We start from the raw sequence: 132387 nt of genomic DNA, 5'->3' as shown, positions 1-132387 counted from the left end.
GACGATCGCCGACGTTGATCTGGTGCGGAGTTTTGCATACCTTCGTACCTACCACAGCTAAGGCGCGGACGGTTCTCCGTGGACGCTTCCGTACCGGCAGGAAAATCCAATTCGAATGGTGGAAATCGATTGAATGGGTATCGTTTGACATTGATTAGGATTTGGACGGTTGATTTGCTGGACAGGGTGGCATTGGAGCCATTGGAAGAAGGATCAATTATATTCTTGTTATATTCCAATAAAGAAAAGTCAGGAATAAAAGGAATAATTCTCTTCGTAAAATTTGCACAGAAACATTTATAACAATGTACCGTTTAATGCACAATGAAATGAAAACAACGGAAAGATCCAACATTACAAAAGAAAAGCAACACAATGCTGAGCATTTTTATAGACATCCTGTTTCACATCACAAGTTTCGAACCAATACTCAACTTCATGTTGGGGTATGCAGCTTCAGTGAAGGACAGGCAGTCAGCCTGCCTGCCGTGGACTATATTCATGATATTCGAGCAAAATCTCTTGATAAGCATGCGTCATTTGCATAATTTGATGGTTTTTTGTGTTATACACTCGCCCAATTCCTTACCCAATCGTGTCATTCAGGCTATCAATATCGCTGAGTGAAATGAAGTGATATTATAAACTAGCATTAGACAAGCCTTTTGACACGTTTCCCTCACAAAGGTGGTCGTCCGCTGAGCGATCTATTTTATCCAACACAACACAGACATCAGTTCCTTGCCAACTTGCGTCAGAAATTGTATGTAGAAGATCAAGCCTTGTTACCATGATATGAAAAACTTTGGTTTGCCAGCTCTGTTTCCCATCATTCTATGCGCTCTTTATATGTCTCCCATAAACCGGGTGACATTTGAACTTTTGCTGCTGGATGACCATGCACCTTACCAGGAAGTATGGCTAGTTTCGATGTTAACGGTAAGGTTTCCTGTTTTATCATGTGTGTGTGTATGTTTAGCGAGGTGTTGAAAGATGGACAAACTCATAAAAGGCTAGGTACGTTGATGCTCATACATGGGTGCTCACTCGCTTCTAGATTCAACGATAAACTGGATCTTCTCATTCGCCTGACCACCGAGCAGCAGCCAAAAGCAGAAGCAGAAGTAATTAATTGCCATCCTTCGTTCACCCTTGTCCGAGCAAACCAAACCTTTGAACGGAATCTCCTTGTGGTGAACGAAAAAAACCCACAAACTAAAGGCGTACAATCTTAAAGCAATCGTTTTGCTACTCCGTCTCTTTAAAACTAGCAAGATGCACCTGTACGCTATGATGCCGAAATGGAACTCTACCCGGGTTTGACCACACCGAGAGACGATGTTTATCTCGCATCACCTAACCCTGGCGTACCGAGAATTTTTAACCTGTTTCAAAATTAGATCTAATTGCTACAAGATGTATCCCATGGACTAATTGAAACATGAGACCTATCTATCTTCACCACGCTCAGTAGTTCCGCACATGGTGCTTAGAATCCGTGGGATTATACGGCAATGCCTGGACTGGTAGATCCCGGAATGAACAGATGACAATCTTTGCGTCTTTTACATCACTTTTACTGTTCGCGGGATGTTGTTGATGTTAGTCGAATAATTAGGTCTACTTTAGAAATGAGCTTCGAATGTACCAATTCTGTAGGACACTTGTGATGATCTTGATAACAGTGCATTTATGATCATCTGTATAATGCACCACCTGTTAAGGGTATAATTATTTTCCCAAACGTTCTTTGCTTTTTCTCGTTAATCCCACGATAAAATTCAGGAAGTCAATAAAAAGAAAGGTGAAACTTTATGTGTCGTTAAAGATCATCGTACGATTATAAAGTGCACTTCTTGTGGATGGTGATAATTTGTTTTGTGTATCTTTAATAGGTTGACATAAAACAATATTTTTCTCTGGTACCAACAACCTCGAGTATTCTTGGTCTGTTACTTTTACTTAATCTATTTTTTTCATGTTTAGATAGATACTCTAGTTCTACCAAGTTGGGGCAGCCCGGTGGTATTCAAACAGGTAGGCGACAGCGGCGACGGTCTTCAAACGGCAGGACCGGAGTTCAAATCCCATCCGGACCGTCCCCCACGTAGTCAGGACTGACTAACCAACTACGTGGTATCGGCAGTCTAGAAATCCATTTTCGATGGCCGGCGTGACCTTTAAGGTCGTTAAGCCAAGAAGAAGAAGTTCTACCAAGTGTCTCAAACGTACGGAACGAAGGTTCCGATGGGATTCGATATCCCCGTGTTTGCGTTGTGTGAATATCTGGTCCCTAGCTAACTATGCAACCAAATAACCTGGATAAATAAATCTCAATTCAGCTGCGACTCCTTTTTTTCTTAGATCATGCCGGCTATATAACGACTTACGAGTCTTTTTGATACCATGTAATTGTATAGTAAGTCCTCACTACTCTCTCCTCTGCGAAAGCGGCCTCCTTCCTATGCAACACATCGTCACCAACCAACTAGTCGCAGTCCTTTCACGAATCCTTGAGAAAGGACTCGACGCAACTGCAATCATCACCAGAGAAAACACAGAACTACAGACACTCACCAACCAGCAGTTACCACCGATCATCCAATCCACCCGCCGGGGAATTCGTCCCTGATACCACCGTACACCTGCCATAGACTGGGAACTCAAACGCTCTCTCCAGTGAACCGGAAAAAGCAGTCACATCACCTAAATACAAACTTTTTCATCACCTCTTTACAGACGACTCCGTTCATCTGGACTCCGGCTGTGCGATTCACTCCGCCAATGATAGCTGCGCCATAAAACTTCCTTATCACACCTCCATCTTTTCCACCGAAGCAATAGCAATTCAACTAGCCGCCGACGAAGGAGTACAGATTGACCGACCGAACGTCATCTTCACCGACAGTGCCAGTGTTCTGGCTGCCTTGGAACACGGCACAATAATAATCCCGATCGACTCCGCCCTGATGAACCACACAACACCTTTTCACGCCGAGATCCCATCCGCACAACCAACACCCTTACCTCCCAACATCTGGAATTCCACATGACACAACCTAGACCTAAGCAACAAACACCGTCCCATCAAGCATGGAACAACACCGCTTCATGGAAGATACCGAATCCAGCCACATCCAACGAGACCTTTGCCGTCTTCGTATAGGTCGTACCCGCCTTACACACTCTTACCTCCTAGAAAACTCTAGTCTTCCACTCTGCAGCTTCTGTGGTGTTGATAATTGCAATAGCGTTCCATAATATTTAAGTCACACCTGCAATAGTTTTGTATTTGATTATACCACTTATTTATACAGTAGAGAGGCGATAGTAGTGTCTAAGACTCAAAGCCTCTATAAATAAAGGAAAAAAAAGTCCTCACTACAGCTACGAAGGTACTTCATGAATCTCTTCTTTTTGACATCAGGATCTTCTAAATCAGTCCTTGCTACGCAAAAAACATGCTAGATGAAATTCGATCAATCCTGCAGAGTCAAAGGAGGAGCGTCCTTCTTGGGTATTCCTATCTAAGTTGTTGGATTTTTGCTAGCTTGAAAATTTAGTTTGTCTATATTCTAATGAGCAACAGGATTCTCATAAATCACACCTCATCCAGGAATATCAAGAGATTCCAGCCAATGGAAACTTCAAACGGTATTTGATCATGAGTTTCTAGTAAGTTGAAGAAGAAAACTACATGCGGAAAGGATAGCAGAAAGTGATCGTGCACACGGAGCATGACCTTGGCGAAATTTCGGAAAAATATATCAAAGATTTTTAGGCATTGATTGAAAAATAGGCATGTCTTACTAGTTTTGGCACCTCTGATCCGTCTATTGTAAAGCTCCGTGAGATTAATGCAGTCTGAATTATGAATTGTTTTGAATCATCACAGACCGAGCATGCATCACGGGTAAGTTAAAAAACAAGGAGGAAATGTCTTGAGATATTTGTCCAAAATCACCTCAAAAAGAGCTGAGAATACGACACCGAGCCATAATACTCAAACTAAAATGACAAAATATTGCAGACCGCCTTTCATAATTGCATACGTCCTTATTTATATATTTTTATCTACGACGGCACGTCTATTGCATACGTTCTATTATACGTTATTTTACAAACTAATGTACACTTAAATGATTGTGTCGTGGATAAGAAGAATTTCGTTCTACGGACAGTGGAGAAGAAGAAAATCGGACTTAGAATCGCGACGAGAACGGAACAACGTGATTGCTAGCTGTGCGGACCAATATATTTCCTTTCGCTGATTGTCCAGGCAGTCTGAAGATTCTAGATGAGAATCTTCCTTACTGGAACGTTGGAGACATCGAGGCCTTACCTTTGGTAGGGGGACTTTCGATGCTCATCGGCGGAGCAAGTCGGCCAGACGACTCTGGATGTTCAGAAGGGATATCCCTTACAGGCATGTTGGCGGTTTGAGGCCCTAACTTGGGTAGGGGGGCACTCAAACCTCTAGAAATAATTGAACGCATTCTCCGAGTGCTGTTGTTACTGCTGCCCCGTGTCGTGCTATAGCCTTACAGGCAATATTGGACCGATATCCGAATGTTTACGATGCGTCAATTGGTCGGATTTCTAATGTACATGCCAACCTGCGGCTGAAGGAAAAGGCAAGGCCTGTGGTCATCAAAGCACGGAAGAAACCCTTCAAAATGACAAAAATCGTCGAGAATGGGTTGGAGAAGCTTGTTGCAGAAGGTGTGCTCACGAAGGTGGATTCTAGTAATTGGGCAACACCCATAGTTCCTGTCAAGAAATCGCAGAAACGTGTAAGGATTTGCGGTGACTACAGCGGTGGACGAGCATCCCTTACCTACGGTGGACGAGATGTTTGCTTCACTTGCTGGAGGACAGAAATTCAGTCCAGGCATATCCACAACTAGAAGTAATGGAACGCAAGGTTTGTTGCAACTTCTCTCTAGACTGCTCTCTCTGGAAGGGTTCCTAGACCGCTTTATTTATACCCAATTCTTGCAATAGTTTTTGCTCGTTTTGTGTAACCAAAAATTGTTCCTTATTGGTTTTTATTTTTGTTATTACATTTTGTACAAAAATGTTTACGTACGCACAAAATGTGTCGCGGTGCGATCGATTGCTGCACTTGGAAGAAATGTGTCGCTTTTATTGTACTGATCGATCGCCGTGCGATCGATTGCTGAGTCTGCCTAAAATGTGCAGGGTATCATGAAGTTACTTGTTTTGTGTTTTATTGTTTTGTGTTGCTGATCACTGTCTGGACTCGATGGTTGTTTTGAACTGATATCATATTGCATTGCGTCACTCGCTAGCCGGGTGCGCTGGTAAGTGTTGGAATGTTCATGTTAAGGCGTGCGCTTGGTCAAAATAGCTGAATGTACATTTCTTGCGTTCTTGGTTAATGCATGTTATCTGTTGAATTGGTGGATTTACACTCACATAACACTTGTTGTATGCGAGATACTGTATACTATAGTGAGATGTTTAGCAGAAATGCTACAATTGCTTGAAGGGGTCCAATCACTTCCCTTTGTAATTCAAACAAATTATATAGTTATTCAGTTATTATCATCCTTTTTCAGTCATTCCAATAGCGTTCCCTTGAAGAAGGTATAAAATAGGGATTCAATTTAAGGTTTTAATCTTTTGGCTACTTGTCATTCTAATAGGTTAGACATGGTTTATATCTAAGGCCTGTATGTTGGACTTTTTGTAAAAAAAAAAGCTGTAAATAATCTAAATAAGACCTCCTTTCTGGCTACATCTGTACATAATATTATGGGAATATAGCAATTTTATGTCATTCCTATTAACATATAGAATAATGACACAAAGAGTAAACATGTCAATCCCTTGGCGCAATAAACCTCTCCCAGCTCAACTGATAATTGCTACTTGTGGCTGTTCTGTTTCATGTATTGACTTTCCTAAAGATTCTATATGCGTTCAATCAACCGTATCACTTCGATAACCCTCCCCATTGCTGGCACCAGTTTGCCACACCGTTATACTAAATTATAACCTTTTCTGCACTGCACTGCAATGAGAGAAAAGCCACATTTCCCAGAGTGAACTACATGCAATTCCGCCAATACAATTCACTTCCTTCTGCAGACCGACCACACCGAAGAAACGCTTGCAATTTGCAACTTGTGCAGCACGCGCAAAACGAAACCCCCTCAGCCTGCAGATTGTGACAGTGGACTTTTTTTTTGCATTTGTGTGCATTTTCATTAACGATTTCCCGTCAACGGAGGAACGATTAAGCCATTCGGCGTGTGCGTGTACTACTCGAAGCGAGGGTCGCCTTTCGACGCACAATACGCCCTAGGGCCAATGTTACGCGTAAGGACAAAATCGCAGGTCTAGCAACGGCAACTCACCACGTACCACAATCAGTGCGGCAACGATCTGCGTGTGGCGAAGAAATCGAACCTATCGATTAAAGAAAACCCTGTGCCGCAGTCGACATCTTGGCGACGAACACTCATTTTTTATCGTCTCCTTCTCGATACTCGAAGTCGATAAATGTTTACGTCCTCGCGCAACACCCTCTTTGCTGCTAAATAAAGACCCCAAACCTATGCACACACTCACTCACACATGCACACCCGGCTGCGTACCAGAAGACACCCCCCAAAGCACACCGATAGACTTGTACTTCCAATTCTCATTTGCCGTGTGGCGTTAATGGCAAGTGATGATATAAATTATTGTAATTGATCCCGAAAGCAATTACCGATCGCTCGTAATTATCGTTTCATTCACAGGTTCCCTTTTTCTTTGCGCGACGGCCTGTGCCATCCTTCGCGGACTTTCCTTTACGGGGGACTCGTCCAACTATACCCGCCGTCCTCCATTCGATCGCTCACTCAAACTAGTTTCTTTCTCCCCTAGAACAAGTTACCTTTTCGCTTCCCATTTGAATATGATCAAGAGTAGGGGGAACAGAGGGAGCGTTGGGTTCTTGTTGTTGGTTGCTAATGATCATGATACAGCGTCAACACCGGACAACCGGACGCATGTGGTGCGATCGATACATGCCTCCGCCATGCTCTGCGATCGCTTCTTCTGCAGATCGTTGCCTCAAACCATGCCACCGCAGCATGACGATTGCCGTTCATCATTGTTGCACCTCATGTCAGCCCGTGGGGCGCTACGATGTACTTCATTAGCCGCCGCTGGATTCGCGAAGAGTCAAGCAGACGAAGGAAAGGGTGGAATCGTTCCTCTTCCAGACATCATAATCCGGGGCGGAGATTCGCCAATTGATACGGCTCGTACCTCCACTGTCGCAGCTCTCGGCAGGCTTCGGGTGCTGATTTATGGAACGATCGGTAATCAATCATTGGCTACCGCGAGCTGGTCCAGCCACCGCCACGGTGATGATTTGTGTGTCACCATGCTGTGGAGCTGCTGAGGCTGCTGCTGTAGTTGCAACGCACCACGATCGCCCCACACACCTTTGCTGTTGCGCGTATGTGTATGTTTGTGAGTAAACAAATAATTTAACCTACAACCGTATTAATAGTGTGCCCAGGTGAGCTCATTAACATTTCTGTCGTTAATTTAATTACACCCTAATGGTGGTATCCTGTACCGAGGTTGCTTTTTGTCTTCCTCGTCGTCCACTGGCTTCTGATATGATTTCGCACCCCACAAACCACCCCGAGGTCCTTGTCATCCGAGGCCGCCTCTTCGCGAGGTGCTGCAAAGACAAAGTTTCTCGCATCGCAACTGCGCGGTCTGCTCTGTCAGCTCACCCGGTGTTCCGTTGGCTTGATTGACAAAGTACAGTTGCGCGTCTGCGTAGACGTAGCAATTTGCATAGATTCTGCTGCGACAAATGTGCGGTTGCTTGTTTCTGTTTGCAGGCGAACGACATCGTTTCTGTGCGCATTGCGTCGTCACAGATCGGCACCAACGGTGAGAAGATCGAGGCCGATGGAATATGACAAATGTGCTTGCATTTACATGCACCTCATTGGGGTGATGCTTACCGTCCCCACTCCCCATTCCCAAGGATGCAACATAGTACACGGCCACGACGTGTGGAGCAACTGTCACCAGCTCACGAAAGAGAAAAGACGAGCGATGAGCAATAAAAACAACACATAAGTACGTTGTTTTGCTTTTGCTGCTATTTGGGTTTTGTTTTCATGCTTTTTTTTTGTAAAATTCGTGTGTCGTGTCACGAGTGAAATCGGCGATGAAAACATTTTGTCTCATAATTAAGTGCATGATGCATGAGTCTGCTGACAAATTGTGGCGCCTGGTCAAATCTGTAATGTGATATTTTGTAGGCTGTTGGGCAACATGAAAAGAAAACATACACCAAATAGCGGATGGGTGGCTCTTTCTGGAATGCAGGAATTTATCTTTACGTTAAGGAAACTGTTTAGGACGTTTGATTTTAATTTGTTTGATTAATCATTTTATTTATTATTAAGTATGACGGCACGTCGCCGTACTGTCAATCATTAAATAATAAAAATAATTTAATAAACTCTGTTTCTTCATACAAGAATAAAAATAATATATAAATAAATAAAGTATTATTCTTGCCAGGTGGCAAAAGCTTTGAAATTTGTTGTATAAAAGTGCACTGATATATGAAGTTTTCTTATTAGATAATATTAGATGATGACGATCAGACGATGAGGATGATAGAATTAATTAATGGGTCAATAAAAACATAAATAGGTACGAGTGTGCTTTTTCCAAACATTAGATGCGTCTTCAAATGGCAGGACCGGGACTAAAATCCCACACGGGGGCCGTTCCCCCGAAGTGAGGACTGACTATCCAACTACGTGGTATCAGCAGTCTAGCAAGCCATTAGATGGCCGGCGTGACCTTAGAAAGTCGTTAAGCCAAGAAGAAGATGAAAATGATGATTGATCTTAAAAATCATTGTACCAAATATCTTATTGACAAACTGAGAATTAAAATACCAGTAGCAGCGCCGATCCTAAAGCGGCAGAACCGAGTTTCGAATCCCATTCGGAACATTGTCGCGAAGAGACTTGTTAATCAACTCCATGGTATCAATTAGTGTAGAAAGCCATTATATGTCCGGCATGGCCCTAGCAGGTTCGTTGCGCCATCGGAAAGAAGTAGTCTACTCTAGAGCGGCCCGGTGGTGTAGGCGACAACGGCGCCGGTCTTCAAACGGCAGGACTGGAGTTGAAATCCTATCCGGACCGTCATCCCGTAGTGAGGTCTGACTAACCAACTACGTGGTATCGGCAGTCTAGAAAGCCATTTCCATGGCCGGCATGACCTTAGAGGTCGTTACGCCAAGAAGAAGAAGTCTACTCTTAGGTTGTCGTGTTCCAACTGACTCTCCCAGGGCCGACGCATCGTGCCCTTTTTTGTTGGATAAGGTTTCCAAACTTTTTCCTTAATCTCCAGACTGTGACTACTAGCTAGCAGTGCTTTGAGAGCCCTTCAAAAGTTCTTAACAATTAATTCGGCGAATCAATGTTACATTTAAATTGTTAAGAAATGAAAATTGTTACTGTCGAGGCATTCAAGAGCTCTGATTACTTTGTACCAAAAAATACTGAATATTCTAAGCTCTTTATTCAATAAAGCATCCCGAATATCACTTATGTGGCTGCCTGCTCATTGCGGGATCCCCGGCAATGAAAAAGCAGATTCCTTGGCCAAACGAGGTGCTTCCGATGGCAGTGTTTTTGGGTATCACGAGTTATTTCGCACCCCACAACTGCTGTGCATAGCCTACTGACAGAGCATGTGGGATGAGGACTAACTCAGAAGGTTCCTGCACTCCATCTTACCACTGGTTTCCCTGCGTCCCTGGTTTCACGGGCTCTCGGTAGATCGTGCATTTATTCGCATGATGTCGAGACTTATGTCGAAACATTATGCGATGAAAGCACATCTTCAACGTACAGGTAGCGCCGACTCCAAGGTTTGTAGCTGTAGCAACGGATACCACGACATTGACCACATCCTCTGGTCCATGTGTGGAGTTCGATGCGGCTAGACCCGGACACTTAGCAGCCGTTCGGGCATCAGGAAGATCCCCGGCGGTGCCGATACGCGATATCCTGGGACAGAAGGACTACGAATAGGCGCGGATTCTGTTTGACTTCGTCAAAGAGATGGGAATCGTCCTTTGATTCCTTCTCCTCTCCGTTCCCGTAGATTGTATGCACTATCGTCCTATTAGCGGAATGTAGTTTGTTATGCTTTTTTTTGTTCTTTGTTTGTTACACGTTCGCAACGGTGGCGTCGATATGCGCCAGTCGCTATTTCGGCCCCAGAATCGATAAAAGTTGGTTTAGGAGATCTAAGGTCGTAACTGGCGATCTTGTCGTTGGCGGAATGTCTGGGTTCGATTCTGCAGTAGCCTTACAAGGTTATTGTGGCTGTCGGTTCCATGCGTTTTGCTGGCGTCAGGGTCGCCAGCGACAACATTAGATCATTGAATCGATTGAATTAGATTTGGACGACATGTAGTTGTGACTGGCGGCTTTACTGTTGGTGGAATGCGTGAGTTGAATGCTACTGTAGCTTCACAAAGTTGGAGTGGCTTTCGGTCTCGTGCGTTCTGCCGATAGTGGGGCCGTTGCCAGCATTTGGATGTTATGGCTGGATGGGGGTTTTCTTGAGAGCCAGTTGTTAGTCTCCACAGCACGATACTCCAAAGAGGCGCCAACCATTTAGCGGACATAGAGAAGACAACATTAGAACCATACCTGGCAGCAACAACATCCACAACTAAGCTCGCCCCGGATAAGGTGCACTTGAATTGAGAGGAGATGGAAATGTCTACCCTCAAAATAGGATATAAGTATAATGAATTGTAAGATTAGATAAGGTAAGATTAGATTTTAATGAATCCGGTCTAACCGTCATCACGAAATTTAAAAAATTATTACTGTCAGCGTTCGTTTTTTGAACGACTATGGACTGATTGAGGTAACGAAGGGCTGACATTAGCAGACATTTGATGTACTACATGTACATGGACGATACCGAAGATGGTAGATATTTGTTGGGTATTCTAGGTGCCTGGATACTCAAGTAACATCTTTCAAGGTTGGGTCTCTCGCCACGAGCAGGGAGCTCTCTAACCAATATTCGGGACACAATTAGATCCGTCAGTATTTACAACACACAATTTGCTTCAACTTGGAACCCTTTTCGAGTCGGGGGCCCCACGCGATCGCCTAGTCCGCTTATAAGAAGATCCGTTTCTGATCGCTACGTAAGCATTTCGGCTCTCATGCGGGCCGTTCTTTATGAATAAAAATACAATACAGCTCGACAGAAACGATTATGAACATTTTGAAGTAATTTTTTGTGAAATATGAAATTGAAACTCAAAAATATAAAATAAATTGCATCATTTCTTTCTCCAAATAACCTGAACATGAGCTGAATAATTAATCCTGAGAAAGTCTGGAAAAGAATTTGATATCGATCTCTTCGTATGAGCAACATGTGGCACAACAAATTTGCCATCGCCACGCCGATTGATGATTTTTTTTTTGCTGGAACCAGTAATTGTATACCTGGGTATTAAGTTTAAGGCCCAAAAGACAAGAAAACCATCCTTGAATTGATTAATTTTTCATGAATGTACGGGCGTTCGAGATAATTTTGACAGTTACATTTTTCTTTATAACTCGTGATGGAGTTGGCTTAGGAAAACAAGCAATACGTCATTCGACAGCTAAAAGTGTACGGAACAAGCAGCAAAAACATCCCGTGATAAAAAAAATGCCAAAAAAGAGTACATTGTGGAAGCGGATCACATGCATCATGATGATCCGCGCCGGACTCGACAACCGCCGACACGGTTAACACCCAGAACAACCGGTGGCTGGCTTACTGCCCGGCGGACGTGCCACGGGTGCCGCAAACCAGGTTCCCCCAGACGGTTATGGTGTTTTCCTGTGTGTCATCGGAAGGGGACGTGATGCCGCCCCACTTTTTCGAGCAGGGGCTGAGGCTGAACGCGGGCGGGTACATTTCCATGCTGGACACCGTCGTAAAACCTTGGATCACGAGAGTGCCCAACAGCAGATCGTACGTGTTCCAGCAGGATTACGCTCCGTGCCATACAGTCTCCAAAACGATAAAGTGGTTGGCGGCCAATTTCAATGACTTCACCGCGCCGAATGTGTGGCCTCCCAGCTCCCCGGATCTTAATCCAATGGATTATTTCGTGTGGGGCGCGGTGGAACGGGACACCAACAGAACCTCCAGCAACACCAAGGCGGAGCTCAGGTTCGTTTTCGCGGCCCTACCACGCGAAACTATCGCCAGGGCTTGTTCCCGGTTCCGGAGACGGGTGGAGGCCGTAATAGAAGCCGAGGGCGGATATTTTGAATAAAATGAATAAAATAAATGGTAAGCTACTATTTCTAAAACAAAACAAATTTCCCCGATGATTAATTTTGCCATAAATTTTTTTTTCTCCGTGGGTGACTGTCAAAATTATCCCGAACGCCCTGTACAACATAATGTGTGTTAGGACGAATTGGCCATGTTTAGACCTGAAAAGTTTTGTGCAAGTCGCAAGATAGCCGTAGCCTAAATTTTTACCTAATTTTTCGACATTTTAATGGCAGAAATACAAATTTAAGGAATGAATACAGAGAAAGCCAAAAGTGCCAAATAAGTAAGTCTTATTTTTTTACTATTACGAAATATTATGGCGTTAAGATTTTCACAAATCGGTCTTAATTCGGTTATACAAATGATTAAGAAAATTTGTCTCATTATACGTACGGCAATAGATTGAGTCAATTATTAATCTCCAAAACCTAGCTTGATTAGAGTCGATTTACGAGGCATTCAAAAGCAATGTTTGTTTTTCTTAGCAAACAGACAGAAAAATATACAAATTTATATATCATTCCCTGCACCCCTCAACGAACTGCGGTTCGATGCAAATAGAGTTCATAAATTTGCTGCTAAGCACCGTACTGCTCATTCCCAGATAAACCCTGACGCGCACTAACTGACGCTAACGGCAGGAACCCCGTCGGGTTGAAATTAAATGTTTTATCGAACCGCCAGCACTTCAAAATCTTATTCTTTCCACAAACACACACACACATGCATCTTAACGTGGGTCTTAACACCCGGCAGCCTTAGCAGCGATTGGTTGGCCACCGGCTAGAAACTCTTATCCGAGCAGGCTGACGGAAAAGGTGACAACAATCGACTTGGATGACAGCAGATTTTGATATCCGATACCACCAACCACGATTTTCCTGAATGACTCGAGTAAAGCTAGCGCACACGTGCTAATCGTATCGTTGCCTTCCTGTCATAATCATAACGCTCCTAAAGATGCCCAAAATAAAATGCGGGCCTGAGCAACGGTGCACTGGAGGAAGCGCACACCGGTATCATCCCGAAGAATTCAATAAAATAAACATATCTACAATTTTCAACGAAAGGTTTTGCCCCGGACCCGACACCCTTAACAGATGGAACCCGCTGTGCTTACGGTAGTATCATATTCATAATTTAATGTGTTTGATCGTTACCGGCGATGTTCCGATGCATGTCAAACGCGCTGTCGCGCACCCGCCGGCAGCCCACCTAGTCGGGCAAGATGATCCGCTCCAATACAGCACGACAGCAATCGCCGACAGACTGATGCTTCTCGAGAAGTTTTGCCGCGAATCGTCAATGCACAGCATACGAAGCATGAAACGTCGTGCAATCATATCTCCAATCACACACCCAAAATGTCCGATTCAGAGGGAAGGTAGCAGCTCGCTAATTGATTGAAACGGTGTTCTAGGGAGGCGGCGATCTCATGCTGTTCCCATAAAATACGCATGATTATCGAGTGACTTCTCCTGCACATCCTTATCCAGGTGCTTAACCGGGTTGTATGGGCGTAGAATGAATTGAAAGAGAGCAAAGAAAGAAAATTGAAGCAAAAACCACAGCCTTTGGGGCAAGATCTTCGACACGAAATTATTGATTCGTGCAGAACCAATCGCCAATGAGTCGATCACACTGCGCGGATACCGTATGACAGTTGAGATCGCACATTTAAGCAGCCGTTTGACACCAACGCAGGTGGTACCGTGTATGGAAGATGTTTCTTCTACTGATCTACATTTGCATAATCCGACCGATGGCCAAAGCCCACCCTTTTCGGTGCTGGCTGAAAGCAAAACGGTGTTACTTAAGCTAAGACCGAATGAGACATCCTATTGACGTCGTCTTGTATCGCACAAGCATCGCACGTGTGCCTATTTGTACTTATGGTGAAAATTTCTAATATTTCACACAACTTACGAAACATTTTACTTGCTCGCATCGATCGACAAGCAGAAACAATGATCCTGTCGGATGAGGCTTTGCCGTTTGCGTCCTACTAAAAAAAACTATTCTACAGCCAAAGTTTTGGCACCCATTTCGCACTCGGATGACCATGGATTGTGGCTATTTCTGGTAGTGTTTAGCATGCGAACAAAACAATCAGATCAATTGTTGCGATCCACATAACCGAAACGACTGTCATTTGGGCGTAAAACTGGACGCCAACGTGCATAGATCAGGCGAGGCCACAAATCAGTGCCATCTTTTCTACCGTTTCTAATTTAGTCGTCATTTTGACAACAGTTTTAGTCGCGTTGCCGGAAAGTGAAAGCCATCACGAGCGAAAAGACCCAAACAGGCCTACCGATTGTTTACCACCCCTCCAGATAGATCGTTGTCACACTGAGCTACGTTGTGGAATTCCGTATGGATGAATAGGTCATGGCAATGGTCGGAAGAAAGGTGACAAAAATTATTTCATTAACATCGCGTCTCATACTCGACCCCGCCAAACAGTCTTTGCTACACACTTTTCTACGCTACCGCATCCCAACTGGTAAAAACTGGTCAGTTTTGAGCTCTTACCACAATGAGTTTATTTTTATATTGTTGATACCGGCAATGTGGGTTTCGTTTTCGCGCTCAATCGGCTGTGAAATACGATCGGCTCGCATTCTCCACAATCGATATGCCACCAATGTATCGATCACATTTTCTTCCGCAACATTCCAGACAAGAAAAACCGATCCTTGCCCAGTAGAAGCTATCCAGCAACGGTTGTGGCTCGATCCGGCCGGTACTTTGGCGTTCGAAATCAACTCCAGTAGGTAAAGTTGTGGATCGTAATTTTCATAACAAATCGAAAGAAAATTGATCCCTCCCAATTCCTTCCCTGGTCAGCGGTGTCAGAGGCGTCGTGTCGCGGAACTTGGTGGTTCGTTGCGTTGCCGCTAGATACGTTGATTAGAAATTCCAACCATTTTGACATTCGATAACATGACAGGAACGCATTGACGGCGTATCGTTTCAGACGCGCGAAAAAAGCTACCTTACGAAGTCAATAAATTGTGTTTAGCTACTAGATATACAAATTAGCTTTTTCACCCCTACGCTGCTACATGAATACGGTTCCCATTAAACAAGAGGTCCCGGGGTTTAGCACCGTATGGCGTATCGGATGACCGCATTTCCTCTCTTTCCAGGATGGGTTGACGTTGTTGAATTGATCGCGTCAAAGCATCGCGGTTCACTGAACAGGGTTTACCGATAGCAGCCATGTTTGTGATTTTCAGTAGGCAAATACTAATATTACTTCTAGCTGACCAACAGCATCAGGAGCAAACTTTGTAGTACAATTCGTTGGTGTTTACTTTTTGAGGCAAAAATGCGGCAAAAGCCGCACAATTTCCAGCACAGTGGCGATTCTTGGCTCTGGTATGCGGCGGCTTATCACTTATTTATGAAGATCGTTACATTTTATTTCCGTAAGCTCTTCCCATAAGCTATCGTATAACCAGTTGCACAGTTATCATTTCATTAAGCGAGCGAGGCGTCCCTGTGGTGATGAAAATGAGCGCAAAACGATTCACTCAAATGGATTTTTAAATAGGAATTTAATATGATCATAATTTAAATGTCACCTTTGTTAATTCCTCTGTCAATAGGAATCTCGGTGGAGACTTCAAATGTTTGAAGTTCTATAAGACCTAACGCTGTTCTATTCGTTTCCCCGCGATCGTTTTATACCCCATGGTCTCGCTCTCTGTTGATGAACTTTCACACTTTCGGCTCAGTTCCATCGTATTCCACAAATTAAAAGTAATCCGTTATCAAAACGAGTGACATTAATTTTTACGATGGCACTGGGATTGTGTGGCTGTGTGGTCGCATAAGATTTCTAAGCGTAAAATAAGAAGAGGGAAAGACTCACTCCCCAATTTCAAATGCCATCCGAAGAAAGCAACGAACCCGAATATTCACACATCCACCAATTCTACTTTAGCGATAAAGAAAAAATAGTTTTAACTTTGCACACGAAAAGATTGCCCACTTTTTTATGTTTGTTTGGCTTTTTTTCTGTTTTGGCTCGAAATTATAACGTCAAAATGAGATCATAGATCAATGGAAATATGCAAAGCGCGCGCGAGACGACACCGAAAGCACATGCCAGTTTGCTATATACGCTGGCAACAGTGCCATAAAGCCCACACAGTACGACACACAGCCAGTCAGGCCCCGATGGATAACGCTTCAATGTAAGGCACTAAAAATCTTCGATGAGTTTTACAAGAAGACGAAAAAAAAAACAACAATCCAACCGATCACCGACCACGGATCAAACAGACGAGGTGCTGCGATCGTCATACCGCCGAACTCGCGATATCGTGCTCGCGAATGGGACAGGCACACGCACCGACCAAAAACAAGCGTCCGATCAGGCCCGGTAAAGATCGCCCGTCATTATCATCATCGTCACACCGGTGGTGCCGATCATCCAATCATGTTTTGACGATTTCGAGTGTCGTGCTTTCCGTTCGAATAAATTCATATCGATACGACTCTTTCCATCCCGTCCGTGTCCAACTTGCTTGTCACCTTGCCTAACCATTCCAACCGATCGACGGATCGAACGAACGGGAGAAAAGCCATCATCATCGCCCAAGAATGTCATCGATTTCTTGGCAATGCGCACCAATGACTTACCGAATGGTCGGTTCCATCCTACGCAAACCTTGTTCGTGCGCGTCAAGGTAAAGAACGCATCCCCAGGGTTTGCTCTCACCTGTGCCTGTGGTCTTTCGCGGCGATCACAGCTCACTATCAGCTGCAGGCGATACAAACGCGATCACACACAAAACAAAATACACGTCGTAACACTGGACTGAATCGAGCGCTAACAGTGCCGGCGGAACCGACACGAATCACCGCACCGGTGTCCAATCGTCAGGGATCGGACCTCACCGTGGAGGTCCTCTCTGTCGGGTCCATTATTATTTTCATTCAACTTACACACTCGTGCTCTCTTTCTGCGGCACTATGGTACGGGAATACTAGCGTCAAGGTGGAAGGTGAGAAAATGACAAACGAAAGGCACCCATCGTACTCGTGCAGAACGAGTCAATAGAAGAGTCCTAGTACAATCCTCCTAAAGCACAGCAATCAAGAGTAGAATAAGCATTTAAGATTGTATATGATAACAAATATAGCTTTGTAGTTTTGTTTTTTAAATTCACATACGAATCAAGAAAGTATACCAATGGCGGTTTTAATTCTTGGCGGAGTGAGCAGGCTCCAAGAGCATGTAATTTCATGTACAGATGGCTTATCTACCAAAGGATCCAAGGGATCCAATTGTCCAACAGAATTTGTCTACCGTGAGAACTCGTAATTAAAAATAACTTTTCAGTCGTCCTTCATCTACCATGAAATCTAAAAGCGAATAGGTCTCCAAGTTGAAGATCGTCTGGCAGACGAAAGATCGCAAGGTCGAACCGTCCGCATCTGACAAGAGTCCTCCCAGTCGAAGATGTCGTCCAAGTCCGAGGTCATCTTTTCCGAAGATCCAAGTCCTTGACGAAAACTATTTCCTGAGTTCTTACTTACACTACGTGGTCGTTTACTTACAACCGCTTCGCAGTCTTGGCCTGCTGCAGAAACCCTCTAAACCGCTCGCGGTCCAGCGCAGTCGTCAGCCAGTTCATTATCCCGGCCTTTCTGGCCGAGACATTGTGGAGGAAACCCCTGTGGACGACCTAAAAAGACTTTACGGGCTCGGTCGTCCGGCGGCATTCTAATGACATGACCCCAACCCACCGGAGCCTGGCGAGTCTAATGCGCTGTACGATAGTGAGTTCACCGTACAGCTCGTAGAGCTCGTCATTCTAGCAGCTCATTCCACACATACGGGACTCAAAAATCATTCTGAGCATCTTCCTCTCGAACGCGGTTTAGAGTAAAGGGATTATTAAATTTAAATATAGTCTCAGCTCCCGGGAATCGTGTGCACGGTACAAAAAAGCTACAAAAATTATGAAGAAATCATTGCAGAATTCCTGAGTGAAGACTTTTCCAGAGTGTCTGGTCGTATTGACAATAAAAATAATCTCCTTTTTTTCATATCATCACGATGTAAATGTTCAATTACAAATATTTATTACACATACAGACAAATACAATCATACATCTCATATAAAGAAAAGGACCCGTACACATGTCCTAAACTCTGATGATCGATTACGATACTTTTCCCTCACACGCGCAACACACAAGGTGTGGGATACCGAGTTTCATTCATTGCGTTAGCGCCGATCTTCTCGCCCGTAGCCGTATCTTCTTCACTCGTGACACTTTTCCCCGTCCACTATCAGGCGCGGCGACATCGGGTACGCTGCCCGTCCCGACAGAAGCAGAACCACGGTGTCCACGATGGAAACAGAGACAGCGATGAATGGGAGAGCAAAACCGATGTCCGATAATGCCGAAAGATGCAGACTCCGACCAGAAGCACGTACGACAGACAGAGCACACAGTATCGCACTGTCCGTGGGGAAACGCACCGTCGTGGGGATTGTGAAGAAAAACCCACCGCAGCCTAACAGATGATTCGGATGGGCTTAATCAAACAGTTTATCTAGGTAAACTGACGTTAATGGTCGGACACGCGCGTATCGCTCCGTGCTTGTAACCGGTGCTTTCGGTTCGCTACCGGGATTGCGCCTAAAACTGTTGTGCCTTCGACAAAGTGTCAAGCAGGATGCTTAACTGGTAGCATCGGTTTAATCGGACTTCCAACATCGGGTTCGTCGCTTGCTGCATACGCTCGCTGTGTCTTTTGTTTTATGGTGCGTTCTGTTTGTGAATAACACATTTCTCACGTGTTAGTGTCTGAGGTCTGCGTGGACGTCCGTATGCGTCCGTATGGCCTGATAAATGATAACAGTTAAATTGCGAGTGTTTTAGAGATTACACAGTGTTTTTCGTACCCTTCCACCAGCCCAGTATGGGATTTAGTGACAATTGTAGCAAAATGAGTGATCTGAATCTACTGCCCAAGAAACACACCAATTTCAGCATTGAGCGTATCCTGCTCAAACAAACTGCCAGCTCCTCTGCCGACGGTGGTGGCTCATCCACAACAGCCTTGTCCCATTCGCCCCGACCCCATCTCGATCTGATCGAGCAGAAAGTGGACCTGACAGTTAAGACGTGTCTTAAAATTGTTCAATCGGCCACCGACCGAACGACCGCAGGCTCAACTTCCGCCTGTACGGTGACCTCGAAGAATGTTGCTGTCCCGCTGGACCCTTCCGGCACCGGAACTCGGCTGATGTCCCCAGCATCTCAGGCACTGCTACTTGCCGGACCCCATCGACCACTGAACCGCGTTCTGGACAACCCGTGGTGCTCTCGGGGACCGCTCATGTTTGACCCGAAACTCATCAGTACTGGGCCCACAGCTAGCTTTGGTGCGACCAGTATCAAGCCGGCGTCATCCCTCGCTGCCGTCGGCGATCCCGGTAGTCCCGCTGGATTGCTCTCCACCACACCACCGTCCCCCGCCTCCTCCTCATCACCGTCGTCACTCATCAAAGCGGAAGTCGAGAGAAAAGTGGTGCTAAGCGCGTATGCTAATAATAGTGTAATTGAACGAAACAGATTATCTATCAATTATCCTTATCCGGTCGGACTGTTCAATGCGTACGCGTCGGCAGCGGCTGTTGCAGCTGCAGCCGCCACCGTATCATCGGTTCACCACTACCAGCATCATAATCAACAGCGAGTGACCCCGTCAACACCGATCGGTACCCCAACCGATGCCCTCCTTACTGCAAGTGCCGCAACGACATCGATCGTCTCGATGCAGCAACAACACCAGCAGCATAATCAACATCATCCCCGTTCTGCAGGTTTGTCCGCTGCTGCCCTATTGGCCGGTACAGGTACAACTCCACTCGCCGCTAGTGCCGCACTATTTAGCAGCTTCTATCAGCTGCAGAAAAGCGATGAAAACCAGAACAGCATCTACGATCAGGCTAGTGCGGAGGATGACGGTGCGTCGGACGGTGGCACGACGGTTACCTCCGGGGACGGGGGTAAGGACTCGAAAACGGATTTGCTCCACGCGCACCATCTGCATCATCATCATCATCACCTTCACCATCATCATCATGAGCCGGGTACCGCCGGAACTGCTGGTGGTGGTACACTTTGTTCGCTCATGTTTCCCGAATGCTCATATCAGTGTGCGATTTGTGACAAAATTTTCGGCAACCAGGATACGCTGATGGTAAGTGCTGATCTTTACGTTGGTTGTGTATTTGTGCCAATTTTGTTTTATTTGTATTTTATTGTGGTGACATCAATGAGGTGATCCTCATTTTTATTAAGAAGGATAAAATTTTTTAATTTTTACTGACTTATTTTCAACTTGATTTTGTTACATTTCCAAATGCCAATAAAAAGATTTGCATTATTTGACCAAACATTTTATTGCAAAACAATCAAAAATATGTACAAAAGCATAAAAAGTCTCATTATCTTAATGGTCCAATAAGAATGTATCGGTACGATTTTTCTGTAAAATCGATAATTCATGTAACAGTGCACCGCAGTATAAATCCCAACAAATGTCACAAATGATAATAAAGAATTGGTAATTTTATACAATTTTACCTGAATCCACACCGCACCAAATTGCATCAATATAAAAAAATAAGCACTTACAAAACTGATGAACAAAGTTATGAAAAACTGAACTGAAAATACTAAGTTTTTTTTTTTTGTTACTTAAGTGTTGTAATCCTACGGCTATTCGTGAGATGTCTGCGAACAAAACAGAAACAGTTGCTCATGCTTTCAAACTATCCAGAATGTGGTAAAATTACCAATTTTTCGATTTCGATTTCTATATTTTGTTATGCATTTATAATCTAAATTTTCAACCTTCACGATTAATTCAATCCAAAGTGCAACGTGAAAAATAGACTTATAACAAACAGACGGCGATGAAACTGACAGCAACAACAGACAACTCAATGGATTATATTTTGGCCAATATCGTACCTTTTAGAACTTACTTACTTATCAGACGCTACAACCGCTTTGCGGTCTTGGCCTGCCACAGCAGAATCCGGAACCGCTCACTGTTCCGCGCCGTCGTCCGCAAATCCGTTATCCCGGCCTTGATGGCGGATGATTTTCACCTACGGCCTTAAAGGACTTTTTGAGCTGGGTCGTCCGGTGCAATGCGTATAACCTGGCCAGCCCATCGGAGCCTGGCGTGCCTAATTCGCTGCACGACGGTGAGGTCGTCATACAGTTCGTACTGCCCGTCGCTGTAGCGGCTCCTCGATTGTCCTTCCACACATACGGGGCCAACGATCCTTCTGAGCATCTTCCTCTCGAACGTGGCTAAGAAGGCTTCGTCTGTTTTGGGCAGGGTCCATGTCTCAGAGGCGTATGTGAGTACTGGGACTATAAAGGCACGATACAGCCTGTTTCCTCAGGCTGTAGAATGCATCCTAGCGCGCAACTCCGTCTCAATGCTGTTTTCAGTGCTGACTTTTGACCCGAGATCGGTAAAGTTTTTGACGACTTCAAATTTGCGATCACCTAACATTACATCACCCCCACATAGTTCCGGATTTCTTGATAGGGCCGCTAATGGTGCCACTTACAATTTGGTCTTTGTCTCGTTAATCTGCAACCCGAGGTTTTCTGCCGCCTGCTCGATCTTTTGACAGGCCTCTGCTACCTGAGAGAGCCACAGACCAATGATGTCTATATCATCGGCATATTACAGGATCTAGGTTGACTTATAGAAGATGATCAAAACAAGAATTTTTAGTTGCTACAGAGGTCGGTTGGGAATCCTTCGATCAACGACATTTTACCCGTCAAAAAAGTTATTTTTGTCCAAAACATGGACTGCGAGTATTTTTGTTGCTGACGGGAACCAAACCGGATGTGAAGCATCCGCTGTTGAGTGGACCGATCACGCGAAAGACTGACCGAATCCGTATCTCTCGCGCAGTTTCTTGGCGTTACCAGGTTTACTTGGACCAGACGGATAGGCTTATTCCTGGGTCGACCAGGCCATTTCCTACCACTGGATCTGCGTATCTGCTGATAACGCATTGGGGACGAGAGTCACCAACTTTCCTGAGGCGAAGCGGGTTAACCTTTTTTCCTGGACTTGCCAGGAGAAGTATTTAACCGTGTCACCAAAGTTCGGCTAGCGACGATTTCGCGGATCTCAGGCCGTTTGGGCGACACCAGCTGTGCCAAGTCAGGTGAGTTAATCTTTTTTCCTGGAACTTCCAGGAGAAGTTTTTAACTGCGGATGAAAGCACAGCCGATGATACCTTCTCCTAATTCTCCCGAAGGAGTGGGAGGTGACACTGCCGGAGTGCGGGACCAACACCCGGAGGGAAGGCAAAGGGGAAACTGTCCCGAATCTGAATGCAACTCCCAAAGACCTACAAGTTCTGCGGATTGAGTTTTCAGAAAGAAGTCTCGTTTATTCAAACAGTTTCGTTCTTATATAATAAATTCAATCCTTTTATCGATGTTACCAAAGTGAGAAGACAACATGTAATTCCACAGCGCTTAAGTATCGCGTATCGCTTTCTTTCGATTACATAAGCGATCGCATATCGCTTTACTAAAGATTACATTGTTTCTTTTCGCCAATATTGATGCGTACGCGCTTCGCCTTACGCTGCGTTGACGTTAATGCTATAATGTAAACATTAGCCGCTGGAGTGATCGAGTATCGCTTATGCTGGACCGTAGGTTCTTCTGATCGTTCCTGTTCTTTGTTTATGTTCGCCCTAGATTTTTTGTATGCCTATACTAAACGGCGATTCAAGCACGGGAAAGTTTACAATATTTTTATGTCGTCAGATTCATCCGAAAGCCGCTTTTAATCGACAAGGCGTTGTGACGATGAATTCAAAAATTTGGAAATGCGTACCTTACTCTGGCACACGTTTTTTTTTCTTTAAGTCTTTTATTTTCTTATCCTTCCATATGACTTATGTAATAACTATGATAAATATCAACATGGGGCAACAAAATTATAATCTGATTCAAAGGACATTAGATACATTAGATCAATACAACAAAAATATGTAAATAAAATCTTTATTGTTTGGCTATTATTAGGTCTCAAAATTAAATGAGTAATTATTAATGAATGATTAAAGCTTACTAATTAATGAACTTTTGAACAATTATTATAAATAGTGCATATGCTGATCAACAATCCACCAATATGTTAGTAAATTTAAATCTAATCGAAAGCATGCAGTTTGATTGCTTCTAAAATTATTATCTTCCAAATCGGATATGAAAGCGATCTGATTTATTGCCCATTGCTATAGAATCAGTATGATTTAAATTTGCCTACAGTGGAAGCTACCGACTGTTTAGTTGAACAACAGAAGTCTCATTCAAATAAAATATCACCCTTAAAGCTTCATGAAGCAAGTAAAGGAAGAATGATCGTTACAACGAACGAAACAAAAAGGAATCCAGAAAGGATAACGTAAAGGACTGATTTAATGTTTAATATAATAAAAATAATAACTCACTCACTTAATAAAACATTTAAAGATAATATAAAGTATCAAATGAATTTTAAAAAAAATTAAATTCGAACAACCAATAGTTTTTGCATAAAGCTGCGACCAATTGTTGCTGAAGTTTTTATACCTTAATGTCAAAGCTTCAGAAACAAGATGTGGCGATATATAATTAATAATGTAATTGTTTTTAATAATTGTTTTCTCTCTCTATCTCTCCCTCTCTCTCTCTTTCGTTATCTCTCTTTCATTCTCTTTTTCTTTCTCTCGTTCGTCTCAGACACACGAAAAGAGTCACAAAACACCCCGCTTTGAATGTGAAGAGTGTGGCAAAGGATTCTCTCAGCTTCGCAACTACAAATATCATGTGTCGGTGCACCGCGGGACGAAGGAATTTGCCGCCAAATGCCCGGAGTGTGGAAAAATGTTCAACGATAAGGGTTACCTAAGCAGCCATCTAAAGATCCATCGGAACAAAAAGGAATACTCATGCCCGCACTGTCCAAAATCGTTCAATCAGCGGGTGGCATTTAATATGCACGTTCGCATACACACAGGTAAGTCGTTAATTAATTGGAATGTTTAGCTTTTGCACTAAAAAAAATGTGTTTTCTTCATCTTTGTTTATGCCGGCTAGGTGTTAAACCACACAAGTGCAATGAATGTGGGAAACGTTTTTCACGAAAAATGCTTCTCAAACAACATCTGCGCACCCACTCAGGAGAGAAACCTTATCAGGTACTTGTTACTATTTACTGATAAATTGTTTGGAATATCCTATCGCTTACATTTTCTGCTTTTCCCCTCATATTACCAGTGTTCCGTTTGTGGGAAAAGCTTTGCCGATAGAAGCAATATGACGCTGCATCATCGGTTGCACTCCGGCATCAAACCGTTTGCGTGTCCTATCTGCCCAAAGGCGTTCACCAAAAAGCATCATCTCAAGACGCATCTCAACTATCACACAGGCTACAAACCGTACAAGTGTCCCCATCCAAACTGTGGACAAAGTTTCACTCAATCAAGCAACATGCGGACACACGCCAAGAAGTGTCAGTTTAAGCCACCGGATTCCGAATTTGTGTAAGATGTCGAAAGTATGTTGTGCTGTTCCTTGCTGGTTGGTGGCAAATCAGAGGTGATATATTACTTTAGTACATGCAATGTGTAGCAAATGATACATTATTTATTTAAACGTCGTAATAAATATTATACTGTTGATCCATAGTTTGTACAACCGATCCCAATTTTCGTAAACGCTTGAGGTACATCATATAGATAACAGTTCGAAACGAAACATTTGTAGTTTCATCATTCAATGTATTTATTTCGTTTGTATTCATGGTTAAAGACGAGGAAAACAATCTTTTTTTTTTTTTGAAGTTTCACTTCGTTTTCAATTGTTGGGACATACATGAACCAGGAAATAAAATCCCTCCGACGAAGAATCATTCGCAACATTTACCAGCGTCGAATCTGTCCACATAAATCAATTGAACCTGTTTCAAATTGTATACAGCATGAATCCAATGCAAATCAAAACCGAGAACGATTATTTTGAAGCATAATAATTAGAAAATTCTTTGGACATTTGACAAAAAAAAGCTGACGACCTGTTGCCTTCTGAACATAAATTCCAATTCCTACGTTAGATCCCAGAGCGAAAGCAATTTTAAGCAACAGCAACAACTTCCTCTTTCGCCACTACTTCCTCGTCCGAAGAACATACACCAGCGTTCAGTTTGCTTGATCTGGCTTTGTTCGATTTGTTGCTATCTGCTAAGGACCAGGCAAACTCGAACGGGTATCGCATCGGTTTATACTTTTCCGGCGTATCGTCATCAATCGCAGATGCAATGTGTGCCGGTTCTCCCTTCATGTGTATACGCTCCAAAATGGCAGCATTGTGCGATAGCGGATCCAACCCAGTTATCTCGAAGAAAAGATCTTCCTTGCTTTTCACATCTGCAACACCACGCTTCGTGAAGAACTAAAAAGAAATCACGAACAAAAATTATTGCAAACTGATCGACCAGGGGCATCGCTAGGGTAGGGCTACAACTTACGGTGCTAATGTTATTGCAATCCCTCATTAGAAATTCCAATGCACCAGGGTGACCTGGCTCGACGGATTGTGCAACATCGATAATCCAACAGTGGTTGCCATGCATCAGGATATTATACTCGGACAGATCCGCATGCACTAGGTGAGCCTCCTTGTACAGTTTGTGCATTATCTCTACCACCTCCAGGTAGGCCTCGTTCAGCTGTACATCGGTAAGAATGGCCTCCTTTAGCTTCGGTGCCGGTATCATATTTTCCCCGATAAACTCCATCACCAGAACATTCTTCTTCAGTGCCACAATCTTCGGACAGAGGATCCCGACGCGTTGCATCCGGCACAAGTTGCGCAATTCCTTCTCGGCCCACATGTTAATGACGTTTCGTGCGTTTTGCTTCGAAAACCGACCCGCAAACCGGTAATCGTCCTTGATGTATCGATCACGCTGCTTAAATTCGTTCAGCGTCGTACTAAACACCTTGATGGCGACCTCCTTCGGTGGGCTCGGTGCATCTTCCGCAAGGTTCGGATTGTACGGATCGGTCTCGGCGTGCAATATGACGGCCTCCTTACCGGTCGATATTACACCATCGATCGATTCGAGCAACTGATTGTTGATCCACTTGTACAGAATCAAGCGTGTCGGTTCGTCCAAACCCATCTCGGCGGTGGCAATGTTTTCTTTTCTGTCCTGTGCCTTGTGCTTCATCTTTGTCGCCTTCTTCGAGTGGGACTTAAGCTGGTTAAACACCTTGTTCGATAGTTTCATATCGAACCCGGCTGCATCGCCGGTGGAGAATTCTGGCGGAAAGGACATTACTTTGCACGCGTTACTACGACCACTAATGTCCAGATTATGCTTCGTCAGCATTTCACCCTGTTCGTTTAATCGAAAGCCGACACGTGGCAGCAACTTTTGCTCCTTCTCGTTCGTTTCAAACCGATCCCAATCCGCCTTTTGGTCCACTGCAATCTCTACCGGTTCCTCATACAACAACTCCTCCGGAATCACTCGATAGTTTTTGTAGGACACCTTCACCTTCGAGTCCTTGTTACGGTGGTTTTCCTCGCGTTTAATTTGCGCATCGTACTCAGCATCAAACTGTGCCTGCAACATTTGTGCGATGACGGCATCGGAATCAATTTCCTTCTGATCCGCTTGTTCGATCGCTCGCAACACATCTTCGGGAATATCTTCCAAGTGTTTCCCAGGATCAAGCGGACGGGAACATCCGGCAACTGGTTCTTCGAACCTGTCCACTACCGGCACACTCTTCGATGATGATGGTTCTGGTTCCGGTTGCTTGGATAAGGCTGAAGTTCCTGCTTGCTGCGGTTCCGATACAGTAGGTGGCGATGGAACTTCCTTCGATTGCAGGTCCCGTGCAAACTCTTCTGACATGATCTCCTGCAGATCCACTGCCGCGACGGGTTGAATTTTTGCCCACGGGGAAGACATTTTGAGTTGCTTCAACTAATGCACAATACTTAAAGCGAATGAAGTATACGAAAAGTAGTATGAATCAAGCTAGACCTCTCCTGCCGAATGTGTAAAAATATGACGAAATAGCAAGACTTTTCGCAATGTGGTGGTAGGCTGACGAAAAGTGAAACACATTTGACAATATAAACAAAGCCCTCATTATGACAGGTCTGGCAACACTGTTTTTCTAGAGCGCCGTATACACGTTGTACATTATACATTGCTAATTTGAAATATGCGTTTCAAACAACTTAATCTTCAATTCTTTCAATAAAACTTCAGATAAAAAAAACTCGAGAAGAAATACCCCCCTCAACCCCCCGTATCCGTTCAGGTTTTGAGTAAAAGACTCAAGAAGCTCCCCGGTGAAATTTGTTCGTCACTATTCGAAAAACGCCTAAATGTATGCAAAACGCAACACATGCCGCCAAGGATTTATAGTGTGATATTGGTGTGGTCAAAAATGGCTGGATCAATTAGAGGAAAAATAGCTAAAACTAGAATTTTGATTCCTTTTCTTTCCATCATAAGCTTTGGTTTTAATCTCAGAATGCTTCTAGGCATCCACGGTCGGCCGAAGGAGGATTATCACGGCCCTTAGCTTTTGTAATATGTTTATTAGGAAACTTGATTCATGGCTTATTTAATCGGTACCCTTAATTATACAAGCATTTCCGGTCTAGGACCTTTTTAAAATGCATGTTTGCACGCATATTCATATGCAAAAAGTATTTAACGAACGAGTTTTGGCCACACCAAAAATAAACAGTCCAATAAAATTTACACCGGGGTGTCCCGGTGGTGTAGGCGACAGCGGCCCGGTCTTTACAGGACAGGACCGGGGTCCAAATCCCATCCAGGCCCTCCCCCCGTAGTGAGGACTGACTATCCAACAACGTGGTATTAGTAAGTCTACTAGTAGTTCGATGGCCGATGGAGGATTTTTCTTCGTTGTTGAAGGAAGCCGTCAAGCCCTCCCCAGGAACCACGATCGAACGCTATTTTGCTCCACTTATGGATGAAACCAATTTCCAACACACTTGCCTTCTTTATGGTGCCAACATGTAGACTTGCAGAGCGCTGCAAGTGTTCAATGGGATGTCCTTTTGCCAAGGGTGTTGACTCATTGTGCTCTTGATCGCCAAGTACCGAAAGGTAAAGTAAATCACATTCACAGAAATCTTATATTCCTTATCGTTGTGTATAAGCTACTATCTACTTTCTCTCATATACATTAGAAACTCCCTTTCACGTAGCTCTTGGTATGTAAGGACATTTATTGTTATATATATGTTTCTTTTTTATATAAAAATCTCCACACTTTCAGCATCTTTTGTCTCAACAATTTCGTTCGTGTAAAACATGTATGCTCATAATACCTGCACACTAAACCTAGAGACAAATTTTTCTTTAAGTTAATGTTGTATGTACATTTGTAAGTAAAAGCTGGTTCTAAGAAGTGGTAAACAAAAAGGGATGTCAATAGAAAATAGCGAACCGGGCATCTTCGTCCGCGTACTTGCATGGTGGTGGTTTATTTCTTTTTCCTGTCCTGTGAGCATTTCGGGCAGAACCACTTGCCTTTCGGTTTGGTCGTCAATCCGACGCACGCAAAATGGAACCATTCGATAGGACACTGCAAGAGAGCATTGGTTCGGTTGGTTTTTAAAATATCGAAACGAAAACGTTCCAACCGAGTAGAATTGGCGGCATATACTTACATCTGGGTTATCGCAACCGATCATTTCACCGTATGATACCTGGTGGCACAGACAGTAGGTGGGTTCATTCGGATCGACGGGCATGTCGAGTACGTCGCTCGGATGTGGATTTGCATGCCCGCCATCCTGTGTTGTATCATCATTTTCGGCTCCTTTCTGTAAAGAAAAGTGGCGGAATAGGATTAACGCTTTCGTCTGTTAACACCGTACATAAAAGGAAATAAAGAAATCTATTTATCGAACCACGAGCATGCGAAGGTGGGGATGAATTTAGTCCAACACGATAGTGTGACCGGGTGGATTCGGGGATCCGAATTTCGACTTTTATTTTGCCGGAAAGCGAAATAAAAGTAACGCGTAATTTATGGCTTAGGTTTGCACAAAATACTACACCAGCAATGCTACTAAATAAAGAACACTAAGTCTAAGCTAGTGAGATTAAAACACCGATAAAATAAAGAGCAATAAACAATCAACAAACGAACCATTGCCTTAAAGCTTATACTGTACGAAGTGTAAGTTTAATTAACTAAAAAGAAAAAAAGAAACTAACCATAAAACCAGCAAAGCAGTAAAAATAAAAAAAAAGAAACGCTCACACACAACGCAGTAAAGAGGTGTGTAAGAGAGAGATGCTTTGCATGAAATTGCGGGATGAAAGAATGCTTTTACCTTATTTTGCCCTTTGCGACCTTCTTTTTCTTGATTTACCTTCTGCTTCTTCGTGTTTTTGCCCTTTCCGTTCGAGTTGGCGGCACCGCTGGTTGCTCCACTGTTGGCCACACCACCATTGCCCGTTGGCTTTGCTTCATCTTCCGAGGAATGTATACGCTTCTTTTTCACCGTGCTCTTGCTATCCTTTACCTTTTTACGGCCCTCTGTAATAAATGGAAGAAAAAAACGAAGCTCGATAGTTTCCTACACACCACCAATCCCGGCCGCTACTTACTCTTGGTTATATTCTCCTCCGACTTTTCACGCGCATTCACTGTTTTGTCCTGAATTTCACCCTCAAACCTGGCCAGATCCGAATCCAAACGGCGTATGTGTTTGTCCACCAGCTCGTACGTTTGGATCGCCAGCTGCACTTTATCGTCGCCGTACTCCTTCGCCTTGTTGAACAGTTCCTGAATCGCTTGTAGCTTTTCCTTTTTCATATCGTCGGAAAGGTTTTCCTTCGAGTTGACCAACGATTTCAAGTACTCGTCCGCCTTTTCGTCGATCGATTTCATCAGCATTTGGGCCCGCGAGTCGAGATCGCGCATCAGCGTAAAATTTCGTTTCAACTCGTTGGGTAGATTTTCTAACCCTGTAATAAAAGCAAAGCGTAAACGTAGTTACCATCGCTGGTAAGTTTCGCCCAGCAACCAGCAACGCCAACCAATTTACCGTCGAGATAATGCTCCAAATACAGTGCCGACGTCATGGCTTTCAGGCTTCACTCGATCGCACACGCAATAATATATTGTTAAACTGTTGTAACACGATCAAAATAAGATTAAAAAATACAATACAAATTTACTGCAGCGCACAAATGTGTATGTTTTTTCCCAAGCGCCGAAAGGTGTTATTTTTTTCTTTTCTTTTGTCTACCTCCATTCCCAAGTAGCATTCTGCATTGACAGACACGGACGTTTCTTTCGAGCAGATGGTGTACTGCTTTCGAGCAGCTGGATTTATACGTACTTTCGAGCAGCTTAAATTGTGTGCTATCTAATTTAAATCGCATTTCGCATTAATTTTTTTTCAATTGCATCGAAATATAATATCAGTTGAATCAGTTTATTCGATGAGAGGTAAGAGGACATTTTTCTCAATTTCATTCTTTCCCCTTGAAAGCTAAAACTAGAACTAGGTAGCTCAAACCAGTCGCCATCATAACTACTTATGTAAATTATATTTATTTTATATAAAGAAACACCTTTTTAATCATTTTTAGTAAGCTCAGCATTGCGCAATGCTTCACGACTCGTATAACCGTCTAATTTACGAATGATGTATTGAAAGAACGCCAAAATGGAGAAAGACATCCCGAGCGGAAGATACGCAGCTTTGATCCAGGCCCACAAGCTGTTGTAGAAAATTCGAACGACAAAAATAAAACATGAAAAGATGTGAAAACTGTTCTGCTCACTCTGCTACTGCACCAACTCACTCGTAAGGATCGTCCGAAACGGTAAACGGTCCCAGGATTGGCAGATCACCACAATCGTCAATGATGACCGGTTTCACTGGATAGTCATCCGTGTCCGTTCGCACCTGCTCCACCTTATGCACCACACCCTGCCCATCGAGAACCTTACCGAAGATGGTATGCTTCCCGTCCAGCCAAGGCGCCGGCATGGTGGTAATGTAGAACTGGCAACCATTCGTGTTCGGTCCTCGGTTTGCCATCGCAATGAAACCCGAGCAGGTGTGGTTGATTTTCAGATTTTCATCGTCGAAATATTTCCCGTACATGCTGATCGCTCCATGACCATCGCCCGATACAACATCACCACCTGAGATAGAAAGCATGTAACGGTTTGATGGTTCATCCTTTCGGAACACCGTGTGTACTTTACACGCACCTTGTATCATAAACTTTTTAATGACCCGATGGAACCGGCTCCCTTTGTAGCTAAACCCGTCCACATCCTTCGTACAGAGCTGGCGGAAGTTGGCCACCGTTTTAGGGGCTTCCTCACCAAACATGCCAATCGTTATGCGTCCCATTTTTTCTCCATCGATCGATACGTCCAGGTAAACTTGTGATGTTACCGTAAATGTAGCTGCTTCAATCTATGCAGGAAAGGAAACACGAAATTTAAATTATTTTTAGAAATTATTTACCGTGTTTCATTGGCATGCTTACTTTTTCCGGTAAATAAGCAAAAGCTCCTATCACTATTAATCCAACCCAACACCGCATGTTGAAGGCGTCCTTTCTCTATAACGCAGTATCACACGTCGTATCACACAAACGTCTGCCGCATAAATAGTGTCGTGAAAACAACACGATCGTATCCGCCTGTCTTGCATATAGTAACCGACCAACGACGGATACCTTACAAGTTTCCCGTAAGGTATTGATTTTATTTCGGGTCTATTGTGGACAAAACTGGCCCCCTCCTCCAGTAGACCAAGTGAACAAAACGCAAAACAGACTCAAAATTACATCAGAATTGCGTGTTGCTATCATCACTGGACGAAGAAGTTACATATCAACACACAGCACGTGGCCGCCTTTTGCGCTGCTTTGATATAAAATAGATTGGGGGACCATTTAAAGCTCCCTTTTTGCTGGATTATTTCACTTGTTCTCCCTTTAGTATGTCCTTCTAATAGGGTTTGACGAGCTTCATCTAATAGCTCTATCTAATCGATTGGGGAGTTCCGAGTCCCGAGTTCCCAATGTCCAATATCGTCATTAGGAAGGAAGATGTCAGTTTTATGGATTATTTTTATTACTCTGAATTTTGCTGTAATTTTGCTGTATATAATTTATTCGATGAGCTGAGCTTCCCTTCCTCTTGCAACAAAAACTTGTTGTCTTAACACAAGATTTCTATGTACAATTTACAAAATTCGTTACTCATTAAGTAATAATAACTAGTTACCGTATTCCCTCCGCTCCTGTTTCTTTTTCTTTTACTTTGATTTGCTGTTGAGCTGTTTTTTTGTAAATTAGTTTTTTTCTCTATTTTGCTGTTTGCATTTGCTGAACATTATTGTTTGCTTTGGCTAGCTTTATAAGAATTTACATATTTTCATAATTCATTTACTCTTTTTTTGTTTAGCCATTTTGGTGATTTTATTTAATTTTCTTATATTTTTTCACATCTTTATTCTTTATTTTTGAGTACTTCTTTTAACTGTCTTTGTTTATGTGTTTTTTCCCCTCTTGCTCTCTTGTCTTGTTTGTCTTTCTAGTTTTTACAACATTGTTCTATTATTATTATTATTGCTTAAGTTAATATTACCACCATGTACACAAAATTGGCCACTTGCCAGTTATCATTTGTAAAAGAGAGTGTCTATCTACAATGCTTTCTCTGGTGGATAAAGTTTAAATTCCACACTAAAACACCTACTTTCCCTTACTAAAACACCTACTTTGATGTATTAATTTCACTACCTATTCACCCACCAAAGATGGGGAGGTGGGCCAAAATCAAACAGGTTTCGCACATTTAGAAAAGAAATAATGCAAACCAAGCAAGCTTGAATCAATTTGTGTCCAGCACTGTTCATTTTTTAGTTAAAAGAGAGGTTAAAAATTTCACTTACAAGTTAATCAAACATCTTGATCTTGTATTGTATGATAATTATTATTTACTCGGCGGATAATCATACGTTATTATTCTACGTGTTTGTGTGTGAATGTTTAGTCCGTTTAATGGTTTAATTTTTTTTTACAAACTTCAGTTAAATATTTTCTTTATTTAATCTTATTGTTCACTTGTTACTGCGCTTCGATGCTAAATTGTAAATGCTCAAAACAGTGAGCAGAAGAAGAGATCGATGTGATGCTACTGCTCTGCTGATAGTAAAACATTTTTTTAGCAAACTTTTTTTCCACAACTCATAATAGAATCATAAAATGATTGCCAAAACCGAATGTCAGTCACCGACAATCCAATCACACAAATATGTGATCATTGCTTTCTTTCAATCGTTTCCTGTGACACACAGTACGCTGCCATCTTCTTTCCACCATTATCACAAAATGTACAATTGAATCAGCTCATTTAATTTAAATTTTATTTTTGTGGGTTCGGATTTTATTTATCTCATTCGTTCGTTTAAAGTTTATATGTACAGAGCGAGTTTGTTTTTATCATACGAAAGAGAGTACCTTACACGTAGTATCGCAAAACAAACAAACAAACAAAAAAGTAGGGAAAAATAATTATAACGAGAGTAAAAAAAAATAGAGTTTACGGGAAGGGAGAGAGGGAGTTTTGGAGGGAGGAAAGGGATTTTGTGTGAAAGAATAAAACAATCAACACAACACACAGCACAGCGAGAAACGTGTTATGTGGTGGTGGTGGTGTAGTTATTAGTTAGTTGGTTGTTGGGGTGTTGTATCGTCGTTTCGCACATCGAACGGCTTTAACTTTCCTCTGTAATCCCTCCTTTCTTATATGCTTAAATCTGTCTAAATATTACATAGTGTGTCTGAATATTTACGCTACGATCTTACATCCGGGGTACGCCTCCTGCGTGGGTCCGGGTCCGGTGCGTAACCCGTTGCGTGCATATGTGTGTGCTCTGTGTTTGCTTGTTTGTGTTGTTTTTTTTACATTACTTTTTCATGCACAAACACACACAAGATACATATTTCGAGTGCAGCTGTTGCAACGGGACCGGGACCGTAATCCAAAGTGTTTGCTTGTAGTAATGGCTGCCCCGTTTGCCTCTATGCCATATTACCGTTTTGCAATTACGCTTCTGTTGTGTGTGTGTATTGTGTAAGCTTGTGTGGTGTTAATTGCATCTTGATCGTAATATGCGATAATAACATTACTAATGTATTTGTGTGTGTATGTATGTGTGTTCAATTTATACATCTCTTTTAGCTCCCCAGTACCACACAAAACACGTAGGAGAAACACGATCGTATGAAAGATGCAGAAAGAAGAAGCGAAAATTTTAACTTGCTCTCGCTCTCTCTCTTTATGCTTCAAAATTCGGCCCGCGCCTTAATACAACCCCATTTTACAACATACATTTTCCTTCCTATCTGCATCTTTCTGACAATATCTCTCTTAAACGATACACAACATTTTTTATATCCGTACCTTAGACACTAGATATTACCAATGCGGATTTTGTTTTTATGCTTGACCTTTGCCCTACTACTTTATATATATATATATATACATTGCGATTTAAAGTTTATTTGTTGCTTCCTTAAATACTACTTTGCTTATATTTTCCGTCCAACGTCATTTCATCTATCCTCTCACAAACGTGTATTTGTGGTATGTTGTTGTGTGTATGAGCGTAATTTTAAAAAAACTTATTTCATGCTCCCTTTCATCATCATCATCATCATCATCATAATCATCATCATCATTATCATTGTCGTCATCAACGTTCTTCGAATGCTTCGTTTACACATATCGAAGATCGGAATTTTGTCCTCTTCTGTATTCGTCGTCGTCATCGTAATCCTGCCTCTTCTACTTTACAATATCGTCACAAAATGGGGTGCACTTTTGCCATCTTTTACAAGGAAAAACTTGTGAGTGTGTGGTTTAAATTATTTGCAATTTTAAGCGAATGCGCCCCCAATCAATGAAGGATTGGTTTTTTTATGGTGGGATTCATCATCATCATCATCATCATTGTTATGATAGACCAGTGCATGATCTTTGCTTTGCCAGCAGCTAGACAAACTAATGCTTTTCTGTCGTTCAATTTTCATTGGTAGCACACAGCTCAACAACAACGCTAGTCATATACTTTAAAACCACAATTTACATAAAACAGCCAATAAATCTTCATGCACAGCACACATCGCATATGGGAGCGTCTGTTTGAATCCCAACACAAAAATGGTTTCTACTCGTTGGATTTTAGAGTTTTCGGTAGACACACAAATCCTTGTTTGAGGCCATGGTGGGAGTTGTAGGATAGCAAGTGATGCTAATACTCAAAGAGATATTAAGGATAAATCACAACATTTCGCGCAAAAAAGAATGAATTCTACTTTGGAGTGGCATTTTTTAACTTTGCTTTTTTTAACTTGCTCTGCTAGTTTTAATCTACAACGTTTTCTTCCTTTGAACACACACAGCTTACAGCTCGGTAGAAATGCTCCTTAAAACCAGTTTAAATCCTCTCTTTTGTAACCGGGGTGCGGCACGTGATGTTTTTTTTTTTTTTTTTGTAAATATTGAATTTCATTTACACAATTCTCACAAACCGGTGTGTTATTGTGTTAGACTTTTTTTTCGTTTTTGTTTGCTTTGTTTTGGGGCATATGCTCTTTGCGCCACAGTAGAAAAATATACTAATGGAATTATTTTGTTTGTTCTCTATGTTGGTTGTGATTAGACGACGATTAGGCGGTTCTCGGTTCTTACACCGTTGCAATCACGATTAGCAGGTACTGTATGTTTGCTACCCGGTGCATCAGGTCCGGCGCAATACGGGCCAGATTTTCGTTGGCAAACTCACACGACGGGAATATATGTACAACGTACGCCGCCTGTGCACTGCCCGGGGCCGCTATGTTTACGATTCCGGCTGCCTGTTTCTGCTGCAGGTAGGTGATGAATCCGGTCTGAAGATTGTTCTGCTGTTGCAACACATCCATACGATCGCGACCACACGGCAACGCCAACAGCATACAGTGTTCGTTAACCATCTGAAAACGAAAAATAAAGGATTACAAAAGTTGTCCACTTTAGCAAAGGGAGAGAGAGAGAGAAAGAGGGAGAGAGAGAGAGAAAGAGGGAGAGAGAGAGAGAAAGAGAGAGCGAGAGTTTTGCATACATACCTGCATCTTTCTAGCGACTCCATCGATCTGCGCCGGTTCCAGACGCATCCGCTGAGCAATGCGCAACGGGGGCGTTGATCCATCGCTATTGCTTGGCAAGGAACTGCCTGCCACGTTTGGATTGCCATACACGAAATGCATCTGTACTGCGGCGTGATCGTTTTTCAGTGCAAGCAATCCCTGCCACATCACGGGGTACCGCTGCAATAGCGCGTCGAGCGAATCTTTCTGCACAGGTGGCGGTGTCGGAACGACCGAAACCATTGATGGTGCATTGCCACTTGCACCACCACCACCACTACTACTACCGCCGATGATTGGTGGAGTTGCCACCTGTATGCTACGTCCACCGATAGCAACGGTCTGTGGTGTCGCCATAGCCGATAGTATGCCTCCAGTATGAGCTGGTAAAGGCGCGGACGGCCCAGACGAACCATGACCAAGCGTTACGGGATGCAACTGTTCGGGTATCTCGTGTTCAACCTCGTTGCGATAGTAATATCCTGCGCTACCGCTTCCCGGCTGCATCTGAGCCGTTCCACGCTCTCCAACCAAACGCTGACCACCACCACTGGCTGTCTGCACAAGAGCGGCAGCCACCTGTTGCTGTTGCTGTTGATCCCGCTCCCTTTGCATGTGCAGCATTGTTGCCGGAGAAGCCGATGGCGGTGGCGTTGGGCTTGGTGTGACCGAGTATGCCGCTCCAGCATAGACAGCAGTAGTGGACAGGTTGTGGGGACGGTGTGCAGGCGGTGGTTCGGTGCTCATAGCTCTCGGTCCTCCGCTACCACCGTTCGGGCCACCAATGGTTGGTTCGTAGTAGCGTGCGTTCAACGTATCCGGATAAGGATGCGGTATGCGCGCGCTTCCCATGTACACCTGGGCTCCTTGTGGCGAATCTTGAGGTAAGGAAACAAACGGAGAGCAAACAAACACACAGGTTAAAGATTCCTGATTTCTGAGCATCTTTCTTTTTAAGCTAGTGTTCACTTACCGGTTACACGATCACCAGGGCTTTGTAGACTTAGCGGAACGGCAGTTGTACGCGGTCCGCTGGATGGGCGACGTAATTCCAGTGGTGGACTGGCAGCAACCGTTTCATCCACTTCCATTTCTCTCATGGGAGACCTACTGCATAGCGTTGCAAAAGAAAAAGAAGGAAAAAAAAAGAAATTAACGTCGTTGTTGTCACACACCGTCTATTGCATCCGGTATTGCCAAATCCGCATCGATGAAGTGTAAAAATGCGCGAAATCCACGCGAGCTGTAACAGCCCTGCATCTATTTATTCGATTTTGGTTGCTTACCTTGGTATAGAGATACTGCTGCGGTACATGTACTTTACATAGTCCCTCGGCATACCGCCACGGAATCCACCATCGGGGCCCTATTGATTAAAATTTAATAAAAAAAATGTAAGAAACATGCTCCCATTCCAAAGAATATATAAATTTAAACTACAAGAAAACAGAATACTCAATCAACCTAAAGTATGAAAATACGATACAGAGTTTCGATCCATGTAACCGAATTGTACAATCACTTGAGGGATTATTTCAAATGAATATTTGAATACGAAAAGCCCATTGTTGAACTTTGCAATCATATAATGGAATTATGCATTCACTGAGGAGAAATCCAAATAAAAGAGTGCAATTTTTCTCAAACTTGATGTAAGATTCCACTGTATGATTGCAAGGTTGCCCAAGAAGCTTGTAAGCTACTATCCATTTGAAAAAAAAATCCACTGAGTGATTACAAAATAGCATTGGATATGGATCGAAAACCCTGTCATATCAAAATAATGCCATCGTACATGAACCGGTGTTATAGGAGATGTTTGCTGATGTGCCGGCGGAGGACTTTGCCCCCGATTGATGAACCCAGCCATATCACCACGCTGTATAACAAACATGGTTGATACGAACACGAACGGCATATTGTAGCAGCGTCCATAAGTGCAGAAGATAGAATATTTATTATCGATCGAATCGATCAATCCGCAAATGCGGCGAGTATGTAACTTCGCTTTGAATTAATGGGATCCCCACAGCTAATTTTGCTTGACAAAACTTACCAAATTAGCAGCTTCGTATATCGTTCCTTGCGGTGCGAGAATATGCCGCTGAATGGTTCCTTGAGGTATCTGCGGATGTCCAGACTGGCCCTGTGGACTTATCGTAGGCAAAGCAACACGTGTACTGCTTGCACCTGCGGGAAAAAGAGAACATGCATGAGAAAGTGTGTCACGATGGTGGTATATTTGAAGAACCATTCTAAACTGGACTGAAAAATACATACCCGCAACAATTGGCTGCTGACCTTGAAGATGAGATTGCTTCAATGGGGGACTTGCAACGGCACCGGTCAGTATCTGTGGTGTCTGATGAAGCAGGGGAGATATGCCTTTCGTAGATGGTGGCTGTTGCGATTGTTGATGCTGCTGCTGCTGCTGCTGCTGCTGCGGCGCTGGTGGTGACGGTGTCGATAAATGATGGTTCGCTAGCTTCGATAGCCCAACGGGTTGTAGTGTACCAGTTAGCTGTGGATGCTGCTGATGACCAAGTCCTTGTGCTGTTATTACCGGACCCGATGCATTAACCGTTTGCTGCTGTTGCTGCTGTGCTGCCACACCGCTCTGTGCAGATTGAATTTGCACAATCTTTCCGCCCGCCGTTGGTACCTGATGGAGGATCGAAGATTTTCCTGCTATCGCATGCAAACCGATTGGTGTTCCATCGATTGGCTTGTGCTGCAACTGCGTTTGTTGCGCAGACGTTTGTTGCACAAGCTTATGCTGCACGGTGGTAATTGCGCCTTTGTGTACGATCGTCGGTTGGCCGGATTGCTGTATCGTTTGATAATGTACAGGAAGTCCCGGAGGTCCGCCCGAAGTAGCAATCTGTATCGTTTGACCTGTGGTCGGATGCTTGCTAAGTATGTGCTGCTGGACTTGCGTTACAATAGGACCAGCACCTCCTCCTGCGGTCGATCCCTGCTGACCAGGGATGGCCGAAGTAGCCTGTTGGATTATCTTGCTGCCGCTTTGTAGGACGGTTGTGTAGCCTACAGGTATTTGCTGCTGATGTACAGTTCCGGCTGTTTCCGTACCAGGCTTTCCACGATGAATTATTATTTGCTGCGGTGCAGTTCCAGGAGCGCCAGCCGCTTGAACTACATGAAGCTTGTGTTGTTGTTGTTGATGTTGTGATGGTTGACCTTGTAGTTGCTTTGCGTTGGCGATCACCATTTGTTGCTGTTGTTGCTGCTGTTGCTGCAAGCGTGGAGACATTTGCACGGCAGTTGCCGAATGCATGTTCGATGGTATATTGATCAGCAGATTGCCAGTTCCTGTGTGTTGGTGCAGTTGTATGTTATTAACAGCTCCACCAGGACCTCCTTGCGGCTGCTGCAGCAGAGTTGTGGCTGATTTTCCGCCAATGCCACTAGCTTGCTTGGCCATCGCATGCGACTGTGGTTGACCTGCGACAGCGTTGTGTATTATAATTTGCTGTGATTGTCCAAGCGCCGTAGTAGTTATGGGTTGTGTTGTCAGTTTCAACGGAGCCGAAGGCGTCGTCGTGGGATGAATCGTCTTCCCGCCAACCATTTGACCGGACTGCACAAACGGTGTGCTCTGTTGCTGTTGGCTTAGTAACACACCCGATTGCGGCGGTTGTTGTCCTGGTTTGATCACAACTTGTTGCTGATGTTGCTGCTGCTGTTGTTGCAGGGCTTGTTGAGAATTTAGCACATGTGACTTCAAGGTATGCGGTTTGGTAACGACAATCGGTTGCTGCTGCTGATGTGATGACACAACCGTAGTCGTCTTGTTCGTGGTTAACATCATACCCGCGGAAGATGTGGGCGATGCAACTGAACAAGGGGTCGAAGCAATACGATTCGACGCGGTTGGTGATCCAGCAGCACTATTGCTTATCGAAACCGGTGACGAAGGCGAACCAACCGATTTGAGTTGTTCTGCTGCTGCGGCCGCCGCTATCACTTTCTTCAAGGGTTGTGGAGCATTGGGCATCGGTACGTACTGGCCTTCTTTGCTATGGCGCACAACTGCCATTTCTCCCGTTACCGGATCGATCAGAGTGAGTGAATTAGGTTGCGAAACGTTTCCAATTTCGGTAGGTGCTTTCGCTTCGTCAGTAGACTTCAACTTTTCTGACTTTGATTTATCCGCCACCGATGCTGTCTCGTTAGGACGCGATGCCTGCATACTGGGAGTTACGGGCGTTGTAGCGGACAGTATACCAGCGCCTTGCTTATCGTCCAATGGCTTTGTATCTGCCTGTTGTGGTTTCATGCCACTCGTATTTCCAGCCATTGCTGACGACGATGATACCGCTTGTTGGGGCTTTTCGTCACTGCTATCGGTAGATGTTTCGGAAATTTTACGGTCTTTGCCTTTGCGAGTGCTGCGCGGTGATTTACGCATATCGGCTGACCCAGCAGTTGCTGCAAATGAAAATAGAAAATACATTAAAAATATATACAATTCAAACACACACATCAATATAAACTTACGAGTCAAAGTTGTTGCATTCTGTCGAGTGGTGCGACGCGTCGTATGGACACCTGGCTGTTGCTGATCTCCAATAGCACTTGCAGTACCAACAATGTGCTGCTGCTGAAGAACCACCTGAGGTTGCTGCTGCTGTTGCACCAACCCTACCGCCGCTTGGTTGACGGTTACAATATTTGATGGTTGCTGGCCAAGTGCCGGAGCAATGCTTTGTGGTTGCGGTGTATTCGGTGCCAAAACAACGCCGGGCTGGTGTGGTGGTGGTAATTGTTGTTGTTGCAACCCAGTTCCTGCACCAGCCACTTTCGGCGAAGGTCCGTTACGTATCACATCTTCGATAATGTCGTCGATAGTGCTGCGTCCATCCTTCTCTTGAAGTCGGCGGGATTTTCTTGTGTTGGCTGCTGCCGCAACTGCTGCTGCCGATAGAATACCGACCGCATTCACTGCCATCGCCTGCTGTTCGTCCTTAATAGCGTTCTCCATGTTCGACAAGCCGTGAGGTTCATCGGAACTTGGCGATGGTTGCGTTGGTTGTGATGTCTGTAGTTGTGGCTGTGGCTGCTGTTGCTGCGGTGTCTGTGACATCAAGGGCGCGTTGGAAGTCATAGTTGCTTGTGGTTGTTGTTGTGCTACGGTGGTAGGAACAGAGGAAACTGAGGTTTCCGAATTGGTAGTCACATTGGTATTGACTATTGTGGCCACAGACTGCGTTGCTGTAGGACTGCTGCTAGAGCTAGTTGTGATCGCGGTAGTTGTAGCTATTACTGTCGCCGGAGCACTACTGGTGACAGTTGCAGAAGTTGCCGTCGTAACTGCAGTCTGATTTTTGATGGTCAAAATCAATCGTGGACGAGCACCATCAGCGCTAGGTAGCATCTTATCCGAGTTGGAAACATCCTCTCCTGAATCATCGTGGAACTCGTACACATCGGACGAACCGCCCATGTGCATTCCGGCTTTTGTTCCACCAACGGGTCTAGGCGTTCCCGGAGTCAGCGTTGTTGATGTAAGTGGCGTGGTTATCGTTTGTGATACATTTACCATACCAACTGTACCACCTCCACGTCCACCACCACCACCGCGACCACCACGACCACGTTTGCCGGCAGGAGTTTTCCCACCTCTGGTACGTGTTTGAATACCGGTTTCAAGCACCGTTTGGTCGGTCCCAATGGTTGTGCTCTGTTTGTCTCCACCAACCACAACGCTATGACCACTTTCCGATGTTTTACGACCTCCGCGAGGACGACCACCACGCTTACCGGTGGTGCTGCTGCCACGTGCTACGTTTTCCTTCTCCGATGCTTCACCGGCTACTGCATCCTCGACTTCCTCGTCATCGATGACTGGTGTTGCAGGAGTCCCACTAGTACCAACACAACGTTGATCTTCAACCGACTTCGTGGAGACAGTTTCCGATTTCTTGCTGTATTCTCCTGTAGCATCTCCCTGACCGATGCTCGAAGATTGGAGAAACTTATTGACAGAATCTCCTTTAGATTCTTCTTGCTGCAACGACGGTGTTTTGATCGTTATATCTTCCCCACCTCCTTTAGCCACCATTTCAATGGTGGAAGCTGCTTTATCAATAGCACTGATATTACTCACGGCAGCAACCGCAGCAGTGGGTTGCGAAGAAGACGAATCATCTTCCGAACACAACGCATCAACTTTCTTAATCACAGAGTCTATGTTGATCTCCTTTGTGGACCAGCAATCGCTGTCCTCTTTTGAGTCTGTTTCCTGATCATCTACGCTAACAGTAGTTGCCAGCGTCGTTGATGCCGTTGGTTTCGAATCATCCAATACTGACATCTGTTTCGTGTTGGGTTCGCTGGATTTCTTCTCGTTCGAGCTTTCTTTCTTTTCAGACTCTGATTTCTTTTCGGCCGAAACAGCAACGATAGCTGCCGATCCTTTCAACAACTCGTCAGAGGTAAACAATGATTTGGATACCGGTTCTGACGTAATTGGCGTAATTGGTTGATGATTAGGATTGGATGTTATTGTTGATATTGCATTACTGGCAGCTGCAAATATCGAATTCGTCTTAATATCAGACGGTTTTCCCTTGCCAAGGGTAGCTGTGTTTTGCTCTGCGACTGATTTTTGATACGCTACAGTAGTCGTTGCAGATTGAGCCTGTGATGAACTTTTAGCAGTAGTTACAGTTATTGCCGACTGTTGTCTCGTTTGCTGAGCATGCGTTACTGATGTTATGTTTATGGGTTGATGTGTCACAATCGTGGTTGTCTTAACCGGTGTTCCTGCGAGCGTGGAGGATGCTACAACTACGGTGGGCGTAGTTTTAGGCGAAGTATCTATCGATTTGCCAGTAGCATGTGCTGTTGACAGTGAGACTGATGTTGTTGAACTGCTGCTCGTTGCGTTTACCACGATCTTGGATTTAGTAGGAGTGGAATCTAGTACCAAATTAGCCATACTAGACGGAGAGCCTGGTGCTGCAGTGGCTGTAATGATTCTTTGCATTGCTCCAGGGCTTCCACCACTGCTGAACTGAGTCTTGATCGGATGTTGTTCGTTTGGTTTCGGCGATCCTCCTGTAAGGGATACAGGTTTCAGCTGTCCTCCTCCTGCTAATGGCATACGTGCACCCTGTGACGAATGATGCTGCGACGGATGATGATGTTGATACTGATGTCCAGCAGCTCCTGGTGCCGTCACCGGTGTCACTGATTTCTGAGATAGGAATCCTCCCTGTCCTAAAGTTGATCCTTGGGCTTGGGATGCGTTTGGCGAATGTACTACAATATGTCCACCGTGGTGAATAATCATCGCTTGAGGACTGTTTCCCGACTGCATGATGGGGCTGAGCTGCGGAGACTGTCGATTGCTGCTATTTGCAGATTGTCGAAGTGCGGTTGGCGATGACGTTCGTGCAAATGGAGACTGTGGAGCGATTTGTAGTTGCTGTTTTGGCGATTGAACGCTAGTACCTCCACTATTCAATGTAGCAACTGTTGGACCGCGAGGAGTAGCATCCGTCGGTGTTGACACCGGATGATAGATGACCGGTTGCTGTTCGGGAATAGTGATTGTAGGGGGTGTTTGTACTATATATTGGTGGCGTAAGTTGGCTGCTGATGAAAGTCCAGTGACTGGCGATGCTGGTTGTTGAGACGATAGTCCAATACTGATCGATCTTGGACTTTGGGGAGTGGTTGGACTGGATGTATTTAATTTGATTGTAGACTGATTCCCTGCCAGCGATACTGACACTGTGGACGTTATTATTGCTGTCGACGTTGAACTGGGGTCAACACCAATAGTCTTCGATTTCACATCCACTATGTTACCCACAACGGACACGGTTGATCGCTCACGCTCCTTAGCACTCGGAGACGTCGTCGTTGGTATAATGATTTTTTGGTTTTGTATATTGACCGAGAACACACCGTCATGCACAACCGCTGTTCCCTTGAAAGCAGCGCTTACTTTCGATGACTCCAGCATTGGTACGGATGTTTTTGATGGACGTCCACTGAGTTTGACCGATGATTGAGCAGACGATTCGTCAGAGCTGGCTTGCGATGGCGAATCACTAGCCACATTTTTACCCGGTGTAGAGGGCATCTCCAATTTCCCACTAGAATCATCCTTTTTCGTTGTACTACTACTTCCTGAACTGCTACTTTCCGCGACTATTGTAGTCGTTAGGCTGTCGCCGACTTTTGTCAATTGCGATCCTTCGATCAACGGTTTGCCAATCTGACTCAGATCAACGTCGGGTGTTTTTGGTGGATTATCGAAACGTAGCAAACTGGACTGGTGGTCGTCATCCAGGTTCGTATCCTCAGTGTCTGTGTCGATTTGCAAATCATGCTCCGATTGCGGCGTGTCCGCTTCCTTCATGTCCAGCTCTTCCGCATTCAAGCTCATGATTGCCTTCTTCATCTCTTCGTCGTCTTCCTCCGGTATCTGGGGAGGCTCATCCTCGACGTGTAACTGTGAAGACAATTGCTCTTCTTCAACTGGATCGCTGTACATGTCGGAGAAATCGGGTGTATTGGACGTGCCGAAACTTTCGCCAAGCAATGCTGCTACGGCATCTTCAGTTTCTTCCTGCGAGATCACTACGCGCGATTTTTCCTCAATGAGTTGCAATTTCGATTCGTCCAATTTTTGCTTCTCGTTAACTTGATGCTTTAGCTCTGTCTCTTTCCCATCCACCGCAGTTCCTTTGTCGGCTTTGCTAAGCTTATCTGCGAATTCGCCCGAAATAGACATTACTGCTTTCTCGTGCAATTGTTCGTCAAGGTCGTATCCAAATGGTGGTACCGGAAGTTCCGATTTTTCCATCTGTTCAATCTTCTGCTTAGTAGTGCCTCCTACAAAGGAGCTCGTTTTGTCGTCCGGGACAACTGATGTCTTTTCCATGTCATATGTTGGCGTAGAACATGTTATTTCCCGCTTAGCCTCAGTAACACCTGGTAAAGACGAGGATGATATTATTCGCTCCTCCGCGCTTCCCGTTCCGGTGGACTCGCGAGCATTCATTTGCGCTGTCAGCTGCTGTTTGTTGGATGGAGGTGGACTTTCATCAAGCAGACATGGCAAACTGGGCGACGGTTTACTGAAGTTATGTTTCAAATCGTCTTGCTGGGCAGAAATGATATCAAGAGACAGTTTAGTGATCGTCGGCGTAACAGGCGTCGTAGTAGATGGTTGTGGTTTTGAATGACTGTTTACTTGATTGCTATTACTTCCGAAGGGACTGTTGTGAGAAACGCTGCTACTTCCATCAGTTATCGGGGCTAGTGTAGACCCGCTGTGTACAATATTGTTACCTATGGTGTTATTGGCAGTCGTACTAATGCCACTGCCTAGCGAGCTACCACTATTATGATGATGTTTGTGTTTCTCCTCTTTTCCACGTTTCTTTTTCTTTTTCTTATCTTTGCGATTGTGCTCGTTGGAGGAAGCTGATGGCAAATCCTTTTTCTCTCCATACGACGTCTCCATACTGTCGTCGCCATCTCCATCCGTGTAACGAAACACGTCCAACACATCAACTGAGGAGCGTTTTCCGCTGAGAGAAGCGCTGGCAATAGTAGATGCCGGTGACACATCTTCAACCTTCTGATCGTTATCACTCATCAGCTGCGCTTCGAGCGCCCTACCAGCTTCATCCAAATCGACACTGTTTTCTTCGTCTTTGAGCATCGCCATCGAGACACGCAATTTCTCACGATCACGCCGTTTCTTCTCTTTGCTGCGCTTGCGCGATTCCTTGTCAGTGAGTGGATCAGCTGATGTGGCGCTTTGCGTTGAAGTAGAAGATAACTCCTGCTGCTTGGCAATTGAGTTTTGTTGATTCTCCGCAATTGTTTTGGAAAATTCGCCCATCAACGTTGGTAGTCCTCCTCCGTCCGTTGGAATAGCTCTATCCTTATGTTCGGTATTCTGGTGCTGCAAATCCTCCTCCTTGCTCTCATCTGGTTCTACCGAACCTTGCTTACCATGAGATGCTTCCGTTTCCACGGACGAGTGTTGCGACTCTTCATCCGATATCGGGCCAAACAGTTCCATGTCAAGAAATTTGCTATTGGCGCTGCCAGAAACATTGCCAGCGATGCTGCTAGCTGTACCGCCGCCACCGCTAGCACCTTCTTTGTGGCGATTTTTTGATTTCTTCGAACGACTCGACGAGGATGAGGTTGATTTTTCGTGGTCTTCCTTAGACCGATCTCGTCGCTTTTCTTTCTTTCCACTGCTGTGTTTCTTCTTGTTGTAAGACGATGAGGAGTGATGATCTTCACACGTTGATTTTTTCGAATCTTCACTCAACTGCGTTGCGACAGAGGTAACATTCGTTGTTTGCTGACTGATGATGCCACCGGCAGAAAGGCCTGCCAGTGAAATGTTGCCGCAGTTAATACTATCAGCACCGACTGCCGATGGTGTGGAGTTAAACTGAGCCATAGCAGCAGTAACAATCGTTTCTGTATCATCGCCACGCACATCGGAGGTTTTGGGCGTTGTAGGCATTTCTTTCTCCAGCTGCTCGTAATTGCCACTACTGCCATCGAGACCTTTGTTGCGCTTTTGTTTTTTCTTGTGTCTTTTCTTCGACTCCGTTTGACTCATGTCCGCTTTAGATGCCGTGTGATGCATTAAATCAGTTCCATCCGATCCGGATTGATCGCACAACTGATGTTGGCGTTCCTTGGATGACTTGTACAAATTTAAACCGTCGATCGGCTCACGCTTGATCGATGATATTAATGCGGTTGTCGGTGTTACCGGTAGCGATGAAATAGAGTTGTGTGGCGGATATTCCGATTTCACTACCGTTTTCACCAAATCATCATCCGATATATCACTGGCGATAAGAGCAAATGTGGATGGTTTACGGTCTTCACTAACCATAGCTTGTTTCAAGCCATCGCTAAGACTTACTGAAGCAGACAGCGATATTGGAACGTTGGTAGTGCCTTTTTTGCTTTCATCCATTGCGCACTCATCCTCGCTCTTAACTTCCTTTTTGATCTTAACATCCTGCTCACTACCTGCATTCCGACATAGCTGTTCTTTGGCTTCCGAACTGCCACCAAACATACGCCCAATATTATCGTTGATGTGATTGAATTCTGCATCCGAAATCATACTACTCTCGCACCGACTAGCGCCACTCGATACTTTCATCTTGGATCTTTCACGTGATATCGCTTCGTCGTCCGTTTCCGTGTCTGATTGTATACGCGTAGAGCGAGAATTCTTGCGAGATAACTTCTTATCTTCACCAGAACTGCGTCGAACATTCTTTTCGTGGTAATCCTGTTTCTGCTGCCGATGATGATGGTCACGATTCAACTTATCGCGCCCATCACCCACATTATGGAGCATCAAATTTCCACCACCCTCACTGCTCTCGTCATCGCACAGATCGTTCAACCGATCGCGATTGAACATTGCCGTGCGCTGCTGGTGGTGCGGATGATCAGGCCCTTCGTCTGAGTCGGAAGCCAGTGATGAACCCTTGAAATTGCGTCGCGATCGGGGTGTTGTAGAAGCGTGGTCTTCGTCATCAGTCGTTGTCACCATGCCACTTTTGTTAGGATCTTTGTGATTGTACTTGCTGTTGATGGTCGTGTCTGAGTGCATTGCATCGGAATCAGAATCGTCGCCTTCTTCCCAGCTTTTCGATCGGTTTTTACCCTCCCGTTTCGCTCTGCACTGCTTTAATTGCGAAAACTTGGCTTTGATTTTCTTTTCCTCCTCCTGTTTCTGCATATTTTTGCAAGATCGAGCCTTCACCTTGTCGTACATGGATATATTAGGCCCATCATCGGGAATGTCGAAGATTGAATGCTTCTTAGGTTCATCCGAATCATCCGTATCAGAGCTGTTCGCCTTACGACTGCTGTTCGATCGACATTTTTTCTTTTCGCGCCCTTCTTCGGCAGATGACTCTGCGCGGCTGACGGGTTGTGACGATTTGCGATCCGCTCTACCACCTCCGCTACTGCCGCAGTTTAGCTTATTGACAGCCAACTTGTAGTCTACTCCATCCAGTCCAATGCCCGTACTGCTAGAACTATGATGGCGCTGTTTCGCAAACTCCTGCAATTCCTTTCGTTCCTTTTTGTAGCGTATTCTACTCTGCTCTTCTTCGTCGCTTGTTGATCGATTTTCGCCATAGCTATCGGCAGGAAAGTTTGCATTCAATGTGTTTTCTTTGTCACGTGTTGGGTCGCGATTTTTCTTTGACTTGTGTTTATCGTGATAACGTTCCTTGCGCTTATGATGATGGGATACACCACCACTGCTGCCAATATTGCCACCTGTAGTAACACTGATTGCTCCTCCCGCAGCAACAGCACCAATCTGGTGATGATGGTCTTCACTCGCTATCATGATCTCTTTACGACGCTCTTCTAGCAAGTATGCCTGTTGTTTGTCGATCACATGATTTTCTGTGTGCTTAGCCGAAGATCCTTTCTCCAACGAGCCAACATGGTTCGCCGTTGTCGATGGGACTGCAGCAGTAGGATTGCCACCGCTACTAGCTACGCTGGATTTGGATGAGATCTTTTCTGATCGGTGGTTATGACTACCACCGCTAGCAGCAGCACCAACCTCCGCCGTTCGACTGCTACTTTTGTGATGGTGATACTTACTGCTCTCTCGTCGACCTTCTTTGCCAGACTCTCTTCTTTCCCCACTTTTCGATCCGTTTCCACCGGTAGATAGCATCGCAACAGTACAACTGCCGTCCTGCGAAGCACTGGACCGTATCTTTTTAAGCGATGTCGCTTCCTCCAAAGACGATTCAACGCTGTCTTGCGAACTAAGACGTCGTTTAGATGAACTTCTTGCTGGAGATCCACTGCCAGTGGAGTTGACACGATCGCGGCGATCCTTATCCGAAGAGCGCTCTCGATGATGATGGTGAAGATGTTGCAAGGACTCGTCCTGATGGTATGATTGATTTTTGTGTCCCGACGAATCTTTCAATTGCTCGGAATCGTTCGACATCCCACCACTACTTGCCTTCGCATTGCGACGATCTTTTTCGTGCTCTTTTGTCGTCTCATCGCTTCGCTTATGATGTTCTCTCGATCGATCTTTTTCAACAGCATAACTGTCCTTTTCACGATGATCCACATGACTGTTACTGACATCTTCCTTTACTTTGCGTGATTCATCGTCGTTAACAGGTCGCTCCTCTCGATCCTTATCTCTGCGCTTCAATGATCCACCAGATGTGTGAGCCGCTGCCGCTGCAGCAGCCGCTTCCTGCTTCAGTCGATCGAATTCATCTCGGTAACTGCTGCTGTTCATTGCAGACGACCCACCTCCAATAGCTGAAAGCTCACTACTAGCAGACACGTGATTACGATCGTGTTCTTTGTAGGAGTTCTTCACACTATTGGAACCGCTAACATTACTACCACTGCTGCTGTTGCTACTATTGCTACTGATGCTATCACTGTGATGACGATGGTTATGGTGACTACCACTATTCCGGTGACTGTGATCACCATGATGGTGATGATGATGATGGTGGGTGTGTAAGTTGGACTTGTTCGATTTGTTCGAATGTTTTGACGATGCCGACGAAGTTGCTGATGGTGCTGTCACTTCTTCAGGATGCTCATCCGCTACATTCAACCCACAGGCGGTACCAGCTGAGGCAGGATTCGGAGACGATACTACACTCGACGAAGATGTCGATGAGGTAGACGACGCGGTGGATAGTTTTCGTCGATCCTTGTGATGTTTGCTGCCACTGCTCCCGATACTGTTGGTAGTTTTGCTGCTAGATGATTCCTCTCTCTGCGATCCACTATTACTACTGGAATGCATAGGCGGTACTACTACTTCATGGGATGGTGGTGCACTGCCATCACCATTGCCACTCATGCCCAGCTTGATCGTACCAACGTTTGTACTTCCCGGTACGCTGTTTGCAGCTGCATTAGTATTACTGCTGCTACTGCTACTCTTCACAACCACATTATAGTTACTAGTTATGGACGACTCTACTATTGCTGCTGCTGCTGATGATGATGATGACGATAACGACAACGACGAAGTAGAGGCTGACGAAGCCGACGACACAGAAGAGGACAGTTTCTGATTCTGTACTTGTGGTATACTCGCTACTGTCGTTGGTGTTACTTCTGACGACGATACAACCGCAGTTGCTGAAGACGGATGGTTAACACTAGAACCAGTGCCAGTGCTAGCGTTGCTACCACCGCTGCTGCTACTACTATTTAGATTATCACTATTGTTTATTAAATTATTATTGTTGTTACCGCTAGCGTTTGTACTTGTTTTTTCCGTTAAACTAATACTTTTATTTAAAACATTGGTCTTTGGTTTACTGGTTGACGACGACAACGAAGATAATGATGATGACGACGACGACGACGACGACGATAATGCAGTGGCGGCGGCAGCATTAGCAACTGTTGCGATAGCCGCCGCATTGTGATTATTAGTAGTAGCAATAGTCGATGAACCAGCTGCAACCATACCAGCAGCTGGAGTAGCTGCACTTCTACTATTTGTCGTATTGTTACTGCTACTGCTATCTTTACTATTATTATTAACGGACGGGGATGACGTAACTGTTGGATCGTTGTCGTTGCTACTGGTGCCGCTTATCGGATTGGTGAGCAGTAAACCGGAAGGATTACTACTATCGCTATCCACCACAGATGCATGCGATGTCACTGTTTTCGCTTCAGTCGTCGTTGTTGACGGCGAGACGTCCAGGGACTCTGTTACGGTCGTGACTCCAGTGTCAGTGCCGCTACTGCTATTGCTGGTCGTTGCTGTTGTTGTTGTTGTGACACCACTGGACCCGGACGACGGCGATAATGCTTGTTGAGCCAATGGTGGATGGCTGGGAAAAGGATACTGAAGGCAGGATTTTACTGACGGGTTAGGACTGTTGTACGGCTGTGGGCTGTTCATAGGTGATACCGAAGCACTACTGCCACTGACCCGCGGTACAGCGGTGGGAGCTGCAGTAGTTGTTGCAACCGCTACAGCTGCTGTTGTTGTTTGTGAAACGGTTGTCGTAACAGAAGTCGGTGCCGTTGTGTTTACTGCAGTTAAAACTGGAGCACCAGCTGGATTTTGTTGTTGAGCGGTGGAGGCTACTAACGTCGTTGATGGTACTGACGATTTCATTGAACCAAAATGCACCGGAGATGCACTAGCCGACGACACAACACTGTTTGCTATGACAGGTGAAACATTTCCCAGGGCCACTCCTACTTGTTGGACCATTGCTGGAGCACCGATCGTACCAGCAATGCTGTTGCCCAGTACGGTAGCGATCGTAGCAGCCGAAGCCAAAGTGGCACTGGTTTTCGAATAGTTGGAAAAATCACGAGGCTCATATTTGTCGTCAATATTTTCTAACCGCTTGAGATCTTCGTCAAAGATCGATTTCTTCGAAAGAACGGACTTGACGATGTCCGAAGGGGGAAGTTCATGTACATCGAGATCAAGAAACTTGTGCCGGTACGACGACGAGCCCGTGGCCGCTAGGGAGGAGGAAGAGTTAGACGATGATCCAGCAGACAGTGGTGATTGCAGGTGATGAGCGTGATGATGGTTTAGCAAACTGCTGCTGCTGCTTCCCGCAATATGATTGCTAAACGATTGTTGCTGCTGTTGCGTCTGATGATGGTGATGATGGAGAGAGGAGGAGGAGGAGGAATGATGATTAGAATATCCTTTGCTGCTCGTAGAATAATGATGGCGATCATTTAGAAAATGAAGATCACTCGAACTATTACTGCCACTGTTATTGACGATGGTTGCAGCAGTGCTGGTATTACCAATGGTGACACTGTTACCCACGGCTAGCCGACCAACAGAAGCCGCCTGTGTGCTACCAGACCACTTTTCAAACTTTTCATCCAGCGTTTTGATACGCTCATCAAGCGAAAGGCCAAGATCACTCGAATCGCTGGAGGTTGAACTAACGGAGGAAGCTCGTGGCGGTGGACTGGCTGGGACCATCTCGTTTGCTGTGTCCAACATCGAGAACACACCACTACCGGCCATGTTAAAACTGTTACTCCCGGATGTCGTCCCTGATGTATGCATAGTGTTAATTTGCAAAGGCGTCGTCAGCTTAGAGGACGCTATACCAACGGGCGGTGGGCTGGACAGGGCGCTACTATTGCTCTGCAGACTAGAATTGGACGTAAAAGATGACGGGTGAATCTGGTTTGCACTGCTAGAGGATAACGCTCCAGAAGATGATCCAATCGAGGACGTAGCGGCGGCTGCATTGGCACCGTTGTTCCCACTCGCCGTCATCTGCCTATCAACGGTCGACGAAGATGAAGCGGATGAGGATGACGAAGAGGACGACGACGAAGCAGACACTCCGCCGCTAGCTGATGTCCCGGTGGTAGACGTAGCAGTTTGCTGCAGCTGTTGTAATGCGTTGAGCCGACTCTGCTGAAACACCTGCACCGCAAACCGAGGTAGCGGAAGTACGAGAGGTTCCTGATTGTACGATCGTCCCGTGGGTATGCGGCGAGGTTCACTAGGCAATAGATTCTCCGGTCGTTCATCGCACAGTGGGGTGCCGGGTCGCGAACCGTCCGCGCTTTCGCCTCCACTAGCCTCATGAGAATGTATGGAGTGCAGCTGATGGCCACGCCCGCGTGATGAATGGTGATGCTCGTTTGAGGTTGTCAAACTACTCGCTCCGCTTCCTGCTGAAGATCCTGCACCTCCACTGTTAGCACTGCTGTTGCCAGTAGAACTACTACTAGCTGCACCACCATTCGACGCCGTTGTACCGGACGACGGTACGGTTTGTGTGCCGCCGTTACCTCCACTACCACTATCGGAAGCAATCATTTTTCGTCGTTTGCTCAAGTGATGCGAGTACAACGAGTGATTGCTACTACCGCCACCGCCGTCCAGGTGTGATTGATTCGAAATGGAAGCACTGATACCGCTACTGCTACTGCTGCTACCGTGACGCTGGTGTAACGATGTGCTTTCGGTGGACGGTCTCCTGCTATGGCTACCTCCTCCTCCTACTCCTCCACCACCAACTCCTGCACCAGTCAATGCGGAGGTCGATGAGGATGACGATTGCTTCGATGTTTGCAAGTTACACTCGGACAGTCGACGTACCTCCATCGATTTCCGGTGCGTCAGTGCGGATGATGACTGTATGCCACTGATCGAGGATCCACCAATACCGCCTCCGCCTCCCATTCCTCCACTATCGCTGTTGTTGTTACTATGATGATGGTGATGGTGATGGTGGTGGTGACTGTTATAGTGATGCAAGTTATTACTACTGCTGCTGCTACTACTGTTGCTGTTGACTGCGGCAGGGCCACCACCAACGCCACCCGCAACAGGTGTTCCAGGCGACGGATCACGAAGATCACGGTGATCGCGATGATCACGATCTCGATCTGAATCACTACCGTGATGATGATGGTGATGGTGGTGATGATGGTGTCCGTCAGAATTGTATTTGATACGCTTCTTGGGGCTAACCAACTCATCGCCACTGGACGGGCATTCTTCTAGCTGTTCTAATATATGTACACGCTCCTTCTGCAGATAACGCATGTTACTACTATCGCCACCTGTAGACAAGAGAAAATATAAATGACGAAACAACAGAAAGCATTAGTGGACCATGTTTGAACTAAACGTGCACTTTTGAATCAATCAATCACCCAACAGAAAATTTTATGGCGTACGAGGCTCGAACAAGTCCGCCCCGATCCATGGCCCGAGTTTAGGCGAACGTGTGGATCGAAAAAGTTATAACATTTTTCGCAAGGTTATCGAGCTACAAGAATTGCAACTCGAGTCATCTATTGGCGGCGGTAACGTATGCATTTAAAAAAGCAACTTTGCAATCGAAATGCTCTAGAAGATGATGAAAAAGCATCAAATTAATTTTATTACGAAATGCAACGGACAACCGCTATAATTGTCTGTTGGGCTGGAGTGAGCTTAATATTAATCGAAGCAAGATTACGTTCAATAAGCGGTCAATTAAATGAATTAAGTAATGCTAATGTTACCTGTGCCTTTCTCGCTGCGTTTCCGTATACTACTACCGGTCGACGAAGGTGATAGATCAACATCGCCACCTAGGCGGGATTGTATCGAGGATGACAAACAGCTACTTCCTGCTCCTGCACCCGTAGCATTACCTCCGGGCAATGGCGCAGACGACGAGGGTGGAGAGTCGGACGATGATGAATTGTGATGGTGGTGGTGATGGTGAGCTCCAGATAAGCGGTCTATGAGGCTACTACTCCGACTGTAGCCTCCTCCTCCACTCGAGGATCCAACATGGGCACTACCACCAGTGATACCAGCAGCATTATTGCCACTGTTACCATTATTATGCTCATGATGGTCGTACCGCTCATCCTCGTGCGTCGAGCTGGTGGCCGATCCTTGACTATATTCGTCGTAACTACGAAGTCGCCTATCACCACTACCACCACCCTCTGAGTAGTAGTCTTCGCTCGAATATCGCACATTTCGTGATCGGGATGATCCACCAACAACACCACCGCCTGTCGACCCACTGTTACCGCCCCGCGAACTAACACTACCGACGCCAACAACACCGGCCGCTGCAGACGATGCGGCCACCGATGCCGAAGATGACGACGCTAGTGATAGCGGGTCAACGCGAGGCGAAGCGCTTCCACCGACGACGTTCGCATTCACAGCAGCTGACCCGGTATCGCTTCCTCCTCTACCACTGAGCGGATTGCCTGGACGGCTGAACGATGCACCGGATCGGTTGCGGATCGAAATATTGCTGTTGCTATTACTCCCGCTGTTACTACTAGTACTGTTCAAACTAGCACTGTTGGTGCCACCAACGCCGGTGCTGCTACTATTACTAACATTTCCACTAACACTACTATTATTACTAGCGCCTCCAGCGATTCCTGTAACGCCACCGAAGCGGGGCGATCCGAACGACGAAGATATACTGCCCCCGGATTGTTGCTTATCTAACTTATCGAAAAACGCCTCCTGACACTCGCGAGACGCAAAGTCCACCTGCAGCTTGCGGCCGCGCAACATCACACCGCGCATCTCTTTCACTGCCGCCTGCGCTTGCTGCACTTGCTCGTAGTAAATAAGCGCTAGCTTGCGATCCCGATCGACGCTCACCTGCGACACCGTGCCGAAGTGATTGAACTGTGCTGCCAGATAGTGCTCGCTTGCACTGTCCGAGACCCCATCCAGCCACACACAGTTAGTTGGCATAGATTTGCCGAACCCGAGCTTAATGCGATTGTTGCCAAGATGCTCACCGTCCATCTTCCGTATCGCTTTCACTACACTCACAATGTCCGAATATTGACAAAACGCGTACGCGCTCACACCCTGCTTCTTGATGTCTATCTCTATGATTTCACCAAAACACTCGAAATGTTTACGCAACTCACTCCCGGTAATGTCCTTCTCGAGATTGCCGACAAACAGTGTCCGTGTCGACTTCGGATGGTACTCATCCAGCTCCGCCTCGTACGGTCGGAACTCGTTGTCATCCACGTCGTAGTAGCCCGCGTACGGTGCCACCTCTATCTTGCAGCCGAAGAACAGCTTATCGTGGGACACTTCCAGCGCCTTGTCGACATCTTCCGGTTTTTTGAAGCAGACCAGCGCGTATCGGTCGGTATTTTGACCGACCACCTTCACCCAGGTCACTTTTCCATGCTTCTTGTACTCGTGGAACAAGCCATCTTTGAGTGAGGTATCGGACGAGCGGGCAGGCAAATTTCGGACGCAAATTGCCAACGGGCGGTTATCGTCCGAATGACAATTGATCAAACTCGTGCTACCACCGCCGCCAGAGCTCCCGTTACTGAGCACTGCTGCTCCACTGCCTGTTCCTCCCGCACTTCCACCTCCTCCTCCTCCTCCTCCACCTGCTCCACCGTAGCCGCCGCCACCGCCTCCTCCTCCACCGCCGCTGCTGATTGGAGCTGCTGCAGATGCTGTTGCTGCTGCTGCTGCTGCTCCACCAGCGGTCGACGACGTCGTTGTGACGCTAGTGCACGATGCACCCCCTCCACCTCCACCACCGGCAACGGATGCACCGCTAAAACTGTGTCTTGAACTGGTGCTACTCGAACTGCTGCTGCTGCTGCTGCTGCTACTACTGCTTCTGCCTTGATTGCCTGAGCCGTTAGCTGCATTATTAGCGTTACCGCCGTCCGGGCCGTCAGTACAGCCACTGTGGCCGCTACTGCTGCTACTTTCTTGGTGCGTTGCTGCTGGCAATGTTATTGCTGCAGGCGCTGTTGTTGCGGCTGCTGCTGCTGCTGCGGCGGCTGCTGCTGCTGCTGCTGCTGCTACTGCAGCTGCCGTGGAAATAGCGGATTGTAGCAGAGTCCGTCCAACGCTTACTGCTCCAGTAGTAGAAGGGGATGGTGGTGAGCAGTTTGCAGCAGCATCGCCGCGGCCATAGGGCGTCGGCAGCGAGGGCAGCAGTCCAACCGATGATGCTCCTCCGGTACTACTACTACTGCCGCTGCCGCTGCCACTGCTACGTCCCGAGAGGTTCGTCGTCGTGCCAGCTTCCCCAGAATGGTTCGGTGCCCCGCCGCCACTACTGTGCGTCGAGGAGGAACAAGAGGACGATCTACTGCTGGGCGAGCGTGATCGCGAACGTGACGCCGACCGATGATGGTGCAGGTGGTGGTGCTGCTGGTTCTGCAGATGATGCTGCTGCTGGTGGTTAAGATGAGCCCGTTCACTTCGCTCGACACCTGCAACACTCGTTATACCACCACTACTACTACCACTCGGTAGATGGTGATGATTGGCCGGCTGATAATGACCGTGCAATGTTGGATTGGAGGACAGCACCGGTGACGAATTCCGCGACAATGAGTGATGATGGTGAGGTTGCTGTTGATTGTGGGGAAGGTGGTTGTGGCTGTGGTTGTGATTGCTGGAGTGGTGCTGATGGGAGTGGTAGTGTAGATGCGGATCGTTTAGCGATTCCGACTCCGAACCGGATCGATGAGACTTCGGGAGTGATTGTTGCGACTTTTGTTGCTTCACAGCATATCCATCATAGCTATTGTTGTTGTTGTTGTTGTTGTTATTAACGTTGTTTACACTGTTGTTATGGCTGACTCCTATTCTAATATCCTGCAATTGCGTGGAGGCTAGCGAACCGGATGGATGCTGATGGGAGGAAGTTGGGCTCTTATCGTTGTTGTTATTGGTTGTTCCTCCGTTGTACCAGCTGCTACTTCCACTTCCAGACGACAATCGTGGATGGCTGCTGATCGTCGATCTATGAGATCAAAAATGTAGGTAAAAAAATGAATCTATTAGAAGTGTACGTAAAGTGCAAATATTTATAATTAAAATATTTGCAGCAGAAATTATAAATTAAAATGCGATCTCCAAAGGCGTATATGTAACAATCAGCTGTTCGATTCTACAAACTATTTCACTATTCCAACATTCGTCAAAACGTTTAACAGTATAACCAAATATCACATAAGAAACTAAACGCAAAGTGGTCTAATCAATATTATCGTATGTCTGTTCTTTTAGTGATTATAAAGATAATTTTCGAATCTATCTTCTCAAAAAACTAAAGTATATATTTCACTTATAATCCTTCACATGGAATTCTTCATTTCAAGTAAATAAGTTCATTAAATTATTTTCCCACGAAAAAACGGAGTACATATATCACATTACACAACACACATTTGTCAACATTTCATTTTTTTCTTTTCACCAAATCACGGTCTTTACAGCGACAACCATTGCGTGCTGGAAACCAATACTTTTTACTACCGTTCCAATACAATTCGTATATTCATCATTTTGGTTGCAAATACAACAGGATAAAGGATCCGTTTGATAAGCACACGTTCTTTACGACGATTGGGGGCACGCAATTAAAACGACGGCAAACGAAGATGTTGATGGCGAATTGCGGATTGAAGGGTTTGATGGTGGAATGTCAGGAAAGTGACAACTCAAACACTCTGACTCTGGGAATTCTGCAGTATACTGATCTGTTGGTTAGAAGAAAAAAAACGAGAGAAAAAAAAGAGAAATAATATAAAATTTATAAATCACAAATCAAGAGTTTATTTTCAAGTTTTGATTAAAGTAATGAAAACAAAAATGTAACTTAAATCAAATCATTAACCAAGTTCAGACTTTTCGTGTAAACTGAAGAACGTTAATAGATAGTTAGTTAAATAAAACCGAAGAAAAGAAACAAGTAAAAATCAAATTATAAACCAAATTGAAAGAGTAAACATATAATCAAAATCAACAAAACTTTGGAGAACAAAAACGGTAAAGGAGACTTATTATCATTGTATTGGTTTTTACACATGAAAACAAAACAACAAAAAAACAAAACAAGCTACATAACACAATTACATGGAAAAATTGTTTAAACCCCATCACGTAACAAATCAAAACAGGGAGAATGGTTTTAAATCAAACTAGTGCTGTATTATTTTAGTAAGAGAGTTCATCAAATTGTATTAGAAAAAAAAACTCAAAACCATGACAAGACCATTTGTTATCAAACGTATATGTTTCAAGACTTAATTTAACTGATCGATAACGCCAGGATATTACGAAAATGTGGCCAAACATATTTTATCTACAGGTCTGCAAAGTGGTGCCAAAAATTATCGATTGAAAGTCGATGGTGTAATGACACCATGGTGTAATGACGCAAATATTCATTGAAGGCGGTATATGACCGCATCGATCTGTGATTATAAACATTTTTCGACAATTATTAATATTGTCAGAAATTGAATTTTGGTGCCTTTCTTTAAAAAGATTAACATCGTAGTCTCTAAACGAGGGAAAACGTTTATTTATCTATTATAATTATTACATTTACATTTTATTAATACGAATATACGAATAAAGGAATAAAGATACGAAAAGCCGGCGTTCAGCTAAAAAAAAAAACAATACGCAATGCGCGGCCGTCAAGTTGTTAAAAAATTCATTTATATTATTCATTTTTAAAACTAATCACATAAAATTTGGAAAACTAATGTAGATGGACCATGCGGACCATCTTCACCATGCGGCAAATCTTGGAGAAGATGGCTGAACAGCAGTTGAACACGTACCATCTCTTCATAGATTTCAAGGCCGCATATGATACCATAACCAGGGTAAAACTTTACAAGGCCTTGAACGCTTTTGGAATCTCGGCCAAACTGATCATGCTTGTTAGAATGACCATGACCAACTACAAATGCCAGGTGAAGGTGGATGGAATACTCTCAGGGTCCTTTGCTACCACCAAAGGCATGCGTCAGGGAGATGGGCTCGCCTGTCTCCTATTCAACTTGGCGCTAGAGAGCGCCATCCGTGACTCGCTGAGGTGGACACTTCGGGAGCCATCTTCTATAAGTCAACCCAGATCTTGGCATACGCTGATGATATACGACTCTCCCAGGTAGCAGAGGCCAGAGACCAAATTGATGGTGGCACCATCAGCGGCCCTGCTAAGAAATCCGGAACTACGTGGGGGTGATGTACGGATAGGTGACCGCCAATTTGAAGTCGCACAAAACTTCACCTATACCACTTCACCACTTCACCTTCGGGTCAAAATTCAGTACCGAAAACAGCATAGAGACGGGAGTTTCCGGTCATTCTACAGCCTGAGGAAACATCTCACTGAGACTGTATTGTACCTTTATAGTCCCAGTACTCACATACGCCTCTGAGACATGGACCCTGTCCAAAACAGACGAAGCCCTCTCAGCTGCGTTCAAGAGGAAGTTGTTCAGAACGAATGTTGACCCCATATGTATGGAAGAACAATGGAGGAGCCACTACATCGACGAGCTGTACGAAATGCATGACGACCGCAACGTAGTGCAGCGAATTACGCTCGCCAGGCTCCGATGGACTGTCCAGATTATACGCATAGCACCGGACGATCCAGGAATCAGAAGGTCCTTTTAGGCCGTCCACACGGACAGAGAAGGCGTGGGAGGCCCAGATTGACGTGGGAGAATGACGTGGAATCGTCCGCCATCAAGGCCGGGATAACGGATTGGCGGACGACGATCACCTAGTACGGAGTTACCAGACTTAAAGGGTGCCCCCGAAACTATAAGCATGATTTCTAAATGACGTTTCTAGTAAGCGGCTGTTAAAATGCGAGGCATTTCCGTCGAAAAGCGCAAAAGCATTGTGCACAAATGGTGCGCGTCTGCTAACATTTCGCTACGTCAATTAGCAAAATCGGAACGTGTGAGCACAGGAGACGTACGAAGCCCGCCAGGATGTGGCCGAAAAGTTTCCGAAATCCCGGTCCCGTCGATCAACAGTTGGACCGGGAAATAGTAAAGCGTTCAAAGCAAAGAAAGAAAATTTTCCATGTCGCTCAAGAACTGGATACATCAAAAAGTACCATCCAACGTGCCAAGGAAAGATAGAATAATTAAAACGTAGAAAAAACAAAAGAAAATAATGGAAACGGAGTACAAAGAAGGCCGCATGCGTTAAATTACGAGCTGGGAAGCTGTACGACAAGCTGCGGAGTCGCCAATACTCATGCATCGTGTGATGAACGATGAGTCGTACGTAAATTTTGACTACACAACTCTTACGGGTGGTCAGCACTACACCGTACCTGAAAGCCAGGATGTCGAAGAAATCGACAAATCTATATTTCTCGCAAAATTCGGAAAATAGGCGATGGTGAAGCAAGCCATTTGCGAATGCGCGATGATGTCCGAACCGTTTGTGACAACGGAGACGATGAGGGCCGATACCTACACATCCGGGAGTGTTTGAATCGACCTATGCTGCGCCCATGATGCGAAAACATGCTGGTCCAGTGCCAAAGTGCAATCATTTGCCTTACGATTGGATTTTTAAATTATTTTATTTTTTTGGGAAATAGTCTAGAACACACCACAAACACTGTTTATCAAATAAACATTCAGTTTCTGGAACAGGTTTTATTTTTTGTCTAATTTTTTAATCGTGTTTATACTTCCGCACCCTTTATATACTTTGGCACCCTTTAAAATATGTTGAGGTAATACAATGGTTATGCAAATGGTTATGCTGTTTTGACTAAGCCTAATAAAGTGGGTGAGCCAATCAATCGATAAATTATAACTCGAATTTTGACAACAAACGATGTCACAAAGAGATGAAATGTTCTTAATTCTTGATCATTGTATATTATTCTATTAACTCCTTTTTTCAGATTTTAATCTTCGATCTTTTACAATATAATTCTATTCATTATTCCTTCGTTTGATTAAACCCTCTATAGCACATTATCATAGTTACAGATTACACAGTTCTTGCTGTGCTTTGCCTAAAGATAAGAGCAATATTTTTGATCTTTTCTTTGTTCATTTGTTCTACACATAACGTTCTTCTTCTTGGCTTTAACCTCCTCTAAGGTCATGCCGGCCATCGAAATGGCTTACTAGACGGCCGATACCACCACCCGATACCGGTACCGTTGGTTAGTCAGTCCTTACTACGGGGGGACGGGTCCGGATGGGATTTGAACCCCGGGTCCTGCCGTTTGAAGACCGGCGCCGCTGTCACCTATACCACCGAGCCGCACCGATATAAATAACGATAAAACCATTATTAAAAGATAAGGGCATTGTAATGGAAAAACTATTTTAGCTTTTTTCAGCAATGCATTGCAACATTGATTTTTCCCATTTTAGGATTCATGTAGAATTCGTAAACAATAAACTGCACATGAAACGTTAACATAGTTGTAGCTAGAGTTAGAATAAAATCATATCTTCATCTAGCATTGTTTTTTGCTGGATGATGTTTACATAATAGTTTAAATTTTAGTCATTTCAAGAAAAACATTCATTTCGTTGGATGGATCACGAATATCGATACTGAAAGTACCCAAATACGAAACATTTGCTTGAAAAGGTACAAGTGTTACAGGGCCCACAGCAAACCATTTACGGGCTCTATAAAATCTGTCTCGAAACTGCACACTGCGCATGTGCGACAGTGTCACTGCCCAAAGCCCTTGCTCACCACCCTGCGGGAGAGCTTTATTTCTCAGCCAAAGTAAAATCCTACAGCCCCATCCGTGTGCCTCATATACAACCGAGACACGAAGAGTCCACTGAATGGCGCACTAAAACATTTTTCTACGTATACAAACCAATGTTTTCATAATCCTACCCATGATCCTGCCTCCCAATACTGTAGCAACCGCCCTAACACTCTATCTCTGTAGTGGTTGTATAATGCCACACACACAACGTCAATGTCGGTGTGAGGAAAAAAGCTTCCCCGTACGTTAAGGGACGGTGCACTGGGCACAGCTGATAAGAGATAATTGTAACCCAGAGCACGCGCGCGCTCCTTTTGTATATTTAGAACTCGCATACCCATTACTGGTGCGCGCTGTCAGTGTGTAGGTGGGCTCGTACACGACTAGAGAGCTCGGGGTCAGTGGTCCTGCGCAGTTGCAGCAACCTCTTTTCATCATCAACAAAACCTGGATAAGTTCTGATGCTTTTTTTTTACGTCTCTGCGCTCGGGTGGTTATAAAAGTAATGAGCAGGGGCAGCATCAGCATCCCATCTACTGGAAACACTTTTCTTCCTATCTGCAACACACATTACCTTTCACATCCTCAACGATTGAGAGTGAGAAAACAGTGCAGGAAAATGTCCACACGGAACTAAACTGAAAGAAATCTGACAACATGACGTCAGCCAATCCAGAACTAAATATCATGTTTACTTCAAGAGAAATAAAATTCTAATTCCGGTAATTTTGTACACGTATGAATTTCAGGGTACTTTTACTGTAAATATTATTAAATCTAAGTTAATGTTATTTAACTATATTAGTAATTTATTCAATGAAAAAATGATCAAACAGGAGTATTGTTACGTTAGGCGCTATTTTACACTTTTGAAGATATTGAAATATTCGCCAGAGTTCCTCCCAATTGTAGCCAAAATGTTACGGAACGTAAAGCTAACCTTAGTACATACAAAAATAGAAATAGCTAGATATATACAAGCGAAACAAACGTTCTCTTATTGATCTTCTGGAAAAAAAACACCAAAGACTAAGGGATTACGGAAACCTCGGGGGAATGCTCGTTAAGAACCTTTAGGGAGCTTTGCCCGGCATCCTTAAATCCTATTTTATGGGACAGGCCATCGCAGTCACATCAGCACCAAAATCGTCCCTATTCGTCAGCATTACGACCCGAACTTTGCGGACAGAGAGTATGAATTTAGTTAATTTAATAAAAATCACGTTTACTGTAGTGAGGACTGAGTACCCAACAACAGTACTGGACAAAATAAATAAAACACTTAAAAAAACATTTTTTCTTGTCATGATAATTAACTAAGGTTCTGGCAGCACTGTGGCTTATTTGACAGTTCTTTTACTGGAAAGCTAGTGGATCAAAATATTGCGTCATATGAAAAGTGTCAAATATCAGGAAAACAAATTTCGCTCGATGTGAGAAATCTGGTTATAAGCGATCGCAAAAAAGGAATTGCTTTCCGAAAAATTGCTGAAAAGTATCCGATTTCTAATAGAGCCGTGCAGCATTTCTGAAAAAAAAAACACGAAACCTTTGGAATTGTGCGCAACTAATCTGGACAAGGACGTCATCGCGTGACGACCCGTCGAGATGATGCGAGAATAATTCGGTTGGCGAAGCAAACCCCTAAATTGTCTTCCAGGGAAATTAAGGAAACGATGAATCTGGATGACGATCGACGGTACCATACGCCGGCGCCTCATCGAAAGTTGTTTGGCATCAAAGCGCCCTTTCATAAGCGTGCAAAAAGCAAACGGAAGAGATTGAAATTTGCCAAAAAGTACGCCGGGATGTCCACAGACTTTTGAAAAAGCGTTTTGTGGAGCGATGAGAGCAAGTTGCAAGATGTGAGCTGTTTGGACAAAAACGTCGATCTAGGGTATGGCGCAGATCCGGTGACGCACTTTAGGAACTATACATTCAGAAGACATTCAGGTAAAGTATGAGAGGGGAACATTATGGTTTGTGGATCGTTTGCGTGGTCTGGAGTTGGAAGTTTGGTGAATATCAAGGGGATTATGACCGCAGACGTGTATATTAACTTGTTGAAAGAAAATTTGGAGGTTTCACTATTGAAAACTGGTCTAGAAAAAAATTACATTTTTCAACAAGACAACGACCCTAAACATACGGCCAAAAAAAAAAAACCGCGTTCAAATCTAACCGAAATAAGGCACTCGAATGGCCACCCCAATCTTCCGACTTGAATCAGATATAGAATTTGTGGTGTTATTTTGACGATAAAGTGGACAAAACAACGATCTCCAATAAAGACGACTATTTTGATGTTTTGAAAACAACGTGGGAGAAAATTGATCCAGAATATCTACGGAATCTCGTTGAAAGTTTGCCTCGTCGATTGGAAGCGGTGCTGAAGGCAAATGGTGGTCATACCAAATATTGAGGGTTCAAAAATAAAAGGACATATTTGGTATAAGCATAACTTTTGAAATCTGGTGTATGATTTATTTTGTCCATGCCGATCCTCCTCCTCTCCTGAAAGATAGCACGTATTTAAAAAGTCATGCGTAATTCTAATAACTTCACTTCTACAACATTATTGCCTGATAATAGGTCAACAACTTTCCTAAAGATAACATTGTTGTAACTATTACATTGAAGGAAATATTGAGCTTGTAGAAAGAATAGTTAAAGCGTATGAATTATTTTGTCCAGTACTGTAACTATGATTTCGAACTTGGCATATGATGCACAAAAGATTACCGAATGAATCGAATTTAGAATGATAATAAAGATTGTAATGATCCGAATCGGAAAATCGGAAATCTGCAACGAATGAAGCGCAAACCATTAGAAGCCCATTGTAAAATATGAAGGAGTTACACATGAATTCCACTTTTTCGACATGTATTTCCCACACCTCACCCAAGCGTCAACTGCATACTTCCGGTATCCAAAATTTTCATTGGAAATCACTTTCCGAAAGTTACAGCTATTGTCATGGGGGCTTTAATGGGGCACTTACACATACCCTGAAGTGCATATCCTGCGGCGGCAGACGAGAAACATGCACTTTTTAGCAAATAGTTGTATGATGCAGGGAAGGATGGCTACAAAGCGAATATACACCACAGGGCACAGAGTAAAAGCTCCTGCAGTCGGTTCATCGTTTTGTACATAAGAGCACAAGGTAGGGGGAAGAGACATAGGAGTTCAAAACACTCGCCATGCAGCTTGCAACGATCTATTACATAGACGAACCCCTGAGAGCGGACGATCTTCGTTACATCGTACAACAAACTAAACGTCCAAAATTTGCACTGTTTGAGAGGGTAATGCCTCGAAAATTGCACACCCATACAGATACAGCCGGAATTCTCACCGGTCGCAGCAGCAGCAGCAGCATCCTCCTACCAAGGGCTGATAAAACACTATCCACACAATGACATTACAAGAGAGTATATCTGACAGTTGCGAGAGAAACAACAGCACCGCGTTAAGAATTTCAGTGAGAACATTGTGTGTAGAAAGTTTAAAATTTCCACACCCATACACACACATACAGCACATGCACAGCAAACATTTTTCCCGGGACGTAAATATTCGTGTAGGTAGCATTTCCAGCAACAACCAGCGAGGAGTTATACACCATGTTCGAGCTTAATTCTTTTCCGTTACGAAATTGTTACTGGATAAGGAAGGATGGGGCCAAAGTAACACTCGTCGTTAGTAAATCATTCGATAATAGGCAAAATGATGAAGGCAGAAATTAGTATTGTAGTCAAAAATGGCCAATACTAGCCTCTCATACAAGAAAATAAGAGAGCATTTATTTCAACCTGATTACTGTGTATTTGATTGATAAAAAGAACTCAATTGCTTTTATTTTTTTTATTTTGTAATGACGGCCAGGGCGTATTCCTTAAAATCTAATCTTATATCCAGCTTAACAACTCATAAAACTTATATCCTATTTGAGGGGTAGACATTTCCTTCTTTCTCAATTCAAGTGCACCTTATCCCGGGTGAGCTTGGTTGTGGATGTTGTTAATGCCAGGTAAAGCTTTAAAGTTGTCCTCTCTGTGTCCGCTAAGGGGTTGGCGCCGCTTTGGAACATCGTGCCGTGAAGATTAACAATTGGCTAAAAAAACACCCTCACCGTTGCCAGCATTTGGATGAGCAGAACGCACGAGTCCGAAAGCCACTCCAACTCCAACGCATTCCGCCAACAGTAAAGTCGTCAGTCACAACTACACGTCGTCCAAACCTAATTCAATCGATTCAATGATCTAATGTTGTCGACCCAGACACCAGCAAAACGCATGAAGCCGACCTGCCACAAAAACCTTGTAAGGTTACTGCAGGTTATTGAACAAAGAGCTTAGAAAATTCAGTATTTTTTGCATAAAGTAATCAGAGGTCTTTAATGTCTCGACGGATTTCAGTGCTTCGACAGCGCTGAGGCTATCAGTAAATATAAAATACTGGTCCGGAGGATTCGCACTTATAATGAGCAGTGCGTAAAAAATAGCAGCCAGCTAAGCTACATATATAGAGCATGGCTGTCTAAGCTTGTAGAAAGCTTAGGTGCATGTGTTAAATAAACCGAAGCCCGTGCCCACCTCCGAAGAGGATCCGTCTGTATAGTAGAGTGTTGAGGATTTGGATGGCCATAGTTGTCCACAAAAATGCTTGGAGCTGTCCTCCAGCGAAGATCATTTCGAATGTTCTTCGTGTCCTCTCGCATGGAGGTATTGTGTACTAAAAGAGAATTGTAGGACTCTGGTAAAATGGGACGGTTTATTGCTTTAGTGGTACTAGGGTTTGCCTGGAAAGATACAAAATCATGATATAATTTCATGATTTTGCACATAGAGCCTGTCTCTAGCAGCGATTTGAGGTTTTCAATAGTGGGTTGGATACTGTGGATCTCAGTAGAAGGTGAAGCGAAAGCTGTTAAAGATGTAGTTCTAGCGGCATCTCTCCAGACATCATTTCTAGGGACATTGTATGAGTAGATTTCATACTGCCCAGCGCAATCCTAAGACAACGATATTGAATTCGTTTCAGGTTTAGTATGTGCGTCTTGGCTGCCCAATGGAAACAGATGCATTTGTATTCCAAGACGGATAGAATAGTTGTCTTACACAGTCGCAGAAGGTCTGCTGGATGTGCACCACACCAGAACCCTGTGACTGTTCGGAGGAAGTTGATTCTTTTGGCACACAACAACACCGTCGTCAGCCAATTGCCTTAAGGTGCAGTCAAGGTGCCAGGCAAGAATCCATGTCGTTGACATAAAAATTGTAGAATATGGGGCTCAAACAGGATCCTCAAACTGGTCCGTCTTGTTTGAACCAGACCATTATCAAAATTCATTGCCTTTTCAAAAAGAGAACGCAATTGTGACACTAGTCCAATCATTCCCGAGCACTAGAATCCGAGCTGGCAATAGGCCCCCAACTCACAAAGAACCTCACCCTGATAAACAGACTCAATGTGATAAGGGGTCCCCAATTTTCACTCCGCTTATGCCCTCCGATAAGTTAAATCCGTCACTGCGCCCAACATAATCTCCTAATACAGTCCCTGTACGTAGTGAAAACTGACAATCCAATTACGTGGCGTCGGATAGTCTCTAGTAAAGCCGTTTGATGACCGGCGTGACCAAGAAGGTCTTTCAAATTAATATCATTATTGTTTTTTCATATATTTTTTTATATATTTTTATCAATAGACATTGATGCGAATGGATTGTTGTTTTAAATCCGTCCATTGAAGTACGAAACGTTTGAAACAAGATTCATTACTTTTGTCATGTCCTTGACTGATCTACACAAAACAAACCACAATAGATTGTGCTGAAACAGACGTACAAAGTCGTGTGAAAAATATTATCTATAAAGAAGAAGTTTGTGTCACATACAGTACGGGGTAGGTCCATGGACGTCGTCAAACGCCGTAAAATCCATTCACCATGCAGTGCCAAGGTAAGCCACATCAATAGCGTTATGCTGTGTGAGTATGGGTCGCGCGATGGTTACAACCGATCACCGAGAATTCGACAGTCCTCGCACGAAAATGTTATATGGACAGAGCTAGGGCGCGCACGGTACATTACACTGCAGTAGGAAAAATGTGAAATAGCTATATGATCTCTTCTAAACTTCCACTTGCATAGGGTAGACGACCCTGGCTAGTAGCTTTAGGCTAGCCGGTGAGTAACGCTTACAAACACCTCCCCTCCATTTCATCTTCCACCATCATATCACACGTTACGTCAGTGCTGTTTGATAGAATCCATCCTTAAGTCTGTCAACAAATGCGAAACACACACCGCAGTCAGCGATAGACGAACGATCGAAAGAAACACATGTTGTAACCAGTGCCAGACGACTGTGCACAGTGGGTCGCTATATAGCGGAGACCTGCGATAGCCTCCTACTATTCGCACAAAGTTCAATGCACTCGAAAGTTGTCCAAGGCCTTTGACGTGGTTGCTACCACCTATCGTCGCCCCAAACTATGCCGCTTTTAATCCCCCCCACGCACACTAAACAATTTATATCGTGTGTTTGTGTGCGCGATGACATGCATTGTGTTGGTTGCAGGCTGCGAGCCTGCATCATAATAAGTCGAATAGGATGACTTAAAAAGCCTGCCAAGTGGGAAAAGCGTAGTGGAGGAGACCTTTAACCAACTCTATATCGTTACCGTGGTGAACGGTGACGGGGTGGTACCGTTTTGTTGTGACGGTGAGATTTGTGCCAAACTCGCAGTTTAGAAGGTGGGAAGGTGAAAGAGTGAGAACGAGGATAAAACGGGGAGTGAGGAACGATCGTTTAAGAATATTTTTACTTGAATGAATGATCTTTAATGACATGCTGCACCCAACGCCAACAAAATCAATGCTGTAGGTAGGAATACATGTGCTGAGTGCATAACCACTATGAACTCCACAGCATCTGTAGGATTTATTGGCAAAAAAACACGCGCAAGTAAACCTTTAAAACATCTGTTGTTTATATGTTCTGTTAAACAAGTACGAAATGGTAAAAGCTCTCTCATTAATCGAACATTAAATTTCAAATAAAGCGAATCAAACTTCAATGTTGTTTGCTCTGATACGGTTTTAATTTTCAACAGGCGTAACAGAGAGTCTAGAATAAGAAAATAGTTCAAAGATAATACATCTTTCCTATCAATCAAACTCCATTTAAAGTTGTCTTACATTCCACTGAAAAACTAATGACAGAAAAAATACAAAATTGTCCTCTTTTCAAATTAATTACCGGCAAAACGTCGCTCAACGCATATTGCGTCAAGGTTCTTGTTAGCAGTAAACTGATTTTATCAACCGCATATTTTACGGTAAAACATTCTTCTCTCGCCAATGATCTACCTTTAACATGCTAGTATGGCAAATACAAACGCCGAGGTGAAAAGCTACATGAACTTTAACGAAGCCGAGGACACGGTGCATACGAAGCCGATGTTGCAGGTTGAAGACACACATACTCCGCACCACATTTTGTGTTGCCTTCCCCTGCAGCAGCAGCAGCAGCAGTAACAAACTACGACCAACCCACCACAAACAACACATATACATGTGCTCACGTAGAAGCATATGCACCGCATACATACATGTTTTGCCCAACTTCATGCCGGGGTGCCGGTGCCTCATTACTTTTGGTTGGGGACACGCGAAACGGCGCGTTTCGTGTTAAATCATGCGTCCTTTTCCCGTGATGCACACGATTGCCCTACACGATCGGGAGAATTGGGTAACACGCGACTCACAGACACGCGTTGGTGAGGAAAATGTAGAGCCACCTTCAGAATCGCAGCTAACCGTTTGCGAACACATCTGTCTGCATTCGAAAAACCCAACCAAAACTTCGAGCCGAGCAAAGAATTCTGCACATGAAAGGAATGAAGCGAAACAGACGAAGCACTGATTGACAGACTCTAGAATGTACTCTTGATGGATAGCGTATCCAGTTATTGTAATTCAAGATTCAAATAGTTGCTACTGGTCATAGCACACCTTTTCCTAACAAAACACAACTACGTTCTGAGTTACTAAAACTAATATTTAAGGAACATTTAAAGCTTCTCCCAGGATGACAGCTCGGATCACTCAAACAAACGAACATTCGGGGCACAGAATGCCATCAGCTGTGGTCGGAAAATCTGCATTGCAAACGAGGCACACATATGTCGTCTCTTGATTCCTGCTTCTGCCCTACTTGTTGGCCAGAGTTTGCCGATTTTACGACCGTTTTCGACATGTGCATTCTTAGCACAGCATGCACAATGCATTCGCTTCAATACCAATGCATAACTAAATGTGATTTTGAAATGACTTAACCAGAAGACGCGCGCGGTAAGGAGCGAAAAATATATTAACCATCGCCCATCGGTTTCCGATCAGTTGCCAGATGCACGATCCACGAGCATTGATGCAGCGGCGGCTGCCCGAAGGCTGCCTGGCGTCTTGTTTTATGACCTATTAATGCATATACACACACAGACACACAAGATTTTAACAAGAAGAAAACGACCACCGGGTAGCTTTTGCTGTTGAACTACAACGAGCTGTTCTTATAGCTGTTCTTTCGCCATTCGAACACGGGATACTGAGTAACGGGGTGGGAAGTCCGACTAAAGCAACTGTTCGGAACGGTCATAAAAATAACGTTCCAACCAACAACCATTCCGTTCACCCGTTGAAAGCAAAGTAATAAAACGAACACACATAACAACCATTCTACAAACAGTGATCACAGAATCGGACAGGAAATTCTAGGCGCAAAAAGTGAACCGCAGCGAATTGGTCCGTTAAAATGCATACGTTTTGCACAATGCATTGCTTCTTCTTACCGTACGAGACTATTGATGCACTTTTAAAAGGGCTGGCGCTTATGTTTATGTGTGAGCATAATTTAATCCCCATAAATCTTTTCTCCAATGCGCATCCGCCTCGCACTGCTGCTACACCGGTGGTACACGTAATCTTTTATTGCATTGCAAATCGGCAGGCCAGAACACAGAGTTTACCCTATGTTAAGCGTGAAAGCATCATGCAGTTCCCTAGATACTGTTTCTTAACAACTTTAGAAGAGGATTTATTGCTGGCATTGTGCGCCTTCGTAAGGATTTCTTTATTTGACCCATGGTTTTCCTTCGATTTTATATCCCTACACTAACTAGCTAAGAAAGAACGTATTCTCTAAGCCCATCATCAGACAATTTCACAGCTCGTATTCAGTTCTGCTTTCCAGGTCACTAGACGTTGACGTTGGGTTTCATCTGAAGCAAATTGGAGCCATAAAACATGATGCAATGGTTATTGATCTATGAATGGTATTTGAACCCTGCTTTTGTAATGGCAAATTGTATGTTAATTTTAACAAACACACAGTTATGCTCAATAAAATTGTTATGTTTATTTCTGATCAACAACCTGTTTGTGCGTTGTTTATTGATTTATTGCTCAACATTGGAGAGTGGTCCGATAGCCGATGCGACACCGGCACCAGTGTTCAACTGGATGACCGAACTGGGTATTGAATCCCGTCAGGAGCGTCTTTCCGTAAGCAGGACTATGTCCGGAACTTCAGAGTGCTCCTTGACCAGAAGTTGAGCTTCCATGAGCAGGTAGATTATGTTGTTAATAATGGTAACCAACTGATCGGCTTGCTAAAGTAACTGATACGCGCTTTGGATGTAGATTAACTACGTCGGACGCCGTGCGCTCTTTAGACCTCGAATCGGCAGGACGAAGGAATTCGGATCGACTCGCAGACGCTATTATGTGGCCTGTATCGCACCCTGTGATCCTGTGAACGTTGTCAGTGATCGTCAACAACAGGACATGGACAAAACAAGTGCAACCAATCAATCCCAATCATGAAACCCTACATTGAAGGTGCTGATCCTTGCGTCGAACACCTTCACGATCAATTTGCCGATTCACGATCTGCCACAGGTTCTCTATAAAGTTCAGATCCAGAGATTCTGGACCGGAGATAGGGGCGGCCCGGTGGTGTAGGAGACAGCGGCGCCGGTCTTCAAACGGCAGGACCGGGGTTCTAATCCCATCCGGACCGTCCCCCCGTAGTGAGGTCTGACTTACCAACTACGCGGTATCGACAGTCTAGTAAGCCATTTCGATGGCCGGCATGACCTTAGAGATCGTTAAGCCAAGAAGAAGAAGAAGATCCGAAGATTGGGGCGACCAGTTCATCACAATGATTTCATCATCCTTGAGCCACTGTTTGACCACTTTGGTGGTGTGGTTGGGATCGTTGTCTTGTTGGAATATCCATTTTAAAGGCATATTGCCGTCAGCGTAAGGCAACATAACATTTTTCAGGATTTCAGGATGGTCCATTATTCCATCGATCAGATGAATTGAATCAAGACCGTTCGCAGAAAAACAACCCCAGACCGTTACCATGCCTCCGCCATGCTTCACCGTCTTCTGACAGTAACGTGAATCTAAACGGTTTCCAGTTGGTCGACGTACACGGCAAATCCCGTCGCTTCCAAAGATGTTGAACTTCGACTCATTACTGAACAAAACCGCTTGCCATCTCTTCACTTCCTAGTCAATATGAAGTTTCGCAAACAAAAGTTTTTTATTCCGGTTCCTGAGTGAAATAAAAGGTTTCTTCGCAGGACGTCGAGAGAACAACCCGGTTTCAACGACACGCCGTCTGATTGTCCGGTCCGAAACAGATAACTGCATATCCTTTCGCAGCTTGAACGAAGATTTCAAAGGATCCTTTTTCATGCTTCGTTTCGATCATAGTGTCCTCTCTTGGTGTGGTGGACCGTGGACGTCCACCTCTGTTTTCTACATAAATATTTCCGGTTGCACGAAATGTCGAGTCACAGTCTAGATTGAATTATTGATATATCAGGCGCTACAACCTTTTTGCAGTTAAAAGGACTTTCTGAGGTGCCATGCGTATAACATGGCCAGCTCATCGGAGCCTGGCAAGCCTAATTCGCTGCACGACGGCCGTCATACAGTCATACAGATGCGGCCGTCATACAGTTCGTACAGCTCGTCGTTGTAGCGGCTCCTCTATTGTCCTTCCACGCATACGGGGCCAACGATCCTTCTGAGCATCTTCCTCTCGAACGCGGCTAAGACGGCTTCGTCTGTTTTGGACAGGGTCCATGTCTCAGAGGCGTATGTGAGTACTGAGACTATAAAAGTTGCGATACAGTCCAGTGCTGACTTTTGACCCGAAATAGGTGAAGTTTTGGACGACTTCAAATTTGCGGTCACCTATCCGTACATCACCCCCACATGGTTCCGGATTTCTTAGTAGGGCCGCAGATGGTTCCACCATCAATTTCTCTGTCCTCTGCTTTCTGGGAGAGCCGCAGATCATTGATGTCTATATCATCAGCGTATGCCAGGATCTGGGTTGACTTATAGCAGATAGTTCCCGAAGTCTCCATCTCCGAGTCACGGATGGCCCTATCTAGCTCCAAGTTGAATAGGAGACAGGCGAGCCCATCTCCCTGACGCAGGCCTTTGGTGGTAGCAAAGGACCCTGAGAGTTTTCCATCCACCTTCACCTGGCATCTGACGTCGGTCATGATCATTCTAACAAGCCTGATCAGTTTGGCAAGCCAGGCTTGTCAAATGGACCGTCTAGATACGCTCCATTTTTTCACCTCATATTTATCACAAATTATTCTTTTGTGATATTGCACTCTTGAAATCATCGATTCTTTTCTTTCTTAGTTTCACTCCAATGCTGCCAGGGGTCATTTTGGTGTCTAGTAACAAAAATATAAAGAAAGCATCAGTACTGATCTTCCTCAATAATTACCAACGTGTATTTACCTTGTAATGTTACAATAGTTCAAAAAGAACACTTTTTTCAGCAAGCGAATTTTTTCCAACGTAAAACAAAGCTATTAAAGGATGCTGGTAGAGAAAATAGTTCAAAGAAGCGAGATGTTGCCGTTGTTTTGACCAGCAAAAAAAAGGTTCTTGTCCACAAAACACTCGCTGTGATCTGTCAATCTGACAGCTGATTGCTGCAATAAACATGCAGCAAACATCTAGACTCCTGAACCGTCAACTGCAGTAAGTGTTCGGTTTTCTACTTCAAAAAAATTGATATTTGCTGATCCTTTTTTATGATTGCTCTATTTGAGTTGCACTTGTTTTGTCCAATACCCAGCTCAGTGACAGCTCAATATCCCTTTCTGGTAGACGCATCCACGACATCATTTCATCACGGTTTGGGCCTACTATTGCTTCTACCATCAATGTGAACGGCTTCATGCTGCTGTTGTTTTCTGTGGAGCATTCAATTAAACGTACGAGACCGGTATTGGCAGCGAGTAATACAAGCTTGTTCCTCCATAAGCTAGCAAACTGTCACGCTCTACAGCAGCATCATTGAATACAACCAAATAAACTAGTTCAGTGACCTTTTCGGTAAACCTTTAGTAACAATCAACCTTATTTGCTACCGAACATCGTACCAACAAGATCAACACCTAAAATGGTACAAGCATCGTTAGGAAGTAATATTCACGAATTTGCCTCGCCTCGACGACATTTGATCTTCTCCATTGCTGCACGCCATTCTTATTGTGGTAGTTCTATAGCGTAAGCAAGCTTTAGTCACAAAGTTTCAACAAACCACTGCTGCCACACGTGAAGATGCATGCAGCCACATGTCCAATCAACAATCCAAGACAACTCTTTCCTTGTTTCTCGTTCAACAGAAATGTTAAATGTCAAAAGTGATCAGAGTCAAGAACAATCGTTTTTGCCAATCGATCCTTCCAGCATATAGCCACAAGTATTAACTGTGCAGTTTGGGTAAAATTTCTCGAAGCTGAATGGGTAAGACACGTCATTACGAAGCAGTTTTAGCCGCCACTGGCTAAAGATCGTGACCGTTACTTGCAGTGAGCAGTCAACCAATAGGTCAGCAAACCCATACGTGACCAAGAACGTGCTTCAATGACAGGGCAGGTCAATCAATGTGCGAAGCGTTATGAAACCAAACATATTTTCGAATTCAAGGTAAAGTTTCCAAACGAATTCTAACACAACTCGAAAAGACATTTTCCCTTAGCATAACAATCCCAGTTTTTGATTAGGTTATTGATTGGTTTTTTTTTCAGATCATGTTAGTACAGATAACCCGCCGCAGCAGCGCAAAATTTAAAAGCCTTATTTGGAACTGTGTTATACACCACCGAAGCCGAACTATTATTTACACATACTAAATACAGTGCCGAAAACAATACTTTTTTCACTAAAGCAACCAATCAATACTGAGCATTTACGACAAAACAGACAAGACGATAGAAGTTGTATGTTCAACGTCTCACATTAAGTTAGCTAAATATCATTAAACATTACCGGATTGTCAATCGTCAAGCAACGCGAAATCAGAAAAGAGATGAGAAGATTGTATATACCTGTAAATAAAAGAAGAAGACAAGAAAGAATTAGTACAAGTTGCGCACTGACACCTGTTTTAATCAGATATGTTTTAGTTTATTCATGCCCAAAATTTCAAATCACTTTATATGTAAATATATGAAAAAATAGTAGACAATGGATTAAAGTGTCACTCATCACAGGCTGTAAAAACGAGAAATTTTTAACGTAGAAATATAATTTCTACATCAAACGAAAGGTGTTTTATTGTTCTTTTATCACAAAATTCAAGAAAAGTATATTTGTTTATGTACGGATGCATTTAAGCAACTTCAGTAGCTATTTTTTCCAATAGTGTTGCGTGTTGGGCAGTTGTCTAATCTGGCCAGAGCTTAATTGGGCCTTAATGAGCTTATATAAAAAGGAAAACATACTTTTCCAAGCACTGATCTTCATTAACTGTCGAGTTTATAGATTGATTTGTTATAAAAAAAAACCCGTGTTTTGTGTCCACAGCTGCCGGTGGTTTGCCATACCATGAGTTTCCGGGCAAATTTATCAGCAAAAGCGAACTTATATTTGTTGGGAACATCGCCCCGTGCTTGCTGTGGCAGGCAACCCGCGTTCCTCGTTAGAACCGATTCATACAATTTTTGGAGCACGTGGTTTGGCGATGTAATTATGAGAGTTCGGAGATATGTTTGATTGATTCTTGGTTATTATTTTTTTCTCTTTTTGCAAATCCCCCATCCGAAAGTCCAAGGTTATTCTGTAACGCTCTCAACATATTCCAGCTCAGCTGACGATTCCACTGTTTTACTTTTTGAACCTATATTATAAAGATTCGATATGCAAACAATAAATATTGGTGTTTACAAGCACCAAGCTATTACATAATATTGCGACCCAAATTTACAATCGCTAACAACATCTTATCGCGTGTGCTGCTGAAACACGCAAAATTTTGCTGTGATGGAAGTCACACAAGAAATACAACTTCATTATAACAATACTGCAGGGACTGAATTGAACGTTCGTTGCGACGTGGGTTGCAGCCAGCACCAACGCGAAGAGTGGAGCGAGAGCACGTGTTTGTGATGCAGCGATTGGAACCTAGCAATGATAAACACCATATGAATGTATTCGCACGTCTCTCTCAGGGTTCACTGATTGTGCACGATCGCTTTGTGCTAAACTACAGCGGGCCAGGCCAGCAGCAATGCGGACAGTTTCGTCAATGCTACACCACCACCACGTTTTAAAAATAAGCGGAGTCGTTATCAGGAAACAGTGACTACGAATCGAACAGTTGAGGAAACAAGGCACAAAGCATGTTTTAGGGGTCATCTCGCGATCGGTGCTTGACAACAACGTGATTCTTGAATATTCGCTCGCCATGCGTCTTCCTGCTTGATATTTGATACATTTCTGTTTGATAGTGAACGCTGATTTTTAAGAAAATAATAAATAACTTGTTGTTTTCTCTTTATTCAACTAATGAAGAAATGTGCCAAAGCACATCGTTTTTGTCACTGTAGTTTATTATCATATCATTCTAATGGCTCCTCAATCACATAACATAGTTCAGACCAATATCTGGCTTTCGATAATTCAACTCAAAAATATGAAACCAGTGTCATGAAGGTGTGACACTTAACTAGTTATGCTAATAATACTACAGAGTTTATCGTTTTAGTTTGGATTGACTGCCCACAATTTTCGACTCGCCGTCATCGGTTTTTTGACTCGCCGCCTTCGGTTTTTGACTCGCCGAGCCTTGGCCGAGCCAAGAATTATACGAATAAACTCATTATTAGAAAACTTTGGGAAAGGAGAAGAGTTACAAAAACCTTTATGCTCTCTTTGTGCTTTTCTATCATTTGGTTATGCATCAGAATAATGAACCAAAAATTACATCATCTCGACGCAAACTTCAAACGCAAATCAATTAAATAGGTGGTTTTATGATTAGGATTTTTGCCAATACTTAAATTACTGTAACTGGTTAGTCGGTTCTGGGTGCAACCCGGATGGGCTCTGGTACTGTTTTTATCGTGTTAGTGACAGAGGATGCCCAACGATGTATACAAAATGTTTTGCACGATGCACAGCACGTATTAATAATTGTGACGGCTACGAAATAAAAATAAATCATAAGAAATTTGTAATGCATGAAGAAGCATTGTCCAATGTACCAATTTTCGCACAGTCGCCAAGCAAAGAAAAGCACAAAACATGAAGTGCTAATGACATTTCATATTACGACCATATTATTACGAAACTATGTTACAATTTAAACCTAATAAAACCTTGAACCGTAGGAACAATTGTAATAAAACATCAATATTACTTTTCGAGATTCTGAACTTTACCTTAGGCAAAAAAAAAGAATTTTAATAAAATCCCAAATTTTCGCAGTTAATGCACATTTCATGAAATATTTGAGCATTGTTTAAATCTTCAAAATGTTTCATAAGTTACTCGCTAAATCATGAATATGTACGATTAAACGACAAAAATATATTGACAACAAAATAAACCACTAACACACGTATTGAACTGAGCAAAATATCGGTTAGGGATGGAGAAGTTACAATGACTTAAAGAGCGACCGTTAAACTTTGAAAAATATTCAAAAATATTCGTCTATATTGGGTCCGAGGTTAAGGATCATCGACAAATGAGTTAAGAAATAATCATCAAGTACACCAAAGCCAAAAGAAAATTCTCCACCTGTGCCTCCGCTCTCTTCACAAGGGAGGACCCTGCTTCAAATCCCATCCGAACCATTCCTGCGTAGTGAGGACTGACTATCCAACTAACTGGTATCAGCAAGTCTAGGAAGCCATTCGATGGCCGGCATGATCTTCGAAGATCGTTAAGCCAAGAAGAAATTTATTGACTAATGAAATAAATAATTGATTTTCGAAAATTAAACACATTGAGGTACATTTCATTATTTCAAGTGGTATTTATGTTGATCATCATCGAGAAACCATGAAAGAAGCCCATCCAATGCATGCTGGCTAACAAGAATGAATAAATGTTGAATCTTTTGTTTAGCTTGCCGTTAACAAAGGACGTCCGTACGTAATGCAGCCAAACAAAAAAAGTACAATCACGAATGCATTCATATGGCTGCGGAAGATTCCACACAATGTCTGCGTGAGCAAAGACATGTTGTTTCGATTATCCTTTATTATGTCGCAATGCGTTGTAGATGAAAAGTTCCACGGCACATGCCACAAATTAACTGTTGGTTGTTGCTTACACCATCCATGGCCCGTCTCAGGAATGAAACCGGCTAAAGCGGTACAGAAAAAAAACGTTAATTTAACCTCTTCCAACAGAAACTTTTCGAAAGGATTCAAAGTGTTCAAACGAGTGAAGAACAACGGGCGTTCAACGTGCTAAAGGTCTGCATATGACGAGCTCCCCCCCACAAACCAATGCTTGGTCAGTTTTTACAAGCGTATTTACAATTAAAAACGTAACTGGAAGGTTTCTTCAGCCTTGAGAAGAGAATATAGGCTTACAAGACAAAGACTTGAGCGATATCAACGGGTGAACACAACAAAAAACGTGTAGAAAACTCAGAAATAGAATCCGGAATCTTCTTTTAGCAGAAAGACGACTCCTATTACTTTAGGAATCTCTACAACTCACAATTGGGTTAGAGACGAACTATCATCAATAGCATGAGTGATTGAAGAAATAGTTTTAACCGAATATTTGTCGGTAAACAAACAGAGAATGACAAATTAGGGTAACATCTGTCCTCATGTAAATCCACGCGAAGAAGTTGAGAACAATGATGATCAAATTTAGACGTTTGCTCGAGACCGGCTTGTTTATGTGTAATTTTTTACCACTTTTTCGAAAAAGTGTGTGCGGCCAGGGGACCCAGACAGTTCTTGGCAGCTTATCTCCTTAAAGCTGCTTTTTCAAATTACAGGGAGATACATTTTCAACTCTTCAACCGGCTAATATACATTTTCCATATCAATCGCACCGACTTCCGTATCTTATTTGGAAGGATTTTGTGTCCATTTTGACTGATTTGCTAAAGTATTGCTAAAGTGCCCTGTATATCCCTAGTATCCTCAACATACGTAATACGACAGGTGCGTCAAATGTTTTATAAAATATACATAAAACAGTACGTTATCAAATATACATACTAAATTTAAAAAAATCATCAATTGAAAACCTGTCATAAATACAAGCTTAGTATAATATGATTTTGATATAAAATTTCCAGACTTCACTGTGTGTAGGAGAAAGTTGGTCGATGACATGCTGGCCATGAAAAAGCAACAAAATAGTCGAATTCTAGCAAACAAACTAGCAATTGTCTACATCAAAGTGAAAATTAAAACCTTTACTAAAACCCATTACAATATATTATTACAATATAAAAAATAACTTTAATTAACTGTTGCTGTCTCAAACTCTACTTTGACTTTAATGCCTATATAAAATTAAATCAGCTTCCGATACATTTGGACACCTTCTGCTCCCTACGAAACAAAAATTGGCAGACAATTTCACATTATAAAACCTAAATATCATCAAGATACGTCGTTTGTATGAAGTTCAGTTCCATTTTTCAATCTCTTTTTGTTGACACGTTAGACATTATTCTTCTTATCATGTTTTTACTAACATTTAATGACTTGCCATAAACGGAAGGAAGACAGCGATGTAAGAAAGTTGTAATATTTTTAAGACATTTTGTCATTCGTTTCCAAGTATAAACTATTTGTAACCGATCAAGCAGTAGCAGTGCGTCAACCTTGGAAAGTAGATTTCCCTCCACCTTCAGTGCGACGACCATCAGCAGACCGTGATGGTAAACAAACAATTCACCATTCATTCATCAACAAGACGATCCACAAACAAATTCTCTTCTCATGTGAATTTTCTTGTGTAAATTGCTCAGTTCAAGCATTCGCATTCGAAGAAATCATTGGAGAAATATTAGAAATACGGTAATTTATCGAGATAAACGAAAACATGCATACATCCATCTGTGCTTGATGTAAGAGACAGCAACATCACACCTTCGCCTTGATTGTCACTACTAAAGAAAACCCCACAATTACTAATCAAACATCACCATTTGGTTATAGACGTTGCCAGGTGTCACCTCTTTCAATGCAAAAAGGTGGACAGAAATTTTGTTAAAATAAATACAGCTTTCATTACACAATCCACACCCTTGTCTGATTGTCTGTGGAAACAGTGGGGCGTTACTTGAAAGTGCAAAGTGAAATCTACAAAGTAACCAACACCATACTGATTGACTCGACTCGTCAGATGTCGTCGAGAGGTTTAGATGAATGCATAATTTACACTATTCTAATGGCATGTATTACATATTGTAATATCTAGAATTTCGCATAAATGGGCAATGATGCATACGCACAAGCGCATATACAGTGACGGATAATAGAAAAAGACCAAAACTGCGCTGCAGTACGTAGGCGTATAATGAAAATGCAAATATTTATCATCCAAAAAGTGTTTTTCAAAGTATTCTCCAGCACCAATAACACTTTTGCATGCGCCCAAACCACGTGCCGAAGAACTTTGTCCACTCTGATTGAGATGCCTCCAAAACGTGGTTTTTGAACGCTTCAACAGCATCCTCTGGGGACAAAAATCGTTGATCACCCATTTATTTCTTGATGTGCGCGAATAAAAACAAATCATTGGGTGCCAGTTTGGGGCTAGAGGGCGGATGACCCCATCAATTCGACGTTTTGACCGGTCACAAATAAGCGATGGTTTGCGCCGATATGTGAGGACTCGCATCGCTCATGTTGAAGAATGATCCGTCTTCTGTTGTTCGTTTTTTTTTTTTTCGAATTTCTCCGAAGACTTCTGGCAAACAAATTGTTGTGTACGTCGTCCTACGTTCTTCAAACGGAACAGTCGACACTTGGCCGGATTTGCTGAAGAAACAGGCGACCATTTGCTTCGAAGACATGGTCGATTGTAGTTTTGTTTCGAGCTCATACTCATAGATCCATGATTCGTCACCTTTTACAATCTTTTGAAGCACTATGATCGTATTTTTTGGTGTTTATGTTGGTGGAAGAAATGCCCGAAGATCCCTCTATCTCGCAGCATGTCACATGACGATCATGTGCAATTAGATCTTCAACGGCATCAATGTTCTTAGGCACAACTTCTGTTTTTGGTCGACCTTCTCGAAATTTGTCATTGAGCGAGCGTCGACCACGAATAAATTCATTATTCCAGTTCTGTAACAGTGCAATAGGATGGTCCTTCCAAACAAAGATTTGAGTTCACCAAAGCAGTCTCGTCTTGATAGTCCACGTCAAAAGTTGTGAAAAATGATCGCACGAAAATGTTCACGGGACAAATTCATGTTTTTTGTTTTGCGAAACTGATTTGTTCATGTCAATGTAAGCGTCACAAATGATGGTCGTACGTCAAAACGTTGTGAGTGTGATTATGTTCCAAAATGTCAAACTTTTGAATTAAAATATCAGATTGCATCTGGAAAACACTTCTTGTGACCTAGGCCAGAAATATATGAAGCAGCCCACGTACATAACGTAGAAAAATGAGATTTTAAACCCAATTTTGAACGATACGACTCAATTTTTGTAAAATAAAATTGACTATTTTGAGAAAACTTTCTTACCATTGGATAAATAATTTTGTATTTTTGATGAAAGTATGACAAAAACACATTCAACCACTGAATAAGATGATTACTCAATTGTAAAATTTCTTTCAAAAACTCTACATAGTTTTAGAAATCACATTTTTATTTTTTTAACGTTGAAATTGGTTAGCTTGGGTAATAGAAAAGTTCGCTTTTCAGGTCTCAAAAATTAAAAACTTTTTTTTTAATGCTTATTCAGTTATTTATGAACAAACATTTACGAACAAAAAAAAAACAAAATTTCAATAGAAAGTTCAAATACTGATGGAAATTTTATCAAATTTTGGTAAAGTTATACCTTACAGAAAGTATTAAATTTAGTTTTTTTGAAAATCAGACTTAAACTACAACTACATCCAAACCAGTCGAGGAGCAGTAATTGTGCATTTGTGCCTTCTGTTGAAAACAGGACATCCTAACTACCGGTTACAATTGCTTCGAGTTTTGACATTTAAACAAAATGTAAAGAATAAAACATAAAATAAATAAATTACACTACAAACAAACGAGGGAAAAATCCATTATTAAGCTAAACAAAATTTGGGAAAGAAACAAAATAGGACATACATCGTATTCGAACCTGTCGGATGATTAGCAGCGCGTGCTACTTTATTGCATTTATTCGTCATAAAACATGTGTACAATCCATTGTTTCCAGACTGGCAACGGGGCAGATACAACAACACCAGGAGCACACACGTCAAAAACAACTACAACTAACCATCTTGCCAAAAAGTCGAAACGATCGACGGGCAATCGCAGCCAAAGAGCCACGCCAACACGTACAGGGGACGTAGAAAGACGGAATCAAAAACACCACTACAGCAGGCTGGCTCTGGCCCCAGGCAGGGGTGCGTCAGTGTTTGTGTGCCGTTTGTGGTTGGCGATCAACAAATGGATATTGGTGGCCCCGCTTTCGAAGAGATAGTTATGAGCGCGCACTAAAATGGGGCCACTAGAAAATAAAGCAACATAAAACACAAACCCACACACACACACACCCAGAGCCACTCGCGCGGCATTTCACTCTACACAAACAACCCGATCTTTCGAATTATAACACTTTGCACGTGATAGGAAAACGAGGCAAATTGGGGGGAAGGGAGAAAGAAACGAAAGCAGACGAACATAAAAAAAAAAGCTGAGCCAGGAAAAAAATAATGCGAAAAATATAGACTGAAAGAAAGTAGGCGAGAGATAGAAACACACACACACACGAGATGAACAAAGAAAGAAAAACGTTAGAGTGATAGAGAGAGAGAAAAGCAATACGCTCACGCACGCACGCACACTCAGGTGCATTTACGGAGACCTCATCGAGCGAAACGAATGGAAGTGAAGGGGGGGAAAGGGAGCCCACATAGAAAGAGGGCAGTCTGACGGAAGAGACAAAAGGCATGAAAAAATAAAACAAGTTCGTACCAAGGTTCAGTGACCGCCGGCGCGTCGCACATATGACGAAGGAGAAGACAAACAGTGTTTAATTATGCTAATATGAACCACACAACCATCAGCAAGAGAAAGGTGATGGTTGTATATAGAGTTGCCAAAGCAAGAAGTTCGGATCGATCCGAACTGCTGAGGAACAAATACTAAAACTCCACAAAGGTGACTTTACACGACGGATCTCCTCTCTTGATTTTATTTAAACTTTTACAAAATCGAACATTAGTTTTTGCTAACAACACTAACAACACGTTTTTCCTTACAACACTACAAACAAGTACATCAAGCAAACCTCCCAAGAAAAAATGCTTGAAATGTAGCAAAATTCACGCGGATAAAAAAATTTAAAAATAAAGATTAAACCACATCATACATGTAGAAGGTCTTAGAGCAGGTTGTTAATAAACGCTAGAAGACATGATCATTCTTGCAAAGTGACACAATATTTGCACTAACAACAATACACATTTGATGACCTTGTTGACGAAAAAAAAAACACTACTTTTAAGGTATAATAAGCGAAAACTCTGTCTTTCAATAGTATTTTAACATCACTTTAACCTCAACATCAACAAGTAGTAACATCGTACAATTACTTGACTTCGATCGATCATCGAACGATCAGGCAAAAACGAGACAAAACATAAAAAACTAGTTTCTCCGCTCATCACACATCACATTGCGTAATTCCTTAAATGCACAAGCACTACGCCATACTGAACTAAACGCACACTTGGGCAACATGTTTGCATTGGGGTATGATCAACATTTATTTACATGCTGCGCTACTACCACTATCACCACCACTATTCTACGGGGCGAATCGTCGAAGTTACCTATTTTCGGAACCGAACTATGAATTGTTGCATCGATCTTGCCCGCTAAAACACCCAAGCGATAGCTCGATGTGCGATCTATTGTACTAAAAATAATGAGCATTGTACACTAAAGCATAAATTGCATGTATTATTATTAATAGTTTACTATTTATAACCTTCTATTAAATATTCTGTAATAATCGCCAGAGTACAGGCACATTTAGCTGGTACACATCAGTTTAGCGGACAGGAAGGAAACGAATTCAACATGCTGTTTGCAAGATCAGCGCACTCGGCATCAGAGAAAAGCTAAAGTGAGCAGCATTTGGCTACTCTAAGTATTAAGATTTTTAGTACAACTCGGGAGAGTACGAATTTGGCAGGAACACGTATGGAACAACTGCCTGTAGCTGTTGCTCGAAGAGAAAGGTTGCTATCGAATAGCAACAGAAGAAAAGTGTAATGGAAGAAAAAGAGCTGTAGAGGATGTCTAGCGCTAGAAGAAAAAAGGTCAGTGATCTCTACGAAACAGCTGGTGCAGAGGAAGCATAGTGGTGTGAGTCACGAGCGCAACACGATCTCACAGGATGAAAGAAAAGATGAACAAAACAATAGACTAGTAGATCTGCAGGGTGGTGGTAGATAGCGGCAGATCGTTTCATTCGGTAAATTGGAACACCGATTTAATGTTGGTTTCTGTGAGCATAAGACTCTTACTATCAGATACCTGCTACAGTTGATCAATCAGCTTTAGCTATAAGGCTGTGTGCTTGGGCGGGTATGGAAAATTTTGATCTGCTACATTCATTTTTTATAAAATTAAGTTTTACATATACGTCAAGCCAATATAACAGTTCGACTCATCACATCATCAAAACCAAAGCAAATGTTCAAGAGTTCAGCAATCCACAAAGATACAGAACAATTCCTGTAAGAACTGTAGCAACCGAAAAATCAGTGATATAAAATCACTTCTTGGTCATGGTGCTAAATTGCGATATTCTTCTGATTCCACTATATCACTTGAACATCCTTAACCTCACCATCATGAAGAAGATTTAGGCTTTTAAGCAGAAAATAATTTAACAGCTTTTCTGTACTTTCGATAATCATCAAATGAACGATTTTCTTCAAGTTTAGTTATAATTCTTGATGTTCTTATAACAATCACGCCAGCCATCAAACAGCTTATTAGACGACTAAAAAGATACCACGTATTTGGAGAGTCAGTACTGCTGGGAAACGATCCACATGAGATACGGATCCCGGTCCTCTCGGGCTAAGACTAGCAAAGCTCTCAGCCTCTACCACCGCCTCATACTACTGTGTCCGTAAAGTAAGGTGACATTGGTTGTCAAATTTTTCGTTTGTCAATTTGTATGTTTTTGACAGTTCTGTCACGTTTCAAGTCACAACATCAACCCGGCTAGGAGTGACAATTTGTTTTTGGATTTTATTTTTCATAACAATGGCCTGACCGTATTGCTTGACTTATGAATACCAAGTAGTGAGGTTTGTCAATCCTCACTACCGGGGGACGGTCCGGATGGGATTTGAACCTCTGTCCTGCCGTTTGAAGACCGGCGCCGATGTCGCCTTTTGTTTTCGGATTACGGATGTTACAAAAAGCTTTCGGGAAAGATGTACGACGAAAACGTCGTCCAAATCAAGGATTTGGTGCTCAGCAATCGTCGGTTAACGATACGAGACCTTTCGGAACCTCCATCCGGCGAAAGCTGCCGGTTTTTCGCAACAAATGGCATCCATTTTGTTCCGAATTCTGGCTGTTTAACAAGCTAAAACGGCCGCTTCGGGGACACCGTTTTGGCATCCGCGTTTTCCACCTGTTTCGAGGAGTAGGAGAAGAGGTGGAAGAGGTGCACTGCATCGGAAGCGGATTACTTCGAAGGTAATGATCTTCATTTGGCCTAATAAAAAACTTTATAAGGTTGTTGGAAACTTTATAAAGTTGTTGGAAACTTTATAAGGTTCCCAACGCCCTGTCAGTTAGGAGGCGCGTTGAAGAAAACGAGAGATAAGAAGGATAAAAAAAGGGCGGGACGAGCCTGCCCCGGGATCAGTTAGGGAACGATCGAGTCAGTCGAAACCCAATCACGAGCGGATAAAGGTTGGAAAAACTAATTTTTTGGTTTTTTATCTCTAAGAGTTTAGCAATAAAGGAAAAGCACGGTTATACGGAAAAAGCGAAAGAAGCCACGTCTCTTTTTTCAACATACTGTATTGTTCGGGCACAGTAGTAAGTACCGACACCAAGTAATTGTGATAATTTACTACAACATACACCAGTGCCCAGCTGAAAACTACTAATAGTTTCACGACTGGCATCAAGGACGCTAGTTTAGTTAGTTAATGTATAAGAAATTGAACGACCCTTGACTAGAAATAACGGCTACTCCAGACACAGTCAAGGGAGTCCTCCGTTACAAACATTTTGCTTTGCACATCTGTTAATCGTATCGTATAGCTTTTATTACGATTGTTACCAAAGAAACAAAATACATATTAAATTCAAATGTGGCTCGTTAACTAACTAAGATCACCTGAACGACTCCCTTATTTCAAATCTCTGTATAATTCTTGCAAGTTACATCGACCCTTAAGTACTGGCTCAACCCTGTATTATCCATGCACGAATGAATGTATTAAACGGTTTTAAGCCTACCCAACTATCCGTATGTTCGGATGGGTCAATGGTTTCGCCCTCTTATCCTAAACTGAGTGTTGTCATCTGTTCGGTCTCGAGTCTATGACACATCAGCGATGATTGCACCAAACCACAATTATCGCAGGACTTCCTTTTCGACACTATCATCTATCCTTATTTGTTAGGTGAACTTAGACAAGTAGACTCAACACAACGGCGCTGATCTTCACACTGCAGGACCGTGGTTCAAATCCCATCCGGACCGTTTCCTCGTAGCAAGGACTGACTATCCAACTACATGGTATCAGCTGGAGTGACCTTAGGAGGTCATTAAGCCAAGAAGAAGACTCACCGCCAAACATCACCAGCACACGTCAGGCAAACCAAACATAACCAATGCCATATACAAAAAAATATATAAATATAAATCCTAATAAGCTACTCAAATGTCCATATAAAAAATCAAGTAAAACAACTGTACAAATTACATTATCAAATTTATACAATTTGTACAAATAATAAGGACGTTTAAAGCGCTCTTTTTTTTTTTCTTAATTCAGTTGGAATGGTCTGGCCGTATTGCTTGTCATTTCTTCTCATCACTCATCAAATCCATCGTTTAAAAACACACACGCCCCAAACACACTCGGGGGAGTGTTGGTATCTTCAGATATTTCCTTCGCTCTTCATAGTTAGACCATATTAAAAATAAATCTATGAATACCCCTTAGTATTTTCCATCTCCTTGAAGCCGTCTTTGGCAAATGCCTTGAGACTGGCAAACATTCAAGCGCATATTTGCTCAACACGAGTTGCAAGTTAAAGCATGAATGTGTGTGAAATCTATGGGACCTTATACCGTTGACATGTGAGACACATGCGGCAGAAATAGAACAAATCGCTTATGACAGACAAAACACGTGACATAGCGCAGAGCACGCCTCATTCCCATCAGGACCGAGAGACATATTTTAGCGCTCAACTACTCATATAGATTTCTGTGTGAATTGGACTGTTACGTACGGGCAGACATGGATTTATACGCAGTACAAATATATAAAAAAAAAAACTAAAAAAATGTAACTAAGAATCTTAAATTGTTATTTTCTTTTTCTTTATCGGTAAATAGAACCACATTTTTTGGAAGTAGTAATGGTCGTATTTTTTATTTACACGACCGATTTTGGCAGAATGCCAGAAATATGTGGAGGAAGCTTTTTCCGTGCACAAAACGTGATACATTGTATTACCTTTTGGATTTTGAAATCGAAACAAATCATACACTAGTTTCAAATCTATTTCAAACTTCTCTGGGCAGCATCTGGTCCAAGACGCAATACGCATTCAATTGGCTCATGAAATAACAACTGAGGTTAGGAACAACTCAAGATCGTTGTAAAGTTGAAATCATTTTGCACTTCTAATGCCACCAACGCAAAAAACAAAATGATGGCCTAACAAAATACGGACAAGACATTGTCGACAATTCCACTTGACCAAACGAAAGAAGATCATCATCAAAGCAAAGCGAGAATTTGCCAGTAGATCACGCTTACATACGTAACCGCGAAAAACGAAACAACCAACTTACCAACGCTGCGTAACGATCATGCTTGCTGATGTTGCCGACAACATTTTTGTTCGCAACCCTTTATAAGCACATGCTTCCATGTATATGTGTATGAATTGTATTTTCCCATCATTCTGGCGGTACTCTGTGGATCATTTTCAACTGCATAGACATTTAACAATGGGAATACGATCACTAGGAAAACGTCTTACAACACTTTTGTCATAATTTGCGAATATTTTTCCTGAGAGGATGTGTATCAACAATTGAGAAAAATAGTTTTCCAATCCACTATTTGGAACGATTGTGATTGCACAATCAAAATGCTCAAACGGTCCCCTCTCCCAGACAATAAGGCAGATTAGTTTGATGCTATCTCTACACTCAGCCCTGTTAGTTAATACAATGACGCCATTGCCATTGTTCAGAATTTTGCACCGCAAAAACTAGGGATTGTTGGTTTGACCATTAATCCCCGCAAATGTTACACGATCGTCATCAGTTTGGACTGGTGCGAATGAAGTACTACAACACCTAGTTTGGATATCCGTACTACGTATCCATAGTACTAAGAAATCCGAAACTACGTGGAAGTGATGTACGGATAGGTGACCGCAAATTTGAAGTCGTTCAAATCTTCACCTATTTCGGGTCAAAAAGTCACCACCGAAAACAGCATAAAGACCGAGTTTCCGGTCATTCTACAGCCTGAGGAAACTTCTCACTGAGACTGTATCATACCTTTATAGTCCCAGTACTCACATACGCCTCTGAGACATCCAAACCCTGCCCAAAACAGACGAAGCCCTCTTAGCCACGTTCGAGAGGAAGATGCTCAGAAGGATCTTTGGCGCCGTATGTGTCGAAGGACAATGAAGGAGCTGCTACAACGACGAGCTGTACGAACTGTATGACGACCTCACACCGTCGTGCAGCGAATTAGGCACGCCAGGCTCCGATGGGCTGGCCATGTTCTACGCATGGCACCGGACGACCCAGCTCAGAAAGTCCTTTTAGGGCTTCCACACGGACAGGCCCAGATTGAGGTGAGAGGATGGCGTGGAATCATCCGCCATCAAGGCCGGGATAACGGATTGGCGGTGGACGGCGAGGGACCGTCAGCGATTCCGGGCTCTGCTGCGGCAGGCTAAGACCGCAAAGCGGTTGTAGCGCCTGATAAGTAAGTAAGTTCGGATAGGGTAGTCATGGGAAAGTTCCATTTTTTCGGAACGGAGAGAATTAATTAATTTTCAGAGCAACGGAACGAACCTGCTGATAGATTCTTTGAACTTGTTTTAACAAAAATTAAAAGCATCACAGTGTCTGTCTGTTGCAGAAGTTGTTAGTCTAGTCAACTTGTCTACCCAACAACATCGTGAATCTAGGATCTTCCTTCCTTAGAGAGGAATGGCCTGCTAGGTGCTCCATCGAAGGACCGGACCGAACCTATGATAGGATATGATCAATCCTATGATTTAAATAAAACTGTTTGTCTCTGAGAGGGTTAGATGTAAGTCATCTTTCTCCAAGAGTGAGAAGATGTAGAATTCTCAATGGGTGGTGATCAGTGTAAACTTCCTAATAAGGATACTAGTCTACAATAACAGTACTTAGAGTGTTTTTGTCCTAGCTGCTCCGAATCCAAATTTGTCCTAGCTGTAAGGTTTTTATGTCAGTACAAAAACTTCTTCTTGGCTTAACTCTAAGGTCACGCTGGCCAATCGCTCACTTGACTTGCCGATGCCACCCAGTTGATTAGTCAGTCCTCACTACGGAGGGACGTTTCGGATGGGATTTGTACCTCGGTCCTGCCGTTTGAAGACCATCGTTGCTGTCACCTCTATACCACCGGGTCGCCCCAACATAAGCATAAACTAAAAGATACAAAAAATGGAATCAAATCGGACCTATCGTTAAGACCAAGAATCAGAGAAAATAGAATCGAATGATATATCTCGAAAATCTGTTGAATGATCGAATAAAAGTCAAATGGGACACAATTTAATGAGTAACATTGCCGAAACCCACAATTTTCGTATACTGGTTTTGGAAAAAAACATCCATCCTCCATCTTCGTCGCAGCCGCAGCAATTGTAAAGATTTTCTTTTTGGTCCATAGCTTCTTTAACGACAGCAACAACATAACCATGAATCCGTGGTGTGCATGTCCCGCGCGTATTCTTAGTCCCAGATTGTGGTACAATAAAGCTGAAAGGTATGAACGAACTCACACACAAAAACACATTAAAGCATCGCGCAGTAATGCAAAAAAAAGTAGAATATAAACGAGTTTTCTTCGCATAAATATAATTGGCTCATTAGATCCGACAATAAGCAACCTCTCGCTCTCTCGTCTATCATTTTCCTCGTTCCCTCCTTTCTCTATCAATCCTTCGAAACGTCATACTACAACACACGGCAGCAGCGTCATCATCATCATAATCCTCCTTTGTGCGCCGGGGGTCTTCTCTCGATCTTCTGTCCGTTTTCCCAGCTCGCGTTTCAATGTCGGGGGGGGGGGGGGGGATGTTTTATTCTTCTATTTATTTATTATTTTATCCACGGTACCGTTGCCGATCTCTTTCTTCATTTATGTGCCCCCTCGTGACCACACTTCTGGAGTTCTCATCCACATTCGAACGTTTCTGCGCCTTCATTCTTTCGCTCCCGTCCATCATGCAGCAAGGCCCTATTATCATCATCTCACTAGAACGGCGTAGTAACCAGACGCAAAGGAAACGCTGAAGCAGCGCGATGAAGAAGATCGCCATCGTCAACAGAACACAGTGCGCGCTGTGTTGTATATTGGGGGAAACACACACAAAAAAAACAACCCTTCCCTACCCAACCGTGGCAAAAAACTAAGAACACAACACCAAAACAAGAAGAAGCAACGGTACGCGTGTACGTAACGATCGTGGCATACGAAAAGGATGAGAGTGTGTGCGTGTGTATAGCATTCCTTCCGTAAAGAGTCACGGTTTTGTAGTGTTGTGTGTTTATACTGCCGATCCACTATAGGAGCGACTGAGAGGAAGTAGCAAAATCCCTCCTACATCTATTTCATCCAGCACACTAGAGGGCGCACACACACACCACGAACAAAACAAACAGTAGGCGATCGCGCGCGCTATTTCAACGGTACACTACCCCAGCAGAGGCACTGGGCTCCCGGGGTACGTGTGAGTGGATAAGAGAGAGCACGATCTTTTTTTTTTGTTGCTCCATCGCTGTCGCCCTTATTGCAAGACAGAAGAAGAGTAACAGCAGCAAAAAAAAAACTCGCTGCTGCTACCCACAAAAACATTCAGCGAGACCTCTACAAAACTCTCGCACGACCAACACACAACAGTGCCAAGTTTGGCAACAGCGCACACCCAAGCGGATAGTGTGGTACAACACAACAACACACTGCACCACTTTGCTGCTTATGCCTTGTGAAACGCGTGTTGTGTCTCTCTTTCCTGTTTGCGAAATACACATTGTACACCACGGGGCGAATCATACACACACCGCGCTACACGGCCACATACAGTGGTTCCCCACCGGTCGCCGTACGCACTCGGCAAATGAAGTGAAGAAGCAACGAACAAGAGAAACGGGAGTGAAAGAGCAGCCAACCCCACCCTAACAAATGGAGGCGGCTGTTGTTGCTCCACGAAAGCAAAACTTGGCAACAGTGCGCACTCTCGGCCAACACGCCGCCGCTGCTGCTGGCACAGCTGGCTCACCAGAGCTCGTCCGTCGTGGTCGTCATCGTGTGGAGCAGAGCAGTGCTTACACACCAGAGAGCCCAACCACGAGGGACTTTTCTGGCCTGTTCTTGCGCGTTCCGTTTCGTATCCCGCCGCATCGAGGGGTAGACGCAATAGTCATCGTGCCATAGGTTGGGTTGAAACAAACAGCCGGAACTTATTCTTCCCCCGGTGGTGCGTTTTAGAGAACGTTTTTCTACCGCAGTAAAACATTCTTGAGAAACTAGTTCCACACAAACGCTACTACTACCGGGGCTGGGCTGCTGCTGGCAATGTTTCTTTATTTCTTGTGTAGTATTCTGATTCTATAAAGAAATTTCTTCAACTTTGAGTTGTATATTCGCCATATAACCCCTTCGAAGTTTGATGACAAAGTTATAAGCTAAACACGTGTTTCCTGCAACGTCTGCGACGATCAGTTGTCTTGTTATCTATCGACCATTGCTCCTAACATCAACCACATGTACCAAACAGGCATGCTCTTATCACCCAGCAATACATCTTCAACCTTCAAAGTGTAACAACATGTTTCAAAATAGATGCCAAATGGATACTGAAGTACCAAAGTTTGAAATTTGAATGTAGGATCGACCGTTTTACAGCCTTCATCAAACCCCGTTTTTTTGGTGTGGATCAAGATCAATATAATAGGCCTGATTATCTCTTACAAACGGAAAAGCCTCAAGACAAGTTTGTCTTGAAGCAAAACGGAAAATAAATTTGCATTATGAAACCCTTCTTGTGACAGACAAGTTTCGTTAAGTAATTATTTTTTAACGAAAATTTTAATCTTCAAAATCAACCTGTCAAAGTGATGAAACCAACAAAAACAAAACCAAAAATGTAAACAACTGTTCTAGTTGAGAAGATATTTTGTGTTGTAAATGACAATTTGGATAGCAAAATGATTTTTTCAAATCATTTGAGCGATGATAGCAATAGTACTGATGAAAGAACAGAAGATTTCACTAAACAACGTCGGCTGCTTCGTAGTATGTTTGTTCTTTTGGAACTTACTAATCAAGCATGAGTTTAATCTGTGAATCTTTTGTGTAAAACCTTTTTGATATATTCTCGAAATGTTGGCTGCTACGCTGCGGTTTCTTGCGGAGGGGAAGTTACCAAAATGGAACCGAGAAATAATTCAATAAAACAATTGCTCAACCAACTTTTTCAGTGGCATTTACCAAGTGGTTAAATATTTTGGAAAAAACGTTTGCGCCCAAATACATTTCATTAGATATGGAGCTAAATGAGCAGCACGATGCCCGAAGATACTTTATTTACCGTCCTTTTCTTCGAGAATGTCCTTTCTAAAGTTAAAATACTCACATTTTGATTGGAACTGCACAAGAAACTGGAACTGAGAGTACAAATTCTTGGCAGTTTACTTGTAAGTTTGCCTTTCGTTAAGTTTTTTTTTCCAACAGACAACACAAAAAGCTGTCATAATTCGAATCTTCCGTTTTTGACAACTTGTCTTGACAATTTGTATGTGATGATCAGGCCTAATAACTTCAAACTGATTATTGGACACCCTTACACCCTAGCACCTGCTCTGTTTACTTTTTTGATAAGATATCAGCAAAATATCGTAACGTGTAGACAGTTCTCCCCTATCCTATATGTCAAGGGAGATTTAATTTCACGATTACCATTAGCATCTCATTTGTTGATGGCATCCCATCCGAGTTTTCTGACATTTACACATCGACGAATCAACTTTACAAATATCACAAAATTAATTTCTCGTTTATTTATAAAGGCTTTGGAGTCTCTTAGACCTACATTCGCCTCTCACTTACCCTAGGGAATGAATACATACAGAACATATCGACGTAGTCAGAATTAACATTAATTTTGTATATTACACCATCCAACGTAGTTATTGGGAGCAAATCGAACACAACCTGGGATGTTTCGAAGCCCATAAAGAAGTTCTGCTCTCAAATTTCTCTGTATTTAGGTTAATCTTGGCATTTTCAACATTAAATAATACATGTGTGTGCGTGCCAACAACTCACAATACCGTCTAAACGCATCTTCCTGAGCTTGCCACCTACTATTTAATTAAAATGAACATATATTACACGCCCCTACTCAGGTCTATCTCTCTCTCTCTCTCGTTTTTGTTAGCCACGCATCAGCTCTATCATTATCACAGTAAGTGGATATCACAATCATTCTCACCCCTTGTGGTTGCAATCAAGCGCTTCAATTCGTATGACGATCGATAATGATGATGATGACGATGCTTTTAAAGCTGTTTGTTGGTAGATTCTGCCATCCGATTTGTTGGATGGAATGAATAATTGTTCGGTGGAGAAAAGTTACTTCCTTTCAATTTCCGCATTTCTATCGTGTTCACAGTTTATTAAATTTCATTTAAGCAAATAAAAAAACATTATTTTGTGCCAAACAGAAGATGATAATTGATACGATTTGGATACAACAACTACATAATTAGAATGCTGCAATGCTAAAATGCTTTCCAAATGTGCAAAATGTATTCTTTACAATGATTGTGCTCCCTCCTCTTGGTAGCAAAACTTGCTCAGCGCCAAAGCGATTCATCGCGTTTGTTTGGGAGTATGTGAAAGAAACAAACACACACACACAATTCCACTACCAATTGAAGTCCACTTCTCGAGCTGATTCTAGCAGGCAGTAGTGTAACTTTGACGGAAGACGCCTACCACCACCCCATCATATACCATCTCTTATCTAATATCCTTCGTTTTATTCCTGAATTCGCCACTTAGAAGCTCAACATGAAAATGGAAAAGGCAAGAGAGAAAGGAGCAATCAACAGCCAACTAGTTGGTATCTGAGGTACGGGGCGGCGTACGTTCTTGCTTTATCCCGAATTCATGCCCGGTGTGTATCGCTCCCTCTCTCTCTCTCTCTGTGGTGAACCGCACCAAACATGATTTCGCAATTTGCAACTTTGTTGTCACTAATACGCCGCTTTACCTCGGGAACAAGCACAAATTGTTGTTCAGTTGGCTGTTGCGATGCTGCATCGTTCTGGCCCTTCCCTTTCGTAATTTCCGTTCCATTCCCTTGGCGACGATCGGATCATCATGCAGATGTTTGCATACGTGTGTAATGGAGAGTGTGTATTCTTCCATTGAACAACAGGCTCAAAGTTTCAAACGAACATTTTCTCACTCAAAATGAGCAGCAGGGTAGAGATTGATTTTAGCATGAGAATAGAATAAGATGTGAAATATACACAGCATGCTATGCTGTAGCTGGCAGACCAAGATCGCTGGAGAGTTGTGTGCCAATAAAACAAGATGGAGATCAACAAATAAACGATTACATTCTTCTTCTTTGCTTAGCTATCACTTATCGTTGCCTTGTAGTTGGATAGTCAAGTCCTCTCACTACGAGGGAACAGTCCGGAAGGGATTTGAACCCCGGTGCTGGCGTTTGAAGACCGTCGCCGTTGTCGCCTACACCACCGAGCCGCCCCAACGCTCGGGATGACGACTCGATAAACATTGCAACCAAACATAGGGCTGACTATCCAACTACGTGGTATCTATAAGTCTAGTAAGCCTAACTAAAAAAGATCATAAATCAAAGACGTACAGGTTGATTGTGTTTATAAATGCTTCTGATATATGTTGAAAAGTAGTTAGCCTATGAAAGATCAATGAAGTGCCAAAAGGAATCTGATACGTAATTAGAAAGTAATAAAAATAATCCGCAAAACAGATCGTCCAATGCAAACAAGTGAGGCAATGCTCGTCAGCAAAATAACTTTAACATCAGCAATAACCACAGAAAACATAAAACGAACAAACAATGAGAATGCTCTGGGGCTATTATTGTCCGCGCTAGTTGTCTTTCTCCAAGAACTTTACATAAACCCCAGCATATCTGAGAACATTGGATCTCCATGAATGTGGAGACGATGCAAACCACATAAACTTAGACTTTGAATCCTAAGTACAAATTCTACAAATAATAATTGTTTATGTTGCAGCCCGTGTTTATATCCACAAAAGTATGTAAACGGATATCCTTGAGGACTTGGTTAAATAATCACCAACACCTATAATGAAGTTCAGGAGTCTTCCTTGTGGGTTTTGCAATAGTTTTCAGTCGCTATTTTTTTTTTTTTAAATAAAAGAAATCCAGAATTGCACACTTGAAATCGAAACGTTTCTAGCAAACCACGTCTGGTCTTAAAGCACTGTTCATCTAGAATTTGGTCACTCCGTCTTGTGTATAACAGAGCACCCAGTGATGCTATATAGAATTTTTGGAAACCTATGAGTAGGTATTGGATCACTCTTCCCTCTTATGAAGCGGTTTTGGCATGATCGTGCTTGTTTCGGTTATTATTAACGAGGGAGCCGCAACGTAGACAATTAATTGTACACACCCTCTTAGGAAATTCAACTTGGTCCAGGAGTAAAATAAGAAAATTCCTTTAAAATGCGTCTTCTATCTTTGAATATGTTTTGAAACGGTTTCGGGCACGTCAAAGCGTGGATCGTCAGCTGAGCTGGAAGATGTTGAGAGCGTTTCAGGCTAACATTCAGGTAACCACAGCACGGAGCGATGCTCCCAACAAATATAATTTGCCCGCAAACTCATAGTGTTTCAGGTCATCTGCAGATATGAGCACAAAAAACGGGTTTTTTATAATAAATCAATCTATGAACTCAACAGTTTATGAAAATCAGTGTCTGGAAAAGTGTGTTTTGCTTTTTATATAAGCTCATTAAGGCCCAATTAAGCTCTGGGCAGATTTGCCAACTGCCCAGCACGCAATACTATTGGAAAAATAGCTACTGAAGTTGCTTAAATTCTTCCGTACATAAACAAATAAATTTTACTTTAATTTTGTGATAAAAGAACAATAAAAAACCATTTTTTAATTTTAAAAATTGCCAAGCTTTTCCAAAACGCTTCCAAATATTTCACCAACAATTTCTAATATGACTGTCCAATTCTACTTGACGTTTTTCCACTTCAACCTAGCGTTTGTCCAGTTCAACTGGACAACTGTCGAGAAAGGGCGACGGTTGTCCAGTTCAACCTACCCGCTGTCCAGTTGATCTTAGCCGTTGTCTAAAAAAAGCCTCGCACTTGTCTAGTTCTAATCAGAAACCCTCGAATATATTTACGATCATGTATGTATGACTTGACAAATGATTAGTTTTCGCGCACTAAAAACTGATGTTACAACCATGATAAAATGATTAAATGTGCAACGAATAGCAATAAAATTTATTTCTTTAAAACAAATCAATAAAACCTTGTGCAGCTTCAACTCCTGAGCAAAACGACAGCAGTACCTGTTGATTTGCGATAATCGTACAGTTTTGCACAGCGTCGCAAGAGATGGTGATTCTTCAGCAGTGGCGTGTCTATACCAACGAGATCAACTTGAACCATAATAAACGTCGCTAAGAAGAACGAGGTAAGGCATCAATAAAAATGGCATAAAAACTCACGATCATCAATCGAATAGTCTTCGTAAGGGTTGAGAAGTGGGTGGTTTAGCTCACATAATACAAAATAAAATGGTAGCAACTTGCTTCCTTACCTGCAACGGAGAAAGAGAACAAAAAACAACATAAATAAAGACGAATAGAGATTAGTTTAAAAAGATAAAGGTTAGCGGCGGCGACGGCTGCATGTGTAAGTAGAATTGCAAACGAACAAAATGTGGAAAAGCCAAGCGGAACAACGCCATACACATCACAGGACAAGAAACACGTGTATGCCCCGAGCTACAAAAAGAAACGCAGTGCAAACAACAAAGGTAAGAGGGGCAATTGCAGTACTTCCACTAACCCAGCATTGGCACCTATGTTGACACTGGTGTAGGGGGGGTTTTCCTCGTGGAAAGGATCATCGTTTAAAGCAGAGTTCAGGGCAGGGCCCGCACGCCTGCCAGTCACGACTGAAACATATTTCACTCCGCACAGAGATAGATGTACTACGACGATATATACCCCCCCAATCGCATCCCATTGCCTTCGGTTTCATCTCTCTACTTGCCCCCTTGCCGAGTGGATCTCAGAAAAGGCATCTCAGCATATGGCTGCTGCTCTGCTGCCGTTGGAGCTTCTGCACATATACAACGGGGCAATGAGTTTTGTCACGTTTCCTGCTCGTGTTTCTTTCCCATACTCGTCTTTACACCTTACCATTCGCTTCCAACGGTTCCCAACACGTAGGTAATGATATTTAAATGTCATCTCTCAAGCATAGGAAGTAAGCGTAAGAGCAGAGACCGTACGGAGAAGACAAGACGTTTATTTCTAACGTGCCATTGGCATCGACCAAGATTCTTTCCCTTGACTGCGCGCTGTTGGTGTGCTTGGCATGTTATTCTAGTAGCGTCCTGATGGTTTTAGAAAGCGCATGCAAGATACATCAAACAGTAGAGTTCTTTTTTGCGCTTTACTTTTCAATGACTGTCAATGTGGTGGTATTTATCAAATGATGTCACATGGGTATCGTTTCATCTTGTATTTGTGATGAAAAATGCCGTACATTTTCTATGTAAATTTCAATTCAGCTAAGCTCATGAGCAAATATGGGCCATAATATTGAAGATAAATGCAAAAAATATTTCAAAACACTACCAATTTCTGCCTTGGAGCTAAGGATAGCGCTTATTCTGGAGTTAAAATGTGTTGCAATAGAAATGTCATTTCTCATGTCATTACAGTATTGCCGAGTACTTACATAGCTACAAAATTCATGCCCCAATTGTCAAAACTTTCGGTTTAAGGTTAAAAATCGTTTGAACATTCAAATTTATTTTTCAAATTTAATTGTGTTTCGCCCCAAAAAGTACAGCGAAATCATACAGAGTAATAAGGATAAGAAGCAAGTGTTAAAGCCACGGTACGCCACTAATTTGAGTGTTAACTAAAAATTTGACTAAAAAATCTGTCAAGTTTACGCTTCGTGCGCCAGGGGGTTGCAAATTTCAAATTAAAATAATAATTTTAATCCACTTTGTGTATTTTTTCAAACGTGCTTCATATTTTGAATTAAACAGTGGATGTTTTCTTCGTTCCACATTATTTTCTTTTTTTTCTTAAAAATAAATCCGTAAAAAAATTACACAACCTTTTTGACACAAAATTGTTGCCTTCCGCTCCTAATCAAGCGTATACTTTTTGAGTTTAAGCTTTTAATTAATTATGTAAGTCTTCATGTATACTGACCTGGTCTTTCTCCTCTTTTTAATAAATTTTCCACTATTCTGCAACATTATTTTTGTTTCCTAAAGGGACATGTAGTACACAAACCTTAGACATGTTTCGCTTTGTTTTCTCTGTGCAACATTTGCTGTCATATGCTCGCAACACTAAATTGACAATTTTCAAGCGTTTAAATCCCCCCCGGTACAACCAATCTTTACGGAACAACGTGACGACTGAGAACGAATATGCAGTCAGTCGAGCAGAGCACCGTCCAAACGAGAAGAAGTGCGTTCAGGAAAAGGGTTCCAATCAAATCAATCGACCTCGCACTAACACACATACACACACGTTCATTCACACACCCTGTTTCCCCCCCCTCCCCCCACATTTCAAGGACTTTCCACGGTCCAACCGGGCCAATGCAAACAACGCAAGCGCAAGTAAAAACGCACTACACAAACATCAGACGGAAGGTCTTGTGTGCGCGCTTCAAGGGTTGAGCCTGGATAAAAAGGGTGTACCTTTCGTAGCGGTCGTGGGGGCTGCCAACGAGCAGGAAGTGCAACACATTCTCACTTACCCTCACACCTACACACCCTGCTGCAGTACCGTCCTGACACGTCGATTTCTACAGCGTCTCGTGCATGCCCCCCCCAGCCAGGCAAAGTGTCACTCAGTCGGGCATGAAATTTAAATGCGTCACACTGCGACGCTATCAAGGGACAACAACAAAACACATTGCTTTCACCTGCTTGTTGTTGTAGGCACAGCTCTTTACGGCACACACCCCAATAGCTGTAAAGGAAGTTTTTATTTCGTTTATTGTTTAAAAATACCCTACGAATATACCTAATACATATAGTACTTGAAGGCAATATATTGCTGCCTGTAGTAAGTGCTTTAAGACTCGGGTGTCAACAAATTCGAAAGAAATACTGTCGAATATGCGGAAGAAACTGTTGTGTAAAATAGAGCTAATATAAATGTTGTTCTGCCTTCATCGACGATCGACTATATATGATGGAGAGTAAGAACATAAATCCTGCTGGTGTAGGCGAACTGGAGTCAGCAAGTGGCGCCTTTTTCGTGATTAAGAGTGAAAAAAGCACGAGTTACTCCTAACTTCAACCAAGAAACCAGTTGTCTACCAAACTAGTTACCGGTTTGACCTAATAAAGAAGTAAACTAGGTAAGCTAAGCACAACCAACACGCGTCTGGGGCGTAGCGTGGAATAAGCACTTCAACATCATCATCGACTAAAAATAGATGCTTCAAATCTTTCTTAAGCACTACGGTTTGCATAAATTTAGAGTAATATTCAAAATTATGTTAGTCTTTGACAATCGATCATTCTGAGCGCTTGCACAATCGAGAGCACATGGAAAAGAATGTTTTCGTAGTTTCTCAAATAAATGTACTTCAATTGTGACAAGTTTGGCAAGCACTTTCTTAAATTATAGAAATATGGGAAAAGAAAACATCGCGTCAAAGATGTCCAATTAGATACATAACTAGTTAAAGTACGAAGATCGTCGATCAAGGATCACCAATTATAAATCAGAACAAACTCACAAGGGGGTTGTGAGTAGAAACTAATACAGTTCGTTGAGCTGCCTTTAGCCGAATGTCGTCGGTTACCAATTAATTATTGCGGATTTTTTTTGGTAATTCTTATTCATGGCTTAAAGGCCTTCTTCTTAAAGAGGGTGGTCATTGAAAGTATAAGCGACTTCTAAGTTGTCCTTGTCCTTGATTCCTTCATACGGAATCGAAAATTCATCTCAACATCTTTCTACATGGCGTACAAATATTCGATTTCTATAGAGAGTCCCTACGTCAACGAGACGGACTCTTCTGTTTGTTGTTCAACATAGCTCTGGAGGGTGTCATGCGAAGCGCGGGCTTCGACATCCAGGCCACGATTTTCACCCGATCTCTCCAATTCCTTGGCTTCGCGGATGACATCGACATCATCGGACGGACAACTGCGGCGATGTGCGAGGCCAATAAAATTGGATTGAGCATCAAAGCGACGAAGACAAAATACCTGCTTGCCGGAGGCTCTGACCGTGATATATCCCGACTCGGAAGCAGAGTATCAGTTGAGGGCGACGATCTCGAGGTGGCAGAGGAGTGCTGCTAACTTGGTACGATCGTAACTTCCGACAACAACGTAAGCAGCGCAATCCTAAGGCGCATGATTCAGGGGAATAGAGCCTACTACGGACTCCACAAACTCCTGCGACCCAGAAGACTCCAACAACACACGAAATGCACGATTTACCGCACCTTGATACGTCCGGTAGTCCTCTACGGGTACGAGTATTTTACTATGCTGACAGAGGACGCCAATGCACTCGCCATTTTCGTGCGGCGAGTGCTAAGGACTATCTTTGGCGGTGTGTGCGAGCAGGGCGTGTGGCGAGGGAGAATGAACCACGAGCTAGCTGAGCTGTTTGGCGGTGCTGATATCTTGACGGTGTTCAAACCCGGAAGGATACCTTGGCTGGGGCTCGTGAAGAGGATGCCGGACTCATGTCGTGCTTGGAGTCGAACCCTGTCGGAGATCGGATGCAGCCCTAGACCGAGTTTGCTGCAAAGTGATTGGAGACCTAGCCATGTCGACGCGACGTGCTCAATCCTGAGCAGGCCAAGAAGAAGAGGAAGAGTCCATACGTCAGAAGCGTATGCTAGTAATGCTGGGACCGTAATTCTTCCATATCACTTGTAACGTGTTTGTAGAAGATAAGTGTCATGTGTATAAAATTTCAAATTAGTATTTTTGTATCCTTGTTGATGCTGGTGATGCTTTTTCTCAATTCAAGACAGGAAATTTGAGGAAGACAGGAAAGCCAGCAAAGCCACAAGCTTAAAGCCGACCACAACACGAAGCAGAGGATCTTTGCGACCGACCGGAGAGCGTCTATTAGGGTTAATCAAAGGAGGACACGAGGGCGTAGAGAGCTGGAAGCTACATAGAAGTGGATTAAGGATAGGAGAGCAGGAAAATCTAGTAGATCGAGAAGAAGGGAAGCGATGAAAGAGGATTTAGCAAGGAAGCGGCAATCTTGCAGAGAGCGTAAGCCTAGAAGTTGACATCTGGACTCGTATGGAGGAAGAACAGAGGCCGTATCACCCAGCTCAATACGATCGATGTGAACCCTAGGTCCAGACAACTGTGCAGTACTCCAGCAATGACCTGACCAACGAGCAGAAAAATCGCTGGCCACACGTTTCAACAAACCAAATGTTCTCCAAGCACTGTCCAAAACAGCATCGATATGGTACGAAAAACTAAGACCCAAATCAATCCAAACACCTAGGTACTTGATGACCGAAACACGATTTAAGGGAGCAAAATAGGAGTTCGGGATCTCGATCTCCTACATATGATAATGGCCATATTTGCTCCCACGCATGGAAGAAAACCTATCGAGACATATAATCATGCTACTGTCGCAACGTAGCTTCCTCTTTTTCTTGGCTTAACGGCCTTCTAGGTCACGCTGTCTAGGTGGTAGAGGAGTTCTGCTATCTTGGGACTGTCGTAACTTCGGATAACGATAACAGCTCCGAAATCTGGAGACGAATTGTGCACGGGAGTCGTGCCTACTACGGCCTTCACCGGCTGCTGAGATCCAGAAGACTTCGAGACCGCACGAAATGTGAGATATATCGCACACTGATTCTCCCGTTTGTCCTATATTTGTCCACGAGTCTTGGACCATCCGGGCGGAGGATACAAACGCTCTTGGCGTGTTTGAACGACGCATCTTCCGGATCGTTTTTGGCGGTGTGGAGATCTATTATTGACCGGGCCATGTCACGACGACGTGCTCTTTAAAAAAGCAGGCCAACATGAGTGAGAGAGGGGTCACGTTGTCCATTTTGGCTTACTAAACTTCCTGATACCACGTAGTAGTCAGTGGATATTCAGTCCTCCTGCCATGTGAAGACCATCCTGTACTTTGCCTCAAAACTTGGCGTACCTTCGGATTCCTCAATTCTAAGATAGTTTACCATTACAAAAGACATACCAAGAGCCACAAAAGCAATGCGACAAAAAAAACGACGTAAATACTTCAATCGATAACGAGACATGATGGACCAAGGCAAATAGAAACTACGTCACGCATATTACGCTTGCTATCGTTGCAGTGTGTAATTGTAGTTCCCGAGCACATACAACCCATTTCCGTCAGTCCTTCCTTGGTTAACATATATAACTGTCCTCATATCCATTATAGCCGACTCTTAACAGACAAAAAAAGAGCAGGATGGGACTACTGTAAATCCTAAAGCCAATAATAGTATTACCATTTAGTTTGTAAACGGCAACCCAAACGTCCCAAATGACTATGGTTACAAAGCCTTATGAAGGTATGTGGAGGTAATACACCTTACGGACGGAAGCAGAATTAGCGTACGTAAGAATACTCTTTCGATAATTATTTCCCTCACAACAGTTACATTAAGAAAATGTGGATCTTTTCCCTATGAAAAATCTCCCTGATTTCTTATCTTTTGAAATTCAAAATTACATTACAGATGTCCAGATTTTTCAAGGTTGAGAAATCTCTGCACGCCACCGCGTTCGTTACAACAATTTAACATGCGTACGTCAGCAGCAATCAACCTATAAAACTACAGTATCTCCAGTTACAGGCCGTGTTGCAGTTTTCATGTTTTTCCCAGTTTACTGACCGCCCCCCCCCCCCCCCCCCCCCGCAGCCACATTCTATTCTGAAATTACAGCAAATGGAAGAACCCTAACAACACCATCGGACGCGAATTGGATCGGGATGGTACGATATGGTAAATTACGACACTCTGCACACATACGCGCCATTTCCACAGCGCACACACTACACGGGCTGCTCTACCAAATATTAGTCAGCCCTGGCCATTCGAATCAAGATACGGTTCTGTTGGTGTGGTAGTAGTGGCAGCAGTAGAAGAAATGGTAGTAATATAGTTCCGTGTGGCCAGCAGCAGCAGCAGCAGTGCGCTATGGATCGTATCGATTGGTCTCGGTTAAAAACAGGCGAAAAAAGCAACCTCCCATCCTTACGAAATGGATGGGTGGGTAACATTATTCGCGAGAGAGAGAAAGAGATCGGGCAAGATGAAAATGGCTTCAACTCTTTTGACAAGTGTGTTACCTCTCTGCTGGTATTGTTGTGTGCGGCGCGTTATGCGTACCTCCTCATCATCAGCGATGACGGTTGAAGGGCGTTCATAAGACAAACACGCTAGGAGACGCGCGTAGGGCACATACAACACACACACACACACACATAAACAGAGCCCAAGATTCGTCGCCCATCAGCCGAATCTAAAAGTAGAAGAAATATCAAAGACAAAAAAGAAAACAGCGCGCTCTTAACAAGATGAAGCTTCTTCTCTCTTTGCCTGGTTTCTTTGGTCGCACACATGCTTTCCTTGCATGCGTCGACGCATACAAGCATACACACGCACAACGGTGTGGTACAAAGAAGCACACGCGTAAAAAGCATTGGTTTGCGATGTGGCTCCTTCAGTTCGGTGCGTCGTCATCACCATCGTCCATCAAATGTGTGTTGTTGCTTCACATATATTTGAAGTAAAGAAGAATACGTACACTGCTGATGGAAGGTAACAAAAAAAAAAACAACCCCGAAACACCCCAATATCAAGCACACAGGCACACCCGGACACACGGCTGCTGATGTTGGCAAAAGGAGGCATCGAACGAAGTGCGCTATGATGATGTTGCTATTCATTTGCACTCGCTAGTGTTTTTTGTCATTCCTTCTCGCTTTTGCTCGCCTGTGTCTGAAGCATAAGCGTAGCGGGTGAACAACACATCGATAAAATCCCAGGGATGACGATGACGGGCGAGATTGTCTCTCCGACGAGCGAGTCACTGTACGCACGAGAGCACACACAGGCTCCTCTAGCGTACAGCAGTGCACTGCTGCCTCGTGCTTATGGAACATCGCGGCGAGCCGGGCCAAAATCCAAATCAAACCCAACAACACACACCACCACCACCACCGACGACCGTGGTTGGCCATCCGTGTGAGGCATAAATACACACAGAAATGTACATCTCGGTCAAATCCCTTTCTCAGTCACTCTCACGCGCGCCCAATGCCGGTTATGCGCAAGCGCTAGCACGCATACAGATTTCTCTCTCGCTTACGCTGCCGCGTTTGACAGGCGTCCAATTAAAATCAATATACTAACCCTACGGAAAACATTGGTCCACGTAGAGCGTTTTTTCCCATTCCATCCACCCCGTTTTGCCGACCGACGTATACTATGTACTATCTGACCTGTTCTCTCTAACAAACGCACATACCACTCTCTTTCTCTCTTTCTCTTTCCCATTCTCGTACAGTTGGGCAAGGAAACGCGGGTCAAAAAACAAGCATACTTTGCACCAAGGCACAAAGCTCCATTTTTTCCTATCCTCTCTCTTTCTATCTTTTGAATCGATACAACCACTCCATACAGCCAGCAGCAAAAGCGCCTCTCCACACACCACCACTGTACTAATTCCTTGAACCTCTTTCCTTCTCTACTCACACACATGCATGCCCGCCATCTCAAAAACACATTGTTTTGACGCTTTAGCTCACTGCATATGTACGATAACCCCGGAGCAAAAGAGCGGGTAGACACACATTGTGGCTCTCTCGCTTACGCTGCCTGTCTGCCTTGTCTTGTCTATTCGCCACCATCATCCTTTCCAACACAGCCGGCAATTTCGTTGTTGGACCACGCAGGCAAGGCGCGCGTTCTCCTATATATGCCACAACCACGTTATTACGCAGATAGCTGCTGGCCTCCCGAGAGGTATTCTCTTCTACACATCGCAGTAGAGTCGAATTTGAAGTCCTTTGAAACAGAAATCTCGCTCGGTTTTGACCAATATGAGCGAGCCGTTACAAGGCGCTTTTTGGCTCGGTTAATAGTGTAAGGGTAAATAGCCTTTTCTGGCACAAGAGGAAGCAACCGCTCACTGGCAGATGACAGTAGTAGTTCGTCGATTATAAAGATAGAGGGAGACGGGAGAACACACAACGCAAAGGAAAAGGAAAGCTAGAGTGCCAGGCCAAAACGCATGACGAAGCGCATCCGGGAAGGTGTACATCACACGCACACACACACATCCGCAAAAACCCTATCTATCGCAATCAGAGAATCCACCTCCATCGTCAAAGCTGTGTGTTGGATGATGGTGACGATCGAGGATTACGTTTTCTCTTCTGTCGCACTTACTCTTACGAACAAATAAGCAGTCCATCGCACTTGCGCTGCCAGTAAAATCCGTCCTTGTTGTGTGTGCTGTTTGTATGAAAATTTCAACAAAAACAACATCCACACTCCCCACAATACAATGGATGTGGGGGGGGGGGGATTGGCACGAACGGGTTATTCGCTGTTCCCAACGTCTTTTTCTTACCATTCATCTCTTCGCCGCCCCTCAACCCGATCAACCATTTCCAACCAAACCGGATTTCTACACAAGCAGCAGCTCAATCGAGGACAATAACAAAACAAAATGCACTACATTACATTTTCGATTCTTCGTCCCACAAACGGCACACACTAACGCGAATCAGTTTTTCGTTGTCATTGGCCGAGAACAAAAAAATAAAAAGAGAAGAAAGAAACACGAAAAAAATCCGATTTTTGTTTGCAACTCAACCTACCAGTGTGAGACCGCTTTCACATGGACCGTGCAACGGGGATTGGTAGTGGTTGATGACGGGGGTGTTTCCTTCGTTTTATTTTACAAATGCGACTCTAGAAACAATACAACTGTATGCGTGACATCGATCCTTTTTTCTACTCTATGCAGTAGTGGTGTCGTTCGTCGTGTCCGTTTGACCGTCACCACATCACACCACTACTGTTGATATTTGATATTTTCTTACCATTAGAGAGTAGCAGCAGAGCTGCCTCTCAGCAAGCTCGATGTCCAAAGCAGACATAAGTCATCGCGCACTAGCTCATAAGACCATTTTCAAACCATACACGTTACTATTATTATTTATTTATATCAGTTCAATGGGCCAAAAACGTCTAATTGAACTTTCAAATACATTTTAATGTGCCTTTTCACGGGATCTCAGAGCCAGTTGAATTCACTCCGGCTGAATGTGCTAAATTCTAAAGTTGAGCGAACAAGCGAGCAATATATGGCTTTTAGGTGCGTACAGTGGTTGATCTCCTTGCCATTTCATGGTTATAAAGCTAAATATTTAATTAGCTTTCTTTACCACAGTTTTATAGTGGTTAGCAAGTGTTATATGACGAAGAAAACATCAAAAAGGTTCATGTTGTGACAGAACTCATTCTAAAAGACACGTCACATTATGATGATGCACTTGTGCGCGTTTACGAGGCCAGGTTCACAAATAAGATATTGGACATGAAGCGATTTCTGAGGTCCAGAAATAAGCTTGTGGCTACGGGAAACTAAACCGTAAAAAGCACAATGCTAACGTTGCCAAGATAAACAACCTCAACCATCCCCACAGAAAGACGTCATACTTATTTTTCTGAACGCCAATTCAGACACACTTATTACAACAAAAGATGGTTTCAAAAAAAAAAATCCTTCTTTTCTTTGGTTGCTCTCTCGGACTCCTTCCTACTATAAAATGCCTTCCCTATGGAAGGCAGTGTCATTCTTGCTCTGTCCCGGACACTAGCATCATTTGCTGGAAAATAAGAAAGAGTCTCGAGAAGCTTCTGGCATTCAAGTGTGTTTGAATAGCAAACACTTAAACCGTCCACACACACACACAACACATCCTCCGGGTTGGAAGCAGATTCTTGATATGGTGCAGTGCCTCCAGTCCTCCGCTCAGTAATATCATCTCGATTCCAACGAACAGAAAATATATATTCCGTGTAGTGAAGTTACAGAACCACGTCATACGCGCTCACCCTGTGCCGGCGCAGTCGAAACACACGCGGGACAGAGCGAACCCACCAACAACACAACACAAAACCGACGAAATCTAGTGCAAACTGCCGAAAACCAAAATGTATTGGATGAGCGCCTGCAAGGTATGCTGCTGAGGTGTTCTTGAGATCAAGAATAGAGGTAGAAGAAATAGTAGTAACATGCCTCTCATATATAAACGCTGGACTTGTAATACTTACTTCCAGCTTGTATAAAGTACAACGGATTGCATAGTTACTATAAAAAAGACGCTTTTTACTGCCTCTTTCCTATTATTGCACCATCGAGAAAAAGCCCAAGAAGGGAACACACGATCAGCCAACATGAAAAACGGGAAGCCACCACACCAACGAGCGGAATACTCACATTAACAGGTGCAGCTCATATCGTCAGAGTGAGCGAGTGGCACATGAGAAATTTTACCATTTGCTAGAAAAAGACACAAAAAGGAACCAACAAACAAGGACTTTGTTCGTACGAGGTAGAGAAGTTCCGCGCTATTTGCTCGTCGCTCTGTCTTCCCTTACACCATAAAACATACAGTAGAGCAATATGGCGCGAGTGAACATCTGAGCTGGATATGTATGCGTGGTTGTGTATTTAGAGCTGTGGAACCAAACCACTGTGCGAAATGCGAAAACTGCCGGACCGGATGGATAATAACGATGAAGGAAGAAAAGGAAATCGTACAAGAAGAGAACATCATCCCGATGACGAAGAAATGTTCATCAAACATGTATTTTCCGCGTTAAATTTACTTTGCTGCAGAGGTAAGAGCGAGAAGTGCCTGCTGCTGGTACTAGAAAGGGCATTCGCTCTCGCTCTCTCCTTACATTCTGCGCGTTTCTTTTCCCAGCTAACGCTAGCAAGTAGGCTTTGCTCCGACACCGCCATGGGAATCGAGTCGTGTGTGTGTATGTGTTGGTGTGTTAGTGGAGTTACAATATAGCATTACAGGAATAGAGCCAAAAATGGATGATTTTATGAAGTATCTATCAGCCAACAATAGAAACTCCTTTTTGGGAACTAATGAAAATGTTTCCCTTATTACTAAATAGACTTTTACTACGCTACTAGCTTAAGTTTGATCATTCTTTTGAAGCGAACTGTTTTTGCCACAAAATTCCTAAGCCTTTTCTAGTATTGAATTTCAATTTACGTGTGTAAGAGCGAGTGACGATGAGATTAACTTACTGTGTAACTGAAAAGGAAGGAAACATCGACACGCATACCAATAAAACGTTTTCTGCAATGGCGCTTTACCAATGACGCATACTAACAACCGGCCACATCAAGAGAGCTAGGGCTAGAGCATTCCTGGGACTCGGGTCCTGCATACTGTTTCTCTGTTTTCCATTTATACCAGGCCCAGCAGTAAATTGTTCCATTTCACAAGACCCTCTTCTCTCATGCATATGTTCTTAACTGGCGACTGCCTTTTGAGGCGCTTCCCATCATTTTACTTGCTGGTAGGGTGGGTTTGCCGCTGCTACTGCTGCCTTTTTGCTTCTTCTACTATCTTATCTACTGTAAATGCGAACATCAGCGCTCAAATACACACATACACCTCGAAACAGTGTAGGGGCCGCCCGTGGAAAAACACTCGAAGCGCACGATGGATGATGAACAAACGAGCAACGCAGAAGAAGACCAGCAAAATTGAAGAAGAAAAACAGGCTTTGCCTTGTCGTGCGGACGCCACACTACTCTGTGAACACACATCTGTAATAATACACTTGCGCATGCAGTGTATGTGTGCGTACGACGGCCTCTCATCGTGGTCTCATCTATCTTGCTTTCGTTCTGGCAAACGTCCAACGCTACCCTGTCTGCTTTAGCAAACGGCACAAGGGATTTTCTTGGTTGCCGCTCCGTGCCGTATTCGTATCACCTCATACACACACACGCACACAGTGTGTGTGGCAAAACGCTCCGCCGAAGCGAAGCGATGATTTGGCTGCGCCTTTGCGCTCGAGTGAACGAGAGAGAGGTAGAGAAGAAAAAAAAACATGTACGGCAGAGCGGGAGAGAGACCAGTCACCCCGAACGAACGAACGGAGAGTCTAGAGATAGTGAGATACAAATAAAATGTACTAACCCTACGGAAAACATCGGTTCATGCTATTACGTATGTGCTTTTTTCTCCACTCTTCATTCAATTATTTATCGATTTTCAACTCCAAAATTAGTAAAATTGTATAATTTCAATATTCTTTTGCACAAACCACGTAAGAACAACAACAAACACAGTGTTAAAGCTTTAGTCGGCGAGCTTAAAAATAAGCTGTGGAGTGCTAAAATCATACTACACCAAAAAGTCTTTTCACCTTCGTTCGCTATTGGCGACGTTTGACAATATTACACGTTCGTTACAACAAGTTTACTCAAAATAAAAAAGGAATTTAGCCACAAGAAATTTGTCTGATTTTGTTATAAAATGAAGACATTTTAGAAATATCATTCTTTGTGCTTTATCGGAGGACAAATAACTAGCTCTGACTGTAAAAATTCCCTTTTTTTCATATCATTTTACTGTTTATAAACTAAATTGATACATCAGAGCGCTGCGGCACGGATGTCAATTATTGATATTCCGTTACTCTTCATTTCCACACATTGTGAAATTCAAAAGTCTAAATAAGGGAAAAATACCAAATGTAACGAAACACTTTGACTGCTCGCTCGCTAATAGGTTTTAAACAACGACAGAAATACTTGAACAGAATTAAAACTAAGCGCTACTGCTTCCCATAAACCTCTATTTAAAGCAGAACGAAATGACGATGACAAATGATGTGACGATTCGCAGCGTTATTTTATTAATCCTCGCGGCAAGACTCGTCTTTTACAACCTCTACTTTGCGAGAGGAAGATTGATATGTGAATAGATACAACTATATTGCCATGCAATTTTCAAAGAATGCATCCGTTAAATGAAGAAGCTCCACCGCCAGCAATACGGGAATAAATGCATGCAGATTTTATGTTTATTCGTGCACCACCGGGGACCGTATTTTATTGGGAGTTTATGGTGGGGGGAGGACTGCATATATATCTCATTAACCACCGTATATTCCCTTCCGTCAACCAATTCGATTGCATTTATTGGGGCAATATTGCAGCCTTTTCCAACTATGCGCGCAAAAAAGCAATTACGCCGTATCAGTTCGGCACTATAGGGAGTGCAGTGTGTAAGCAGCCGCGCAAGGAAGCACTAGACGGCTCACATTGGCAAAACAACGCCATTTTTGTTCACAGTTATTTTATAGTCTAAATTCTACTGTAAAGCATATTTTCTTCGATTTGAGTCTTGGGGCGTCAGGCTTCTTCAGTCACTCAGTCTCTCAGACTCTTTCGGATCACGTGGATAATTTCATTTCTGACATGGACTGGACCATAAAACGCTGTAGTGTGCGGTCAACTATCTCTACTAGATGTTTTCTTTCTTTCTCCAAGCAAGCTCCCAAGCAACTGTCCCTCAGGATAGCATTTTACTCTTTGGGCTATAAATGCTACAGTCTAAATTGATAAAGATTGTTACATTTGATCTGCAAATTAAAGACATGATACAACATTTACAGTTGCTTTGATTCCGCTAAGGCCTGGGGCTGGGACAACCATCAGACCATACAAAATTCATTAGGATCTTTATACGGGATGGATAAGTTCCCCTCAAGCCCTAACCTAAAATTCCTATGCGATGATCAACTACCCTTCGGCAAGGATTAGGCCCTCGGTATTTCTGCTATCCCTGACAATACCCTTCAAAATAGAGGTATCGCTCTTAATGGTAACGTAGAAAGAACATTTCACCGATACCCTTTCAGAAATTGAGTAACATTGCAGCTGCAGTACGCATACACACGGCATTTGGGCAATGGCAATCGATGCAAACTAGGACGACGACGACAGGGGTACGTTTGCTTCTCATACACACAATCACCATAGCAACAGCAATCCCAGACATGGGTAGACGAAAATATAGGCTTACCTAAGCATAAGGTTTGGATACCCATGCCACGACGTACAGAACATTGGAAATAGAATTGAAATCATCAACAAAATACGAAACTAAATGACACTTACCTTTTAAAATGTTCCCTTAGCTTGTCCTCTCGTACCGTTTCGGGTAAATTTCCAACCCACAGATGTCGAGTCTCGCGTACCATTTTCTAGCCTCTGATGCTTCATGGAGGCGGATGCTCGTTTGGCGGTATTGCTCACAACGCGGAAGGATAAAGCTGGTAACGCGCAACAACAGACTTGCGATGATCTTTTGCTTCTTTCCGCACGCAACACTACTGCGTACGTTGTGGGGGAGATTTGAGAGAGGATTTTGAACACTTAAAAGTGATCTTACACCGTTTCGGGGGGATAGCTTAGTCTTGAGTGGTAGAGGTTACCTTTAAAGGATGGGAGAATAGAGATGTAAGAACGAGGAATGTGACGCGCTTTGATGGTTGTGAGGGGAGGGAAATATGCAAAACAGAGAAAGTTGACGTTTGACGTGATGGGAGTTTGAGGATATCTAAAGGATTCGCCTTTCCGAGGTAAGAGTAGTTTTCTTAGCTCGCACACACTCTCAATATGACTCTGTGGATCGTCGTCGCCACGCACTACTGAATCTATAAACGGCAATGGGGGAGTATGGGTGGCTTAATCCTTCTCTCGCTCCAGCGCCCAACGTTGTGCGCGTAGTTTTTCTTTACGTAGGTAGTATTGACCGGCACTGCTGTGGTGACCAATAGGCTCGTAATATTGTTGCTAAAACAGCATTCATCATAGAGCAACCATGCCTCGTCGCCGGCGTCTTTTGGCCGACGATCGTGGTGGGGCACGATGATACACTCGGTCGATGATCCTTTTGCTTTTCAAGGCTCTCCTCCGGCGTACACAGTACGAAGAGCACATTCTGCCTTCATCGTCGTCCCCGGTGCATCTTTTCTTCACGGATGAGCGATGCTTTCGCCCGTTTGACTAAAACACAGACAGCAGCAGCAGCCCACCATTACCATCCCCCAGTGGGCCACGACGTCTGCTGAGCGATCGAAGCATACGTTGGAAACACCATGCTCTGTGAGCAATCACATTGAGACGCACCGAAAAACCACATCAAACACACATGGCAAACAAGCTGATCACGCACAATAAGAAGGACTTTTAACTTTCCATTTAACCGAAGGATGCAATTCTAGGAAATGCTGCACAGCACCTTCCACCTCCACGCACACTTTCTTGCCTTTTTTTTTTGCTCAAATTGCTTAAACTTGCAATTTCTTTTACTTATTCGCTTTCACAACTTTGCTTTTAGTGCTGGATCAGCCAAAAACAATGCATTTTGCATTCGAAACATTTCAAATACCACACTCTACCTTTTCTTTTACCATCACTCAAAACACACATACACAAACACTTCGGCACACCACCTACAAACCTTTTTTTTTTAGAGGAAAAAAAACAACAAGGTGAAAACATGAAAAATGCAGCTTAATCGATTTCGCGCACTTAGTATGCCACACCAAAGCGCCGCGCCGCGTTCACACTGGAAACGCACCGCACATATGCACAAACACACATCTAGTAACGCACGCACACTCTCGCTCACCACTCAGCAGGACCCCGGGGGCCGACGACGGTTGTTACCATGCCGATACACTTTCCCCAGATGGGTGGATGATGATGATGGATGGTGCGCGGTTTTGTGTTGGTATTGGTAAAGGACGCGCGAGACAGGATGGAAAGGATACTCTCTCTCTCTCTCTACCTTCGCGCGACACTTTATTTCCCGGATATGCAAAGAAAAGGGCGAATTGATCGCGACCGAAAACCGACCCTCCAACTTTTTGACACTTTGGGACAGTAACGAACGCGGAAAATGATGGCGGTGATGTGGATGTCAACGGTGCATCATCATCATTATTAACCCGTGAGAAGGAAAATGGATTTCCCATTCCCCAGATGAAACGCGACGATAACCGGACATACATAAACACGCGACACGACGAACTAGTGCGCGCGGCGCCCGTCCGCTTCCTTTACTTTCCTTGCTCGCTCGTCTTCCACGTTGCCCTTGTATGCGCTACCGTCGATATATGGGGTGGTGGGGGGTAGTGTGCCGGATGGATACGGTGTGAAGGCACCGCGAGCTAATAAGCTCCTCGTCCCTCTCTCGCTCTTCCACCAAAAACTACTTCTGCTCAAAGAATAAATAACACACCCTTTTTTCACGCCACTTCCGGGAAAAAAAGGCTTCCTATCCTTTTTTTAGCTTTCGCAAACGCATATAACCAACACCACAGCCAAGAACGGGAACGGGAGCTAAATAACACTGCTTATACTTTACAAAATACCTTAAAACCGCTTTTTTACTGCACACAAACACACACACACACACTTTGCTCTTTACCTTTTATTCTCGCGTCGAATTTGCGCCGATGATTCTCAGCCCTTGCTTGGGCTTTGCAATTTCCTTTTTTTCACTTTGGGTTACAATTTACACTTCTCTCTCTCTCTCTCTCTCTCTCTCTCTCTCTCTCTCACGCTTTCTCGCTGGTTCGAGGTATTTTCCGGCCAGATAAAGCAACGAAGGAGAAGCACTTTTTTTTCCTTCCCTTGCTGCTAATTCGTAGCCAGAAGTAACAAATCACACATTCACATACTACTAGGATGGATATTCTCCTATGCACAGAATGAACACATTTTACATCTGCTAAAATCACACAAAAAGAGAGCAAATAAAGTATTATAAAACTACCAAACATATATACATGGAAGCCATCAGTAGAAAGATTCGAGCAAGAAGTTACTAGCGTCCGTGTCATGTGATGCAGCATACATTATAATTTAACATTTTGCTATCATGACCTCTTAATAGGAGTCACAAACAGTTCCAGAATCTCAGCAGTAGCGTTCTATAAAAGAGAAAAATAAGCATATATTTTATTACCGATAAATTTAATATGTAATTTCGATTAACGTAATTGATTGCCAAGGAAACTGGCAGACATGATGACGATATATGTGTAAAACAATATGGTAGTAGCATTTTCACAAAAAAAAACTGTACTTTTATTTGAAATATCTATTTTTAACAATAGCTTTTAAATTCAATGCTTTCATATTCCAGATAAAAATAATCAATTTACACATTTATCGTTCAGGATCACTGTATCAAGCCGTAAAATAAATTGTTGGAAAAATCAATTCCCAACTTACAGCGAAAAAAGACCAAATAAAAACTTACCAACGCATGAGGCGGGGACAATTCTAATAACGCACATCTTTTTCTACATTGCTTCAATTCTTCATTACATGCCTTCTTGTTCTCTTTCTCCAAAAAGCGACACACACTCACAATTCTACATACACTTTCCGTTGTTTCACCATTTGAACACAAACACACATATAGAACATTTTTCCTTCATTAAACTACATTGTATGAGTGGCTTCATTTCTTCTTCTACCTCCCATCCTTCCTTTTCCTTCCCTCTCAAGCTTTTACACGGAATCTAACATTACAAACGCCGCGAGCAATGTATTTTAACATTTTATAAAAAAATGCTTGCTTGGTTTATGTTTCAGCGAAGGATGCCGTGATTCCGTGATGAATGCTGGTCGGAACCCACATTTTTGCACCGTTACCACCACGAGGAATAAGTGTGCGGCAGCTCCTGACACATGATTGTTCCCAGCGATAGGCAAGCACACCACTATCGAATCAGCAAGACACACGTACTCTCGTTCTGCTGCCTGTGCTACACCGCCGTGCACACGGCTTCCACAACGCTACCCAATGAACCTAGCAGCACACACGCACGCTTCTACGCACACTTTGCACGCACCCAACGCACGTACTTAAAATTCTTATCTTTCACAAAATACTTTTCTGAGTATAGTAAAAACACACGCACATTTATCTGTAATAGTAATATAGAGCACTTTTTCACCTTCAATCAATGCACTGGAACACACTAGATGGTAGATTTTCTCTTTTAACTGTATTTCAAACTTCACGCGAGCGAACGACACAGCGCCTCCCTGCTGCCATGTGAACGCAAGAATAACAGTGAAATCTCGTTTATCCGTCGTGCCTCCGTCGTAGCACGAACAATCGGGAATGGCCGAACAGTACGATTGTGCCACAAGGTGCTGCAATGCCATATCGTTGACGTTTGGTCAACTGACATTGGGGCTCGAGCTGTCAAATTATTCTTGATTCAGCAAAAGCAGACATTTTTATTGCAGTTTACGAACGTAAACAATTTTTGAAATTTTTAACAATAATTTTGAAAATAGAAACAAATTTTTGAATGATTTTGTGTGGTGCTGCTGTATGGTGTTTTTATTATTATTTTTTATACAGGCGTACCAACATAGATGCTACAAAATGTGTGTCATTATGGGCGTGAGGGAAAGCCGAAAAATTAGCTAAATATTTTATTCAAACAACACTATACACAGAATCGCGACGTGTTACATTAGTGCCATTGGAAAAATAAACCATATAATCTTCGAGGCACCGTAAAACATGTTATTATCTTATTTTGGGATGGTTATAGAATCTTTTTTTGGGCTGGTGCTATTGTTTTCGGCTTCATACACCGCAGGTAAGTATAAAGTAGCTCAGATATTTAAATATTAATTTGCAGACATTTTATTGACACAGCTCTTTGGGCGGCGGTACAGTTGGTATGCGTCCTAGTTGAAATTGTTCTGCCTTAAAAGCAGCTAAATGTTCTGGCGTAAGTGTATCCATGTTGCTGTACATTGTAGTCGATGGAGTTATGCCGGGCGCGAAAGATGCTACCGGTGCACCAAAAGCATTCGAACCGATCGCAGTACCGAACGGGGCAGCCGCAGACGCGGAAAGAAACATATTTTGAGATGTTGTAGTGTTGGCTGTTGGAGCTGCTTGCATCGGGGAGCCGAACGATCCAAAGCCTGCATTTGTTGGAGCACTGTTGCCAAAAGAAGCGGAGTTAAACAATCCAGTGGCCTGTTGGGGTTGCGCTGCAATTGTTCCAAAATTACCAGCGGCAGGTGCGGCGGATGCAGCATTGTTGCCAAATAAACTTCCACCACCAAACACGGAACCACCGGACGCTGCCGTTGGTTGGGCAAAAGCGTTAGTAGCGGCATTTGCAAATATGTTTCCACCGGCGACCGTGTTCGTTGACGTTGTACCGCTACCGAACATGGGAGCAGCGGGTTGAGACGGTTGTTGAACACTGCCGAATAGTCCTCCACCCATTACTGCAGGACCACCAAAGACGCTGTTCGTTGGTTGGGACATTCCGAAGATATTGCCAGAGGATACTTGCTGTGCAGGTTTAGCGAATATGTTACTTGTCGTGGACGCAGCCGAACCAAAGATACTTCCGGCCGGCTGTGCCGTTTGCCCACTTATGGAACCACCACCGAATATGCTACCAACCGTGCCCGAAGTACCACTACCGGTGGCACTCGATCCAAATCCAGATCCGAACGTGTTTGTGCTGTTACCACCGCCGAAAATGCTCGACGCTGTAGCGTTGGTCCCGACCGTCCCTATCGAGGCAAACGGGTTAGCTGCGGTGTTCGTCGGTTTGGTAGTGTTGCTTTCCTGCTGATTGTAAATTTCCACCAACGTGTTCAGGATGTCTCTGTTCATTGCCGTGAGACATTGCATCTTCGTTTTGGCATCGTTTATCATCTGGGCAAGCTGCATCTGATGAGCGAGTATGTTGTTCTGCATTTTTGCCTCCAGATACATCATACGAATTTCCTCGAAGCTTTGGTCTTCGATAAAGTTGGGAATGCAGTTCCGCTCTTTGAATGGACCGAAGCAAGAGAGCGGCCATTGATTTCCTTTCAGTGTAACATCTGCTTCATTCTTCACCATTGACCTGCAAGGGAAAGCACACAGCTTTACGGATTGGACGGCATTTTGGTAAAAGTCATCTTGTTGTTACCCAATGTCTATATGCTCATTATTGCATCTCGAACCAAATCGGCAATTATTATTCAGAAAATACATGCAAAGAACCATTTTGTTCGCTTTATTCCGTAAACTTGTTGACCTGGAAAAAACCCACCGACACTGTTTGTTGATTGTTTGTGTTAAAAATGACATTCCGATTTCGCTTGATTTTCGCCCCGGCACGATCATGCCGCGATAAGAAACCGAAGTTTGACAATTCCAAGAAAGACATATTGACAGGCATTGAATTGTTTTGATTCATCTTGGAGAAAGAAAAACCGCAGCATGTCGAACTTTGTTGTAAATGGTATATTTAACTTAATAAATCGGTGTATTAAAATTGAATTCTAATGGTTTTTGGTGAAACCCGCGTTACCTTTGCAGGTCTGTTACAGTTGCGTAATCCGCTGCTTACATTTCGCCGGTTCCGTGGAAAGATCAACATCCAGCGTCCAAGGGCGCCACATTACGAAAGAGCTCGTGTGCTCGAAATCATTAAACCGTATTACAAAGAGCCCGAATTTAACGCTCCCTGCATCGATGCCGAACGGACGCTGCAGAGCAAGAAGATGGACAACCCGTACGAAGCAATCATTGCCCGAGAGGCCCGAAACTGGTTCGAGCACAGCAAACTCGTCGCACTGCTGCACGTAAACTCGATAAAGCAGGAAAATATGTTTAAGACACAAGTGGCATTACATCGACATAATGTCTCGGTGAAGGTGTACGGCAAATCAATTATGCGTAAAGCTGTCGCAGACACGAGATTCGAAGCGATAATGCCATTATTTGAAGCAAAAACGGCTATCGTATTTAGCCCGGAAGCAGCAAAGATAAAGCAGGTGTTGAATGTTTTGAAGAAAACGCCCCAACTCGTCCTGATGGGAGGCATCGTGGAAGGTAAACTGTTAAGTAGGAACGAGTTCATGGCTTACGCTACCATGCCCGATCTCACTACGGTGCGAGCACAGTTTGCTGCAGTGCTGGATAGTGTTGGTGGCAAAATCGTCGGGGATCTACAGTGTCACCAAAGTCAGCTAGTAAACATGCTGGATGCGTACGCAAAGAATGACTCGCCAAAGGATGAGGCCGGCTCTGATAGTGTGGCTGGTGCAAAAGTGGACAGTTGAATCGTGAAGCATTTCGTTGGGGATAATTAAACTGTAGTGCAGTACAAGCGTTAATATAATGTAATGTGTTAATTTTATTCATTGCTTTTAATTTTATTTCATTGTAGTTAAGGAAAAATTTAGTTATTTTGCTTTATGAGTAAGAATATCTTAACACCAGGCAACGGAAGACGGTAGATTTTGATCATCTATGCTGTTAGCTACTGGGTGCTCAACTAAATGGTTATCAAGGAGATGACTGGCATGATCTTGAAAAGTCGTTAAGCCAACAAGAAGAGAAGAGACTATTAACTGTCGCGCGATCGACATGGTGATCAAGACAGCGTTGAATCCCTCAAGGGTCGTATTCCCAAACACATAATTTAAGACCTAGCTAAACACGTTAAAGCAGCTTGAAAATGGAACAACATTAGACTAAATGGAGACTATACTGGAATATTTCATGTGAAGCTGCTGGCTTCGATAACTGGGGCAATGTTTTCACCTGATCTCCTTAATTCCTTGACTTCGCGGATGAGCTCAAATTACAAAACAAAAGTCCCTTAAGATTCATGATGGACGTTGAGATCAATTATGGGCGCGACGGATGGTGAGGCGACAAAAGCACCGGTCTTTGCACAAAAATCGGGGCTCAAATCTCATCCAGACCTTTCCCCCGTAGTGATATCCAACTACTTAGTATATCAGCAATTCTAGTTAGTACGCCATTAGACGGCCGGCGTGGCCTAGAAGGTCGAAACTAGAAGCCAAACAGAAGATGGACGAGCAATAAATATACTATATAAGGATATGAAACCCACTTGGAGAAAGAGAACCATTTGACGGCAAGGAGGTCGAGTTGATAGAGGTATTCTGCTATATTGATTCATAAACTTCTGCTATCAAGAAGACATTACATGCAAAGCCCGATATTGCTCAAACTGATATGACGGGTAATCCTCTATGGGCATGCTAGAAGTCCTCTACTCTGTTGATCCAAATGGACACTCCACTTTTTCAGTGGAGAGTGCTTAAAAACTATCTTTGTCAGTGCAGATCTCCTGACAGTGGCCCAAATCGGCAGGATAAGATGTTTGGGACACGTTATGAGAATGCTGCAATTATGTTCTTGGAGGGTTCTTCTCGACAGATCACTGTTTGGCAAGAGGTGTAGAGAAGCACAGCAAACTCATTGGCTTGGTCAAGTTATTGCGACCCTGTCGGAGATCGGATGTAGGCGATGGTGGAGAAAACATTTTCTCGACAGAGTTTACTGGAAAAGAATTAAAATACCTGACTTTGTGTTTCAGTTTTCAGTTGTCCAAACGAATTGGCCTACTGCAAAAGCTCTTTCATCCGTACCTGTAGTAGTACCACGTAGTATTAGTTTTCTGCTAGCGATCGCTAACACTATACCTTGATTTTATTGTTCGAACATGTACCACGTTTCATTTACTACAGCTGGTGCATTAAGTTAAGGAATGCGCTGACATCAATTATAAATTCTCACGTGTTACGTGGCTAGGTGGAAAATTTCGTTCGAAAATTATTGGCAAGCCTCGTCAAAGCTTCGGCTGCATCGAGTTCATCCTTCTGATGTTCGAGCGATCCAACAGCAACGGCTGTAACCGGCTCGTAAAATGGTCTATTACCGTCACCAGTATTTGCAGTGGCATAGTAATTGCTCCCCAAATCACATCGCTTCTTCGTAGACGATTGTTTTCTAAATCGAGAAAAAAAGACACAGTTACAGGTGCGTGTTTATGAATGGACATTTAGCCGTTCGACTTACCCAGAACATTCCCAATCGATGTAGTTATGCTTGGACGGTGTAAACTTGGCAGCACTTTCCAGCCACTTCGATAACGACGGTGGCCCCCGTATGACAGTCGTGTCGTAGCCTATTGCAGATTGTGCTTGTAGTTCGTGGTTACGCGCATGGCTGAAGTGTTTCTGTTGGAAGGGTATGGTAGCCATCAGGACCGGCATCATGGTAGTGGTAGTAGTTCCATCCATTGCTGCCTCATCCGATGGTTCCAATTCTCCAAGATCGCGAAGATATTTTTCCATGATGCTACTTTTGTACTTACTCGATCGTGATCTGCCGCTGGGGATGGGAGAGGTGGCAGCAGGTGTAAGGGTAGTTGTCGGTGGGAGATACAGTGTCCCACTATTCGAAACATCTTTCGTTGCGAAAGACCGTCCGTAGTGGGCAGGAGTGGCAGTTAGAATGAGTGGTTCTAGTGTCGTCCCACTCGCTGGATCGTAGCTTCCATCAAATTCGGTGACCTACGGAAACGCGCGCGGTTGTATAGTTAGTATGGAAAACATTAAACACCACAGTGTCCGTTCACCTTATAACATCTCGTTTCTTCCGGTATTCCAAAGACGGTCTCGTAGTTTCGTGGAGTATAGCTGTGATCGATTCGGAACGCTGTGGGTGGATAGCTTTCCCGCAAATCTTCACCGCCACTTGGACAATCCTCAGACAATCTCGCATCATCGAAGTACGTTTTGCAGTGTACGTTGTTATTACGGCACAATTCACTATTGTTGTTATCGCTCCTTCTACCATCCATAGCTCTGTACGCCTGGTAAGGTTTTCCGGCATTCCTCTGACCATACTTCACACCAATGGCCGTACCGTTTTGAGCATGTTGCTGGTTGTACCTGTAATGGCGATGATTTTGGCGATGATGTAGATGATGAGGTTGATGATGGCGGTGGTAAGACGGCTCGCCCGAAGAAGACGTACGGGAACCTTGGGATTCTTCCCCGTTCTCACCCCAAATGCTATCGTTCGAGCAGATGCTAAACTGCTCCACATTTCCACGGGCGTTGGTGTTGTAGTTCTTGATCAGATTACCCCACGTCTTGCGGATCGGATCGTTGCCAGAGTTCTTGAGCTTTCGTCGCCAGTTTGCAAACCAGTTGCATATTTGCGTGTACGTCAAGCCCGTCTCGCTGGCCAGCAGTTTCTTTTCCTCCCGGTTCGGGTATGGGTTCTCCCGGCGCCGTACTAGCCAATCCTTGAGCATACGCTTAATTTCCGGTGTAAATAATCGTTTCACCGGTCGGTGGCTATCTCCCGGAGGCCATGCTCTTCTGAAAGAATATATTCAACACAGACACACATATTGGACGGTTGTTTGGAACGGTAGCAAAGATTGGGAAACATTTGTTCAAACTTGTGTGATTTGTGAAGCTTCAAAATGCTGTTAAAATATGTCGCATGAAATGGAGAAAAAAACGCATGCATACGTTGCACGTATTACGTACACACGTTTGTCGTCTTTTTTTCAGTCACGAGGTGATGAAAAAAACTAACTAGAAGTCATGTAATGTAAAGAATTGACTGACGTCACATGACGTTCTTGAATGCGAGATCATTAGTGAGACGACTGACAAGAAACGGGGAGTAAATGTGTGATGTATGATCGCTCCGCTAGGATTTACAGTGGGAGAATATTAGCTCCGTACGCAAGGGACATCACAAAGCTTCTTCAAACGGTAACATGATGTCGTGATAATGATGCTATGCTGCGGGAGGGAGGAGTTGAAACTTTCTTTCACTCTCACTAGCTTATCACTCGTAGCCACACACGGTCACACACGCAAGAAATTCGTCACGAACCTACTGCGCTTACGATTTCGCACCGGACGCGACGGTTTGTCCATATTATGAATTGTTCTGTTTCTGTACTTTTCTCTTGCTGTATTTCGTCTACTTTGGACGCGTCCGCTGATGATCGAGAATACGAATCGTGTTTCGATTTTTCGAGCTCTTCTCTTCCTTTGGTACACAGTGTATTGGTATTTTTTCCTTAAACCTTTTTGGTGGGCGATAGATAGAAAAGAAAGAAACATAGTGGAAAAAATAGACATAAGAAGGTTTATAATTACAGCAAACATTTCCAAAAGGGTGGTATAATTTTTTGATTCACAATAAATACTAATGTGGACGGGTTTAATTTACACAGGATGTAATGTGCGGTGCGGTGCAACCCATCCGTTTTGACGAAGATCGCTGCCCTTGCTTGTTTTTAAAACAAAATTCACTGCCAAATGATATTTTTAGAAGAAAATAATAGTTCTTGCGCGTACTGTACAACGGAAGATTTATCTATCTTTGCCTCATGCATTGTTAATTTGTATACTACTTGAAGTTTACTTAGGTTGAGCTACTTATATACAGTGATCGCCAGTAATCACTTTTTTGTTCGCTTTAAAGATCACTTTTATGTTCGCTTTTCAAAAAGCTAATATTGATCTGTTCGGTATAACTTCACCAAACGTTGATAGAAGGATCATCTACAACTGAACAATTCATAGCAACTTTGCTTTTATTCAATAGTTCATCAATGATCGTGTGATAATAAAAAAAAAACCTAAACTATGTTACAAAATCTTTCGACTCAAATAAAACTAACCTTTTTATTAGCACACCAAGCTAACCCTAGAGTTGACAAATGTAAAGAAGGGATGCTCAAAACTAAACCCATTTTTTGTTTGAGTTTTAAAATTGATGAATTGTTGAATCATTTTTACCGGATGGAAGCAGGTGGTCCTATTTTATTGGCCATTGTAAATATTTAATTCGATGTTATTGAAGTGTAACATATTTCAAGAACGGGTGTCAAATTATTTTTGAACGATCGCTTTGTACGAAGGACTCACTAATCCAGCTGTGGACAGTCAAAGAAGGCGGTGCAAAACGTCTGGAGGCTTCGCTATGCCTTAGAGAGCAGGAGGTGATCCTCGATTTTACAACAAATTCGATTTTATATGTACTCAACATAACAATTGTTACAATTGTTAGCTTTAAAATAAAGTCAAAGATTAAAAAGAAAACTGTCGGAATGACGCGTGCTCTATCGGACATAGCGACGACAGTACGGCACAAAACATGAAAACATTGCTTCGGAACACGCCAGGCGCGCTACTCTGCTGCTGGTAGTTATACTTTTCCGAGGATAAAGATAGATCTCACCACCACCACCACCACTGGTGTTTTTTTTTGCAATAGAAAATAGAAAATAAAGAAAAACGCGGGCAGCAAACAGGCCGATCTTTCTCTGGCAGATTTGACCCATTAAAAGGAAACATTAAAAAAAAAACGCTCCATATCAAATCCAGCTGCAGTTAGTGATGTGTTGTATGATGTGTAAAAATGGGTTAAAACTACTAAAGTGCGACACTTAATTGGATATTGTTTTTCCCGCGTTATGACACCAAAAAAAAAAAAGCCAACCTTTGTTGATCGGTTGAGGGTGCCCCCAAGTGGACGGATGGGACGATTTGGATGCGGGATTTGTTATTTTTAGCACATCTTGTGGCGCACACCATGTAACACAACTTTTCACCCTCAGCGATCACCTTAAAGTAACGTAGAGGAAGAAGAAGGGAAAAAAAACATGATCTTGTAAAGGCCACCATTCTTGTGTGGAAGGATGCGCTTGTTTTGTGTATTCGGTTTGTTTGGTTCTCGCGAATAAAAACAGTTCGCTCACTCACACAGCTGCTGCATGATAACTACGCCTATCGATGCTACTACATATTTGAGACAAAATGAGAAGGTAATGGAAAACTCTTCATAGAAGTGTTTAATATAGGCAGTGATTTAAATTTTTTAACCTCATCACAACATTCTGTGCAGTCATCAAAGTTGAAGATTTCGTGTATCTATTGGAAATTATTGAAGCTCGGTTTCACTTGTACACTAACACCTGTTCAAACGCTACTGAGCGAGCACTACTGGCAAGGGCGATGAAGATCGAGATAAAAATAGTCCTTTTCTTTGCAATTGATCATTACCGAACAAAAACTTCACTGGAGGGGATAAGATTACGTGGAGTTTTCACACCGAAACACTTCGCGGGAGATAAGTAATCACGCAACACCGTGACAAGAAAAGTTTGATTTTTTTTTTTTTGGATGGCGTGTAGGGTATGTTACACATCACTTGGACACGTACCAATGCTAACTCAGCTCTGTAGTCTGGAATAGTGCTTTGCTATCTTAAATTGACCAACACACCAAACAGCTGCAAATATAACCAAATAGATCCTTACACTGGTTCTGGTGATCTTCACTAGCACACGATCTACTTCGACATCAGCAAAACATCTGACTGCAAAGCACTAACTGTGCGCCGTATCTCGTAACGATCCCATCTCACCCCAAATGAGATTTATCTCAACATTACCGTGCTAGTCTCTGAACGTGTTTTGAGAGGAATAAAATGAGTAGTATGTGTGTGACACTGCACGATCACCATTAGCTCATAATATCTGTCGTTTTACACACAGCTAAGGTTTGTTCTGCATTCGTTCGTACAGATGTGTGAATTACATATATTTTCGTATGCGCTACAAACCAACAACCTCAACGTGTGAGAGATGGGAGATGCTCTGTGACTGTATCATGTTTTCTGCACTTGTTTCAAGCATACGTTGGCAAGGCTAGATCGGTTCTTTCTTCCAACCGATGTAGTCAAGCAAACCAGCTGTGTGATGGTCACCCGATCAACAGTTGTTTTGAGTTGGTGTACCGTGTACCCAACTGGGGTACTCAAATGTGATCTAGTCCTTAACTGGGTATTGTGATAGTGTGCATGCACACGGTGCGCTGTGAAATGTTTAGAGTGAAAAGCGATCAAGATCAAGAGAGCGTCCATTATTTATAAATGAAAATACAGCAAGGGTGAAAGTGAGAGTAGTTTCGCGGCGGTAGACAACAAACCGTATGGTCATATGGATTGGAATGGAAGTTGCGTGGACCGACAGCGATATGTAAGGTGGAAATCTTGATAATAACGTCAGAACTAATTGCACATGCGCAAGAACATGAAACCTATGCGTTAAGAAGAAGATAATGAAAACACGTAGAATGACCACGGGTTGGTTTGATATCAACGTAGAACACAAACTAAAAGGAGAAATTCGAAATAGTAGAACTTTTCCAGGAGTCTATGCAAGAGTGTTTTTTTGTTTTTCAAAGAATTGCTTGCTTTTGCATTTGCATTTGCATTAACAAATTGACAAAAGCATAAGACAAACTTTTTATTTTTTTTGGAAAAATGACTGCTGTATCCGATGTCTCAAAAAGAAAATATGAACTGTTTTCAAACTTACACTCGGTGACTTATGCTAATATTTGACACTATACAAATAATTTTTTCAAGCCTTTTTTGTATCAAAGTTGCACCTCGAACAGAAAGACCCGTTGTCAAAAATTTCAACAAAATCAAAATGGCTTTCTAGACTTGCTCATACTGACGTAGTTGGACAGTCAGACCCCACGACGGGGGAACGGTCCAGCCCCTGAGTGTCGATCACCACGGTGCTCCAGCAGCTATGGCGAGACGAGGAAGCGATAATGAATGGGAGGACGAATTCTGCCTTAACAGACAACGACGAGGTTGGGCTGGACAGTGTGGCTGCTCTCTTTGCCGAGGAGATCGAAGAGGAGGTCTTGCTAGACATCACAAGACGGGTCAACGAGGCACGAGCAGCACGGCAACGGTCAGCTCGCAGCAGACGTGGACGGGCCAGGGCGGAGGAACGTGCACGGAGAAAGCTAGCAGCTGATGTCGCAGCAGCATCGACAGCCAGGGAAGATGATATTCTGCGGGCAGCAGCGGAGGCAGAGCGTGCAGGAACAGCTCCACCTCCCATTCCCAGACGTAGCTATGGGCGAACACCTTCCCCCGAAACGGTGCGACTTCGGCATGAGCGCCGAATCTACATGCGGAGGATATGGAGAGCTAGGGTAAGGGAGGGAACACTTCCACCTGTTCCTCCCGGAAGGAGACGCCGTCGTCGAGAGCCTCCATCAGCGGCGGACTTGATTCGGTCCAGAAGGAATCGTAGGGCTAATGCTCGAGAGAGGAGGAGAAATCGGAGAGCTGGAGAAACTCAGAGAGTCCCCGAGTTTCCTCAAGTTAACACCGAGAGGAGGCTGTCGCTTACCCCAGCGGAAGAAGCCTCGCTTTTAGAAAACATCACTTCGGGACGTTAAGCGTGCAGGCGTCAGTGAAGGACGAATGTAATACAAGCGATGTATGTATAGAAAAACAAATAGCGGTGTCGAAATCACCCCTTGGATTTTAATTAGTTATACTTAGTTATTTAATAACTAGTAATTTAATTAGTGCTTTGGCGAAAAACCACGCAGCGTGGGAACAACACCACATAGGGAAAGCCCTTGCGGAAATACCTGGGGGAGGGAGACAGGTAAATAACTTTGTTTTAAATAAAGAAAACCTGTAATCGTCAAAAAAAAAAAAAAAACGGGGGAACGGTCCAGTTGAGATTTAACCCCAATCCTGCCATGTAAAGTCCGGTGTGGTGGGAAGAAGCATAATTGTATTCACAGTAACCATGTGGTGGGAAGAAGAGATTCACGGTCGCCATGTGGTGGAGAAGAAGAAACTCGGACTTATAATCGCGACGAGAACGGAACAACGTGATTGCTAACTGTGCGGACCAATATCTTTCTTTTATCTGACTGTCCAGGCAGTCTGAATCTTCCTTACAGGAAAGTTGGAGACATCGAGGCCTTACCTTTGGTAGGGGGACTCTCGATGCTTATCGGCGGAGCAAGTCGGCCAGACGACTTTGGATGTTTAGATGGAATATCCCTTACAGGCATGTTGGGGGACACTCATACCTCTAGAAAGAATTGAACGCAAGGTTTAGATTGTTGTACCTTCTCATTCCATCTGCCTGTCTGTGTCGAAGGCTTCCAAGACCGCTTTATTTATACCCAATTCTTACAATAGTTTTTGCTCGTTTTTGTAACCAAGATTGTTTCTTAGTGGTTGTTCTTTTTGCTATTGCATTTAGTACAAAAATATTTACGTAAGCATAAAATGTGTCGCGGTGCGATCGATTGCTGCACTTGCATGAAATGTGTCGGATATCATTCGTCGTTGAATCTATATGCTTGCTATGCATGAAGTTACTTGTTTGTGTTTTGTTGTTTTGTGTTGCTGACCACTGTCTGACCACTCGCTAGCCGGGTGCGCTGGTAAGTGTTTGAATGTTCATGTTAAGGCGTGCGGGAGGTCAAAATAGCTGAATGTACATTTCTTGCGTTCTTGGCTAATGCAGGTTATTTGTTAAATTGGTGAATTTCTGCTCACCGTATAATGCTACGTAAGGCTTGTTGTATGCGAAATAATGTATACTCTAGTGAGATGTTTAGCAGATATGCTACACCGGTGTTGTTGTCGCCTCTACCAGCGGACCGGACGGACGGCCTGATAAGCAGATAATTATCAGGCCGTCCGATAATACAAGAAGGCTTTAAATTAATTGCGAACGTCATACATAACTTAACTTATGCTCCTATAAAACGAATTAATAATATTGTTGTGCAAAATAACTAAAATTAACAATTATCAAAAACTTTTTAGTTATTATTTATTATTATAATGTAAAGACCTTCTTGTAATGATGCAAGATCCACGAAATAGGTATTACCAATTAATTTTAACGCAACCGAGCTAGCAACAAATGTGTTAAGCACTGTATGTTTAGTTATCACGAAGCAGCGTACAACAAACAGCACTGGAACCATTGAAAAAAGACCAACTCTTTCGTACCGCCATTCGTGCCGTAGCTCTCACCAGTGTCGCACACTCGCCAGCAAGCGTTCTGGCATAAGGAAGATGGCTAAGAATCTGTTGAATCTTTCGATCGAAGAAAAGGAACATTTTTTTGACTCGTTTGACGTTGTCCAGACAGACTGTGATGGTAAGTAGAAATTTATAGTAAGCATACACATTGATAATTTACTTTTGACCTTCTTTTTAAGGCGTACTGTGGCTTTTGGGAAATCCCTTCGAAGGTGTAGAACGAGCCGTGCGAGCATTGCGAACTAATGGCAAGCGGGTTATCTATGTTTCGAACAACAGTGTCCGCCCGATGGAGGACTACCGGGCAAAGCTAGACAAGCTGACCGACCACACGGTGGACGATGACGACATCATTCACCCAGCCAAAATCGTAGTTCAATACCTGCGGGAACGAAAGTTCGATGCACTCTGCTACGTCATTGGTAGTACGAATTTCAAAAACTACCTCAAGGAAGCCGGCTTTCAAGTGCTTGAAGGTGTAAGTTAAAATATTGTTTGTAATTTTAGCGTAAATTACACATGTTTAAACATTGTCTCATCCCTTTTTACGCGTGCCGTATATAGCCAGATGAGCCAGTACAGGAATCGGTAAGAGCAGTGTCGGCATGCATTAGTGATGGGCAGCCGGTAAAAGCGGTAATAGTGGACTTTGACTACAACATGAACAACGTAAAATTGCTCCGTGCTCAGCTGTACCTGCAACATGACGCCCTGTTCATTGCAGGTGCCATGGACACGGTTCTGCCGCTTGGTCCACGAATGCGGCTCATCGGTCCGGGGTGTTATGTGGAGGTGCTGCAAAAGATAGCCGACCGCAAACCGATCGTACTGGGCAAGCCGGGTGTGCAAATGAGCCAAATGTTAAAGCGAATGTACTCGATCGAAGATCCACGTCGGGTACTGTTTGTGGGTGACCAGCCGGAAATGGATGTAAAGTTTGGACACATTTCCAACTACCAAACGCTGCTGGTGGGTACGGGCGGTGTCAGAGAGGAGCAGTTAAAGGAATTTTCCGACAAGCCGGACATAACGCCCGACTACTACATCGAATCTTTTGCTGCGATCGAGCAGATAGTACGTGAAGTTGTAGTGTACAAGGCACGGAATGGCGATAAGTCTGGCCCGTAGCGCATTACCAAAGATGGTGTAACTATTTTTATATTTGTACTTTTTGGTTCGCAAACACTATTGTTACTACACTATTGCAAAGACTACAATAACTGAACTGGATGCTGATGGGACAAAGGCTAAATAAAGGTTCGTTTGAATAAACATCTTGATAAAGGTGGCTTGTGCTTTATTATGCTAAACAAGAGCTTAGCTTTCTAGCGCAGCACTGTTTGGTTTGTTTTGTGCGAGTGATTTTGCGATACGCACGAGAAGTTGCACGCCTACTCAATGGTTTGTTATCGTTGTCAATGCGTACAGCTGCGGCTATCTTATCATCACATGGATTGTACCTGGTTAGCGTTTTCTAGCGCTCTATATCGTCATCGTAGCGCTTTAAATTTGTTCTACTGCTGGTACTTTTATATTTGCTGCAATTTTAGCTATGAATGTGGAGATTTACATCGAATGGTATAGAACTTTTACATAAGAAGCGTTGCAATGCAATGGAGTGAAGAAACTCAGAGGTCAATTCAATTAAAACATGCATACGAACAGTTTATCCAACTGAGGTCGAACTGTACAATTGAGCCACTCTAAGGGTTTTTGAACTTGTTATAACTGTATCGCTCACCATTTTCCTTCTATTTTGAATATTTTGTCCCATTTATGAAATATAAGGAAAACATACTGGACAGTGTGACGTTCGGTTTTTTTTTGTCCGCCCCTTGAGTCATTTGCACAATTGGATGTATCTCAAACACATCGAACGTGTGACTTGGTGAGCAGAGAAAGAGCGAAAATGTTACGCCATCAACAACGAGTCACCAAATAATGGGAGTTTATGCTCGCAAGAGGTACCGGCGTCGGCGATGCACGGACCGCCGTGCTGTGTTGCCGTAATTTCAACGGTAAAACCAAACCAAGCGCACGTGGTGCTCAGTCAAAGTCGCGCTACACCCGTACAACGCAGGCAGGATTCGAGTAAAAAAAGTAAGAGGATGTCAGCACGGCAGCAGGCCAACCAATTTCGGCGAAGTAGCGTTTCGCGCCATTTCACCATCCATTTCCGATTGGACGTATACGCTGCTGCAGTAATTGGTTGCTTGGAATGGTTCGTGGGGTGGTGCTGGCAACGTTGCCACGTGAGGAATCATTTTATTCGATAAAATTATTTTTAATTATTGTGATTTTTGCATTCAGTGCAATAATGTTCATACGGTGTATTTGGAACAAATTATGTTCCATTGTGGGCGTAATATGAGAAG

General features: G+C 43.4%; 9 protein-coding genes across 10 annotated transcripts; 3 read left to right on the top strand and 6 right to left on the bottom strand.

Annotated features, from left to right (window-relative positions):
• Positions 1–19306: 19306 nt before the first annotated feature.
• Positions 19307–24996, top strand: LOC126564723 (zinc finger and SCAN domain-containing protein 2-like). Its single transcript, XM_050221817.1, has 4 exons — positions 19307–20611; positions 24190–24466; positions 24547–24647; positions 24727–24996. The coding sequence occupies exons 1-4, from the start codon at positions 19325–19327 to the stop codon at positions 24994–24996; spliced, it is 1935 nt and encodes a 644-aa protein (XP_050077774.1). The 5' UTR covers positions 19307–19324.
• A 585-nt stretch (positions 24997–25581) lies between these two features.
• Positions 25582–27432, bottom strand: LOC126564398 (serine/threonine-protein kinase RIO3). Its single transcript, XM_050221434.1, has 2 exons — positions 25976–27432; positions 25582–25899 (listed from the first exon to the last, which is right to left on the bottom strand). Exons 1-2 carry the CDS (start codon positions 27428–27430, stop codon positions 25582–25584), a joined length of 1773 nt encoding a protein of 590 aa, XP_050077391.1. The 5' UTR covers positions 27431–27432.
• A 1556-nt stretch (positions 27433–28988) lies between these two features.
• LOC126565168 (inhibitor of growth protein 5) lies at positions 28989–30608 on the bottom strand. 2 transcript variants are annotated; one of them, XM_050222315.1, is made up of 5 exons: positions 30565–30608; positions 30125–30484; positions 29848–30053; positions 29176–29331; positions 28989–29090 (listed from the first exon to the last, which is right to left on the bottom strand). In XM_050222315.1, exons 1-5 carry the CDS (start codon positions 30599–30601, stop codon positions 28989–28991), a joined length of 861 nt encoding a protein of 286 aa, XP_050078272.1. In that variant the 5' UTR covers positions 30602–30608. The 2 variants fall into 2 exon arrangements, with proteins under 2 accessions (XP_050078272.1, XP_050078273.1); XM_050222316.1 differs by having other exon boundaries at positions 29887–30053.
• Positions 30609–31100: 492 nt separating this feature from the next.
• On the bottom strand, positions 31101–32086 carry LOC126560631 (peptidyl-prolyl cis-trans isomerase, rhodopsin-specific isozyme). The gene is made up of 4 exons (XM_050216588.1): positions 32030–32086; positions 31746–31956; positions 31331–31676; positions 31101–31245 (listed from the first exon to the last, which is right to left on the bottom strand). Exons 1-4 carry the CDS (start codon positions 32084–32086, stop codon positions 31101–31103), a joined length of 759 nt encoding a protein of 252 aa, XP_050072545.1.
• A 4158-nt stretch (positions 32087–36244) lies between these two features.
• Positions 36245–113535, bottom strand: LOC126565758 (protein split ends). Its single transcript, XM_050222965.1, has 12 exons — positions 113392–113535; positions 54764–58020; positions 51239–54316; positions 42690–51199; positions 41204–42653; positions 38966–41134; positions 38742–38875; positions 38481–38564; positions 37972–38051; positions 37659–37795; positions 36665–37563; positions 36245–36532 (listed from the first exon to the last, which is right to left on the bottom strand). The coding sequence occupies exons 1-12, from the start codon at positions 113472–113474 to the stop codon at positions 36245–36247; spliced, it is 20169 nt and encodes a 6722-aa protein (XP_050078922.1). The 5' UTR covers positions 113475–113535.
• A 4413-nt stretch (positions 113536–117948) lies between these two features.
• LOC126564712 (uncharacterized) lies at positions 117949–119394 on the bottom strand. Its single transcript, XM_050221805.1, has 2 exons — positions 119256–119394; positions 117949–119189 (listed from the first exon to the last, which is right to left on the bottom strand). The coding sequence occupies exons 1-2, from the start codon at positions 119330–119332 to the stop codon at positions 117959–117961; spliced, it is 1308 nt and encodes a 435-aa protein (XP_050077762.1). The 5' UTR covers positions 119333–119394; the 3' UTR covers positions 117949–117958.
• A 120-nt stretch (positions 119395–119514) lies between these two features.
• On the top strand, positions 119515–120393 carry LOC126565262 (39S ribosomal protein L10, mitochondrial). The gene is made up of 2 exons (XM_050222426.1): positions 119515–119570; positions 119648–120393. The coding sequence occupies exons 1-2, from the start codon at positions 119549–119551 to the stop codon at positions 120391–120393; spliced, it is 768 nt and encodes a 255-aa protein (XP_050078383.1). The 5' UTR covers positions 119515–119548.
• Positions 120394–121805: 1412 nt separating this feature from the next.
• Positions 121806–124050, bottom strand: LOC126564574 (uncharacterized). The gene is made up of 4 exons (XM_050221650.1): positions 124007–124050; positions 122727–123477; positions 122165–122661; positions 121806–122095 (listed from the first exon to the last, which is right to left on the bottom strand). The coding sequence occupies exons 1-4, from the start codon at positions 124048–124050 to the stop codon at positions 121894–121896; spliced, it is 1494 nt and encodes a 497-aa protein (XP_050077607.1). The 3' UTR covers positions 121806–121893.
• Positions 124051–130045: 5995 nt separating this feature from the next.
• LOC126565079 (uncharacterized) lies at positions 130046–131140 on the top strand. The gene is made up of 3 exons (XM_050222217.1): positions 130046–130130; positions 130192–130490; positions 130577–131140. The coding sequence occupies exons 1-3, from the start codon at positions 130046–130048 to the stop codon at positions 131138–131140; spliced, it is 948 nt and encodes a 315-aa protein (XP_050078174.1).
• The last annotated feature ends 1247 nt before the right edge of the window (positions 131141–132387 follow it).

The sequence above is a fragment of the Anopheles maculipalpis genome, chromosome 3RL (genome assembly GCF_943734695.1).
Source record: "Anopheles maculipalpis chromosome 3RL, idAnoMacuDA_375_x, whole genome shotgun sequence".
NCBI lineage: Eukaryota > Metazoa > Arthropoda > Insecta > Diptera > Culicidae > Anopheles > Anopheles maculipalpis.
Note: the sequence above shows the minus strand (reverse complement) of the source record. Positions and strands in the feature narration are given on the sequence as shown.

What these genes read in the sequence shown, in the direction of transcription:
- LOC126564723 (XM_050221817.1), top strand. Translation starts at nt 19,325, where the DNA reads ATGGGATTTAGTGACAATTGTAGCAAAATGAGTGATCTGAATCTACTG. An exon ending in GCAACCAGGATACGCTGATG is followed by an intron (nt 20,612 to 24,189) that starts GTAAGTGCTGAT and finishes CGTTCGTCTCAG; the next exon opens with ACACACGAAAAGAGTCACAA. An exon ending in CAGGAGAGAAACCTTATCAG is followed by an intron (nt 24,648 to 24,726) that starts GTACTTGTTACT and finishes TCATATTACCAG; the next exon opens with TGTTCCGTTTGTGGGAAAAG.
- LOC126564398 (XM_050221434.1), bottom strand. Translation starts at nt 27,430, where the DNA reads ATGTCTTCCCCGTGGGCAAAAATTCAACCCGTCGCGGCAGTGGATCTG. An exon ending in ATTGCAATAACATTAGCACC is followed by an intron (nt 25,900 to 25,975) that starts GTAAGTTGTAGC and finishes ATTTCTTTTTAG; the next exon opens with TTCTTCACGAAGCGTGGTGT.
- LOC126565168 (XM_050222315.1), bottom strand. Translation starts at nt 30,601, where the DNA reads ATGACGTCGGCACTGTATTTGGAGCATTATCTCGACG. An exon ending in GGAGGAGAATATAACCAAGA is followed by an intron (nt 30,054 to 30,124) that starts GTAAGTAGCGGC and finishes CATTTATTACAG; the next exon opens with AGGGCCGTAAAAAGGTAAAG. An exon ending in GTCGCAAAGGGCAAAATAAG is followed by an intron (nt 29,332 to 29,847) that starts GTAAAAGCATTC and finishes TTTTCTTTACAG; the next exon opens with AAAGGAGCCGAAAATGATGA.
- LOC126560631 (XM_050216588.1), bottom strand. Translation starts at nt 32,086, where the DNA reads ATGCGGTGTTGGGTTGGATTAATAGTGATAGGAGCTTTTGCTTATTTA. An exon ending in TAAAAAGTTTATGATACAAG is followed by an intron (nt 31,677 to 31,745) that starts GTGCGTGTAAAG and finishes TTTCTATCTCAG; the next exon opens with GTGGTGATGTTGTATCGGGC. An exon ending in GTTTCGGACGATCCTTACGA is followed by an intron (nt 31,246 to 31,330) that starts GTGAGTTGGTGC and finishes TTTCTACAACAG; the next exon opens with CTTGTGGGCCTGGATCAAAG.
- LOC126565758 (XM_050222965.1), bottom strand. Translation starts at nt 113,474, where the DNA reads ATGGTACGCGAGACTCGACATCTGTGGGTTGGAAATTTACCCGAAACG. An exon ending in CTAAGGGAACATTTTAAAAG is followed by an intron (nt 58,021 to 113,391) that starts GTAAGTGTCATT and finishes TTGATCTCATAG; the next exon opens with ATCGACGATCAGCAGCCATC. An exon ending in AAGAATCTAAAGGAGATTCT is followed by an intron (nt 42,654 to 42,689) that starts GTCAATAAGTTT and finishes AGCATCGGTCAG; the next exon opens with GGAGATGCTACAGGAGAATA.
- LOC126564712 (XM_050221805.1), bottom strand. Translation starts at nt 119,332, where the DNA reads ATGGTTCTTTGCATGTATTTTCTGAATAATAATTGCCGATTTGGTTCG. An exon ending in AATGAGCATATAGACATTGG is followed by an intron (nt 119,190 to 119,255) that starts GTAACAACAAGA and finishes TTTCCCTTGCAG; the next exon opens with GTCAATGGTGAAGAATGAAG.
- LOC126565262 (XM_050222426.1), top strand. Translation starts at nt 119,549, where the DNA reads ATGTCGAACTTTGTTGTAAATG. An exon ending in GTCGAACTTTGTTGTAAATG is followed by an intron (nt 119,571 to 119,647) that starts GTATATTTAACT and finishes TTACCTTTGCAG; the next exon opens with GTCTGTTACAGTTGCGTAAT.
- LOC126564574 (XM_050221650.1), bottom strand. Translation starts at nt 124,050, where the DNA reads ATGGACAAACCGTCGCGTCCGGTGCGAAATCGTAAGCGCAGTAG. An exon ending in AAGAAACGAGATGTTATAAG is followed by an intron (nt 122,662 to 122,726) that starts GTGAACGGACAC and finishes GCGTTTCCGTAG; the next exon opens with GTCACCGAATTTGATGGAAG. An exon ending in ATCGATTGGGAATGTTCTGG is followed by an intron (nt 122,096 to 122,164) that starts GTAAGTCGAACG and finishes TTCTCGATTTAG; the next exon opens with AAAACAATCGTCTACGAAGA.
- LOC126565079 (XM_050222217.1), top strand. Translation starts at nt 130,046, where the DNA reads ATGGCTAAGAATCTGTTGAATCTTTCGATCGAAGAAAAGGAACATTTT. An exon ending in TGTCCAGACAGACTGTGATG is followed by an intron (nt 130,131 to 130,191) that starts GTAAGTAGAAAT and finishes CTTCTTTTTAAG; the next exon opens with GCGTACTGTGGCTTTTGGGA. An exon ending in GCTTTCAAGTGCTTGAAGGT is followed by an intron (nt 130,491 to 130,576) that starts GTAAGTTAAAAT and finishes TGCCGTATATAG; the next exon opens with CCAGATGAGCCAGTACAGGA.